We start from the raw sequence: 142950 nt of genomic DNA, 5'->3' as shown, positions 1-142950 counted from the left end.
AGGGCGCCCTTACTCCCAGCAAACGGGCGATGGAAAACCGATCGGTGCCCATAGTCATCGCCAAAATGCGCTGGCTGACGTCGGGGCAGCATGAGTACGAGCAACTTTTTTTTGTTGCCCGTGATGCCGCCCCCACCACGATGCGGCCCTGGGCAACCGCCCAGTATGTTCCTCTGACAGTGCTCCACTTTTACAGTTTCAAATCCGAAAATTTCAGATTTGAAAATGAGCAGAGTAAATTTTCCTGACACACATACAACACAGATGAATGCCACATTAAGAACTGGACTTACTGTGCTGACGTGCACTGAAATTAGTGGAAAAGGATCCAGCTAACAACTGTGATCAGTGTCGAGTATCAGACAGACTTTGCATAATAATTCCAGTGTGATGTGTAAATATTGTGTGGTATTTAAAAAAAAAGTACTGCTAAATGTAACACATAATACTTGTGCAGCTGTGCTGGAGTATCCCACAGAATTACAAAGTAAAAGCCGTGTGCGCTCAGTGTTGGCCTGGACTGCAGATGTAGTCGACGGAGCACTTCCCCAGCCGCACAGGAGAGGGCGACAATACAGAAAACCTTCAACAAATGCCCCAAAACGTAGAAGAAGCAGCGCAATTTGACGCAGTGTGGAAGTCCTGAAGAGTACGACGTCCGAGTTTCAAGGTTGATTTATCTGAGCGCATGTGCGGGCATGTCAGGCAGCAGGTTGATGAGAGCCATTAGAGTGAGTGAGTTCGGAGCTCCGTCAGTCCTCAGACTGCGCTCTGACGTGACTGTCCCTCAGCCCGGGCGCACACAGGTGAGACCCACGCAGCTGGACTACTCCGTGCAAAGGGCACACAGCAGCAGCTGCACGTCACAGTAAAATCACGCGTGATGTTTGAAACACACTCACTGCTAATGCTTATGATCTGCGTATAGAGTTTCATGAAATCATAAACCTGCATTACGGTGTGTTTGATTTTGGTGCTTGGCCTTCTGCATTACTTCTTGATTGTCTGATCATTTCCTGATAACATTTAAATTTACAGCAATTGATTACAGAGCAGTGGGGAGTAGATTTCATCACAGTGGACGTCTTTCTGAATGTGCTGCAACTAAGTTTAAGAATATAATCCACCCACTGACCGTCTTCAATGCCCTGTACCAACACACAGCAGAGCCGCTACCTGAACGCTACTCCAACAGAGGTTGATTATCTTGTTAATAATTTAACCTCACTATGAGTGACTCTGGATACTGTAGCTCCTGTAGGCCTCAAATCAGAAGTACTTGACTCCCTGGTATAATTCTCAAACACGTAGCCTAAAGCAAATAACTCATAAGTTGGAGAGGAAGTGGTGTATCACACATTTAGAAGATCATCATTTAGCCTGGAGAAATAGTTTGCTGCTTTGTAAGAAAGCCCTGCTACTGCTAAGCAGAAGACACCAAACTTGTGTTTTATCTGGCTTCACAAATTTATCTGTTCATGAAGCCAGATAACACACACCAATTAGTTAAACTGCAGGAATGTCTTAAAGACATAAAGACCTGGATGACCTCTAACTTTCTGCTTCTTAATTCAGATAAAACTGAGGTTATTGTACTCGGCCCTGAAAATCTTAGAAATATGGTATCTAACCAGATTCTTACTCTGGATGGCATTACCTTGGCCTCCAGTAACACTGCGCAATAGCTCTAAAAGTAGTAGTAGTCATTCATTATTATCAGGAAGTCCTAAAAACTCCCTGAAAAGCCTTCATTTAATCCAATATGCTGCAGCAAGAGTCCTGACAGGGACTAGAAAGAGAGAGCAGATTTCTCCTGTGTTGGCTTCCTTTCATTGGCTCCCTGTTAAATCCAGAATTGAATTTAACAATCCTGCTCCTCACATACAAGGTCTTAAATAATCAGGCCCCATCTTATCTTAATGACTTCCAGCTTCCAGTTTGGATTCAGGAGACAGACACTATCTCTACTTTTAAGATTAGGCTTCAAATTTTCCTTTTTGCTAAAGCATATAGTTAGGGCTGGACCAGGTGACCCTGGATCCTCCCTTAGTTATGCTGCAATAGGTGTAGGCTGCTGGGGGATTCCCATGATGCACTGAGTATTTCTTCTTCAGTCACCTTTCTCACTCACTATGGCTGTATCCCAATTCAGGGTCTGCAGCCTTAAAGTACGCAGCCTTAACGATCCACAAGGGCCGCGTACTCAAAGACCGCTAAGGCCAGAAGTGCGAGGCTCGTAAAATGGGACGGTCTAGCCTCCGTCGCGCTGCCCAGGTTGCCTAGCAACCATGATGCTAACAGCTGGAAACGTTTCATACAGCTTTGTTTGACAGAAATGAAGGAGAAAATCTTTTGTTTGTTTCTTTCTACATGAGCTTTGATCATTCTCTGTAAGATTAAGGTCAGCTATTGAACGGTGTATATTTTAAAGTAAAGGCTTTAAAACCAAGTTAGTACAAACGTCACTAATGTCACATAACTTCGCCGACATGTTGCCAACAGTAATGTTTTAATGTTCTTCATTATTAAACATTCGCACATAAATAAGTGACATAATATTCAGTACTTACTTAAAGTTTACTCTTCGGGCGCCCCTCATCCGCCGTTTTTTTTCGGCAAAATTATCCACACCCACCGCCGCGCTATGCATTCTGGGATATGTTGGGCCACGAAGTCTACACCGCCACATCCTTAAAATTCAGGAAAATGAAGGACGCATTTGAGGGCCGCATTTCGAGCAGCCTTTGAATTGGGACAGCCTTCGTCATGTCGCTGTGACGCAATCGGCCTTAAAATGCGGCCTTTAAGGCTTCAGACCCTGAATTGGGATACAGCCATTGTGTTCATAGACCTCTTTGCACTGAATCATACTTGTTATTAATCTTTGGCTGTTCCACAGCATGTCTTCATCCTGTCTTCCTTCTCTCACCCCAACCGATCACAGCAGATGGCCCCGCCCCTCCTTGAGCCTGGTTCTGTTGGAGGTTTTTTCCTGTTAAAAGGGAGTTTTTCCTTCCCACTGTCACCTTGCTCATAGGGGGTCATATGATTGTTGGGTTTTTCTCTGTATGTATGTAGGGTCTACCTTACAATATAAAGCACCTTGAGACGACTGTTGTTGTGATTTGGTGCTGCACAAATAAAATTGAATTGAACTGAATATTTGTGGAAGTCAGATATTAAGAATACTACACTAACATTGAGATGTAGAGCTGCCTCTTTAATCATAGCCAAGTAACCACATGTGAACAATATCCGTGCTACAACTGGAAATGGTGGATCGAGCCAGATATCCATAGTATTGATACCAACGCTGGTATTGGTATCTGATTGATACATTGTAGTATGTAGCCCACTGAATTGTGTTAAATATTAATGAAAAATATGCCTCCTAACTTGAAAGACATGAAAATGTTTGAACCTTTTTGTGTTGACTGTAGGGCTGCCACGATTTGTCGACTAGTCACGATTACGTCGACTATCAAAATCGTCGACGACTGATTTAATAGTCGACGTGTCGTTTGAAGCTTTGTAAGATCGCAAAAGACGCAGGAATAAGTAGTAGGATTTAAGAGTGTAATAACGGACTGAAACAGAAGATGGCAGCACAGCATGTACAAGGATGCCAGCTGCCGTTAAACCCCGAAGAAGAAGAAGCAGCTGTGTCCCAGAATTCATAGCGCGGCCCAGCTTAGTTTCCAACAATGGCGGTAGCTAGTTAGTTTTAATATTACTCTTATTATTCTTTCTGGGTCACAAAATAAACGTTTAACATATTTTCAGGCGAGAATGTAGCTGTGTAAACCTCAAATATCTGCTCAGTTTATCAGGACACCACATATTTTCAAAAGCGCTCCGACGTTTTCGGAGACGTCTGTTACCCACTAGCTCGATAGCTAGCCGGGGGCTAGGTCACTAGCGCCGTGAGAACACCGGACTCCCGGCAAATTGTTTTCAAACCCACCGCCGTCTTTCGCGACTCAGGTTAAATATATATGAGTCACTTAGATAAATAAAAAATGTTGTTGTTTGGCTTTTTTTTTTTTTTAGTATTTTATTTGTTCCTGAGTAAATCGGTTTGGCTGAGATTAAAGTTATAGTTTTTACACAGCTGAATAAACGTCAAGCAGACAGCTGATTATCAGAAGTGTGAGATGCTGGAGAATATACTCCGGTGTCCTGTTATATTTTAGATAGCAAGGAGTTTATTAAACTTCACCGAAACAATCTGCAAATTTCATTAAAATTGAATAAACTATCATCTTGTCTTTATTTTTAGTTAGCACCTTAAAAGCTTAAAGCTGTAAGCTAATGATAGTTATATAAGAGCAGATGCTGCTGGTGCAATAAGCTGTAGTTTTACGTCCAGTGGATGATGATCTGATTAGTCGACTAATCGCATAAATAATCGGTGACTAGTCGACTATCAAAATAATCGTTTGTGGCAGCCCTAGTTGACTGTCACGTGTATTTTATTTATACTAGGGATGCACCGATACCGAGTACGAGTACTTGCATTTCAGTACTCACCGATACAGAGTACTTAATAAAAACATGATTTAAATTTGCAGGTAACAGCTTTAGTCCTATAATTTAACAAAAAATAAACAAGGGACTAGTTTGGAATTAAGAACATTTATTTAAAATGAAAAGCATGTTGTATGTAATATTAAAGAATAAATAATTATAAAAAAACAAAATTTAATTTTACATTTGTTCGTCTGTTTCTCTGTTTAGAAGTTTCACTAGCACAGTCACAGCTGGGATGACATCAGAGGCTAGTGCGTCGTAGCTGCTCACTTTTTTAGTTAAACTCTTTGTACTCGTTGTTGTGTTGGGATTTTAGGTGCTTGATTAAATTGCTTGTGTTAAATGCGCTACCTTTAGAGCCTCCTCTGGACAATTTCGCTGAGCACAATTTGCAGTCCACCTTTGTTTTCGCATCTTCGTTCACTTTGAAATAGCTCCACTCAGCTGATATGTCTCGCCTCGCTTTCTCCCCGCTCTGAGCTGCAGCCGGGGCAGGCACTCAGCGCCTGTGATTAACCCCTTACATGCCGCTCAAACATAGACAGGTCTCAGACCGTGGTATCGGTCCTCGGTATCGGGGGACTTTTAACGAGTACGAGTACTTTAGAAAATGTGGTATCGAGGCCGATACTGGTATCGGTATCGGTATCGGTGCATCCCTAATTTATATCCTACAGCACATTTAAATAACAGGTTCACCCAAGTGTTTTAGACAACATTACATTTACATTCCAGGTCTTCAAAAACAAAGTTTCAAAACACATGAAAAACTAAAACTGAGACACTTTGTCTCAAAACTCATGATACCCTGCTCTCCACTACATCCTTTTTTCAGTAAAAAGTATAAGTATTTGTAAAGTGGCACTGATACTTGGCATCAGATTAATACCAGATTCTGCAGTGTCGCAGAGCACTAGCTGCAAGCATAATAGAACAGAAAGGTATGACCATTAGGGAAGGGTGGAAAAGGAACGTGTACCAACAATGACCTGACAGCACTGCTACAAAACAAGTGCAAATTCATCTCCTGCTTCCTTTCAGTTAATAAAGCCCTTAAAGTCATTTTTTAAATTGACTGTTGACAAAACAAATATACTTGCCTTTTTCTGAATGATGTTAATATTGAATTCTACATGTGAATGTAGAAGTCAAATCTAATTTAATTATTAGCAAACAGTAGTACAAGTAACACTTGTTCTGATGACAGATCCTGGATAGACTTCTGCACTGGTTATCCAGTTCTCAAAGAAATGTACTGAATCACACAGGAATAAATTGGCACTGAATGAGTGTTAAATTGTCAGTGCGCCCCAGGGCAGCTGTGGCTACAATGTAGCTTGCTATCGCCAGTGTGTGAATGTGTGTGTGAATGGGTGGATGACTGAATGTAGTGTAAAGCGCTTTGGGGTCCTATGGACTAGAAAAGCGCTATACAAATGCAGGCCATTTACCATTTAAATGTCTGTACAGTACTATCAAAGTGGCAAAAGGGTAAACCCCCACTTGCGTCAGAACATGCATCAAGTGTCATTGCAATTACATTTTTTTACTTGAAATAAAAAAGCTGTGAACATGTTTTAAAGTCAGAAATCTGATTTTGTTATAGTCAATAGCAAATAAATCAAGGGTAAAATCTGAGAAATGTATCCAGTAGTTGAAGTTTTGTAGTCAAGCAGCTGTTTCTTAAGCTTGAAATGACGGTCAAATTGAAACATTTAGAAATTTTAAAGATTGAAGTAGCTAAGATTAGAATTAATGGCCCGAGGTGGACAAACTTTTGTTGTTTAAATGGAAAATGGATTGGTTCTTGTATAGCGCTTTTCTGAGCACTCTACACAACTTGTGCATTCACCCAAGCACATTTTTTTGTGCTTGTATGAATGCTTTCTAACTAACATTCACACATACACTCATATGGATGCAATTTGGGGTTAGTATCTTGCCCAAGGATATTTGGCATGCAGACTAGGGAAACCAGGAATTGAACCATCAACCTTCCGATCAGTAGATGACCTGCTCTACCGCTTGAGCTACAGCCACCCCGAAACAGCCAGTGTTTTTAACCTGTGATTATTATTCAAGTTCAAGTGATTTAAATGAAATATTTGAGTAATAGTGTTTAAAATCTCCTAATCTCTCAGCCCACATGGCATAGTCCATCTGAAGTCTCTCTCTCTCATATAGGTGTTGATCCGTGTCCATGCCTGTGGAGTGAACCCTGTGGAAACTTACATCCGAGCTGGGACGTATGCAAGGAAACCCACCCTGCCTTACACACCTGGCTCTGATGTAGCAGGAGTGGTGGAATCAGTTGGAGAAGGAGTGACTGCAGTGAAGGTTAGAGTACAGACGACTGTATGGATGTGATAGCAGCTACATGTCAGTGCAGTTATATAATCATGTGGGATCAGTCCTCCATCTTCTGCTTAGCATCACTTAAAACTTGTGTAAATCCAAGTTCAAGTTCATCCTGTAGAAAATACACAGAGACAATGTGAGAAGGAACTCTTAAATAAGGAGATACAGGAGGTGTGCACAGTGTGTGAACATATGTGTGTGTTTTCCAGGCAGGGGATCGTGTGTTCACCACAGCTACAGAGACTGGAGGCTATGCAGAGTACACTGTAGCAGCTGGCGACTCTGTTTACAAGCTGCCTGATGCTTTAGACTTCACACAGGGAGCAGCCATCGGGATCCCGTACTTCACCGCCTACAGAGCTCTGATCCACAAGTAAGACACACCTGTTCTAATCAGGGTGAGCTGTAGCAGGATTCCACCATCTGCAGATCTTAAAGAGCAAAGCAATGAAATTCAATATAATATTCAATTTAATATTTCTAATTCAAATTACAAGGTCCAGTAAAAATCTTTTAGTGGGCTTATATAACAATAGAAAGTGCTGAAAAAGTAATGTCAGCTAAAATATATTATAACAACAAGAAATACATGTATCTCTTCCTGCATATGACCAAGTCTACACAGCTGCGTGGTACTTATACTGCCCTCTGGTGGTCAAAACCTTGATCTTCTTCCTTCCACACTGACAAGTCCAGATATATGCATATCCCAACTCTGAACATACATCATGTTACAAAGGAAAGATCAATGTTTTTAATAGAGGGGGTGGTTAATTAGTAATGCAGCACCATACTGTTAACTTTCACCTTCTCTGTGGGTTTTTTGTGTTGTGCAGAGCGCACGCCAAGGCTGGAGAGACCGTTCTTATCCATGGAGCCAGTGGAGGGGTGAGACTCTTCTTCAGCTCTAGGAGATATAGCTCCAATTTCTAACAAGTCATCATTAGGCTGCCCTAGATCCCTAAAATATCCTGCAAGGATGCCAAAGTATAGTGACACCAATCCGATACATCTAAACATATTTTAGGAGCAGCTGTTGTATTAATCTGTTTTTAAAGCCTGAAAAAGATTTTGAACACTTGCAGTGCTTTCCTGATCTGTAGGTCACGCTAAAACTTGTTTTGCCTTTCTTTCCCTTCAAAAGTTGAAGTGTTATGTGTGTGAGTGGGTTAAGGGAGAGTATGATGGAGAATACAGTGGAACCCCGACTTACGAAATTCATTTGTTCCCGAGGGTCTTTCGTAAGTCGAAGATTTTCGTAAGTCGAAGCACCCATCGCGCCTTTTGAGTGAGGCGATGCTGAACGATAGACTATAGACTAATTGCTAACTAGAACAACAATACGTCGTTCAAGTGGAACAGCGAAGCGCAATTACGAAAGCCAAGGGGTTGTCACATGATTCGGAAGGCATTCTGGGCATTCTGGGCTCGGCCAATCAGAGCCAGCGGATTTCGTAAAATGGGCATTTTGCCGTAACACGGGCAGAAATATTGGCGTTCAGTGCCTTCGTAACTTGAATTTTTCGTTTAACAGGGTATTCGTAAGTCGGGGTTCCACTGTATTACAAAGTTTGTCCTCGAGTCTAAATACTTCATTATGCATTATGAAAAATATTACAATATTGCACACAAAATACTAAAGGAATGAGCAAAATGTGTAGAAGGAAGAAAAGTAGTCCTGATACTGATCCCTGTGGGACCCCATATTTGATAGTTATACTTTGAGATTTTTACCATTTACACACACATATTGCTCCCTTTTCTTTAATTTAATTTGATTACAAATATCATTCACACCTAATGTAAGGGAGCTTGACTTCTGTTTTTATCTCTTGGTGTAAAAAGAAAGAGTTTTAAAAAATGGCTTTTGTTTATAAGTGACACACTGAAGAGGGCTAATAGTTATGGATAGATTTTCTTTTCTTGAGATAAAATATTTAATAAAACTGTTGGTAATATTTTCATGATGTGGAACATTTCTGGCATTTTACTCGACCCTGGTGTCATTGAGCATATTTGTAAGATGTGTGCTATACCTTCAAATCATACTGCCTGAAGGAAGCATGTACAGTAGGATGCAAAAGTTTGGGCAACCTTGTTAATAGTCATTATTCTCCTGTATAAATCGTTGGTTGTTACGATAAAAAAATTTCAGTTAAATATATCATATAGGAGACACACTCAGTGATATTTCAGAAGTGAAACGAAGTTTATTGGATTTACAGAAAGTGTGCAATAATTGTTTAAACAAAATCAGGCAGGTGCATTAATTTGGGGTCCACAAAAAAAGAAATGAAATCAATATTTAGTAGATCTGCCTTTTGCAGAAATTACAGCCTCGAAATGCTTCCTGTAGGTTCCAATGAGAGTCTGGATTGTGGTTGAAGGTATTTTGGACCATTCCTCTTTACAAAACATCTCTAGTTCATTCAGGTTTGATGGCTTCCGAGCATGGACAGCTCTTTAACTCACACCACAGATTTTCAATAATATTCAGGTCTGGGCTGAGATGGCCATTCCACAACGTTGTACTTGTTCCTCTGCATGAATGCCTTAGTGGATTTTGAGCAGTGTTTCGGGTCATTGTCTTGTTGAAAGATCCAGCCCCGGCACAGTTTCAGCTTTGTCACTGATTCCTGGACATTGGTCTCCAGAATCTGCTGATACTGAGTGGAATCCATGTGTCCCTCAACTTTGACAAGATTCCCAGTCCCTGCACTGGCCACACAGCCCCACGGCATGATGAAACCACCACCATATTTCACTGTAGGTAGCAGGTGTTTTTCTTGGAATGCTGTGTTCTTTTTCCTCCATGCATAATGCCTCTTGTTATGCCCAAATAACTCAACTTTAGTTTCATCAGTCCACAGCACCTTATTCCGAATGAAGCTGGCTTGTCCAAATGTGCTTTAGCAAACCTCAAGCGTCTCTGTTTGTGCTGTGGGCGGAGAAAAGGCTTCCTCTGCATCACTCTCGCATACAGCATCTCCTTGTGTAAAGTGCACCGAATGGTTGAACGATGCACAGTGACTCCATCTGCTGCAAGATGATGTTGTAGGTCTTTGGTGCTGGTCTGTGGGTTGACTCTGACTGTTCTCACCATTCGTCGCTTCTGTCCATCCGAGATTTTTCTTGGTCTGCCACTTTGAGCCTTAACTTGAACTGAGCCTGTGGTCTATCATTTTCTCAATATGTTCCTACCTGTGGAAACAGATGGCTTAAATTTCTGAGACAGCTTTCTGTATCCTTCCCCTAAACCATGATGGTGAACAATCTTTGTCTTCGGGTCATTTGAGAGTTGTTTTGAGACCCCCATGTTGCTACTCTTCAGAGAAAATTAAAAGAGGAGGGAAACTTACAAGTGACCCCTTTAAATACTCTTACTCATTATTGGATTCACTTGTGTATGTAGGTCAGGGGTCACTGAGCTTACCAGGCCAATTTGAGTTCCAATAATTTGTTCTAAAGGTTTTGGAATCAATAAAATGACAACAGTGACCCAAATTATGCGCCTGCCTGATTGTGTTTAAACGATTATTGCACACTTTCTGTAAATCCAATAAACTTAGTTTCACTTCTCGAGTATCATTGTGTGTGTCTCCTATATGATATATTTAACTCACATTTTTTATTGTAACAACCAACGATTTATATAGCAAAATAATGACTATTAACAAGGTTGCTCAAACTTTTGCATCCCACTGTATAATCTAAACAGAACTGGTCCTATCACAGAACCTTGTGGAACTCCATAATTAACTTTATTGTGGGAAAAGGATTCTCCATTTATATAAACAAATCGGAGTCTATTATATAGATATGATTCAAACCACTGCAGTATCTGATGTGTAAAAGATTTAAGACCATATTAGTAAACCTCCTGTCTAATAATCTTGACATCTAAAACCTAAGGATAAGGTAAAATACATAAATGCAGTACCTTATATATAGTATCTTGATTTAATGTACTTACTCTTATGGTAAAATTATGTTGTTTGACCTTTTCTGGCCTGATTGTGTATGTCACTGCTGTATAACTAACATGAAAACAACTAACCAGGGTAACTTTTTCCCCAGTTTTTTACACTTGTTTTTAATACAAGATTGTGTTAGTTTATGAACTAAAGAGATGCAGTTTTCTAGAACAAATTGTCTTTAATCAAATAATATAAACAGAAATGGAGTAAATAAATACTGTAAATGTGGGGCTTTTTGACTTTTTTACTGTTACATAAATACAGTGGCTTGCAAAAGTATTCGGCCCCTTGAACTTTTCCACATTTTGTCACATTACAGCCACAAACATGAATCAATTTTATTGGAATTCCACGTGAAAGACCAACACAAAGTGGTGTACACGTGAGAAGTGGAACGAAAATCATACATGATTCCAAACATTTTTTACAAATAAATAACTGCAAAGTGGGGTGTGGGTAATTATTCAGCCCCCTGAGTCAATGCTTTGTAGAACCACCTTTTGCTGCAATTCCAGCTGCCAGTCTTTTAGGGTTTGTCTCTACCAGCTTTGCACATCTAGAGACTGAAATCCTTGCTCAGTCTTCTTTGCAAAACAGCTCCAGCTCAGTCAGATTAGATGGACAGCGTTTGTGAACAGCAGTTTCAGATCTTGCCACAGATTCTCAATTGGATTTAGACACCAGACAGGTCAGAGATAAAGTTATTGAGAAATTTAAAGCAGGCTTAGGCTACAAAAAGATTTCACAAGCCTTGAACATCCCACGGAGCACTGTTCAAGCGATCATTCAGAAATGGAAGGAGTATGGCACAACTGTAAACCTACCAAGACAAGGCCGTCCACCTAAACTCACAGGCCGAACAAGGAGAGCACTGAGAGGCCCATGGGGACTCTGGACGAGCTGCAGAGATCTACAGCTCAGGTGGGGGAATCTGTCCACAGGACAACTATTAGTCGTGCACTGCACAAAGTTGGCCTTTATGGAAGAGTGGCAAGAAGAAAGCCATTGTTAACAGAAAACCATAACAAGTCCCGTTTGCAGTTTGCCACAAGCCATGTGGGGGACACAGCAAACATGTGGAAGAAGGTGCTCTGGTCAGATGAGACCAAAATGGAACTTTTTGGCCAAAATGCAAAACGCTATGTGTGGCAGAAAACTAACACTGCACATCACTCTGAACACACCATCCCCACTGTCCAAGAAAACCTCTTGGAGTCTGCAAAAGACTTGAGACTGGGGCGGAGGTTCACCTTCCAGCAGGACAACGACCCTAAACATAAAGCCAGGGCAACAATGGAATGGTTTAAAACAAAACATATCCATGTGTTAGAATGGCCCAGTCAAAGTCCAGATCTAAATCCAATCCAGAATCTGTGGCAAGATCTGAAACTGCTGTTCACAAACGCTGTCCATCTAATCTGACTGAGCTGGAGCTGTTTAGCAAAGAAGAATGAGCAAAGATTTCAGTCTCTAGATGTGCAAAGCTGGTAGAGACAGACCCTAAAAGACTGGCAGCTGGAATCGCAGCAAAAGGTGGTTCTACAAAGTATTGACTCAGGGGGCTGAATAATTACCCACACCCCACTTTGCAGTTATTTATTTGTAAAAAATGTTTGGAATCATGTATGATTTTCGTTCCACTTCTCACGTGTGCACCACTTTGTGTTGGTCTTTCACGTGGAATTCCAATAAAATTGATTCATGTTTGTGGCTGTAATGTGACAAAATGTGGAAAAGTTCAAGGGGCCGAATACTTTTGCAAGCCACTGTATATTCTTGCATTACTTGTACTACCGTGGCTCATCAGCTTTAAATAAAAGTGACTAGAAATGTGTGTTAAATGAAATTTAGCTACAATCAAATACTTTCTTCATCCTATAGGTGGGCATTGCAGCCTGTCAGTTGTCCCGTGCTCTGGGTCTTCAGGTTTTTGGGACAGCAGGGACACCAGAGGGGATGAAGTTGGTCCTTAACAATGGAGCTCACCTGGCCTTTAATCACAGACAAGAAGAATACACAGACAAAATCACGGTATTCACTCACATAGAAGTCAAGTGGCAGGAAAAACTCGTTCTGACCTTCTGAAAAATGCTCTGTGTGTTTATGTATTCCAGGAAGCCACAAAGGGCCGAGGTGTAGATGTGATAGTGGAGATGCTGTCAAATGTCAACCTCAGTAAGGACCTCCAGATGCTGGCCTATGGAGGGCGAGTGATGGTAGGACTACAGTTTTTCTTTTTTTTTTATAGTATAGTCGTGGGATCTTTTACTGGTTTATCAGTTTACTACTCCTCAGAAATGTGTTGTTAACAATCCAGCTGTGGTGGACTAATAATAATTATAGTACAATATTAAAAACAGGACAGCTATAAGGAAACACTCACTTCACTCCACACAGGGAGTAGTCAGCTGTTGTTGACATATCAGGGTGTGATAAATACATCAGAGGGTTCCCCAGGCTAAAATGTCCTCTAGCAACAATCAACTACAAAGCAAGAGGTGAGAAGCAAATAACAGACAAAGCAAAATCTGTCCTATTTTTGACCTGAGTTGCTCACGTTCTGTTTCACTTAAGGAAGCCTCCCGCTGTACAGCCCGTGCTGCTTGTAACTGAACCGGTTGTAGGTTGTCAATGTAAAGTTGTTGATGCACCTCTATTACATCATTAACTGTACAAATGTCCATACCAACATAAGAAAAGCTGTCATGTTCTTCACGGCCCACAAGGAAGGTAGATTTCAGTACAGGAATGATATGAGTTGCAAAGTGACTTGAACCAGCCCAAAGGAAATCATCAACGTGACATGCAAGCACTCCTGTAACCTCAGATTGTTCATTCTGCCAATAGAACACTGCAGGATCAACCTGTGATATTTTACCACCAGTTTTGAGCATAATGTCTTTGACCTTATTGTACCAATAAAGTGAAGCATCTGCAAGTCCATAAACACACTTTTTCAGTTTCCATTGAACATTGTCCTTGCCAGCTTCAGGTGGGGGACGAAGATAGATGTCTCTTGACAGTTCCATTCCCTGCAAGAAGGCAGATTTAATGTCCATTGAATTTACTCTCCACTTGTTTTGACATATCACAGCTAGCACCAGTCTGAGGGACTCAGACGCACATGTTGGAGAGTCTTTCTGTAGTTCTTTAGTATTTGCCTCTTCAAACCCCCGTGCCACAAGTCGAGCCTTTGGGACAACACCATTAGTAGTTTCTTTGAGTGTACAGACCCATCTAGTAGACACACATTTTTGACCCAGGTCTTTCACTTCATCAAACACACCATTACTTTGCCAGCTCTCAATCTCCTGCTGCTTAGCAGAATCAAAGGAAATATCTTTTGTTATGAGTACATCTGCATCTCTGTTTTCAGCTTCAGTGCAAAGACCATCAACAAGTGACATGTCTACAGCTTTCTTTTCACCTTCACTACCATCATGCTCAAGATATTGCACATTGTACCAGTTTTTGTATTGCCCTTTTGCTTTTCCCGCTCTGCCTAGCACTCTGGCTGTGTGTTGAACACCGTTGTCTCTGTTGGTAAAAGCAATCAGCTGTCCTGATCTTAACTTTACATTTGCAGAGACGTGATCAGTGGGTGTAGAGGGCTCATTTGCAGTTTGTGTGACAGACATGTTTTCTGTAGTGTTGGTTTCTCTGTCAATAGTGATGTCTTCTTCCTCACTAATACTCTGTTCACCATCGGGTGTGTCAGTGTCATCATTTTCAACTGCGTCTTTGTTGTCATCATCAGTAGTACTGTGTGGTATTTGTTTATGTCCAGTCTGTGAATCCACTTTAGTCAATCTTGACTGGTGTACTCTTACAAGAGTCCCCCCATGTCTTACAAATACAACAGTTCCATCCTGCCCAATAACTACACCTGGACCCTTCCACTCTGTACAGTCGACTCATTTGTAGTATACTTTATCTCCTGCCTCATATTTGTCATCTGTAGGCCTAAGTTGTTTGCGTAGTGCTCTCCTGATCCTTTCTGAACACTCTGCCTCAGTAAATGCTTTCCTGGAAGCATGTAATCCTGAGATATGTTCAGCTACTCTTGCACTTACAGTTGTGCCCTCTAAGGCAGGTGGCTTATCCATCAACACAGAAGGAAGGTTGGGGTTTTGGCCAAACACAAGTTGATGTGGACTATAACCATGTACATTAAGCATACTGTTTTTGGCCATAAGGGCCCAGTCTAGCGCAGTGTGCCAGTCACATCCTCGTTCCTTTTTTACCTTCAGGAGGATTTCTGTAAGTGTCATGTTATGTCTCTCCAGTAGTCCGTTGCTCCAGGGACTATACCCCGCCGTTGTTTTTACCTCAATGTTGAAGTTTTCAGCCATGTCCCGATTGTCTGTGTTGTTGAACTCTCCGCCGTTGTCTGTGTAGAGCCGTCTGGGGGCACCGTGAATGCTTATCCAGGTGTGAATGAAGGAGTTGACGATCTCTGCAGCTTTCTTTGTCTTTACTGTACTATGTAACTATCTAGCCACTTCTGACCACAAACTGTACGTGTACATGCAGTATCAATAATGGCTGACCCCAGTGCCTCAGTCAGGAAGATTTCAGAGTCTGTCATTGAGGCTTTAGTGTACAAAGTAATGTTACACTCCTCCACTTTCCCATCTTCAGTTAGCTTTACTTGGTCACCATTACGATGAGGACAGTCTTTCGCCCAGTGGTAAGTGCTCTGACAAATAGCACATCTTGTTCGCTTGCCAAACTTGTCAACTGGGTTGGTACCTTGTAGTGGTTGTCGCTGTCCACTCCATGACGAAGTACCGTTGTTTCGTTTGTATTTGGGACCTTTTTGTTCCGTAAGGAAAACTGCATCTTGGTTCAGTTGAATTCCGCTGAAAACTCCGGTTACTTTCCCTCCGAAAATCCGTTTCAGTGCAGACTTCATAGACGCAAACGTTAAGTCCGTGCACGCTGTCAGTGCAAGCTGTCGACTTTTCTCATCAAGACAAGCTGTATCTAGAAGCTTAAATGCTAGCACAGCGTCAGGCAGCGTCATGTTGTACTTTTTCATCCGGTTATAACGCTGTTCAAAGTCTATAATGTAGTCTGCCATGGACACGCTGTGGTTCTTTGCAATGGAGTCAAAACACGAGTAGGCTTCATAAGCGCGGTCTTTCTCTTCTCTCTGAAACACCGCGTCAAGTTTTGCAAGTAGTATTTCCATACCGTCATCTTTGTCCAAATCTTCCGCGGGTATCTCCATGGCCGTTTCTCTGGCTCTTCCCTCGAGCCCCAGCGCCACCGCGAGTGCCTGTTTCTTTTTATCCAGCTCCGTAACTCGTCTCCAGATATTGACTTCATTCTTCCAGCATTCGTATGGCCTGGCTTCATCAAACTTTGGTGGTACTTTGTAATTGGAAACCATCCTCTGCTACCAATGTTAACTCAAAAGACACGACGTCGTACTCTCATTCACAGCGCTTTATTCGTTCCGCCATTTTTCATACGGACCACAACAACAACACTTCGCGGGCAACAGTACTCTCGCGATAAAACAGAAAATAACAAGTTAACATTTCTTACCTTGGCCATGTCTCTGAGTATTGCACACCTTGTGCTTTTGGGCACTCCAGTGATGTTGCAGCTCTGAAATATGGCCAAACTGGTGGCAAGTGGCATCTTGGGGGCTGCACGCTTGACTTTTCTCAGTTCATGGGCAGTTATTTTGTGCCTTGGTTTTTCCACACGCTTCTTGCGACCCTGTTGACTATTTTGAATGAAACGCTTGATTGTTCGATGATCACGCTTCAGAAGCTTTGCAATTTTGAGACTGCTGCATCCCTCTGCAAGATATCTCACTATTTTTGACTTTTCTGAGCCTGTCAAGTCCTTCTTTTGACCCATTTTGCCAAAGGAAAGGACGTTGCCTAATAATTATGCACACCTGATATAGGGTGTTGATGTCATTAGACCACACCCCTTCTCATTACAGAGATGCACATCACCTAATATGCTTAATTGGTAGTAGGCTTTCGAGCCTATACAGCTTGGAGTAAGACAACATGCATGAAGAGGATGATGTGGACAAAATACTCATTTGCCTAATAATTCTGCACTCCCTGTATCTACCAGAAATGTTCTGATATACAGTTATATACAGTAGTTTACAAACACTCATTAATCATACCTCTACTTTGCTCTTTTTCTTTAGGTTGTTGGCTCCAGAGGATCTATAGAGATCAATCCCAGAGACACCATGATTAAAGAGAGCAGCATAGTGGGAGTGGCCCTTTTCTTTGCAACACCGGTACAAAATAACAGCATCACAAAATTTGTCAGTAATCTAATTTTTTTTAAATTTCATTTTAAAATTTTGTTTTTAATTCAGTTAAGCCTATTTTCCAGAGTAGGTTTGATTGTTATTATTTGAAAATGTTTAGTTTGTTAAGGTTAGTGTTCCGTGCTATTATTGTTATTATTTTTTATTTTATTTAGTTTTCCAAGTAAGCAAAATCATGCACATTGGTAATGCTACTGCCAAAACCTTTGGCTGTGACTCCATACATGATACATGATAAATATGTACAGAATTCTTATTCCGTGCCCCACTTGGTGATTTGGACATCTTTCTTCTCCCCCTGCTCCTCTCAGGAGGAGTTGAAGGAGTGTGGAGCTCTACTGTATGCAGGGATGGAAGCTGGTTGGTTGCGTCCGGTCGTCGGTTCCCAGTATCCGCTTGAAAAAGCTGCCCAGGCCCACCATGATATCATTGAGTCTCCCGGGGCTGCTGGGAAGATGGTCCTGACTATGTGACGACCATGTAATGGGTCACAGGTCACCTTTACAGTTTTTACAGTTCAGGCTGTTTTTAAATGGGTGATACTTTAATAAAATTTTTCAGGAACAGTTAATGTTGTTGTTTGTTGCTTCTATGGCAAAAATCAGTTTGCTAGATCACAGAAAATAATGCAGAAAATCCTTAGGCTGGATTTGTTTTTACTGTACCATCATGGTGCGATTTACCAATTGGATGAAACCTTACTGTAGTGAAGTTATTTCTTTAGTTCGTGTTAATATACTTTTGTATTTCTAAAGCTGAATTTAATAGTTTTTTTTTTCCAGAATGATCAGAGTGTTTTTGCAGATCTCTTCATAAGGTCTGTTGTCACTGATTTTAGGTTTAGTTCTTGTGTAATTTGGCATATCTCACTCTTTTCTTCTTGTTACCCTTCCTTATGAAGGGCATCTTGACAGCCAGCCTTCGCCTGAGAGCATTTGTGATGAGGCTTCATTAAACAGTAGATGAATAAACTGAAGGACTCCATGCATATATCATGTCCTGTGTCACGTCTATTCTGGTGTCTTTCACCCTTTTACTTAAGGACATGACTGCTCATCTGCTGTAGATAGTTTTTTTTTTTTTAAGCCTCCCACTTTTCTTTTGTCCTTCACTTGTTCAGTTTCCTCACATTGTTTTAAGAACACACTACACACTGTGTCAAAATATGGGTTCAAGGTTCTTTATTATTTGTCACATGCATAGTTATACAAGTATAACACACAGTGAAATGTAGCCTGACACGCTCCTCGACATGTGCAAAAATTGGGGGGGGGGTGTATAGAGGAAGAACATTATATATATATACATACACACATAGTATATACACTGGGTGAATGTGCAGTAGTAGCAGCTAGCAGGTGAATTCTGTACATTTATATGAATAGATATCTGACTATTTTACAGGATAGACAATATAAACATATTTAAAATTAAAGGAATTGAAATGTACATTGTGCCTTGGTTTAGTGTCTGGAAGAGTCCTGTCTCAGTCAATTATAGATGATGTGAGAGGGCGGGTGTGTGTGTTTAGGGCACGGATGGCTTGGGGATAGAAGCTCCTCTTGAGTCTCTCTGTCCTTGCCCGGAAGATGCGGAACCTTCTACCAGATTGCAGGTTTTGTCATCTACGGTTCATAACATCATCATAAGATAGACAGAAAATCTGGAGAAATCTCTGTGTGCAAGGGATAAGGCCAAAAATAAGTATTGTATATCTGTAATGTTTGGGCCCCTTGGTAAAATTACATGAAAAGCATGCATGATTCTGTCCTACCCTCAGGAACACTTCCTGAAATCATTGTCTGTGAACACAGTTCACCATGCCTTCCACAAATGCAGATTAAAGCTCTGTTGTGCAAAAAGAAGCCATCCACCAAAAAAGCCACTGCCTTCTCTGGATTTAAGATAGCCTGTGACAAAGTGGAAAACACTTCTTTTTTAAGCCCTCAGTTCAAAAGCCTGAATCTCTAATGCCTACAGAACCGACAGCTTGCTCATCTGGAAAGGCACTATCAGTGCTGGAAGGTATAAGCATGTTGATGGGTTTGTCTAGCATAAACCTATTTGCTGGAACGTTCAAGACAATTCTACTACACAGCAAAGCAAGACACAAGTTGCCAAAGTTCTTTGTGTTACTCGTGCATGAGGGAGAGAACTGGACGAGCGCCGTTCCTTCACTTGACCCCAGTTGCTCTCGTCTGCTCCCTCGTAACACTGCACTTTATTGAGGTTACATGAATATGCGTAGGTTCATTACCATATGACATCTTACATCTTACATTTGTTTACATACATGTAAACAAAGAGTACCAGTCTGTGCATAGTGTAGGTGTGTTTGCCTGGAAGTCCAGCAGTTCATCTACACAAAAGGGACTTATACTAAAACAGATATAGAGTAGGTTTCCTATAGTATAAATCAGTAAGAGAAGGTATGACCTCTCTCATGACCTTAAGATGTGTGTGCATGCCAGAGTGCTGTGGAAGGCACACAGAGTCTTTGCAGACTGCTAAGGATCAGACATCCTGTAATTATGACCAACACCAACATATGCATGCAGATGACATCTTTTTAATGTTATTACACCCCGGCCTAGGCAACCGGGGTGCAACGTAGAAAAAACAGAAATAAGGAAAATAAAACCACGAAGGCTCTCCACCAAAATCCCGAAACGAAAATATCCCATAACGAAAGTATTGACAAACCCATTCACAACTATTTACAACAAACTATTTATTTACAACACGGGGGGAGATCGCGACCATGACATACTGAAACACAAGGCTTAAATACATAGAAGGAGCAATAAGGGAAAGGACCACAGGAGGGAAACACAGCTGGGGCAAATTAGACCTGACGAGACAAGGAAACGTAAACTGAACACACTAAGATAACACAGACTTTCAAAGTAAAGCAGGAAATACATGACAGTCACGCAAAAACAAAACACTGACAACACCGAAACGTAACAATGTAAATAAACGAGATCAGCTGCATCTATTCCAATAGCACGGCTTTGTAGTAGGAGGATCCGGTGCTGAACTAGTCTGCCTACAGTTTGGATCTTTCACCAGTTCAAAACATTCTATTTCTCATGAATGTAAAATATGGCAAATATTATATGGCAGACTCAGCACTTGAATCCAATATCAAACAAGAATGGGACAACAGTCCTCTCCCAGCAGCTGGTGTCTTCAGCTCCCAGATGTTTACATACTCTTCCTGTCCAAACTGTTTTAAAACATGTCATTGCCATCAAATTCAAAATCACCTTATTTTCTTTCTTAAAATAGCATGTTTTCTCAATTTAATTAGCCGATTGCTCATTTTGAAAAATGCACCATTTTTACCTCCTGGTAACTACTTTGTTTGCTGCTTAGCGACATTTAAAGAAAAAAAATCTGTATTTTTACTGGCATCACTTCCTGACATCAGTGAATGTCCTCCAGCTTTAAGTTGGTCTTTAGTTCCTAAATGGAAATTAGAGCATCTTTAAATGCAGTATAATGTAGCATATACATAGCAGAGAGAACCAGAATCTCAAGACTGGCTTTGATTCAGATGTAGCAGTTACAATGTGCTGAGTCCTGCGTTGTGAAAGTGTGCTGATCATGGAGCACTTATGCTTGCCATGGTCAAATTTGTGACATTCATTTGGGCAACCAACAGAAATGCAGAATAACAGGAAGAAGGTGCATATAGTACAAATAAAGACCATAAGTGGCCACACACAAAAAATGGTTAAACATCAATAGAAAATCCTCACTTTGAAAGCAAATAGTAATTATTATGTAAAACAATGCATCTTTTCAGTTGCAGTCACTCTAGACATCAGTGATACTTATACTTAGAATTAAGATAAACAAAACAAACAACGAAAAAACTAAGACAAAGTTTAAGGCTCTGTTTCCAAGTCAGACATGACATCTGTTCCTCTCAGGTAACAGCCAGCTCTACTGAGCATGCTTCAGAGACGGCCAGGTAACCTGAGCTAGACCCACTCATATACACGGTACGTGTTGCAGCACTACAGCAACCAGTAAATGATGGCTCTACAGCAGACAAGCACTACAGGTCATTCTGATGGATCATGTGAGTGGAGTGCACCATATCAGGAGCAGGGTTAAAACACTTGGTTAGGAACAGGTAAGGAACCTGCTAATGTTTTTAATGGATTTCTATGATGACGATCTGACAATGATCTTTTTTAAAATTAATATTTAGATGTTCAGATTAAGAAACCAAGCTGTAGTAGATGACACTGGAATAAAGGTATACAATTTGGTATTTGGTAAATACCAAATTGTAATTGGGTCACTAATAAGCTCTGTTAAAAGCATATTTTCCAAATGTTGTAACTGTCTAGTGAGTTGCCGTGACGATGGTGGGTCAAACTTATCCAAGGAGTCAGTCAACTAATAAGATGGGAAAAGTTTGAACTGGACTGAAACCTAATATCCCATGGTTAACATGTGTGTACCCTGACCATCACACTATCATAAGGCCTGGCGTGCTTCAGTGAAAGTCTCACTAATGTAGTTTCCAGGCAAGTTCGTAGTTTCTTCCCAGCACTTCATTAACCAGTGCAGTTCATCAGGAAATCTAGGCTATATTACCAGCTGGTAATGCCATTTTCAACTTAAACCAGCATGAGGTTGGCTTTACCTCAGGAGGTAGAGCAAGTTAGGTACTAATTGTGACTTCCTAATAATGTACTAACTAATCCAAAGGTCAGTGGTTTGATCCCTGATTGTTTCAGTCTGCATGGTCAAATATCCTGGATAAGATACTAAACCCCAAATTGTGTTTGTTGAAGTGTGACTGTTGGATAGAAAGATGGTAAACAGTGCTTGTATGAATGGGTGAATGAGACATAGACTAGAAAAGTGCCACATAAGAACGAATCCATTCAGTATTACCACTGAAGCTATGTTTGGCTGCTCCCTTTAATCATAAGGAGCCACCACAGCAGGTAGCTGTTTTGACTTGGCTGATTTTTGTTCCTCACACAAACCCAAAGAGATCTGTGTGCCTCCTCGGGATTGAACTGAGGGACCTTCAGACTGTTTTGTGAATGTATGAACCACTACGCTGTGACGTTGCTCAGTGATGTTTTACTAACAGCAGGCAGAAAATCTCTAAAGCAGATATACTAGAAGCTGAACATCCTTAAAACAAAATAACACATCGACTTCAGGAGGCACAGACAGGCTCACTGCCCTCTCATTATAAATGGAGAATGAGTGGAATCTGTCTCCACCTTCAGGTTTCAGGGCGATCACATCTCCGCTGATCAAGTGCAGCAGCAGCTACACTTCCTCCTGAGGAAGAATAACATGGACCAGAAGCTGCTGCTGCTACTGTTCCTCAGTGTAGAGCAAGCTCTCCTACTGTGTGTTCTGATGTCTTATTATTTATATTTTGTTCCTGCACAGTAGATGTGGAGCATCCACAATTTCATTTTTTATGTACAAGGACAATAAAGGGCAGTTCTATTCTGTTCCACTACAAATGTATATTTGTCCTGGTCCTAGGTTCTTGCGTTTACTTATTATTACTGTTATTCTGTGCCTGAAGATTTAGATTACTATCTGATGATTGACTTTCTATCATACTGTTAATTCTGAGTGTCAGTTCTTGTTGTATTGTGTGAAGTCTGTTGGCTGTTTAGTTTCTATGAAATTTTGGCTACAAGTCTAGATTGCTTTACTGTTATGGTGTTCGGTCTGAGTTCTTTGTTTTCTGTCTCATCCACATGTGTCTTGTCAAGAGACAACAAAGAGACACAAAACAGCTTTAAAGAAATACAGTACACAAAAAAGAGATGCACCACAAAACAACTTTTTTTTTTGGCTGCTCCCTTTAAGTGTTGTCACAGCCGATCATCTGCCTCCATCTAACCCTATCCTCTATCAACAATTTCTGTTCCCCTTCACTACATCCATAAACTTTTTCAGAGGTCTTCCTCGTTTCCTCCTGCCTGGCATTTCCATCTTCAACATCCTTTGTCTAATATATCCACTTCCAACTCGAGTTTCTAACTCTGTCCCCAAACTGCTCACCCTGAGCTGTCCCTCTGATGATGTCCATCCTGGTCACTCTGTCACTTGCACGTCAGCCTCTTGTCTTTTTCTTAGAGCTACTGCCTCCAAACCCTGCATCATAGTAGGTCTCACTACTGTCTTGTAAACCTTCCCTTTCTTGCTGCTATCCTTTTGACACAAATCCCCCTGACACCATCTCCACCTACTCCACTCTGCCTACACTCTCTTCTTCACCTCTTGTGTACTGTCTGTTGCTGTGGATAGTTGACCCCAGATATTTAAAGTTGTCTACCCTCACTCCTCTATTCCTAGGAGCTTCACTGTTACACCTGTCTCCCAGGTGTCTACTGTCTCTTCAGTAGTATTAAGACGAACTATAATGTCAGTTAAAACAGTTCCCTACAAAAGAAAGCTATGCAAAAGAACAACAGTGTCGAGACTCACAAAAATGGGGCAACATGACAGAGACAAAAGAGATTAACGTGACACACAAAGATGCATGAAATGACAACAAAGAGACTTGATGTGATGAAAAACAGACACAAAACAACTACCAAGAAATTCAAAATCACTATGTAAAAATGCACGAGATCAGAGTGCAGCTGTACATTTACAACAGTGAAAAAAGAGCTTAGTGAAGATGGAAGCTCCACATTGAGTTCAGTGTTAATAAAACATAATGCTTAAATAGCTCTTAAATCAGGTTTAAGTGGTGCTTAGACATTATTGTTTCAACCAGCAGTGCTGTCTGCGCTAGGAATAAACTGCAAAATGCGTTTCTTGTATAGGAGATAAAAGTCTGCCGGGTTGAAATATAATTGCACTCTGTAATGAATGTGTTGTCTTGCTGGTCAATCTGATGAGCCATTCTGCTTTATGGTTATTGTGGAGTAGCTTACATTTGTTTATCACCAGAGAAAAGTCCATTAGTAAAAGAGCTTCAGCAGAAACATGATAGGCCTCATTTGGCTACAATGTCGAGCTGTTATCCATCAGTCAGCCTCCTCTGGGGACAAACTCTATCTCCCCAGTGCTGCCTAACACACAAGTACACATGGTGATGCATTACCATTTAGCTTTATTTGTTTGCTTAGCAACAGAGAGCAAACGTGTACTTGGTGATTATTTTCAGTCTGTGAAAACACCCATGAAGACGTCTGTATGTGTTTTATTCATGATGTCACTCATTCGTCTGCAGTACTTGTGTGTTGTTCTTTTCAGGAAGCTGCAGGCTAAGGTCCACACTCAGCCATGCAGGTCTGACTACACAAGATGGGTGATTATGGTGTTTTTACAGTGATACAATTACGTCTTTTTGTAGGACAAACGGATGATAATGGCGATACGGATAAAGCTGTATCAGGTTACGACCCTGTGGAAGAGAGGCCTCATCATCACTGCACTGTAACACAACATGTACAGTGAGTAGTACACATGGTTTTCTTGCATCGCAGAGGCCCACTGCAGGCAGTTAAGATTATGCAAATTTCTTTTCAGATATTTTGCTGATGTTGTTGCTGCTAGTCATCAGCGCCCAGCGCATGTCCCAAGTCCCGTTGTGTCCTGCTTCCTGTATGGTTTGTTCTGAGGATGCTGTCATCTGCCAAAGACTGACTAAAATTATAGGTAAAAAAAATATGCCCTCTATAACTGAAAGCTGAGCCTAAATAAGTGCATAGTCCTACTGTACGGTAGTCATATGAAAAACGTTATTTGTCAGTATTCAGAGCTGAAGACAGCAAAACACGAGAGAAAAGGAACTAACAAAATAAAGGAGAAAGTAACTAAACAGGTAAACACTGAACACAGACATGAAGGATTAACAATCGAATAAGAGGGTACTGGGATATGGAGGACTGGGAGAGTTACGTTACACTGAAATAAAGCATTTCATGCTTTAATAATCAATTGTAAATTAATAAAATAATTTGCTAATTACTTTTTGATTATGTTTGTTTTGTTTGTTTTTTTAAAAAAATATCCATTATATGGTAATTTAATGGACAAAAACACAAGGAAGTTTGATTAGTTTCCAAGTTTATTTGTGAAAGCAGACATTAGCTTACTAAAAACGGTAGAATTAAACCCGATTCTTTGATCCCTTTGATAGAACAGAGAAAACCCGACTCAGAGTGGTCAAAACATTTATAATTCTTTATTCAATCATCTTCCGGAAGAGAGAGCCCTGCACAGCCCATAGCCAGCTGCAGAATCTCTAACATTAGAAGCTCAGCCTGTGTCTCATATAGTGTTATTTTGGTACTTCACACGTCACACAGTTTCAATACAAACAACTCCTTATATGTCAGTAGCTTCCTCTTTTTCTGTCTAACTTCCTCTATTTATTAATATGCGTGTACAGCTGCACACGGACTTCCTGTTTTTCAGTCTGGCTGAGCACTTAGTTTGTGAGTCAAAAGTGCCCTTGGTTTACAAGCCTTCATTACTAAAATACATAAAACCATATAATCAGCAAATAAGCATTAAGAATATATATATATATATTTATTTATTTATTTCTTAACAGTAGCTAGCTAGTACCCCCATATCACAAACTAACACAAGCCTACAAGGGTAGGGCTACCTGGAGTGATGCTAATGTTACGTGCTACTTTCGTGTTACCTTCCGCAATTCGTAATTCATAATACTAATTTGCAAATGGATTGACTAATACATATTTTATTGCACAATGCATTATAAAATGACAAAATGTAATAATAATAAAATCAATCCTTAAAGCTCAAAGAAACACAAAAGCCAGTATTGCAAAATATAAACTAAAGAAAACCAACAGAATTTGACATTACTAAAAACTGTCATATATTACACTTTTTTATAAGCTTATGATGTAGCATAATGCAAAATGTACCACTTTAATGTGGTACATTTACTTCTTATGTATGTAACCGAAAGGCACTAATATGCTGATGATGTTGTGTGTTTTTGTATGCCTTGACCAGTTGCTCCGAATACCACACAGGCTCTGCTGCTAACAGAAGGCTCAATTTCTACAGTTCCGCCTGCCTCACTGTCTGAGCTGAGCAACATTACAGTCATTGGTGAGTAAACTGGTGAGTTCTGAGAATTGCAAAACAGCAACAATAGTGGTAAGACAAGTTGATTCTGTTCACGGGGGGCATGTTCTGATATGTTCTGATTTAGGACCTGGGTGGCTTGGGGATAGAAGCTCCTCTTGAGTCTCTCTGTTCTTGCCCGTATGGTATGGAACCTTCTGCCTGATTGCAGAAGTTTGAACAGTTTATTGAAGGATGGGACGGGTCCTTCAAAGTAAAGCAAAGTTAGTTTAACCCTGGAGAACCCATGGGGTCAGATCCGACACCACTGGTTTACTAGGGAACCCATGGGGTCAAATTTGACCCCATGGGTTCTCCAGGGTTAAATAGTGAATCAAAAAGCAGCCACAATGGTCAAGAGGGGTATTTGAAGGTAGCAAGCAAAAGCTTCTAATGCAGCTTTTCATATTCTATGATAAATTTTGCCTCTCAAATTTACAAAAAATAAAGACTCGAGACTAACTACACACAAGCAAGGCAATTAGTCTTGCTTGTGTTACATGTTCCCTCTTAGTACAGCCTTTAACTTTTGATCCATAGAGGTCAGTGTGCCAAACCCTTTTGCTAGATGAAATAGAGTTACTTTTAAAACTTTGACCCACTAAACTTCAGAAGAAAGTCCTCTGCACCATAAAAATACTGCAAAGCAATGGCAGATGACAGACAGAAAAAGAACAAAAGAAGGGAAATTGTCCTTTTCTTTTTTTAGAAACAATAGCATAGCCAGGCAACAGGACATCTTTCACTTTTTAGATGCATTAAAACATTTAGACTCCCGGTTTTATAGTGTTCAAATGTATTTCTCCCTGCTGATCATCCAGGTTTGAGTCATAACAACATCTCAGAACTTGGTAAAGAGTCCTTCAGAAATCTGCCCTTCCTCCGCACATTACTGCTGGACCACAACCTCCTGAACAGTGAGTCTCTACAGGGTGGAGCTCTGATGAATCTAACCCAGCTACAGGTCCTTACCTTGGGCCATAATATCATTAGCACGGTAGGTACCTTTGCTGGGGAAAATGCTACTATTTGCAACAGTAGCATTTTCAGTTGAGAGATTTTACAGTTAAGTGATTACTTCATTAATCAGGGATAGTAAGTCATGGAAAAGATGGATGTAGCCGTTGTCACTTTACCAGCTGAAGGCTCGAGCTGAACATCTTAGTTTTTTGAAGACCTGATGTGACTAACTCATCATATATGGTGAAGCATATCCTCCTTTTCTCCTTCTGGACACCTATGGGGACAGTAATGAGCAAAATGAGCATCATATTGTATTCAGCAAAAATTGAAACCAGAGATAGAAGTCACAAATGATGAGTAAAGTGTTTACTGAGGTAATAGAGCAAGGCTGCCCAGGGTAATCTTCCTATGGAAGCTGAACCTTTTTCTACCTGCTGGCATTTAGAAAGAAGATAACCTTTATATAAAACATAGACAGTAAAACCAAATACTATGTGCAGATGGTAGTAGATGTTTATCGTCTTCCACAACGTTTCTTGTGCATTTAAAGAACATACAGCATTTTAAGTTTTGGGACTAAATACATGAAGTAAGAATCAACTCTGTGTTGCTGTGTAGATCCAGGGTGGCTGGTTTAAAGGTGCCAAGGCTCTGCAGAGTCTTACACTGGAGGGAAACCTGCTCACCAGCTTAGATTCTCGTTCCTTCCCTCTAAATGACCTCAGAGAACTCAGGAATCTGGATCTGTCAGATAATCTGATTGAGCATGTGGAGAGAAACAGGTAAGAAGTTAATATTACAATGTTTATTTATTTCCTTCCTTTAAAAGAAATAAAGGACCTTCACCAAACCTAATGTAATATATATATAACCCTCTGTGTCTTAGTTTCCGTGGCTTGGTGAGCCTGACGACTCTGGATCTTTCCAGAAACCGCCTGAGTTCTGCTCCTGTGGATGCTTTTTCTTACCTCACCTGGCTGACAAATCTCAACCTGGACCTCAACTCATGGAACTGCTCCTGTCAGCTGCTGGAGCTCGCCGACTTCCTGTCCACCTTCATCCAACAACCTGACAAGGTACAGGAACTCCCCCCACTAAACCTACGTCCACTCACCAGTACAACCTGAACTGACTTAAATCTTTTCTCTTTCTATTTGTGCTGATCTCAGATCCTCTACAATGGCCGTAGGATGGTTTGTGCGAGCGCTGACAACCCAGCTGTAACCACAGTGCTGGAGCTGACCGATGCCAATTGTGTCCCGTCCAATCAGAACATCACAGTGCATATAGAGCCAAGAGCCAGCGTAACGCCTCAGTTGTATGCTCGAGATCTAGCCATCACTGCAGTCATCTGCTTTATTGGTGAGAATGATAAACAACACAGGATAAAAGAACAATGATTTAACTCTTAGACGTTAATGAAAGAATAAGAAAAGAGGAGTATTAGATGGAGAATCATAAGCACAGAACACCCAGCTGAAGCAACACAGTTCTAAATGATCAACATTCGAAAATAAAAACAGGAGAAAAATACACTGCAGAACCTTTAATACCCAATCATACTCATTCTCCTGTGCTTCAGGTGGCGTTGGCTTGACTCTGCTGATAGTTCTGATTTACTATCAAGTGTCTCGAAAGAAAAAAATGAAAGAAAGTAAAAGACTGAAAGAGCAAGAAGGAGGAAGCAGCAGCACAGCTAACCACCGTGTTAATCACCTCGATGTTAGAGAGAGGAGGAGGGATGTTTTCTTGCAAGAAAACAGCAGGCAGCAGTGGAACAAGGACGCCGTGACTTTGGACACATGGGCAAATGAACCCAGAGACCAGTTTAGATTTAGAACTGATGAGAACGGTGGCTGTTTCAGCTGTGCTGACTGCAGCAGTGATGCACCACAGCTGAACCCAATGAGAAGAGAAAACAGGATGAATGGAGGGATTGAGGCAGAGGTGGACAGAGAAAGGAGAAAAATAAGAAGGATACCCGACGAGGAGGGGAAAAGGACAGAAGTTCAGCATAGAATCTTGAACAGGGACACCCCTAACAAGTTTGTTTTTCAAGAAAATACAAATTCATCTTCTTATCCACAGAGTGAAGCCTTTAATCAGAGAGCAGAGATCCTGCCAGCCCGGAAGAACGGCAGAAATGTGAACAATCACAGGACACACGCAGAAGTAAAGATTAAAGGATATGAGAGTTTACGCTGTGAAAGTTGTCACAGGACATACAGAGCAGAGCAGGACATGAGACAACGGAAGATTGGGACCAATCCAGGAGACTTTGCTTTCCCTAATGGCTTCTCTTCTCAGTACAGGCTGAATGAAAGCGGAAGGAATGCTCATAACCACTCTGACATGATGAAGAACACAGAGTTGAGAAAAGTAATCAGAAATGTGTCGTTTGATCTGCAGAGTTCAAGAACCCTGGAGGAAGGAAACAGTCAAATTGAGGACAAGAGAGAGGAGGACGTAATAAGAGACAAAAGAAAGAGAAGAGAAAAGAGGCAGAAAGTTCAGTCCAGCCGGTTGGTGAAGGTCAAACTAAACTTGAATCCACTAAGAAAAAGCAAAGTCCATCCAAGGAAGAAAAATGAGCAGGGTCCTTTGGAGAAAAGCAGCTCCAAGAAAAGCAAAGAAAAAAGAAAGGATGGAAAAGAACGTGAGGAGAAGGAAGAAAAAGGAAAGTCTAGCAAGAAAAAAATTGGAAAATCCTCCAAGATTGAGACATCGGCTGAGGTTGGAATCAAGGAAGAAGAGGTCGGAGGAGAGGAAGGACAGAAAAGCCAAACACCCTCTGAAAAAACAACTTCCAAAAGTGATAACAATGACCAGAAAAGTACAGAAGACAGTAGATACCCAGAGAACAACCAGTCTGTGCAAAGCAGCAGTGCTGCTGACCAATCAGGGTCCACTATTGTTAGTGGACATGGGCAAAGTCTGCTGGGTAATAAGTATCAAGGAACTGGCCTGACTCTGGGTAGTGCTCAGCATTCGTCTACCAACCTCTCACTGCTTGGCTCAGCTGGCTCACAGCTAAGCGGCAGCAGCCTCTCTCTTCCAGGGGGGAACTTTCTGCTCAGCACCTTGGCCTCAGGATCAAATTTGCTGTTCCCCAGAGGTCCAGCTCCTAGTATAGCATTCAGTGGGCCTAACGTGGCTCCAAGCAGTGCTCCAGACATGCTTATTAGAGAAGCTGCAGGGGGAGTTCTGTCTGCTGCTAACCCTTTACATGCAAGTGCAACACCTCAGACCGGAGGAGCTCCCTTGAACTTAGCAGCAAACCCAGGTGTTAATCCTGCAGTTGTCCAGTCCCCCTCTCAGAGCCAAATGCTTCCTGACAGTGCTCCTCTTGTAGCCATGCCAAAACCTGAACTAGTGCAGGGACAAGTCATTCAGAATGCAGGACTGCATGAGCTATCTGTTGAACCTCAAACATCCATGACCAAAGAGAACCTCCCTGCCTCGCAGGATTGTATGTCTGAGGTTGCCCCCAAAAGACTCGAACCAGCGAGCACAGTGGAGAATATATCAATTAGTAACAGTCAGGCAGAGACTGGGAATGTATCTGTTGGTACAATAGCTGATATATCAGTAGGGGGTGTGGCTCAAACTGAGGTGCCTGCAGTGGAAAGGTCTGGAGCCAGCATGCAGGAGGCAGGTGTATCAGGTGTGCCCGGTATATCCACAGAGAGTGAATCCTCCACAGCAGCTGCTCTGCTGCAGCAAGAGTACCTGCCTGAGGAAGGAGGCTCCCCTTCCCTCAGGAGGAAGCTGAGACTGGTGCTTCCTGAGAAGACATCCAGCCGTCCTCTCACTGCTCTGGAGAGGAAAATACGTTAGAAGCTAACTCAGTATTTAAACTACTTTTTATCTGAGTAAAAGGAGCTAATGTTACTACTGAATCATTTTGAGATTTAGAGGATTTCATATTGTTTATTTTTTATCAATTAGTATTTTTGCATTTTAAAATCATTCATGGCCTTTGAAGCAGCATTTGAATAAAATTACATCACATGAAAACCATTTAGTGGCTTTGCTGCAGCTTTCTGTCGTTCCTCACAATCTTCATCTACAGATGGTATTTCCTTGTGTGTTGTGACAGTATAGTTAAAAATGACGACATTTATTCGTGGACATGAAGCACAGTTTCATGTAAGGCGGAGCTGTTGCTTAGTTCAGCTGCTAACTTACAACAGCCATTCACACATTTGAGGTTATAATTGCTCGAGTAGTACAGTAAGTTCTACGGTAAATACAGTAGTGAAATAAAGACAACATCTTTCAGTGATCTGAGGACTAAAACACTGTAACTTTGACCTTTATGCAGATTGCAGCAGGTTTCTGGGGTTTTGGTGTGCATGCAGGATTGGGTTTCAGTTTTGGCCCTAGGGTGGCTGTTTGCAGAGGATTAGGTTTCCTGGTCACACTGCAGAGCTCTACATGCTACCTACACAGGGGTCCATTTACTGTCTGAGCTTTCCTCCTCCCGTGAGTCACTGTGATACATTATACTGTCGAACGTCACTATCTTGTTAATGTTGTTCATGGATATGATCACAGAGAAGGTGTCTGTGGTCCTGATTCTTAGACGGCATTGCATTTCTAAGAACAATAACTTTATTTGTATATCTGTTTTTAAAACACACAGTTTAAAAAAAAGTGCTTCACAGATTGGATAGAAGCACGTGTTAATAATAAGTGTACATTTAAACACACAAATACTTACATTAACTGCTGCATGCACACTTCAACACACATATAAGAAGAATGAGAGCCAAAAATTAAAGATGAGGGTAAAGGTAACTTATAAAAACACTTTTTTAATACAAACCAAACATTGAGCTGACCTGATAAGGTAGAGGAGGGCTGTTCCGAAGTTTTGGAGCTCCAACCTAAAAATTGTGGTCACAAAAAATTCATTTCACTTCAGTTTTATTTATATAGTACCAAAGAGAAAAAATGGCAACAATCAAACAACCCCCTCTGAGCAAGCACTTGGTGATAGCGGGGAGAAAAAAAACTCCTTTTTAAAAAGAAGAAATCAGACTCAGGGAGGGGCAGCTTTGGGTGAGGAAAAGAAGACAGGGCAAAAGACATACTGTGGAATAATATCTAACGATTAAATGCAGAGTGGTGAATAAACACACAATGAATTAAAACAAAGTGAGTGAAGAAAGCCTAGCCCTAGTGCAGTTTAAGTAAGGGAAGATTCAGGGTTACCTAATACAGTATAAGCTTCATCAAAAAGGAAAGTTTGATCTTAGAAGCAGATCCAAACTAGGAGCTGGTTCCACACAGCGCTGCTTCCCATTATACTTAAAAACCCAGAGCGGGAACCACAAGTAAGCCTGTAGTCTGTTAGCAAAGTGGGGTGATATGGTACTATGAGGTCTTTAAGATAAGATGGGGCCTGATTATTAGATTAACACGGAGCCAATGAAGAGAAGTTATCATGGGACAACTATCTTTCTAGTCCGTGTCAGTACACTTGTTGTAGCACTTTGGATCAATTGAAAGCTTTTCTGGGAGTTTATAGGACACCCTGATAATAATGAACTAGAGTAGTCCAGCTTAGAAGTAATAAATACAATTAGTAGCATTTTAGCATCTGTTGTTTGTAATGTGTTTGTAATTTTAGAGATACTGCAAAATGCAAGAAAGCAGTCCTACATATTTGCTTAATTCAAAGGTATTGAAAGACAAAAACCTCAAAGATTTCTCACAGTGTTTCTGGAGGCCAGGTAATGCCACCCAGAGTAAGTATTTGGTTTCTAAGATTTCTAGGGCTGAGTACAAATACCTCAGTTTGATCTGAATTTAGGAGCAGCTTGTTAATTTGTAACACACCTAGATGGAGAAAGATTTTTACAAAGGTAAGGACTTTTCAGCAAGCAAACTTTATAAACAGGCTATAAAAAGCCTATTTTAATGTCCTAATTCTTTGTAGAGCTTTCAAAACAGATATTGGATTGATATATGATGTGTTGCTGAATTATATATATTGCATAAAAACATACTACTACTACAAAGTTTGGTATGGTTTTGTACAGGCTAAACTGGTTAGCTGGCAGTAGCAGTGTAGTTTGCAGTGATGCACTATGGTGGGCTGATGCGTAGCATGCTGTGGTGTTTAATGTAATCATTACATCAAGAGTAAAACATGTATATTTGAGGTCATGATGATTAGATTCACTCACAGACTCCCTTTCATACTAGCTTCCTTAGTGTCCAGGGGATGGAAATCAGCCATAGAGCTTGTGAAACATCTGCTTATATGTTGTTGAATTCAGTGGGGTTGATCCTCAAAACACAGTGAATATCAGAGTAACAGCACAGGCCAGCTGATTGCAGCCTTACACAAAGGAAAATTGACTGAAAGTCACAAAACAACTCATGAAACATTTTTCTATGCATGTCTTCTCTCCCAGCTGCACCACAACACCTGACTTTAGGGCTCCCCCTTAGGGATACACCCTGGACAGGTTGCCAGGATGTTGCAGCATATAACTATATAATGTATAAGTAACATGAAGCTATGCACCAATAGATTTTTTTTTCTTCAAAAAATCATCTCTTTTCTTACATTGGTCTGTTTCCCATTACATCCCATGTAACTCTTTTACTTTCCAAAAGTAGAGTAACACACTGCAGCCCCCCCCCCCCCCCCAAACCCCCCCCCTACCATTCAACATATTTCTAGTTGTATGCACACTATTTTATTCACTCCATTACTTCACAGCTAAATCTGGTGCTTTTCCAACAAAATCAGCTTAGATGACGTGACGATGATGGATTTAGGGATAGTGTAATAACACCGGGAAATGTATGACATATAAGAAGTGGTTGCAGTCCTTGCCTGTGGTTGTTAGGGGGCAGTGTGTACCTGCACACACAAACGGAGGCACCCTTTCAGCAGCTGCACTTTTGATTTATGACTCACTTTGGAGACATAATTATAACAGAGGGGAAAATACCTAATTTGCTAGAGTTAGGGGCCTGAGTGTTGAATTTGAACTCATTTTACCAAAAAGACAAAGGCTGACAGGAGAGAATGAAACCATTTAACATTTGATATGATCTTCTAAAATATCAAAATGTCAAATGTACACAGGTTTATATTCTGTGGAGGGGGAGGTTTCCCTCAGTATAAAGGTTTAACACTTATGATAGACCAAAGATGGTTTTGTGGGCAAAAATTATTCTTTTTCAAGGTACCAAAACAGATCTGGACTGGACTCCAGATACCCCCCAAACAGGTAACTTGTTTGGTTTTCTCTTCACCACTTTCTCTCTTTAGAAACCATGATGGCTTCGCCATAGAGTACAGAATAAGTCCAGAACAAATCAAAAACCCAGAACACTACCACAGTAAAACGCTATACAAATACAGGCCATTTACCATTTACAGTAAGTGCAATGATCTAGCAACAACTGAGGACCTAGTAGCAGGAGAGTAATCAAATTGCACTCAGGTAGATCATTACTTAACTGTTTCCAGGTGCATCAACAAGGAAGGTAGGAGAGCCAGCAAGACCTTGCCGCTGAAACAAACAAGCAGAGTTACAACAAACACACATGCACACCACAGAAGAGAGAAGCGTTCGAGCATAAGGTGGAGAAACGGTAGAAAACGATGGTAAACACAGGAGGACAAGGAGACCATGACGTACCCCCTACCCCACCCCTCAACAATAAGAGGCTCCAGATGACCTAACCTGGCTTGTTGGAATGCCTACGTTGAAAATCTCTAACCAAGGAGGCATCCTTGACTGTGGAACCAAAGTCCTCTCCTCTGGCAGATATCCTTTCCAATCAACTATCCGGTCTTTAAGTGATGACATGACAAATCCTGCTTCCGGGCCCAAACTACCCTGTGTTTAATAAGGCCTTTGTGTTTTTAATATGTTTTAATGCTTTGTATCTTGTTCTATTTAATCTCAACAGTGATCACAGTCAGTGATCACTGTCGGCCTCTCTCGGTTTTTATTACCTCTATTCATTTTAAAGCTCAGTTTTTAAAACCTTATGATGTAACTACAGCCCATGCAGCAGTATATTAATGACTAACCTCGTATTGTGGATGGATTATCTCAGTTGTTCTCGTGACTCAAGTTCGGTCCGTTTACAGCATCCTGTCATGCGATTGCATTTGTTTGTAACCATCCGGAACCCTCGTGTTAACTTTTATCGGGTGGGAAAAAGTTAGCGTTCATCCTCCAGCTTCACTGTTTTAATTATGCTAACATAGCTGTGTCACTAGCGATCATGTACTAGCTAGCCTAACTTCAGTAACTCTACAAATGTCACTGCTGTTTACTTTACTGTCTTCATTTATGTTGAAAGTGATAGCAGAGCTACAGTATACGTCTTAATTTGTTTCGAAAATCCCTCAGTCAGAACATGGTATATTATATTTAGATGGAAACTAGCGAGCTAACTATATTTTGTTGTTCAGTTGCTGTGAGAGGGCAACTCTTGGCCCAATCAAAACTGAAGTTGGGGAAACCGTCCTTTGAGAGTGTTAAATGCTTTTGATGGGCTGCAGCATTCCATGACTCGTGAGAGGTAGGGCAAGTCTACCGAAATCTCTGAACTTCCAGTAAGTTAGGAAACCCTATGAAGTGTTGCAACTGTTTGACTTGTGGGGTCTGGCCACTCCATCACTGCTTGAACCTTGGCTGAGTACACCTTGACCTTCAACATGAAACTTCAATTTCTTACCCTTAACATAGTGTCTGCTCTCAAGTAATCTTTGGAGTACCTGATAAACATGGCGTTAATGGTCCAAAATAGTGTGAGACAAGATGGGAATATTATCCAGACAGATTAGTATGGAGCGGTTGAGGAACTCTCAAGGCACATCATTCACCAACACCTGGATAACAGCTGGAGCATTGGTAAATCCGATGGTCCTTGAAGTGACCCAAATGAGTTAAATGTTGTCTTCCAGTATTTTCCTTCCTTGACGTGGACCAGGTGGTAGGAAGTCTAACCTTGGAAAGACAGTGGCTCCTTGCAATATTTTAAAACAGTTGGAAAAGATAAAAGAGATTTTTCTTTTAACAGTGATCTGGTTCAGACCTTGGAAATTAATGCCGAAGAAGAGTCTTGTCAAGTTGATACAGAGTTTTGTCTTGAAGGCCGGATGATACATACCAGCAGCAAGGGAGTAATGGATATATTTTCCCATTACATCATGTCCTGGTGTGATGAGGCTGTGGCGATAATTCGTGGGGAGCAGTTTACCAAATCTTTAAGGAAAACTTTCTCCAAATCATGATATTCTGCAGGATTGATTGAAAGATATGTAGAATCTGTGCTGGAGGATGCAGCACACTCAAACCTGGAGGGGAAGCAGACTGTAGACAAAATTCATGGCAATGAAGGCTCTACCCAATAATCTTATTTGAATCCCAGTTAATTTTGGGGGGTCACAACCTTTCAGCCAAGTGTGACTCAGAACAAGCAGCCTACCAGGAGCATTAAAAATCTATAAACTGATATACCTTTGGCAAATACTTTTGGCAATATAATTATTGCCAAAAGTATTTGCTCATCTGCCTTCACATGAGCATATGAACTTCAGTGACATCCCATTTTAATCCATAGGGTTTGATATGATGTTGGCCAACCTTTTGCAGCTTCAACACTTCTGGGAAGGCTTTTCACAAGGTTTAGGAAGTAATTTTTATGGGTTTATGGGAATTTTTGACCATTCTTCCAGAAGCACATTTGTGAGGTCAGACACTGATGTTGGACAAGAAGAACTGAGGTGGATTGAGGTCAGGACTGAGGCCAGTGAGGTGCTTCTACACCGAACTCACTCATCCATGTGTTTATGGACTTTGCTTCATGCACTCGTTCAGAGTCATGTTGGCACAGGAAGGGGCCATCCCTAAAGTGTTCCCACAAATTTCACAGCATGAAATTATCCAAAATAATATGGTATGCTGAAACATTAAGAGTCCCTTCATTGGAAATATGAAACTCCTACAACAACTCCTGAAAAACAGTCCCACACACCTCACCCCTCCAACAAACTTTACAGTTGGCACAATGCAGTCAGAGTAGTGCTGTTCCCCTGGCAAAAACCAAACCATCGGATTGCCAGATGAAGAAGTGTGATTCTTCACGCAGAGAACACATCTGCACTGCTCTAGACCACTGGCAGCGTGCTTTACACCACTTTATCTATGCTTTGCATTGCGCATGGTGATATAAGGCTGCTGCTTGGTGATGCAGCTGCTCTGCCATGGAAACTCATTCCATAAAGCTCTCTATGCACGGTTCTTGAGCTAACCTGAAGGCCACATGAAGTTTGGAGGACCTACCACTTTGTTGGTAGGCCACAAACAGTTGACTGTGGAATATATGGTAGTGAGGAAGTTTCAGGGCTGGTCTTGTTTTGTTGTTGGCATCCTGTCACGATACCACAGTGGAATTCACTGAGCTCCTGAGAGCGACTCATTCTTTCACAAAAGTTTGTAGAGACAATTTGCATGCTAGGTGCTTGATTTTTATACACCTGTGGTCATGAAATGATTGGAACACCTGAAATCAATGATTTAGTTGAGTGAGTGATGTTTGGCAATACCCATCTGAGTACAATGGATCCATCTAGACACAAGACAGCTTTAGGTGACAATGTATCGATATTTGTCCACTGGGGAAGACTTCAGGTGACAGAAGAGATATTTTTGTTGAGACAACCTACAACAAAGCCTGGTGACGGTGCTGCAGACATACAGACGGTGCTGTGCTTTTTTGGAAACCGAATTTCCCAGAGGAACCCACCCGAGGGATTAATAAAGTTTTATCTTATCTTATCTTATCTCTTATATGGACAGGCACTTGGGGGAGGTAGGCAGAGCAGGGAAACTGGATGCAAGCGATAATAGTAAAAAAAAAAGACAATGAGACAGGCGAAGAAATAAAACTAAACTTAAGACATTAAAGACAAGACTATATCAAAATAAAACAGGAAGTGACTAAACTTAACTAAAAAGGGAAATGCAGACACATATATGCAAACTCTAGAAGTGTGACTAAATTATAACAGGACCTAAGGACTCCAAATATTCAGTAACATGGATATAATAAAATTATGAACACTAAAAAAAGAATACAGCCTAAAAGGCTCAAAACCACAGTCAGATCCAGGTCATGACAAAAAGTCCACAGCAAAAACAGCTCTAATCAGGAACCAAGGAACCTGAACATCAGTCCAACAATTTAGCAACAACGAGGGATTTTTTTCAGCCTTAAGTAGCAGGTAATTATTGATTAGATTGCACATAGGTGGGTACCTACCAAACTGTTTGCAGATGCGCCAACAAGGAAGGAAGGCGAGCTAGCAAGACCTCACCTCTGAAACACACAGAGTAACACCAAACTCCTCCGCACCCACACCAACAGAGGAGAAAGAAAGAAAGCAGAAGGTGGAGAAATAGGTAGAAAAGGTATGCCAATGCAGAAGGACAAGAAAACCGTAATATTCTTATTACATATGAGCAATCCAAAAACAGTAAGATAAGACTATTGTGCAGTAACTTCACCCTGTGCTGCCACCTTGTACACCTTGGTACAAATGTAACTGTGTCTGCAAGCATCTACATGAAATGCAAATGTTGAATGCAAGAGAAGTAATGTCTAGTGGGCTCCGTTGTGGCTCTGACTCTTCCCACACCCATGGTAGATGTTCCCACGCACATGTATAGAAATAGTTTAACAAAAATAGCACGAAATAAATAAAATATGAAGCATATGGTAAGTTCAGTAAGAAAGATCTGCAATCACTCATCTTCCTGCTTTTCTGTTCTTTACATGACTACTGCTTTACCACACTGTTCATCTCAATGCTGATATCATAACTCTAGTCCAATCATTTTCTCACCTGCCTTTTTTTAAGCCAATCAGCCTCCACTTTGCATGGTTTAAATCTTTCCTCTACATCTATTTTAGCTTGTTATCATTAAAGAGTAGATAGAAAAAAATGGATGTAGAAACCAGGACATCATCAAGTGCCAAAAACTGCAGTTCCTCATCTGGCCACATGAGGCTGGCACCATGTGTGAGTCATACTCCCATAACTTTATAGCATTAAAAAGCCCGTTTACAACCTGGTACAAAATGTGCTTTAGTGTTTAAATGTAGATTTTCTTGTGGCTTAATGTTAAAGCCCACACCTCAATTAAAGCCAAATAACTGGATTCCTACAGAACATTTAAAAACAAAATAAGCTTTTATACTTCACTTTTGATGAGCACTAATTGCACTTATCCATGTTTATGCTAATTATGAATTTGCTCTCATACAGTTTGCTAAACACGCTTGCACTTAGCCCTTCATTCTGTTGCACCACTGTGAACAATTCTTGGCTCCAAACACCACCAACAACATGCTGGACTTGAAAACTAATTGGTGACATCATAGTGGATATCTTTCACATATAGACTCTGTATGGGGTGGCTTTTGGAATCAGCCTCAAGAGTCCATTAGTTTTTGGCTAATCAGTGCTGGTTTTATTTTTAACCCTATAATATTAATGGAATCCAAAAATCTGAAATTCAATACTAAACACAATGTGACAAGCCAATACATTAGACCATTTAAAAAATATTAACATTTTCACTGACGTCTCCATCTAAGAAACTAAAGCTGTGTGGCTACAAAAGAAAAGAAACACTAAAGTAGGATTTTCTGTTTGACCTAACAAAGGTTAAAAATACTTATTTTGCGAGACTTCAAAGGTATTTGTTTTGCACTTGCAAACTACTTTAAATAAATGAAGGGGCAGGATACAGACAAAGGTGTATTGTGTCAAAGGAGTTGTAAAGGGCTGTGCTATTATGTGCAGTTAATTAAAACAGCTGTCACAAAGCACTCAGAAATAACATGAAAGAGGCAGGTTTGGAGTAATGACTGCATGTCAATGCAGCGTTGACTTTATTCTCAAACACATTATTAGAATCTAAAAATAAGGAAATGGGTGCTGTTGCCCAGCGTGCTTTCATCTGCCAAAAAAACCAAACAAAAAACACATTAATACAAAGAGATACAGAACGAGAGCGATATGTCTCGTTATCATTAACACTAGAACAAAAGCTGATTTAAAAAAAACAAAACAAAAACAAATTTAAACACAGCCAACCCAGCAACAGTTAAAGTTTCTTAAATAGCCTCTGTGAACAGAGAGATAGAGATGACAAAGGAGACCATGCAACCCACTTGTGCGTTCTCATTAACACTTCACACACTCACACAGTTTGGATCCAAATCAATATTATCAACAGACATATGCCAGGAGGAGGAGCTGTCATCATACAAAGGGATGTTTTTTTTCAGCAGACAATTGTTTGACATTTTATTATTTCATGGACTAAAATACAGTGGATTTCATCAGGAGAACAACAAACGTTCTTTAATCGTACACAATTATTCACAGTCGGTGCCTGGTTAAACAAACAGCTTCAGGTGCTCTTCCAGATCTTTTTCCAATTTGTCTTGAGCCGAACGAAGCGGTGGGATTTCAGTCATTATCGCAGTGTTCCACACTCACAGTAACCATATGTTCTCTGTCTCTGCAGACACCGAGTGGGACTTCAGACCAGACGGCATCAAACTGAGGGCTAACGTTCATGTGATTAAAGAACCAGTTATCAAACACAATTTGTGTCGTATTTGGTTAATAACATTTTGTTTTTTTTGCCGTTCCTCTGACTTTGGCTATAGAAGGAGACCGCAAGTATGAGTTAAAGAAAAAAGAAACGAGTAATTGTCCTTATATGGACAACTGAAAAGATTATGTTACAGCAATTTACAGCAACTAATTGTAAACACCATCCTTGCAAAAGAGGAACTGGGGCAGATGGGAAATCAGACAAAGGTTGGAGTATATACACCAATATACCTCTCCATGCTGGTGTACACATTTTCAGTTCAATGGTGGTACAATGCAGTAAACAGACAGTAGAAAGCGCCAAATGCAGATGTTTTGTCAGCATTCTCGAGAAATGTTCCATTCTTCTGTTGCTGGAACTATTATTTTAAGAGATAAACTAATTTATTACGGATTTAGACGATCCACTGTGAGTCTGATTTTTGGCTCTCGCTGTGTTTAAGGATGGAGAGAACAAGCTGGAGGTTCTGTGGTGTGGCAGTAGAAGGGCTTGGCAGAAGGTTGATGCCATTTGGTCCTGAGATTAGCTCAGATACAGAGGTTTGTCTCTCTGGAGAGCCCTGGAAGCAGAGAGGAGAATCAATAAGGACATGTTTGACACGCTTCATTGTTTCAATGATGACCACGAGTTTTTCCCCTTTTGTTTCCTAACGAGCCTCAAGAAAAATCAAGTCTGTTATAAGATTATATGAACTGGTTTTGGTCATTTCTACTCTAGATTAATTTACATTAATCCAAATCTTTTGTATGCCGAGGTGATATGCATTTAAAGTGATTAATGTAGACTGCAGAGTACACATTGGTTAATATTACAGGTAATACAGTTGTATTTCATTTTAATCCCACGCATCTGCTTTTAGGCATTTTTCTACATTCATATGGAAACTGAGAACTACTGCTAAAAGGTTTTTATATTTAGCTAAGATAGAAAAGCTTCTGCTTCACTGGATGGCTATCAAGAGCAGTGGGTAAATGTTCCTCACATTATTATATATGAAAGACTAATAGAAACACCACATTCCCATCATGTTTTCAACACCAACTTTCCTTTGTCTTTCATTGACATCGTCTCACTGTATTCTCTTATCCTTTAACAGTTTAGCAGCACCATCTGGACAGGTAACATTTTCTTTCTGTTATTTTGTTTAAATATATGCTGCACCTAGAAACCCATCTAATAATAGTGCAGTTGAATCAGTGAGCAATGACAGACAGGCTGGTTGTTCCATGGTGGAAGTATTTGCATTATTTTGTGTCAGCCAATGATAAGTGTCTATCAGCTGCTAAGGAGCTCTGCTTTGCATTTGGAAGAGTTACCTTAATGCTAACTACAGCTCCACAACACTAGTGGTTAGGCTCACTGGGCAGGACAGCCCTGAAATCACAGTTAGCTAACTTTTACTTTGGCTAAAGCTGTTAATTCAATAGAAATTACCAAGCTTTTTGCTGGTTATGTGGTGGTAGAGATGCTAAATGCAAAAGTGAAAGTTAAACGCAAACTTTGACTAACAATCTCTCTTCTTACAGTATGGAATATAATGTTACATGCCAACTTTTTAAATGGTACTAATACTGCTATGTTACAAGTTACTTTTAAAAGTTTTGTTATCCAGGATTATAATAACATGTCACAGACTTCCACACAGGAAAGGTGTAGTCAGAAAGGGGTTGTTGCTGCTCTTGAAATGTATCTTTGATGTTACTTTTTTCCCCCTCCATGAACCATGTTTTCTTGATCGGATGTGGCCACTGCCATCTGTAACCACACATCATCTAACATCACTGCAGACAACAACACGTCTGTCGAGTATTGGGTTTCTTTTTAAACACCTGCAATCCAGTGCAGTGTTAGTACACACCCGTTGCCATGGTAATCAGTGCTCCAGTCCAGAGAGGGGTGATGATTCGGTGTATGCCGACCCATCTGGTGGTAATCCACCGATGATGACATCACTGCTCCACTGTTCATGATACCTCCACCTATTGGCTGGTAGTCAGATTGGAGGGAGGGAAGGTAGCCCTAAACAAACAAACAAACAAACAAACAACCCCAAACAATTAAATTCAAATTCTATTTATAATGTGCCAAATCACAACAACAACAACTGCCTCAAGGTGTAAACAAACAAAACGATTATAACTTATTTAAAATAAATAAATAAATTCAAGAGGGAGCACCATTAACAATAAGTTAGTGATTTCAAATATGCATTTGACAAAAAAGGAGACCTTGAAAATATTCATTCTTTAACTAAATCACAATTACAAGCCCACTTTGTTCTGAGTGGCCACTTTCAAAGCTTGCAACAGGACAGGATTTGTGAGCGCCGCAGTGGAGAGTTCTAAAACAGTAACATATTGTGGCCCCAGATATAAATGTATGTGTCAGATCACATTAGCTGGTGAAATAATTTAGCAAGCTAGCCAACTAGTATTTCCACTTAGATGAAAGCAGTAATGTTAGCAAGAAGGTTAGTATGTACGGAGCCCCTCTGATGACATGGTCCAAAAAATAAATAAATTGTGGCCACAAAATACTACTTCGTGGGCACGAAATAGTATAACGTGCCCACAAAATACTTATTTGTGGCCACGAAATACTATTTCAAGGGCACGAAATAGGTATAACGTGGCAACGAATTACGCATTTGTGGCCACGAAATAGATGTGTGCACATCATATTGATACAATTCCTGGACAGCTGCGTAGAGACATAAGCATGAGAGTAGGCTAAACCTATAAACCATGGACAGAGACGGTATGATTGATTTTTATTTTAGGCTGGGAATGAGCTACAAATGCATTTTGAAAAGCCTGGCAATGCAAGGAACCATTATTACGGAGAGACATTTAAACAGGATATTGAGAGCCCAGTTGCTTTACAGACGTAAGTACGACCTGGACGCCGGGATCGATTTTATTGTCAACCAACTGCAAGGGGCTGGGAAAGATCACAGTTATCGGTCAAGTGTTTCGTGGCTACAAATTAGCATTTCGTGTGCATGTTATACATATTTCGTGCCCACAAAATAACATTTTGTGGCCACAAATAAGTATTTCGTGGGCACGTTATACTCATTACGTATATTTTGTGGCCACAATTTATTTATTTTTTGGACCATGTCATCAGAGGGCCTCCGTAAGTATGCAATGTTAAATGAAATTTTATTTTAAGAGATAGTTTGTAGTTTGTCCATTGTAACAACCCTTATTATGACATAGCACCGCTAGGGAGTGTCGTCCTATTATTGTAGTAGTTTGAGAGTCTCCTAGTGTGAGTGCAGAGGCCGTCATTACAGCCAAGCATCTGTTTAGAGAGACCGTACCACTGTAATGGGCTGGCGCCGGCGACTACCTACCCCCGGCACATGCATGTACGAATAGAGTAGAGCCGTGGACACCTAGCTTGTATGGTCTTGTTCTGCTAATATAACCAACTAAAGGTCTTTTGTTCTATTTAAGTGACTCGCCTCCGAGTTGTCCGGCTAACCTCCACACCACATGCCCGCTGGACCTTCCTCGCCAGACCGCCGTTAGCATGTTAGCAAACATGGTAGCGTTAACACAAGCCAAAAGTTTATGTTAAACCCAAACTTAAACTTCTTAAACCCAAGCCCCACGTTTCAAATTCCCTGCTGATGACCGATAGTTAAATACAATACTGGTGCTATCTATACTGGTTGATGAGATGGTTTGATTTCATAGATAAAATTAGTTTTTATCTGGCAAAAAGTTAGCTTACCTGCTAGTGCTAACAAACCGCTTGAGACCCAGTGCGACAACCATACAGTACATTTTTACACTTATGTAGCGATGCCATGCATTTATGATTCCTAGCATGCACAGCAACAACAATCCGATGACAATTAAATAAATAAATATTATTTTAACAACCTGTAACACAAAACAGTTCCTGCTAAAGGTGGAAAAAGATTAACTTATTTCACCTATTTCCCCACTTAGGTCACAAATGCACTGTGACTTGCTTGCCTGCTAATATTGCTGCTAGTAAAATAATAATGAAGTGTTTTTGTCCTTATGTGGAGTTTGTGTCATAGAACGAGTCTATGTCACAGCTGCTCATTGTTGATGGTGAGACAGGAAAAGTAGCATTGAAGAAAAATACTGGGGTCTCTCTTTTGTTACACTAGATGCATTCAGACAATAGCAATAAAAGTGTTTAACAAGAAAAAAATGAAAGGTTTAAAGGAGAAGTTGTCCTGAATAGTCTGAGAGGGTTCACTGTGCCAAACATAACTTTAGTGAAAATTTAGTCACAGTACTTGAAAAAAGCAGGTAAAAAGTAAAATCTTTTTTTCTTGCATTAAAGTGTCATTAAGGAAAGTTTTAATGATATACTGTTTATTTCCCCCTTCAACTTGAATTAGTCCATGGACAGCTGATGGGTTCTGAAAGCCATCTATTAGCACATCTTTGGCAGAATGGTTTCAGATGAACAGAGATAGGAATGAAGTTCTGAATGAAACTCGCATGAAAAGGAGAGGGATGGGTCGCAGGTTCATGAGCAGTAATTACAGAATTTTGAGAGCTTTTCTGATTCTATCTCCCAGGAGGAGGGAGGGAAAAAAGTGAAAATGTAAAGTTAGGAGGAAGAGGAAAAAAAACATCAGCAAGCATGTCTCTAACCATAGGATACTCGAGGGAGGAGAGAGATGGAAAAATGAGTGTGTAAAATGACAAAAGTGTGTATGTGGGGGAGGGGGGACTGAAAGGGAAGTTAATCTGAGTGTTGTGAGTGAAAGAGGAGAAAGAGGAGGACAGCAGGTGGTTTGGTTCCCCCTGCTCTCCTCTCCCCCTCCTCCTCTACCTCACCTATTCATCTATTGTTGAGCAAATTCTTCTCCTTCACTCCTTCACAAAGACCCCATCTGCCTCTTTTGTCTCTCTCTCTCTCCTCTCTCCCTTCCCCCATCAGTTCTCACTCTTGACTCAGTAAAAAAAAATAAAACTTTTAGCGCTCTGTAGCTGTGTCCTCTCATTTTTGCCTTCTCTTTTACTTTTCTGTGTTTTCGGGTCTCTCTTTTTCTAAAAATATGCAAAATGGAGGAGAGAAAGGGATTATGGGAGTTGGGGATTAAAAAGTGTACCATAAAAAGGAAGGGGGATCAAATGGGAAGTGAGGCTCAGTGGTAATCTTTGGATTTTAACTATTCTGGAGGAAACCGTCTTCCATGAATTCATATCATAGCTGTTCATCTTTTCTTTTTCCCCTCTGTTCGCAGAAATACTAAATGAGCAGCTAACACTGACAGTAAAGGCAGAGAGGCTGACTGACAGACTGATTGACTCTGTTACAGTCGAGGTAAGTCCTTTTTCAGCTGTGTAACATTGTCGGTTTAACTAATCTTAAAGTGACAACATTCTGCCATTTAGACATTTAATCACTAACATTCAGGCAAATCCACATCAGTGATGGAGAAAGCCATGGTACCTGTGCCAAAAGACTTCAAACACCTGCCAGCAACACCATTAGTGATGGGTAACCACATGTTCTTACATGTAGTTAAACAGCAGTATCTGTGTGTTGTAGCTGTCCTCACCCCTCACACCATCTCAAAGTATTACTAGCAAAAATGACTTTTGCCAATTATGCAGCAAATGTGGTTGGTGCATTGCACTTTTTTCCTACTTCCACATCAAACCGATATCAAACGCACAAACACAACGGTTGCTCAGCGGGTTCTTGGAGTTGTCCACACTTATTTAAGATTTATGCTAAAACAGATACATATAATTAAGACATGGAATCATTCTAAGTGAACAAAATCTTGTAGTAAACTGAATCAAATGCTGCGTCACCATTACGGTCCAACACACACATAAATGACCTTATGACCCACATCTGATGGAAACAGGGCAGCGACTTGTCCCTGCAGATTGATTGTAGGAGAAATTAGGAAACACACATACATACACACGCATGTGTCATTATCATCATAGTAAGATTTATCAAGTGCAACTGACCTGTGTCATAGCAGGGGAGTGTGCCATTCCCATTGAGTGGCCACTGAGCTGCTGGTGCTGATGGTGTGGATTGTGCAGCCCTCCCAGGTGTGCCTGGCTGTGGAGCGGAGGGCTGATCTGGAGAGGAGGGGTGGATGCGGCCGCTACAGTGCCAAGAGACATGGCTCCCTGATGGGGGACGCTGGCTCGTGGCACCGTCCCTCTGGAGGACAAAGCCTGGAGCTGGGGATGTATCTGAGGGTGGGGAGGGGGAAGATGGGGGCTGAGGCCAGGGCTCGAAGTGTGGGAAGGGTGTGAGGGGTGAGGGTAGGGCATGTACATGCCTTGATGGTGATGAGGAGGGAGAGGGTGGCTGAGTGGGCTGGAGGAAGAGTGCTGCCCTGGGTGACCAGGGTACACTGAATGTTTGGGTGTAATCATGGAGGTAGAAGAGGGGGAAGATGAGGAGGAAGAGTGGGTTTGCTTCATTTCAGATGGGTCATTGTAACTCTGTAGAAGAAGAAAAAGGAAAACTGAAAATCAGGAATTTTCTGACCCTTCACTCTTATAATCCGTAACTTAACTTGGCGTGTATCAGTGTGTGTAGCGCACCTGTGAAACCAGACTGGCTCTGTAGGCAGCCAGCTGTTTGAGATACTCCTTCTTAGCTGTCTCAGTCTTCTTCTTGTACACCTGAAACGCAAACATTTAACTCTGAAAGTGTGAACCTTCATCACAGCATTTGATAAACAAAAGGCACAACTACAAAAATTAGGTTGGATTTAATCAGAATAATAATAATATCACTCTAGTGCTGAGCTAATGCCTTTTTCTAATAACACAAATTTATCAATTCCCAAAGCATGTGCCAATACTCTCTGAAGCCCAGCAGCGATCAGTCCAGCTGACATGCCACTTGTATAACTGTTAGGTTCACATTAATGACTGTGAATCTCATTGGTATTGTTAGAGCTCACATTCCCCTAATAAACGGTTGATTCCTGTCACAAACATGATGCTGACACTTATCGCCTTTTTCACGCACTCTGCATTTGCTTCCTTCATGATGTCACAGAATAAAATGAGCATGTTATGCCTCAAGGCCAAGAGTGCAGTAATGCTAGTGCTTCTCTGAAGCTATATCTGCACTCCACACTGTATATAAATGCCACTTGTTTTGCACATGTTCAACTACCAACCTCTGTATATTTTATATATTTTATTTTATTGTTTACTCTATTTAATTTGTAAAATATGTATATACACACACACACACACGTAGAAAAACATATTTAGTATACACATCCAGTAATGCACACACTCTTATATTGTACATATATTTATTACTCTCAGATTTAGCCTTTCTTATATTTTGCTTGTTTTATGTTATTGTATTTTTTTTTTGCACACCTCTGTTGCTTGTGAAGCTCGCACACAAGAATTTCACTCGCATATACTGTACCAGTGTACCTGCACACGTGATGTGACAATAAAAGTGATTTGATTTGATTTATTTAGACAGTGGTGATATAAACAAATCACTAATGTCAACATTCTCTCACAAATATAAAAATAGTGTTTGCCATCATCCCAACCTCAATTTTGCATCCTAATTTTGGATTTTACTGTAAACTGATACCAAATACAAAAGACAGATGAGAGGAATGAGAATCAGTTCTGTATATTATGCAAGTACCAGAAAAAACGACTTACTGTTAAATTTGAGTACACCTGTTTTAGCTTCATTTCACTGTTGGTACTCAGCTTTTAAAATGCTACTGCTGATTTTTAAGGATCTTCGTGGCATCCGTCCTCTATATGACCTGCTAGTCAGACATGAGCTTCGACAGAGCCTGAGATCTTTGAACAGAGGACATCTGTTAAAACTGCAGCTGGCAGACATTTGCTGTCAGAGCCCTAAGCTGTGGGATGAACTGCCTGAGTATTCAGGTTAAGTCGGTCACTCACAGACCAACGAAGACTAACTTATCGGTAAGCCGTTTCTGATTTGATTTTGATCTGTTTTAATATGTTTTCTCTCTCTGCTTAATCATTTTTAGTGTGTGTTATGCTCATGTTCTTAGCAGTATTTGATTTTCTGATGTTCTTGCTTTGGGCCGTGTTAATCATTTTGTTTCAAAATGAGCTCTATAAAAGTGAAGAGCCTGCCTTCACAGTATCAGTTTTAACTAGAACTTTGCAGAATTACTATCAGTTTGGTTGCAATTTTGTGCAGCAAACCACCAATAAGCAGTGACACTCATCGGAATCAATATGAGTCATGGGGGTGGGGTGGTGCTAATGACATTTTTGGAAATGTTTCACATATGAAGGGAGACGTCACAAAAAACTGAACTACTGAGATACAGTGAAATTTGTCTTTTCCTATTTATTATCCCTTATTCCTACTTTAGTACAGCCTTCCCTCCCCTTACCTGTTTCTCTTCTTCTGCCAGACCATCCCACATGGAGGCCACAATTTTTGACACCTCCCCAAAGGTGGCATTGGGGTTCTGTGCCTTGATATTAGCCTGGGTGTCCCTGAAGAACAACGCGTAGGCAGACACTGGCTTCACTGGTTCATTGGGGTCCTTTCGTTTCTTTTTCTTTGGCGTTTTCGGTTTCTTGGAGATGTCCGCTGCTGCTGGCCTCTTCTCTCCCTGCCGAAACAGAATAAAGGTTAACACTGTATATAGAGAAAATGTGAATGGATGAATATATAGATCCTAGGTCACCAATAGGTGGACTGCGACTATTACTAGATTTTGACAGACTGTTTTTATTTTTCAGCTTTTCTCTTGTTTACGGTAAGGTTATTTTAACCTCCTTTGCCTTTACAGTTGTCAGTGTAATTAATTATTAAGGAAAAACATAGAACAATCTCAGCCAATAAAAAAGCGCATGTGAAAACAGTAATTCAGAGAAACAGACAGAGGGAAAAGGAGTGTTAACACCGAGATGGTTTGCATGTGAAGTGTAGTTAAGGAAAAAGAAGAAAAAAGGAAACTTAAATGAAACCTTTTCATTTCTCAAAATTAAACATTTTATTTGAAGACACCTTTTTTAAAAAAAAAAAAAAAAAAAAACTCCAAATCCTGTTTTACTTGAAATGAGAAAAGAACATTTTATTATTATTTTATTGTTAGAGTACCTGCCAGTCCATTGTAAAAGTTAATTGCAAACGTTAAAATACTGTTAAATTGTACTTTCTTTTACAACTGTCAGTCTACTTGAAAACATATTTTACATATATATAATTATGTGGAACTTTATGATTTTCTGGACCAATGTTTGAGGAAATTTTCTCTAACTGGACCTCCTTAAATTTTACTTGGATACCCCCGATATAGACTGACAAAGAGAAATTTGTATATAACACGTAAAGCATAAAATGTTAGAATGTAAATTAAATATATCCTTAAAAACTGTAGAGTGAGTGATTTTCTTTCTGTTGTCAGCAAGTTTGCATTTGAACAATTCACACCAAAACTGTTTTTAAAACATGTCCTCAGCTAATCTTTGATGTTAAGCAATAAGTAAACCGCAGAGATGGTCTTAGGGAAAGTCCCCACCAGCAGAAGAGCCTCTCAGTAGAGTGGTTACAGTCATTGCTGCGCTAAACGGGTGAAGTCGCCATAATACCTCAGCAAAAGCAGCACATCTGCTCAAACGTTATTGTCTATATGGTTCTAAGTTATTCTTCTGAGAAACTTTCACTAATTACTGATTATCATTTAACAGTGTTCAGATCATATACTTTATGTCATAACAACATAAGCCCAGCTGAGGAAGAAGAATTTTCTATACTGTTAAAGAAATCCTTGTATAAATGTGTGCTTGAGGTGCACATGACGTCGGGGGCTGATGTGCAGTTTGCTCACATGTTTAAAGGGCACACTGCATACCATGCTGAGATGCGTCAAGTTATTGGCTAATAGCTTTTTGGAAACCACCTTGTTAGTGCAAAAATGCCTGTCAAATTGTGTCATCTTTGACAATTTTCATGGATTTACCTAAAGAAGTAGTATGTAGTCATATGTTTTTGCAACAGGCTGCTAGTAACGATGTGCCTAGAGGTACAATATAGAGTTGTGTCATTGCTATGTTATCTAATATGTTTAAACACAACACTGGTTTATCACTTGAGGTCAGTGTTATTAAGTGGCTTAGTGAACAATTCTCTGAAAATGAGTGAAAAAGCAGCCAATGTCCAAACCATAACTTTGAAAGACATTCAGAAAGCTGGAAAACTAGTGCTCAATAACACTTTAAAAATGACAAGAAATGATATAAAGAAATGTTGAGAAAGGGCGTTAAAACATAATTAAGTAATTAATGTTTGACTGAAAACAGCAAGTCTGAAAATAATACTACACACAAACTGGAAAGTGAAGGAAAGTACTGGACCCAGGGTGCAAAGTTATGACATCATAATGTCACGATTGGTCAAGCTGCAATAATGACCCTTGAGCAACATTATTGTGTCTACAAATTATATTAAAGTGGTATCAGTTGTGCTGCTTTCTCTATGATTTGATGGCTGCTAGCTGTTGCAGTGATTTTCTGTAGAGAAATACATTTTCACTTAACCAAAACAAACTCATCTAAGCTGCTTCATCAGCACAGTATGTGCTTGAATCAAATTCATCTGTCTGCAGCCTTACATCATAGGAAAAAAATTCCTCCTGCTGTTATCTGATTCACGTAACATCACCATCTGGCCAATGGCATAACCAAAATCTTTGGACCCTTCACTTGGATTATGAAGAAGGTCATATTTAGCCTGTAATGCTGCACCACAACTGCACTTTCTTTATCATGGTAAATTAATGCCTTTAATATTGCTCTTATGAATACTTTTTCTTCCTTAAAGCACTCTAAACCATCTGTGAGTAAAAGCCGCCAGATAAATTAATCTGCATTGTCTAATAAGCACACTGGGTTTTCCTGAGCTTGCATACGGCTCAATAAAGGGGTGCCCCTGTTATGATGTGTATGAGTATCAGACTAATTTTTGCTCTTTTATTTTCCACCCTTCCCTTCCTGAAGAAAAAATTACCTGCACAGTGGCTTATACCGTTTCCTATCTATAGTGTGTGACCAAGTTGGTAAATATTATTCAGCAACACAGTAATAGTTTCATTTCCCCAGAAAACGAGCAGTTAGTTTGGAGCGGTGTGAGACAGCCAACGACGAGAGAGCTGATTTCTGTCTAGTTGATATGCATGGAGAATGCCTCCATGATGACACATAACATTATTAAAATAGCTCTCTCACAAAAGAAAACACAACTGGGTGTTACAGCCCAACAAGATGTGAGTCATTTGAACAGAAGATGCTGCGTCCATGTGTCTGTGTGTTGTTACCCTGAGTCCATCATCATTGTCGTCCTCGTGTGCTGAACTGGAGGGAGATGGTGTGGCAGATTTACTTCCAGGAGGTGAAGGGGAATTATGGGTAGCAGAGTTCCCACTCAGTCCCAGCTGGGATTGGTTGATGGTGGACAACTGGTTTTGCTGGCTCATGCCTGATTGGCTCTTGGGCCCAAGCGCTGCTTCGATTGGCTGTTGGCTGCTGGTAAACCGAGAATCTGAATTCACCATCTGCTGCATCTGTGTAAACAAAACAAGTGATTATGGCAGTGAAAAAAGTGGATGACTTCCCTTTATTGCATTTATGTTTAAAATATTCCAATCTGCTGTTAGCTCTCTTAGCTTTTCATTATTGTACATTATTGTAGAATCTTTGTTACAAAAAGGCAAAACACATTATGTAATGCACTACAGCCTGGGATGCAAAATCCAATCAGTATTAGTTGATTTGGATAAGAATAAAAATTAAAAAAAATGAAGCATCCTTGATCTGGGCCTCTGTGTGTGGACATTCTACCCCTCATTTGATCAGGTTTTGTCTCTGCTATGTAGCAGTCCGGGATTAACTGATAATGAAATCTCACAGTAATGGTGGTAACAACTGACAGGTCTGAGGAAAGATGGTATCAGAAGCCCAAAAGTATTCTCTACAGATCTTAAACTCCACTGCTACTCCCATGAGAAGCTAGTGCAAAACTTCACATGTGGGAGAGGATGAGTGCAAAGTAAATAATAACGTACTACCTTACTGCGTGAGTGCCTTAATTATTAGACTGCAATGTCTGTCAAATCCCGGGCTTACGTTTATAACAATGGTATGGCAGATACCAACACTTTCCACTGAGTTTTCTCTTATTTATTCCCCCTTACAAACAAAGAATTATTTAATATAACTAAAAAAAAGAGCAAACTTTAAACTTGAAAACTTTCTTTACCTTACAAAATAAACTGATGTGAGCCATTTGTTGTTGTGAGTTTATATAAATAAAAGTCAATTGATTAACTGTATGAACACAATGAAGGGTTGAACAATGCTGAACAAATCCCACAAAAAACTCAAAACATAATATTTCATCTTTTTTGTTAATGTTATTAAGTAGATGTCAAAACATATTTATTAAATATAGAAAATCATTTACTTAAAGAAATGAATGACTTGATACAAAGATATCTCCTTGTGTCCCGTTTTTGTGTGAACACTTGTAATAGTTGAGTTTTTACTGCCATTCCTAAGGTTGAGCTCTTCTTGCAGTGAGCCAGTCATCAGCGATATTCAGTCCACTTCTCAGGAAAACAAAAGTTATCACTGCTAACACCACAGATGTGGGGACTTTGACACCTATGATCACAAATATGAAGACGGGACTCCGATGATGGCTTGTATTTAGAGTTTCCTCTTAGTAAGCATGTGAATAATAACGGATGTGGTCTAGTGTGATGTGTCCCTGTTGGGAACATGTTACCTCAACTCGGCTTCTGTGTCTCGGCAGCGGTCTCTGCTTTGGCGTTTCGATAGAACTGTGAGTGACATTTCTCTTACATGGGAACAGGTTTCAGAACGATGTGTATGTGCTGATGGAAATGCTGAAAATACGAGCTGTGGTTTGACATTGCCTGGGTTGGGACTTTAATAAATGTCATAGTAATAAACTGTCAAAACACCCTATCGCCATAACTTTCCACAAATGCTTTTGCTCTTTGCCAGATTTATTTGACAGCAAAACTATAAAAAGAGGAAATGATATTAGAGCTTCATTAAAAATCTAATATTTTCTTACTATACCTACTGAAATAAAATTACAAATCAATATTTAGTTATTTTATTTGATTACAATCTTACTATGCTCAACTCTATTACAAATTTTAAACTGCCTGGTTCTGAATAACAAAGAAAAGGAGCAAAGGTACCAATGGAAAATTCAGAGCAAGATATGTAACAAATGCCCGTAACATCACGAGTAGCAACAGTTAACTGGAAATAAAGGTCGCAAGGTTATACCAGAGGCTGTAGGCACAAAATAACAAAACTGTTTCACAGATAAAAACATTATCGATGGAGAAAAAAAAAAATCTGATTTTCCTTTGCGGGGGTCATTTCTGATGATGGCCTAAGACAGCCACAGAGGGGAAACCCCCGAAGGCTGAGTAATGACTGACTCATGCCATGAAACAAGTGCTGTATGCGGTATTTTCACACCTTCACACAGGTGTGGTTATTACTGGATTTCATTATGAAAAGTAGAGGTGAAAAATTCTAAATATGTTCCTGTTTTTAGTCAAATACAATCTGTATCACTCCTTTGCATGCAATCTCAAAACTGCCAGCAAGAGCTGCCATCATGCCTGAACAAACAGAAAAGCCATTTACCTACATGACATTTTACAACAAGCATGCCAAATAAAGGATTTATAAAGTTGTTTTTTCCTGGTCAATTAAACAACAAAATGTCAGCTTAGTAAACATAGATGAACATACAATATGTTTAATGTGTAAACAAGACTGCATATAACATTCAGGATACTATAACAAATAAACTGGTCCTTGGTTTGGTCCTAAAATGATTTAAATACAACTTCAGATGAGCTAGAAAGCATATTATATATTACAGCCTGCCATTATTTATTTAACGATTTAGTCAAAATGCAGAAGCACCATGTGAAAAACTAACCATACCCTTTGCTTCCATAGAGGTTAAGACACTAAGCAGCAAACATCAGGAAGTGTGAGCACCTTAATGTTTTGGCATTTTACAGGTTTGGAGCATTCAGGTGAGTGTTAACGCAATGCCAAGGAAGAAAGATCTCAACGTGATTGGAATGCCGCTGGTTAAGAAAGCTGCGTATAAACAAAGTGAAGCATCAATGTAAAGATGAATGGACCAAAATTCTTCCAAAAAAATGCGAGCGACGAATACTTGTACTTAGTTTTTCACAATCTGCATTTTGGCTTTGTTTGACTAAATAATGATGTGGTGCAATACACCATGAGTCATTGGTCTGATGTTGTATTTACCCAAGTGTAAGACCTGCTATGGACAAGATAATTTTTTATTTCGTCCTGAAATGTAAAATCATAGAAATGATAGAAGGTGTACTTTCTTTTAACCTTGATTGTATTTAAAAAGTTATTTTCCAAAGATCAATTTGATCTTTGATTGTGTTGTTTATCACTATACATCTATATCTAAGGGGTTTCCTAGCTAAATGGGCTTAAATGGGAGTGAATGCATAGTGACAATGACTGACATATTTAATTAAAGCAAAGAGTCTGTGTTACCCAATTTAATATGCATTTTCTTGTCATTTTATACTCTGGTTAAATAAACCCCAGTTAAGAAATATTTTTAAAATGGCACAAGTGATATTCCCTTTGTTTGGCATCAAGACTGTTTTTATATGGAAGTAAAACCCTGTTGAAGCCAGCACCATTGCTTGTGGTTACTGACACTGGGACTCAAGGACAAGTAGATGCACGAAACATTCACATTTAATGTGGAAAGTTTTCAGATTTTAAATGTTTTATCAATAAAAACTACTGATATTTTTTTGGGGGGGGGGGGGGGGGCTTGGAATTCAACCCACAACTGCTTTCATTAAGGCTTCACCTAAACGTTGCCTTCATTGTTATTCATGTTTTTAATAAGTAACCGCAAAATCCCCAGATAATATCCTAGAGCTCACTTGTTACCAAAATGAAAGACCAGAAGAAGAACAACTAACTCTCATCTTTAAGACTTAAGTCATCAAATATTTTTACCTTTTTGCACAAACAATTTTCACACATCCATCAGCTATAATCGATTAATCAACTAATTGCTGCAGCTTCAATTAGAACAGTGACTTACAACTGAGCAGTTGTAAGTTGTGTCTAACAGATTTTAAATTTAGAAATCTTGCTGCGTGTCTGCAACTGAAATATTAGGATAAGCAATAATTACATTGCACCACATCATATGAAATGTGTATAATAATATGGATGGCAGCACATCTTCTGGATTTCCAATTAAAAAGCTGAGATGGAAATATCTGTTCAGGCGACAGGTGTTCAGGAAAATATATCATAGTACTTCCCAACACCGCATAAAGCAGATGTACGAAGCGCTCCACAATGAACTCGAAATACTAGAGGGTTTGTAAACTTGTAAATGTCATCATGCAATCTGTATTATCATTTATGATTTGTTTGTATTTATTCATAATGCCCAATTTTGGGGCGACACATTTCTGCAGAGTGGTGCTCATTCCTGCGTTCATACATTTGAGTTCACAGCTTGTTCCTTCACTATACAATAGACAAAAGGAAAAATGCTGTTTCGTAAAGGTAAATATCACAGAATGAGTTGGAACCAAGTTCCACCAAAATCACCATTCAGAGCAACAACTTCCAATCAGACTGCAGCCAAACATAAAAACAGAGCCATCCACATCTGAATGTTAACTGCATCTGAGTAGTCCTGCCCGTCCTAGGAATCTCTCACACACACACACACACACACACACACACACACACACACACACACACACACACACACTCACACACACTCACACGCACACACACTCACACACGCACACACACACACACGCACACACACACACACGCACACACACACTCACACGCACACACACTCACACACACTCACACACACACACACACACACACACACACACACACACACTCACACGCACACACACACTCACACGCACACACACTCACACACACACACACACACACACACACACACACGCACACACACTCACACGCACACACACACACACTCACACGCACACACATTCACACACACTCACACACGCACACACCTTCTTGCTACCACCCTCCCAACATTAGGCTGAGCCAGGCACGGTTGCTAGGCAACCATAATTCATGGACTGGCAATAAATGTATGTTAGCATGAAAATATAAAACTGAGGTACAGAGAAGGGAGAAACTGAGACAGACAGCGACTGAGAAATAAGAGCTTACCTTTATTCCCTTCAGCCCATTAAAATAATTATCTGTATTGTTCCGCATTTAACAAGCAGGTTAATCACAATCAAAGAGTCTGAATCTGAAAAAAAAACTGAATATATTTAAAAGTTATTTACAACAGTCTATTCACCTAAAGTCAAAGCTGACAGCTTTCTGTGTTTTTTCAAAATGATACTTAATATTACAGCAGGTACACTTCATATGGAGACAAGAGACAAAAAGGCTGAAAGATCAAGAGTGGGAGATGAGAAAGTTTCATTCTTAACAAACACTGGAGCAATCTTTATTACTGAGACTGACAAGTACTGATACTGTTTCCTCTGAACAACCTTTTTTTTTTGACAGTTCAAATAACTATGAGTCTCGAGTCTGGCTTTCATTTCTTTACTGTATCACAGTGAGCCACATGTGAATGTCACCGCTAAAAGCAAGAGTTTCACTTTACTGTGAAACGAAGATTGAACATAAGAAGAAAATGTCAGATCAACCAGCTGCCATGATTGGCCTTCAAATAACACTGCCCTGGGCAATATCCTCTTTCACACAGTTAAGCTGAATAAACCATTAAAGAGTACAGTTAAAAACATATAAAGCTGTCAGTTTCACTCTCTTGGAGTCTCCATTTCCTTGAAATAAGTACATTTGTACTTTTTGTACCTAATTGAAAAGATAATTTTGCAATCATGTGTTTTTGTTTATAGATTTCCATCCATCTTCTTCCACTTATCCGATTTAGGGTTGTGTTGGGGCTGGAGCCAATCCCAACTGTTACAGGTTGAGAGTCAGGGCACCAGTCTGTGGCAGTGCTAACACAAAGAGAGAGAGAGCTATTCGCCCCTACAGCCAGTCTACCAGTTAACCTAACATACAGGACCCAGAGAGAACCCACACACACGCATAGATTCCACACAGAAAGGCCCCATCTTGCCAGTGGATTTGAACCCTTGGACCCTTTTGGTATAAGGGTCCAAGGCTGTGCACAAGACTGTGTGCAAGTCTTTTCAAAACCTAAAGAGTAAATTTTCTTTCCAGTATGTCATTGTTTTTCTTGAGTGGGATATGATTTCATCGTTGTAATAGGGCTATAAAAATACACACACTGATCTTGGGCTACATTTAGGCCTAACGCAGCTGAGTTTACGATGATTATTTTTTAGGCTAATTATAAGCCATTGAAGACCAGACATATTTAGCCCAGAAAAGAACATCCACAGATGCTGATATTTAGGACTTGGCAACAACTCCGTGTATGAAGGGTATGTAGTTAGATTATTAAAGAGGTTTTTAGAGGGAAATAAATGCAAAACCCTTTATTGCGATGGTCAAATCTCCTCCATCTAAATGTACATGTGAATGACCAAAATATGGCTAAATACAAAAACCAAAACTGATTTAAAGACTTAAAAATATCAACAAATGTCTCTGAGATCATCCATGGAAACACATTTGTCACAACAAGTTTATCTTGACTAACACAATAAATAAAGAAAAGCTTGGCAGTGGATTTCAAGTTTCACATTGTCACACAAACAGCAGTTCAGATTGTGGCTGCCGTATGCGTCGTGTTCCTGTAAACTCTGATCACCCAACTCAATCAACCGCACATTACCGAATTTAGTCACCCACACAACATATTTTGTTCATTAAGTGCTGTCAAACCAGGTATAGAACTATACGTGAATGAAAAGAGAATCTACATCTGAGTGTGTGCATATACTTTTCAACATCAAACATGGTAATGTGACCTCATTGTGTGCTTTTTAAACATTTTCAGCACAGTACACACACACACACACACACATATATAGTAACATAAAATTTAAATATCCAAAATCCATTTTCTTATCATTTAATTGATTTTAATCATGTGAATTATGTTTATGCTTTTAATCAAGCATGATTTGATGGTAAGTGGTAAATGGTAAATCTAGGGCAAATGTAGTGTGTACCTCACTTTTAATGTGAGATGTTGTTGGAACAAAAGTTCAGTCAGTTTTTCCAAGGTAAATACATAACAACTAACAAGGGAACTGTTGTATCCATGCTGAGGATTATATGTTTTACAGTAAAATACCATCTAACATGTCAAAAGAAAAAAAAGATTTTGTATCAGAGAGAAAAAAATAAAAATCTACAAAAATGTAATTGAATTGAAAAATAACTTAAATACACTACACAAGGACATAAAATTGGAAAGAGTAAAAAACAAACACTAAATTCTTTAATTCAAATAGGTTCCTATCATCGTACTAAGGCCAATGTTACAGCAAATTGTGACTTTCCTTTAACATTGACTCCCTGCTTTGTGTGTGCAGAACCCTCAGTGTAAAGTCACAGAACTCAGACTTCAGCCAAAAAAAGAAAAAGAAAAAAAAAGTCTACTCAGACTCATTTTGCGTAGGTCTGCATTTTTTGATTCCATCTGAACTTGTGTGTACAAACCACAAGAAGAGCCATACAAACCTTGTGTTTGTGAGTAGACACCAATTAGAAGAAAACTGGCTTAAAGTGCCTGCACCAAGGTCTCGCATCAAATGTAAAGGGGCGATTTTGAAATGAATCATGTAAAGCTACTCTGGTATTTATATTCGTAAATCCATCTTTGAAATTGTATTTCCCTACTAGTAAAGCATAAATGCCAGGTGTATACACAGTGACTTATTTGGAACCACTTACCACAGACAGAGTGCTAGTCATTGGGCCACCATCCCGGCTGAATGTGCTTCCATCTTGGCTCAACATAGTGGCCCCATCCTGGTTACCAGGCATGCTGGGCAAATCCATGCCCTGCAACTGGTAGGGGTGGTGTGGAGCTGAATTGGAGGGAGGGTCCAGAGAGTGATACGGTCCAGACGGGGAGTTGTGGGGGAGGTGAGGGGGTACCATGTGATCTGGCAGGGTAGGAGGAGTGATGGGTGGAATGTTGAAATCATCATCGCCCAAACCACTGACTGGGTATGACTAAAGACAGACAGGACAATGAAAATAAACAAATACAGTTTAGTCAGGGTCACTGTATTCAATAAAATATTGAGTCATCATTAGCAACATGGTTCTGCTCAGGGATTCCTTGTTCTGTCACACATGGAAAGTACGAGACGGAAAGAGCAGCTGCAAGATCCCAGCACAGAACAGAGCAGGTATCCGTGACAACAGACATGACAAAGATTGCATCAAAATAGAAGCTGCAGTGGAGGTGGGTTGCAAAGAAGCTTGCATGTATGCAGTAACATTGGGCAGGGTAAAGTAGCTTAAACAGCACACCTTACATGTGTAAAAGCTAAATCACCATCAGCTCATGACTGCTGGTATGATATCAGATTTTGACTTCATGGCTGACCTGAACTAACAAGCGTCCTGCCCCTTTGCTCGTAGGGGGCAAGAAGCCCCCCTACGAAAAAGCTATTGGCATCAGCAGGAAGGAAAACCTCACTTTTTCCGATCGCGGCTCAAGAGTTGGTAGTTCGTCTTGTAATCGGAAGGTTGCCGGTTCAAACCCCCGGCTCGGACAGTCTCAGTCGTTGTGTCCATGGGCAAGACACTTCACCTGCCGCCTACTGATGTTGGCCAGAGGGGCCGATGGCGCGATATGGCAGCCTCGCTTCTGTCAGTCTGCCCCAGGGCAGCTGTGGCTACAACTGTAGCTTGCCTTCACCAGTGTGTGAATGAATAGTGGAATTGTAAAGCGCTTTGGGGGTCTCGAAAAGCGCTGTATAAATGCAACCCATTATTATTATTATTATTACTTTTAATAGGAATCAGCCTCTGACAGAACCAGGCTCAGAGGCTGGGGTGATGGGAAGTAGGCATTTATTTAATGCCAACTAGACTTCTAATTTTATTAAGCCAATGTACATTGCTGTTGCCTCATGGGCACTTCATTGGTGTTGGAAAAAGTCCAACCATCCATCGTTGTTTCCTTAGAGTGTTGAATCTACACTGTACTTTGAACAGATGTGGGCATCCATGTGGCTTGCAAATACGGGATATGATCGCTGGAGGGTATAAACTAAACCATCAGCTATTGTGGGCTGGTGCTGAGATCAGCTGATTTACCAGAAATGCTGAAATTCATGGTTTTAGTGCTTCTTAATATTATCTTATTAAACAAACAAACATTGCTATGAGCTTTCTGAAATGTTATGGATGTTAAAGTCAGGTGTGGAGTAGCTGACATAACATGATGGGCAACACTTAAAACTTGAAGTGACTGGGCTATGTTGCTTTTAGCAGAGTGCACAACTTAAAGAAAATCAATAATAATTGCATAGAGGTCTATAGGAGTACAAGAGTCATAAAACATTACTGTCAGAGTTATTAAATGACTGCGAGTGGAAAAACTACACACCATTGTTTCCTCAGACTCCAGTCTACAGCTCCGTATTGTGTCATGCAGTCTGTCTTCGTCAGCCACAGCTTGTATCATAGACTAATTATCGCTAATGATATTCCCCGTCTTGAAAGAAAAGCCTCGTGAACAAATACTTGCTCATTCAGTGACACAACAATACAGTAATTTATATGTACAAGCCCATTTTGCCTGAGAGAATAGACACAGGCAGGTTTTTGTGTGTAAAAAATACAAAGGTGCTAATCTGACATACCAAAAAACAAAACAAAAACAGGAGCAGTCCCCATATCATAACAAATTATGCTGAGAGCAAAGACACATGAGAGGGAGACATGAAGAGGGAAATGAGTGAGAGAATCATGCAAGAGGAGTGAGAGATAAAGAGAGGGAGAGAGGCAGTGTTAGAGAAGCCCTCTCATACTAATCTGACAGAGGAGATCTTTTATAGAGACTGACAGTCTTTTCTGCTTGGCTAGCCACACCAGTCTCTCCATCTCTTACTTTTTTGCTCTTCATCTCTCACCATCCCTCTCCTTCCACCCCTCTTTTGCTCTCTCTCCTAATCTCATCCTCAATTTCCATTTCATCTCTCACTCTTTTCTGCTCTATCTCAAACCCCATGCAGTGTTGAGTTACAAGTTGCATGACTTGTGAACTAAACGATGAGTTATACAGTATAGGTTCACTGTGGAACTCACTGCCACTGTGCTAAAACACGGTTCCACTTATAAGTTTCCGCTTCAATTTAATATTTAGGAAACAAGATATAAAAATAAAACAAAATGATCAACAAATTGAAAAAAATACTTTCATTTCCCTTCATTTTGTGCTCATGTTCTCTATATTTTATTAATAACCAACAACTGATATTATATGCCATGAAGCTTGTTGTGCAGACTAACAAAAGCTAACTCACATCAGTGAGTCAAACTGCTGCACTGGGTCACAGAACACAGCAGATATGCATCGCTCCCTCTCACATCTTTCAGTTTTAGGCAAATTTAAAACTACTTTGATTTGGCTGCAATTCAACAGTCAATCTACAAAACAGGTTTGTTAAATAAGTCTTTATGGGTGTGTCATGTAATCCCAGTATCAGCTTAGAAGGGCTACGAGGTAGCACCAGCACTGGCATTACCAACGCTGTCTTGACTGTGTCTTTTCATAACTTCACAGCCTGAGTACTTATCAACTTCTTACACGAGTAGCAAAGTTTGAGGTGCCAGGGGCATATTTTAAGATGCTTTTGCACATTCTAAACAGTGCAAAAGCAATTAAGTCAAGCAATGTGTCATACGGTGGAAGCGAAATAGATAAATGCTGCATATAGAAAGAGTGTTTTATTAATCCCAAAGGGGAATTGCACTTTAAAGGAGCATCAAAATGTTGAATATGGATTGAAGATTTGCATGATTGAATAGAGACGCCATTTATTCTCTGATACTTATTTTGGCTCTGTCCTGTTGCTGTAAATACAATCTAGAGCACAACTCTGAATAGTCCCAAAATAAATGCAATTCAGTTTTCAGTAAACTGTACTAAAACAACAAACACAGTCGCTAGCCATACTGAAATGTTACCAAGCTATTTCATTAAATAAAATTATGGACAACAATGTTTTAATTGACCAAAATCTGGTCAGAAACAGTAAATCTGTGAAGCCAAAATGAAAATAATCGGGCTCTATAGACGAGAGACAATTGGAAGATAATTTAGGGAAATGTGAAAATGAAAATAAATGATAAATAACTGAATAAATGAAAGATCAGTAATGACATAACAGGATACAGTACCTCACATAATGCAAATCAACTGCACTGTTAATGTTCTGTGACTTAGTAATTTAATCTGAAATGTTAGCCTTTAATTATTGTTAAAGAGGATCAACAACCAACATGTAACTTTAGCATCTAATTAAAGAAATGTACCACTCATTTTCACTGTTGTACTCATCCATCTGTTTCTCTGCAACTTTTCAAACTATTCATGGTTCTCCACAGCTTACACTCTGCTTACGATGAATATCATTATATTCTATGTTTTAACAACATTTCACAAATAGTACATTTCCCACATCTTGTCTGTGATCAGCCCCACACCCATTTTATTGTTTACAGTGCATGTGTGGTCAAGTGCAGTTCAACTATAGCTTAATTATAAATGGCACAACTATAACAGTTTCGGGAGGCATTATGTTATCATTTTATCATCAGTCTCACCTGACTAAGGTGTGTCTCGATTTCTGAAAGCAGTTCTTGCCTATGCTGTCTGTGGACTTTTGTGAGGTGATTTCTTTTTAAAAATAACCTACAAGGGAAAAATAGCTAAATCTTGCAAGAATGTTGTTAAAGTTGCGAGAGTACGTGACACTTCTACATTAAAATAAAACAAAACTTTACATACCAAACCATTAAGTAAAACTTGATCTAGTGCAGTAATTTTACTAAAACCTGTGTGACCAACTACATAGCCCTACAAGCGTATTGGGTTTATCGGGCAACCATCAAGCCGAATGGTCCGTTTTCTTGGATCACTGTTACACTGTTGAGCTCTGAGCTGTGCATAAATTATACTGCTTGTCTGTCTGCCTCTCTCCCTCCCTCTCCAACTCTGTCATTCCTTCAACTTCTGCATAAATTATTCTTCTCCTTCTCTCTTCCATTCATGTTGGTAGTACAATAGACTGTTCCTTGTGCAATGGGAGCTCCTAGAAAGACTAATGTAGTCAGGATTAAGTCCTTTCCCACATGTAGTGTTCGTGTTACAAATGCATGTCTCACAACTCCATGTCGATTTCATAAAATTTAAAAAAAGCACATATGATTGTGAGTAATATGTTGCCAGCATTTACAGAAGGAGGTTATCAAATACATCTGCTGCAGACAGGTTGCTGATTTGTGAAGTATCCAATGGGCATTCAGTTAGAAATTTCTTAAATTTACAATACTGTGAGTTGCTTAAAAGTCAATATTCAGTATGACCACTTTTATTCTTCAGCACAGATTCTGATCTTAGGCAAGCTTTCTTTCCAAAAGCTCTTCTTTGGCTGTTCTGTTCTCCGTCAAGATAATGTTATACATGTTATATCAATAATGTTAAGGTCTGGTTCCAGGGGATGTCAGTTCTTAACTGATGGTAATCTATCCAGGTACGCTTTTATTCCATTGGCTGTGTGTTTTTTCAGATCATTGTCCTGCTGAAAAATGAAGTTGTTGTCAATCAGACACTTTCCAGATTGTATTCCATGGTGCATCCAAATCTGATGGTACATGCAATCATTATTTCATCAATATTGACAAGATCTGCAAAAGCACTCGCTGGAATGAAGCCCCAAACCACAACTATGTTTTACAGACGACTGTAGACACTCAGTGTTGTCTCTGTCCTTTGATGATAGTTTGAACCAAAAGTTTTAAAAACGGGATTTATCCTTCATAAGACCTGTTCTAGGACTGATGGATTATAGCAAAATAAAAATATAATCATGATTATTTTACTACAGTTATTCATTTACTTAACAATCATGTCGTTAATGAACTTTACAAAATGTGCCTTTTAACAGTTGATTGCCTTGAACTTTAAATGTAGCCTAATTAACATGAAAAACAAATAAATGGTAGAAATAGAAGGTGAAGGTGGTGGGGGACACAAGGTCATATATCAAGGTCTCATAAGAAATCAGACTCCGATTAATGGCTGTTTCACTGTAAAGCCAATTATGCAGCTGGAGCAGTTGCTTCCTGCAAGTCTTTGGTGGCCTACAGTCTCTAGAGTGGGGTGATTAGGGCCATGGTGGATTACCTGTTGCCCTTGCATACATGCACAGTAGTCACACAGATAGTCGGTCAACAGCCAACCAACACCTCAAACACATACAGCCAAAACTGGACCAGACAAGACCCTTGATGATCCGGAGACAAACAGTGAGTGAATTTGGGCTTTTAGATAGAGGTGAAAGTGCACCAGGTTTAAAATGAAAATCTAATTTTATCCCTTATTCATTATCACTGAAGGCCAAAAATCATAGAATTAAAATTCTACTGACACATGGTGGGGTGGTAATTAGAGTTTTTTAATGTCCACTAGTGGCCAGCTGTTACAGCAGCTATACAGCAGTGTGCGATGCATAAAGCCCTGGTGTACGTGGGTGGGGATTTACAGAAAATGATTCCACTGTGCTGTGATTCTTTCCTGTGTCTTCATAAAAAAAAATAGTGCTTGTAGAAAGATGATGTTTAAATTGATTGTGCAGAGTAAACTGAAGAGATACACATACACTGACTGTATCCTCTGAGAGCTGGATGTAAACACACTCACACAGAATCTACAGTATGGTTTTATGAATGCTGAATTTCTCAGTCAGTTGTCTTCCTGATAAAACGTGGGAGCTTGTTTAAGAGAAAGAGAAACAGACAAAGCAAAGAACATCGAAACAAAAGTGTTTTTTAGATTTTGGAAGACTTGGTGCCCCGACATATCTTCCACTGACATATTAAATTTGTAATTCACTGATACATCATGATTTTCCACACTGCAAAACACAGACTGAAGAGAAATGTTGCATGAAGATATGTTGACGAGTTTTACTGGAAACAAACTGATATCTTAAAATAAAATGTAATAAATAAATAAATAAATGAATAAAACCATGAACTAACAAAGGTAAAAAAGACAAGAAAACAAATCTGTCAGACTCTTTGATTATAGTGTTTGTTGTGTAAACTGAACAGACAAAACCTAAAGGTCAAGGTTAAAGCTATCTAATAATAAACATCAAACCTTTTGTATGATACACAGCTCAGATTTTCATGAAAGCACATGAAAGCTAAATTATACGAGATGTACAGAGACTGTTTTTGTTGTTTTTGTCTCAGATGCACTCACTAAACCATATCTTGCTGCATCAGTAAATATATATTATGACTATATACCTCATATGATGAATAAAAGCAGATTTTTCCTTAAACCAGGTCAAAATACGCACAATACAACGTACAAAGTGCATGGTTTAACCACAATTAATGACCTTTGACTAATACTATGATTAGAGGCTGTTAAGTCATACTTAACTGCACCACCATCAGACATGGAAAATAAAAATAAGCAGCATCAATGTACAACTGTAGGTGCAAACATATTGATCCCAGAGATCAGGTGTGCATTAAGGTTTAAATGATTAGAATGACTTTTCCCACAAGGTTGGCTAGTGTAAGCCAAAGCGTCACAGTTTGGGAACTCACCAATTTCTGGTCAGTCTGTTCGTTTAATAAAATAAATATCATGTACAAGTGAAGTCTAAAAATTCAAACTGACTTCAATCTGGGCGTGAGTTTACTAGAAATTGGGGCAAATGCCTTCCACCTAACTTAGTTGCTGTAAGCATAATGTGCAACTCCAGTTGAATTCTGGGTATTGCAGGCTTTGACAAAGAGATAGTGCTGCAATGATACCAACACTTCAGCTGCATAAATTCTCATCTGATTTTGCGCAAGCGTTACAGATGTGAAATGCTAAATTCCAAATAATCTGCAGTCAATGCTTTTACTTGGTACAGTTTTCTGTGGACACCTGGAAGTGTTTGGTTTTGTGCATGTAGAGGTGTGTGTCTGTATGAACATTCACCCAGGGCAGGCGATGTGTTTCGGCCATGTGTGCGTCTCTCCTCCAGTGCTGTGAGGGTGGTGTCACCTTGCTGAGAGGGTGAGGGGGATGTGGCACACGAAACTGTGGGAAGAATCACAAAGACAAATACAAATTCAAATGGGCCCAGAGGTCAGAGGGAGGTCAGAGGTCAAATCAAAAGGTCATGAAAAGCAGCAAGGAGAAAGCAAGAGACACACACAGAGACAGAGAGAGAGAGAGAGATCAAGTTTTCCCTCATACAGAGGAAAACACAAGTAAAGTTCTGTCTTTATAAATGGCTAATATTGCTTTGCTTTATGTGAAAGTTGGGCTGCAATGATACCGAGGTGATAGAAGGAGCAGAAAGAGAGAAAGAGAAGCTGTAAATAAATTGCTTGTTTGTTTCCTCCACAGCTAATCCCCGATAAGAAAAGGTTACCCGGTGCTGCACAGCTGCAATGAGACCAAGACAAACACATAAAGACATCATTGTGACACAGTGCTACAAACAGGCTAGTCACTTTGAGTAAATGTGGCGATCACCACGTTCTTTTTAACACCACTGTGCTGCTGTGATTCATTTCTATGCACTCACATTTCAAACTCTCCTGCTAACACAACAACCACCGACCAAAAACTAATTTGTTATTGGATAAAAACATGTTCACATTATCACATACTGTAAAGAAAGTTATTTTCATGATATAAATCCATCTTTTCTCGAATACATCCTCCATACTCTTGGATTTGCAGGTCAGTTTTTCTATAAATTGTACTTCTTGTATCATACTGGTACATTTACTTCACTCAGCAGTTTAGTTTTTCCCACCCTTTTATTTGCCTCTGTGCTGTTATGCTTGATATTCTGTATCAGCCCACGAATCTTCATGACTTTGCTGATGCCCTGACTTTTCCTCTAGCACTACCATGAGGTTTAAAGTGAGTTTTCTTTTGTTTTGTTTTGGGGGGGGGTTTTAACACCTAGCACCATTATCAGATGATATATATATAATCATCTGTTCCATGATGTTGTAAACCAGCAACATGGAAAAGAGGGTCAGATGACTTCTCATAAAATTCTGCTGCACTGCGTGGAAGTATTAACAGCATGTATGTGAACTTTAACCTGCATCAAAAGAAGACAATGTACATGTGAAAGGTCATAGAGAGCACAAAGTTCCACACATGTCAGAGGCATTTAAAATACCATTTGGTTACTGAGACAGCTTCAAATGGCTCGCAGCTACATTAAGATAGAACAGATAATGTTTGACCAGTGCGTGTTTTCTGAGTGTTTTGTTCCTGTTAGACTAACTACTGTAGGAATCAGAATGTAACTCTTAAATCAGTGCTGGGTGCATTTGTCTGTAAAGCAGTAATGTGAAGATTTCTAAATTCAGAAATCAAGTTGCAGTTACTAATCATTATACAGCTACTCTCTTACACAAAAACGTTTTGTATACGCATGAATGATGTACAAAAAAAAATTCCCATGGGCATGAAATTCCAGACCAATTAATGTTTGAAGAGTGTCAATTTTCACATTATTTAAAGTTTTCTACAATAAATATAAGCATGTGATGGTAAACACCATCCTCGCTTTCCTCATCACTGCAGTGTCCATAATTAGATGGCATCACATTACAGTGATTTTGTAAAGCGGAACAGGAAGCCAACGCATTATATTTCTGCATCGATGTCTTGTCTTACCCATACTAGTTGATTAGTCTATGAATTTATTTCATAGGCTAATCAGTGAAATGAATTCAACAATTAGTCACCTTTACTTTTTTTTACCGTTACCAATTCTTTACATTACCAATTCTTTCATGTAGAATTTTCTGTAGAAAAAAAAAAATCACAATACCTTTAGACTGCAAACCTACACGTATTATTTTTATGCCTTCCAAAGCACTGATTCACCTGTCTTTCTCCCTGTTTCTGCATTAATACACTAACATTACTGCCACTCCATTAACATTTCCAAAAATGACAAGGATGAGGGTCAGACTTGACTGAAATTGGTTCCATTCATCACAACAACCTGCCTTTATAAAGGCAGTGGTGATTCAATAATAAAGCCATAAATTCTTATTCCACACACACAACTCCCCATCTTCTTATGGCAAAACACTATGAATAAAACATCAAATCATGTATTTCTTTACTGCACAATATTCTCTATATTGTACTCTATGAATAATGTATCTATAGTAGTGCATCTTATTAATATAGGCTTTGCTTGGTGGTGAGGTAATTCTGCACTAACAAACACACATCTTAGGCTTCCCTTAGGAGCTTGAAGTGTACTTTCAAAAGCAGCAACACCCACTTGCTGTGTAGTCTGTGCAGTGTACTGTTCTAGGGCTGTTGCTAAGTTATCTTGTAACAGCTGATGTTTACTATGTTGATCTCACTTTATATAATGAACAATTGTTCTCTAGTGGAAATTTTCCCATTTTTCATGACCATATTTTCAGGTAAGTTGAAATTTAAATGAAAGCAGACCCTTCATAGCGCTTTTTCCCCCCACAAATCTAAAACTCAAGGATTTGAAGTTTGTATCACAGAAGACAAAGAAAAACAATTATTCCCACATTTAAGATTACCAGCAAATACTTCTGATTGACAGTGACAATTAGTTGATTAAAATAATTTTTCTATAGGGGTGCTGTGCCAGTGCGTAAAGAAACATACCGTTGGTATTTACAAAGAGAGCGTAGTGAGAAAACTGCATATGTATATATATATATATATAACAGCAGGGTGCAAGATGCTAGCAGGCAAGGCATACATGGAACGCCATAACCAAGTGGCCGGCATAGTGTACAGGAACATCTGTGCCGAGTATAACCTGGAAGTCCCGAGGTCAAAATGGGAGATGCCCCCAAGGGTGGTGGAGAATGACCGAGCTAAGATCCTGTGGGACTTCCAGATACAGACGGACAAAATGGTGGTGGCTAACCAACCGGACATAGTGGTGGTAGACAAACAGAAGAAGATGGCCGTAGTGATCGATGTAGCGGTTCCGAATGACAGCAATATCAGGAAGAAGGAACACGAGAAGCTGGAGAAATACCAAGGGCTCAGAGAAGAGCTCGAGAGGATGTGGAGGGTGAAGGTAACGGTGGTCCCCGTGGTAATCGGAGCACTAGGTGCGGTGACTCCCAAGCTAGGCAAGTGGCTCCAGCAGATCCCGGGAATAACATCGGAGATCTCTGTCCAGAAGAGCGCAGTCCTGGGAACAGCTAAGATACTGCGCAGGACCCTCAAGCTCCCAGGCCTCTGGTAGAGGACCCGAGCTTGAAGGATAAACCGCCCGCAGGGGCGTGCTGGGTGGTGTTTGTTTTTTATATATATATATATATATATATATGAGGCCTTTTTCTCTTCTCCCGTGATGCCCTGCTGTGTAAAGTGCAGCTGTTTACAAAGTAGTCTGCATCACGAGTTCCCTTATAACAACTTTGAATACAGGTGATACGACTTGCTTTGTCTCATTGGTTTTTCAAACTAATCCCTAAATCTCTACTTCCCCCTCTTAGTAAACTAATCTACCCAACTTATGTATATTCAAACAGTGACACACACACACGAGCACACATGCACGCACTCCTCCTATTAATGTCAGAAAACCTTCCAAGATCACATAGTAAAGCTACATTTCTGCATGCTGCAGTTTAGATTGCATTTATCTTATTTTATTTAAATCTGATCTTTTAATGTACTTGAGATTATTTACATATTTTTGAAGTAAAAAAATTATTTTAATACATTAATAAATGTAAAATGATAAATACAATGAAAGTGTTGTTTTTGTTTGTTTGTTTGTTTTTACACGTTGTATACAATTATAAAACACTGTAATCTCTAAAATGGAAACCAATGAGCAGTTCATTCTGAAACACCAGTGTTTCTTCTCTTTTGAATATTTATTATTGCTCATTAATAAGACAATTGATAGATTACTCGATTACTTAAATAATCGATAGCTGCAACCCTGACTCACAATGCAGTATTATTGGGATTTTTAAAATTTGTGATATGGTAAGTATTGCAATAACATGTATTGCAATCTATCACCATTTTTCAACTGCAAATTATGTCCTGAAAGTTAAACTTAGACAAATCTGACTTACATAACAACATAAAGTTATCTCACTTCATTTTTTTTAAACTCCAAAATAGTATTCTCAGACACCGTCAATAAAATCTGCCATAAATGTCGTCATAAGACAGTTAGTTTGATGTCAGTGAGAAACTGAATGGGGTCAAGTTGGCAAGTACATGCAGTCCATTTCTGATAATACAGCAATTAACTGTGATAAACTGTCTAAAATCACATATATGAATTTGAGTTTTCAGTGGAGTCAAATTAATGTAAGTTTGCTTGTCTAACGTTATCTCAGGATTTTAGTATGTAAGATTAGCGCATTTGTTATATTCCCAGATCATTTTTATTTATTTAATAAAATATCAATATTTGATATCCCTGCATTGCTACATACATTGTAATACTATGCTGTATCGAACTCCCCCAATACACACACACACACACACACACACACACACACACACACACGTGTGTGTAGTCGTATCCTTGTGGGGACATCTCATTGACATAATGCTTTTCCTAGCCCCTTACCCTAACCATCAAAAATGAATGCCTAACCCTAACCCCTACCCTAAACTTATCCATAACCTTATGGTAACCCTGACACTAAAACCATATTTGGAGTCTCAAAAATGCCTTCCAACTTGTGTGTACCGGGATTTTGGTCTCCATAAAGGCTGTTGGTCCCCACAAGTATAGTAAACTTCCAATTTTTGATCCCCACAACGATGTCTAAACCGGTACACACACACCTGCTGCCTTTGTTTACTCCGGATAAATGACAACCACACTGCATGATTTTAGAAAAAAGGGAACACTCATCCCATGAAGTCACCATGTTACACTGATCCATGGTGCAAGATATCCCCAAGATAATTTGGCTGCACGTCAGAGAAGCTGCAACTTTCTCAAAATGCACTCTATGCGTTCTGATTACGGTTTCTCATTAGTAACCATATTCAATAAAATATGGAACATCCAACATTACTGCTGACATACTTTTAAAAGGAATTTAGAGAACAGCTCAGTGTGATTTGAAAGCAGAAAGTCAAACAAACAACTTCACAGGGCACACTCTGTCTCTACACACAAATGAACGCACACACACAGTCTCATAAACACACACCTGATTGGTTGAGGCGAAGTCGAGGCCTGGTTCTGGCATACCCAGGAACATGGTGTCCCCATCCAGCTGGAGAGAACAAAAAGCAAGAGCAACAATGTCAACAAACCATAATCAAACACAGCAAACACATAACGGAAAGCCGGCAAGGACACAATAAGTAAAGATGGAGGTAGCAGATTGCTGGCTGGCTGCCAGTCAACTATCTGTTTGCCATCTTCTTCAGACATTGAAAATCCTGCAACCTGCCTGAGTAAGAGGGCCGTAAACACACTTCTGTTTTATTACTGTCCATGTCCATCATACACAAGCAGAGATGAGGTGATTTAACAGTGACTGTCTTTGCCAGTCACCATAAAACAACCCTATTATTTCAGAATTTGACATTTTCAGAATGACAGATATTAGTATTTGTTGTTTGCAAATTTGATATGCTGAATCTAGAATTTTGATCCTGCCATTTTAAGTCACTGTGTGACTGACATTTGTTAAAGCACGTTACATAACTTTCACAACAGGAAATATTACTCTATACTTTATATCAGGGCAACTCATATACTATGAGAATAAAACATTATATTTACACAGAGCATCCTATTTGTATGCAGGGCCTTTTACTTCCTTATTTCTCTCTCTTATCTGCACAACACTTCCTCCTGTGAAGCCCTTTCTTTCACAATAGCTTTTATTTGTCCTACATCACAGACAGCAGTAAAGAACAAAGGGTTTTAATGTCACTGCATGTCACAGGCAAGCCACTAGAAGAAAAACAGTCTACAAGATGGTTTTTACATTTCAGTATTCTATTTGTTTTTCATTTTAACTGCATTTAATGTTCAAAGACATTCATAGTGAAGAAGATAATTATAATTGCTCATTAAATACATGTTTCTGGCAGACTGGTAGACTAGGTTGACTCCCCCAGCAGGTCTATTCATGTGATAAAAAACTAAATTCATTAACTGCTATGGTCTCTATTAGCCTACTGTTCCAGTTAACCTTTTTTTATCAACATGCAAAATAATGATTTATATGAAATTTTCTCTTGTATTTTGTTTATCTGCTTCATCTGTTCATTTGATATCTAAACACTTAAGTCGGCAAGTTAACAGTCATTCACTGTTCCATGTAAATAAGGTTAAATATGATTTCTGTTCTCCTGCTGCTATATATACAGATTAGTTTGTCTTCATGTTGGAAGCGGGTAATAAACTCCATGGTGCCTCTCTCTTCCTGTGTGCAGAGCTACATACAAATAGCTCAGCTGCTCTAAACGTGCAACTACACTTAACAACTAGCAATATAGCACGTGGATGGTGCTACATTAATTGTGCCCCAAAATGTATTTTGTAACGTATTCAGAATACGTTACTCAATGAGAGTAACGTATTCTGAATACTTTAGATTACTTAATATTAGAGCTGGGCGATAGAACGATAACGATATGTATCGCGATATAACTTTTACTCGATAGAGAAATTAAGCTATCGCGATAGACCTCGCCGCTCTTGTCCTCTAAATTAAGTAGCGCAGAGCCGAACCAATCACAGCTGCAGCGTCACGTCGCGTGACTTGTTACATACAGCACAAGTGCCAAGCCGCACGTGGGTTTGTTTGGGAAGCAGCCAGCGGGTAATGGAGCCAGCGCGTAATGGAGGAAATGAGTGTGCCGACTAGAAAAATCAACCGAGCGTGACCGAAGAGAAAACAGATGATGGTTCCAACGCCGGAGAGATTGTCGAACGGAAGAGCCATAGAAGTTCCGTAGTGTGAAGGTATTTCGGCTATTTCAAGTCTGACAAAAAATAGAGTAGCGTGCACTGTAAATTGTGCCGAAAGCAAGTCTGGAAATACAATAAACTGGTGCATGCGTCACACTGTGCGCCACGTTATTGTTTCGGTGAAATGAATTTCTACAATACTGTTACTGTTAATTCTACTCTCTGCAGTGTTTAAATGCTTACATATACACACAGTTACTGTCCGTCCACACATACGACTCGGTTCTGCTTCTATGCCCCAGCTTTGTTTACTTTTTCCCACTGAGGCTTCTAGACTTCTGATTGGCCAACATTTCTGCACGGTTAGGAATCTAGCGCCACCTGCTGCTTTGGCATGTTCATAGCAGCGTTTTCCTTCATTTCTGCCTTTATGTGTGGACGGGATTATTTTTTAAAACGAAAACGGAAAATCTCCGTTTTCAAAAATACCCGTGTACGCGTGGACGTAGCCTCAGTCTCTGACTGGAAGCGCTAATTCGTCATTCGGCTTTTGTCAGACTAAAGTAACTGTTAAAACTGTTTGAAAAGCTAAGCTATACAACAAGGAGAGATTGAGAATTTCCTTTTAGTTCTCAGTTTATTTGATATTGACAAAAGTTAGTCAGTTTTGTCTGTTCTTCTGTAAAACAAACTAAGATTTATTTTTAGAATTAATATTTTGTTTCTAAGTGGAATTGACAATTTAGTCTGTTTCGTTTGTTCTATTTTGAAACTTAAACGCTTTAGCGGCTGCCTTTTGTGTAGTTTGCAATATTTGCCTTTATTTATCTGAAAAAGTCTCATGTTCCTTAAGTACATCTACCCTGTTGAACTTATTATGGGAAATAAATATTTAAATAAAAACAAGCTGCTGATTATTTCACATTTTACTTGTGAGCAACAGCACATTTAAATCTTACAAATATAGTTATTTGGCTTATATCGTGATAGATATCGTTATCGCCTGAAATGAAAAAAACATATCGTGATTTGAAAAAATCTCATATCGCCCAGCTCTACTTAATATATTGTCAAGCTTTTTACAACTACATGAATGTACTATTGCTGTGTGATTTATTACTATTACTGAAGGCTACTTGCGATACCAATACAAACTAGATTTTTAAATCTTAATATAAAATGAGTAACAGTAGGGTGGACATTAGGTAAGGCTGCACTTTTTGCAGCAATCCCTGAAAACTATTCCAGGCGTATATAAAACAGGTCCGCGGCTCCAAACTGTAGTAAAGGGACCTCTGGCTAATACGTTGGGTTCTGTGTCGGGCTCGTAGCCGAAAACTAGCTTTACTTTGTTGTCTGGGTCAACTTTGCTAGCACGAGACAGAGAGAGGCGTTGAAAGGCTGCTGCAACGGAGCTTATTGTTTCGGAGGAAAACACGAACAGTCGAGTCTTAATAGCTGACTTACAACTGGGCTCGTCAGGCACTCTTTTTGGCTGCAGTGGTTATTGTTATATTTACATGCTTCCACTTCCCGTTTCTGGTCGGTGACAATTCGTACTTTTCCACTCTCCTTTTTCTCCCACCTCGCGCTCACAGACACATAACGGGTATGGCAGTCCATTCTCCCCGCAGCACAGACTACACTGCCCATGAAGCTACATTATTTAGGTGACACTAGACAAAATACTTTACAACTCCACAACTTTATGAAAACAAAGGCACTGCGCATGTGCGTTTTACCCATATTCTATCACGATATTTCATTTTTTTATTGTTGCCCAACATTATACTGGTATTACCGTGGACGGTATGATATGGCCCAGCCCTACTAAGAGGGAAGAAATTTCACAAACTGACAACAGTGGCCTCCTATTTACAATACTACACTTCAATTCTTTGAGCTCTTTAGAACAACACATTTGTTCACACATTTTTGTAAAGCCAGACTAGGCTAGGTGTGCTGTACTTTTATTATGGTATAAAGGTACTGACTGCTACTGCTTTAGTGTAAAACAGCAGTGACTATTACTAATAAAAGCCTACACAACTCATGGGACTAAACAAAACAGTATTTGAATCCAGAAACCATATTCAAATCAATCATGGTATCCTTGGTAGATAATCATTGTCTTGGTTGACAAACACAAACAGAAGAACAACATTTGAACAGGTGGGTAAAAGCAAAGCACTGTTTCTTGTAGACTAACACACACGCACACACATACACACACAGGTGACAGGTGGACAGACAGGTGTAGCTGCTCTATCCATTTGCCAGCTGCTGGGTATTATGCAAATGAGGTGTAGGTTTACAGAGTCAACAGAAAGTCAAAGAACAGTGTTGCTTGTTGCCTGGTAGAATTAACAGTTAATTTTTAATGCCTTACAAGGAACACATCCTCAAAAAAACATAACAATTACAGGAAAGGTGAGATTTGCATCTCTCTCCTCGCCATTCTCTCTCTGTGTGGGTTTCCCAGAAAAATCAGAGGACAAAAAGAAACAAGCAGACCTGCTGACTTCACTGCTAACCTAGCTTCTTCCATTTACCTTTGACCTGAATATATGACATCTCACAGGCACACACACAAAAACTACAGGGAAGCCCTTCAGAAATATACACAAATAGCAACATGCAAAAAACCATCATGGATCAAGACTGATGACTGACAAGTTTACCATTTGTTACTACATTTGATTCTTTCTTTATCTCATTAAACACAGTGGAAAACAAACTAATATAGGTTAAAATATATCTGCATACAAAATAGTTTAAGGAGGAGTATGGCTGCTATTTCAAACCGCTATTATTAGCCAAGTATTAGTAAATATATTTGCTCTGATAACAAAAACAATTGTTAGTTAACCATAACTGATGTATGTTGCCAAGTGTGTAAGGATACAAATACTTAAAAAACAAAAATACTTTTTCGCATCAGTATAATTTATTATTGGGAGGATGTATAGCAACAGCTTGACAATACAGTCTGCGCTACTTTCCACTGATCAGCTGACAAATTCATCCACGTTTATAATTTCCACTTCAGGTGCCGCTTGCATTCATTTAAGAAGGTTCCTCTAGTCTTGCGGCAGCGTAATATCCCTCACACGAGCACAACCAATGTGAGCACCTGCCTCAGCTCTTATCTTAACCACCTGCTTTGACGTATGATCTAACCTCAGCCTGATGCTGGTGCCTTAAGACTGTAAATTGTGGTGTTAATGCCATGCACACTTACCCTCTGCAAATCATAAATAACAATTCATCAATTCCTGAACTTTACATAAAAAACATGAAAAATTTCAAGACCCACATTTACAAACCAGGGTACAAATACTCATTTATACATGCTAAGCCAAGTGGCTAATGTGTTCTTGCTATCTAAAGGACAAATACAGCTCTCAACCTACAGTAAGTACCATGAGAAGAGAGGAGATGAGAAAGAATGAGGGCAGAGAGGTGAAAAAAAGCGAAATGGTGATGATTTCTTTTCAACGGGCGCTCAGTCTGGGAGGCAGAGTGGAATCTATTAGGCTTTTCATTAAGTCAGAAGGACCGACAGAGATCTCAGTTGCTTTCAATGACTTGAATTTGTGCTTATTCGCTCAGCAACTGTGTTGAAAAGATGCAGCCTCAACCTAAACACTAACATTTATTTGACCAAGGTACCATTAGGTGGTGGTTTGCCGTCGACATTACCAAGGACAAATATTTCTTGATTTCACTAGTATCATTACGTTTGTAGAGACTATTACTGATTGCACATTTCAATTCATTAACCACAATAAGGCTGCGGCTGTGGACTATTTAAGTAATTGAGTAATCTACTGATTATTCCATTGATTAATCGAGTAATTGTGTAAAAAATACTTTTGTCTTATTAATGAGCAATAATAAATATTCAAAAGAGAAAAAAACACTGTTTTTTCAGAATGAACTGCTCATTGCAATTTCTAAAATGAAAACCAATGTTTACAAGTTTAACTGCATATAACATCTGTCAAAAAAAAAAATCCAACCTTTTGATTATATGTTGAAATTAAATTTTTAAAGAAAACATTTTCTTACATGCAAAAATATATAAATAATTTCAAGTACATTAAAAGATCAAAGTCAAATTTAAAAAAAGATAATCATCTAAAGCAAGACATAAAAATGTTACCCTTACTCTGTCTTCTTGGAAGGCTTTCTGAAATTAATAGGTGGCATGTTTTTGTGCTGCTGAAAACAGATCGTATGATGGTGTAGGCAATATTTAATATTAATAATCATTCAGTGGCCTACTTAACAACCTTCAGGTTGTTGGCTCATTTTTATTGGCTTGTGAATTTTTTATATTTTTAAATATTAATGCAGTTGAATTATTACAGTATTTTATATGATTTCACTTTCAATCTAAAAAAGTTACGAAAGCCTTGAAATTAATAAGGTCTAGTACACCCCATCCCCCCCTTTAGACGCACCCGTTTGCTGCAGGTACGGCTTCCATGTAAGATAGGACGGCTGCTGTCGGCCGTCATTAGGCTGTATAATTTAAACATGTATCAGACTAAGATAACAGTTCATCTGCATATTTTATCACAACTTCTGGAGGCTTACTGCCAATTTTTTCTGTGTAAAACAAACGGTGGTGGATGGAGCAGCTACAAAGTTTGCTTTTATTCACGCCTGAGTTTGTTGATCAGGTGCTTTGATGAAGGACTCCCACCAGCTTTTTCCCAGTAAAGGTTTTAATGCTGATCACAGGAACAGCGCTGCTGTTTTGGAAGCTAGAAACATATTTTCTTTCATTCAATAATGGCTCCGCCTCTTAGTCGTCAAATGAGGGTGAAACGCTCTTTGTTTACATCATTTAAAACATCTGCTGCAGAATCGTGCCTTAAAAGAAACATTGAGGCAAAGAATGTGTGTCGAGAATTTTTTACAATCAAATTATTCAAATTACTTCATGAATTGTTACAACCCTAAACCACAATTATGTTTGAGGGCAAAAAGTCACAAATGCTGATTAGCAGTGCAACATACTCAATCTCAGCAAAAACACAGCTCATCTGTTTAGGTTACTAATGAGCTGGTTGATAGCTGGGCTGCCATTTATGGTTAATTTCCTAAAGACATTATGTCAGAGAGTTGACATCTTCCCCACTGCAGATGGCTACAGTTTACAGTACTGTTGTATGACCATTGTAAACATTCATATAAATTAAAAGAAAAAAGTCACAACTTGAAACCATTACTTTTTTGGGCAACAAGCTGGTTACTGGATTTTCTCCAACAAAATTAACATACAGTCAGTTGGGTTATATTCTCTATAAACCAACCGACCTTATATCATCCTTTTCAGTTGATGATGTGAGATACGATCGCTCTGTTCCTCTCTCCATCCATATACAGTCTGTGTTTATGCACCACATACACATAGGGTGAAACATGGAGCAGAGGGGAGAAACTAGTGTCTCTGCAAACAAAATTACTTTAAGCTCTATATTAAAAATCCATCCATCAATTTTCTTAACTACTTAGCCAGTTTAGGGTGGGGGGTACGGGTATTATAGCAGCTAATTTGTAGCAAATTAGGTGTCAGGTTGGCAAAGTTTAAGTCATAAGTTTGAGACAAGCTTGAGACAAAAGTCTGTGTTTCTTATTATTAGCATTGCAATAGTGTTTTTGTTTAAAGAAAACTTACTACTTCCCCAATCCAAGGTCACGGTGGGGCTACAGCCCAGGGCAAGAGGCAGGGTACATTTTGAGACGGATGCTAGAGAGATAGACAACCAGTCACACTCACAACCACATCTACAGCCAATTAACCTAACATGCATTTCTATGAACTTTAGAAGAAAGCTAGTGTACCAACAGAGAACCCATGCAGGCACAGAGAGGCCAGTGGATTCAGATCAGGAACCATCTTGCTGTGCTAACCACTTAATCACAGCAAGCTCTGTTTCTCTGTTTTCTGCTACTTTCTAAAGGATCGCTTTTTGTGATCCTCACACACACATTCATTTCAATATATTGCGAGAAAAGAAAGAAAAGGGGTGAAAAAAAGAGCAAAAATAGTCCCAACTAGCAAGATACTGGCAATTCTGGAGATGGTGTTCTGCTGGCGCAGACCTAATGTGCAGTACAATGAATGGTCTATATGTCCTGTGACCTTCTCTGGGCGGCATTTCTGTAACCAACCAACCTAGTGTAATGTATTATACCCTGTAGATATAAAATCATCAGTTTTATAAACCCTGTCGACCGTAAGTACCTGATTAAGACTAGCTAGCTAGGTTTAATTTAGTATTTAAAACTAATTTGGGGTTTAGTAGTTCACGGCTGAGGCAGCAGCTCTGCGTCAGTCTGATTGGGAAGCACCCTCATTAGCACGGTGTGGCTTTTATGTGGAAATGTGTTGTTTGGGGTGTTTTGTCTTCGATTTCACTCTGCTGTTAAAAATCAGACATTCTTACACTTATAGGCTTATCAGTAGTCGTACCACAAAACAGGAATGATTGTAAAAGTTATCAGTGTGCATCTCAAACCTACCACTGAGAGAACAAAAAAGGATGGCAAGGTTTGTAGTCGAACCAAATTCCTATCTCTTACTCTCTCCCCTCTCATGCCCCTCTCTCTCTCTCTCTCTCTCTCTCTCTCACACTCTCTCATCTCTGCTGCTCCCTTTCTTCATTTCTGTGTATGTGAGTCTGTATTTGTGTGGGTAAAGCAAAGGTTTGAATAACAAGCAGCCAGCTAAGTGGGTCAGGGTCGGAGGAAGGGGGAGAAATGGGAGAGAGAGACTATTAGGATGACAGACAAGGACAAAGGAAAAGAATACAGTGGAATACAGTGCATCAAGAAAAAGGGGAGCAGAATGTGGAAGAGAAAGGGGGAGAGGTTAGAAATAAAATGTGTAGTAAACGAGATCAAAAGAAGTCATTTGTGAGGGTTACAGAAATTCATTCAGGGGTTTTTTACATTAATTCGCACTCAATATTGTAATCTACTTGAGTCTGAAAATCAAATGAAAAACATCTTAAGTGTGAGGAATCATCAATCCCCAATCATAAAACCAAAAAAAGCTTAATTTTTAGGATAAAGTAAAATTTTAGCTTAAAGAGATCACGGCATAGCTTTAGGTGTTAGAACAGCAATAAAAACTGCAGATGCGTGTACAACAAACGATCTGTGCTCAGCGTGTTTGCAGCGTTGGATTCGACTTACTCTTTGCACAGAGCTCAAGCTGGAGTGGGAAACATGACATGTCCTCTTCTTGTGAAGATCTTTGACTAAATGTGTCACAAAGACAAAGTAACCATATTTATCACTCATGGTTTTGGGTGGAGGTTGAAACTACTTGGCTGGACCAGAGTGAATAGATTTAAGCTCACTCTGAACTGCATCAGGAGACATAAATCAAAATACAAGTGTGTACAGAGAGATAGATGGAGAAGGACAGGAAGACTTATTTTGTGTGTGTGTGTGTACGTGCTTGTGTGGGGAGCTATGATAGTTCAGCTCTGCAACTGTTTATCTGTCTTTTCTTTGTCACCCCGACAACAATATAAACCAAATTTTATTGGCTAAATGTATTCACCCTGACTGTAAATTTAGACTGTGTGTGTGCACTTTTATGTAAATATCGTTCAAATATGCGTGCCTGAGTGTGAAGAGAAATTTTACATTCTTGAAACAGCTGTTTAATCATATTCTTCTGTGTGTTTATGCTGGCTCTGTGGTGGCCATTTCCCCATTATGCTGCCAGTAAATAGCAGCAATCTTTTTTTAAATTTGGAGCTAAGAGTAATCCAAGTATAAAATCTGAATAAATCTCATGAGACAAACTGTCTTTTGAGTTTCTAATATATTTTCTGTAAATTACAGCGTCTTACCACCAGCAAACAAAAGCCTGAACACAGGTTCTTATTCAAGAATTACTTGTTTCGACTAGCAAAACACAGGCAAGTAGGTCTACGAAGGCAACGCAGTCAAATAAAAGGCTATTAACACATTTGGCAAATTTGGTGTTAAACAAGGGGACAAATCTTTTGCTATACACTTTATATATAACCCCAAATCCCCAAAATGTTGGGGTGCTGTCTAAAATGTAAATACAGACAAAATGCAATGATTTTCCAATCTCATAATCCCATATTTTATGAACATAGAAAACAAACTGTTTAAAGTGAGAAAATGTACTTTTTAAAGAAAAAACAAGGTTATTTTCACTTGGATAGCAAAAAAAGTTGGGAGAGGGCCATGTTTACCACTGTAGCATTTCCTCTTCATCTAATAACAGTCTGAACTTCCAGAACAGAAGAGACTAGTTGAGAGGAGTATTGTCCTATTCTTGTCTGATGCAGGATTCTAGCTCCTCAACAGTCCCAGGTCTTCTTTGTCGGATTTTTCATTAATGTTTTCTTTATTTTTGTGAATACAATATATGAGTTTAAAAGATTTACAAGTCACGCATTCTGTTATACACATTTCATTTAAATCTGCTCCATGTTGTGTTCAACAAGACTTCAAAACAGACTATCCAGTCTTTAGGAAAATATTTGCTGAGCCCACAGATCAAGTGAGCTAAAGAGTCACTCTTATTTAGACTTCTATAACATCAGACCAGGACATTTGCCCACCACTGGCAATTACAAAGGATGCTTGTTTAACAAAACTTCTGCATCAGTTTCATATTTCAGATCTGAAAACCATCCTTTAAATACAGTCTATGATTTTACACCATCTAGCACGATCATAAAAAAGTTAGTTTAGCGTTAAAGTGTAGTTCAAGCCTTTGCCAAAATTACCCAATACACCAACACAACTGGCTATCACTTTGACATAATGAGATTAATGTGCTTGTGTACACATCCAGCAGTTAGCCAGCAACACAAACTTTCAACTGCAAGTGTGCTGGTGGTTACCTGTTAATTTGTCAGCCCAATATGCACTCTCTTTTTGTTCTGTTTCTGGTCCACCGTAACTCCAGAAGGCCTCTGACTCTTTACCTCCTTAATGTTAATCAGCTACTGTAGTGATAATGGTATGTGTTATTATCCTAGAAGATCTGGCGGACCTGTTTGATAACAAACGTTCAGCTCAGCAGACCCTGTGATCAAAAAACGCACTTACAGAGGTCTATTGTGTCTAATAGCTATGTGTCATTACTAATGACCAAAAGAGAAGAAGATATTGAGAAATGTTTTTTTATTCACTGTTAAAAAAAACAAAAAAACACTGCTGTTTGGTGCTGAGCAGAGAATGCATAGTGGCCTTTAGTAGTCTGCTGTTTTTACAGAGCAAGAGCAAAAGGCTGTAAGTTGGACTCGAACTCTGGCCACTGTATTTAAGCCATCCACCTGCTCAACCAGTGAGTTAAACTAATGTCCAACAGTGATGCATAAAAACAACTTTTTTTTAATGCATCAAATGCTGGGAGAATAAACCGTGTGAAGTTTTGCCTTTTGTAAGATGGAGCATTAGATGATGTCCTCGCTGCTGGAAATACTGTGGTTTAGGTGAAGGAGATGCCATGATAGAACATGCAGGAGGCAGGACGCGGGACAACCACAGCACGAATAGCAGACCCACTGATATTCCAGACAGGTTTTCTTTTTTACCCTACTGGTTTTGTATGATGTTATAGAAAGTGGATGTTTCTAAGCTGTTCATGTCAGGGACACAGGTATAACTGTAAGAGGCAGAAGTAACAACAAATGCCGTCGGACTAAGGGCCTGCTCCAAGTGTGTCAATGTAACAGATGTCAGTAATTGTGTTGGGCAGCAGTAAACAGTAAACTGCTAAACTATGAAGTGAAAGTCACTCTAGAGCTGTGGGGGGCTGTAAATCAGATCACACCTAAATGTCTGCAGTTTTATCACCAGAAAGCTTCCACAGTTACACAGCTTTAACTTGTTACACAACTAATTATACAATGATGTTATGCACAATTTCCTCATGGCATGACCAGCATTTCCTATATAACTGCAAGAAATTTTAATACCTGAAAGAACTTCAGAGCGTGCATTCACTTTTGCTATGTTTTCGTTTACTGTCTTGCAGCAGGACTTGAGGTTTACATTGTGATAGTAACATTTATGAAAATCCATCATAAACAAGCACCTTTGTGAAAAAAGTCTGACCTTTCCTGAGAGAATTAAATTGACACTGACATGTCACACTCCATGCACTGAGACGAGCAGCAGAATCACAGAAAAGTTTGTTTGAAGTCTCAGATAGTTTATAAGAGAAGAGGAAACAGGGTCAAAGCAGATACAAGTTTACACATTTCTAATGTGACAAAGTTATTTCAATCTATCCATGGTAATTAGCAGTTCACTGCAACAGTTATGATTGTATGATCAGGAACAAAAGCTGAGTGCTAAAAAAAATAAAAAAAATAAATACGGGCCGCAACAGCTCTTGAATAATGCCTCGGGAACTGATCCAATCTCTTCCACGACAATTGATCCAAGTCATTGTCACTAATACAGTACACACACACACAGAACAATGCAGCAACGAATGCAGTATGTGATTTGATTGCAATATGTTTGTTTTGGAAATGAAATCCTGATAATTAGTCCCTTCTGGCAGCGCACTGTCTCTGCCCGTCTGTTCCGTTTGGCATCCCTCCACCAACCAGGAGTCCCTCGCCACCCTGTCCCCATGATTCCACCAACTGAAACACTTTCAGACACACCGGCACACAAGCAACAGTGCTGAAACTCACCCAATCGTGCGGGGGGGGGGGGGGGGGGGGGGGGGTTTGGCATGATGTTCAGTAGCGTGTATGACAGCCAACTTGGACAGACGGACGGACAGATTGATTGGTTGTGTTCTGATAGATAATTAGATGAAATGCCGACACTTTGGAGAGTGCTATAGGAGTAAGACTATTGTAGAGGTACTGTACAACTTTTTAAATACCCAGCACTGCTGATATATGACAAGAGCATTCTAGCAGTCCAGCATAGCACTTTGTTACTCAAAGAGCAGGTTAGTTCTCACTCACTGTTCTCACTCACTGTGCACAGAAGCACATTTTCATACTGCTGATATGTCATTTTAAAGTCACTGCCAAATCCCTATTAATTCATTTTTTGTAATCCTGAGTGACAGCGATTGTTCTTTAAAAATGCTAATACTTCCATCAGGGTTTGGTGAGGAGTGCATTCTTTTTCACAGTGGAGAGGATCGTCTGTTTATGACATGGCTGTGAGCCAGCAATTACAATATACAGTAAGCTAAGTCAGCCAGCTCATGTGGAGCAGATTTATTATTACATGAACACAGAGCATGTTCCCTGCAGGCGTACACTGAGCCTGAGGAGAACAGGGTGTGATGATGATGATAATGTAAAGTCCCCCAAGGTGACTTAGAATGCTTTAACAAATAACCTGTCGGCTTTGGTAAAAGCCGGCATGTTTGTTGGGTTAATTTGGGGTTGTATGAAAACCTGCAGTCGACATCTAAGAGTCTGTTAACTGGTGATGTTGTATTATTAAGCCTTGGCTCACCCCAAGGATTTGACGCTCCCAAGTTTGTCAATTCACTGTTTTCATGGTATGTCCTGGACCCCTAGATTGGTCGGATACTTCCTCAGAAGGAAGCTGAAAGCCAGTTTTAGGAAGCAATAGCAGAGGCTGTGACCCAGTTCTTGAAAAACTCATACTTGTGGTGAAATGGGGAGTCCACATAACCACCTGCACATAAACCATCTCAAAAGCTACTGATCTGGGATGCCAGCAGCCTTTAAGTAAGCACTCTTAAGACATCTGTTGGATGAAGATGGTTAATGCCAAAATGGTGCATATGAAGGTAAAGAAGCAAATTAAACTTATTCTACTTTAAAATAGCCCAGATCTGAACCAGAGGCAGTAAGACCATTGATGGACATTGATGTCAAAGTGTCAGATAAAGTGATATGGAGAGGCAGCTGATTATTGCTATGTGGTTTCTTTGTCACCAAACAATCCAGCATCACCTGCCATAACACAATACTTACTAACAACCTACAGAAAGTAAAGAGAGCCAAACCTATAGTTCAGTTACCATGTTCAGTAAGAGAAAATAATCATGATACAGTACATTATATGCACTAAACTAAAATATGTGCAAGATGTGACAAGTTCAGTTCTCTATTTTCGCTTATTCCATCTTTTTTTTTCTTTAAAAAAATAAAATAAAAAATCTCTGTGTTTCACAAATCCTCGTCTTTCCCCTTGCTGTCTACTAGGACTGCAACAATTCATCGAGTAACTTGAATAACTCAATTAGAAAAAGTCCTCAACGCAAATTTTTTTGCTCCAATGCTTCAGTTGTCACTATGGAAGGAGTTTAACATGAAGCCAGAGTCGGTCTATACACACACGCGTTCACACACACACACACACACACACACGCGCGCGCGTTAAGAGCAAAGAGGCGAATGAAGAGACGGCAAAAAGAGCAGTGTTTGTTACTGTAACTGCCATTAAAACCTTTACTGACAACAGCTGGCAGAAATCAAACCCCCTGTTCAATAAGATCCAAGTGAAGAAAAGCAAACTTTGTAGCTGCGCCCATCCATGGCTGCTTGTTTTACACAGCAGGGTGTATGAGGCCATATTTATGTAGATTAATATAAAATATAAGTATTAACTCATTCACTGCCAGCCATTGGCAGTGAATGAGTTAAACCCATTGACTCATTCACTGCCATTGACGGCTATAGACGTCAATGGCAGTGAATGAGTTAAGATTAATTAAAAATATAAAAACAAGAGCTTTTTTCACCCCCTTCTTCTACAGGACAGTAAAAATATACCTCGACCGGTAAAACGCTGTTAGGTTGGACACTGAATGATTATTAACATTAAATATTAACATCTACACCATCATCAAGTCCTTTTTTTTCTGGACCAGGAAACATTGCATCAAAATACAGGGCAAAGAAGACTGCTCGCCATTCTTCATTGCAGGCACCACGTATTCTTTTTACAGGCTTAAAGGCACACACACTCACCCCTTCACTTGCACACTTAAACATGTAAACACACTCACAGGAACACACACCAAATCTCCCTCATATCCAGGAGACACAAAACTGTCAGAACTCCTTTGCTACATATTAATGTAAGAAAGCCTTCCACAGTAAAGGCAGTTTGATTTTACGCCTTACTTTAGGTTGCATGTACACCTTGACATGACTGTACTTGTGATTATTTTACATTTAAGAACATGTTTTCTTTAAGATTATGATATTGCATGTAAACACAATGCGAGGGTTTAGGTTTTTCACAGATGTTGTATGCAGTTAAACTATTAAAACACTGCAATTTTTAAACACATGAACAGTTTGATTTGAACAACCTGTATTTTTTCTTTAGAATATTTATTGCTGCTCATTAACAACACAAAATAATCCATAGAATACTGAAATAACTAGATTACTCGATAGCTACAGCTTACTGTCTATCCCCCATGTTTTTCTGTTCTTGTCTCATGCCCTGCTTTTTCCGCCATGTTCACTTTTTCCTCAGTATTTGCTTTAGAAATACCTCACCCAGCTTACCCAATCATCATGTTTACATTAGGCTCTCTCTCTTTCTCTCAGTGAGTCTTTATTCATTCCTTTCTCACTTGCATACAGTTTCACCACAAATACTTGTGTTGACATATATGCACTTATGTTACTTCACGGTACTTCAGATTTACAGTGAATTCACTTTTGGATCAAATTACCTTCTCCTTTTCACATCTGTTCAGAGTCACTATGAGCGCTGTCAGCCAATCACAGTTCAGCACAACTCACTTCTGTATATACTTTCATTAAAACTAGCAGCTGGCCACAGGGATGACGAGCCTGATGCTCTTTACCTTCTGTTTCTTTGTTAACAAAAAGTACAAAACCCAGAAATGAACTAGAAGAATGAAGCACACATTGTTGCTCCAATTAAAAATACACCATGCCATCTGGCAGCGAGAGCACAGTCCAGCTGATGTCAATCAATGTTACGTGCAACACAAATGACGCCCTACAAATAAGACAGGGGGTGTGAAACATTTAGTGAATTCTAAGATTTACAAAAATAACACATTGACAATAACTTCTATATTTTCACAGCTGGATGTGGGGATGAGCACTACATTGTGTAACTAAATAACCTGCAACTGCACATAAGTCATTGGCCCTGATGCAATGTTGGTTAAACTTACAAGTTTATTGATCAATCACAGAGCGTGCCAGAACATGTCTGTTGTTTTTCTACCACAACGCATAAACTTTGGGTGCCTACTAACTCTCCAACAGAGGGTGAGAAAGAAGGAGTGCCTCACTAGCGGCACAGAGGTACAGGGAGGAGAGGGAGACCAAAATCTAAAAAGCAGATCTGCCCACAGATTTTTTTGTTAGGTACTTTTTGGGGGAAAATAAATCAAAACAAACTACATCTGAACATCTACATTCAATTCAATTCAATTTTATTTATATAGCGCCAAATCACAACAAAAGTTGCCTCAAGGCACTTCATAGATACAGAGGAAAAACCCAACAATCATATGACCCCCTATGAGCAAGCAGTTTGGCGACAGCGGGAAGGAAAAACTCCCTTTTAACAGGAAGAAACCTCCGGCAGAACCAGGCTCATCTGCTGCGACCGGTTGGGGTGAGAGAAGGAAGACAGGATAAAAGACATGCTGTGGATGCGAGACAGAGATTAATAATAACAGATATGATTCAATGCAGAGACTATTAACACATAGTGAGTGAGAAAGGTGACTGGAAAGGAAAAACTCAATGCATCATGGGAATCTCCGGCAGCCTACGTCTATTGCAGCATAACTAAGGGAGGATTCAGGGTCACCTGGTCCAGCCCTAACTATATGCTTTAGCAAAAAGGAAAGTTTTAAGCCTGATCTTGAAAGTAGAGATAGTGTCTGTCTCCTGAATCCAAACTGGAAGCTGGTTCCACAGAAGAGGGGCCTGAAAACTGAAGGCTCTCCCTCCCATTCTACTTTTAAATACTCTAGGAACAACAAGTAGGCCTGCAGTGCGAGAGCGAAGTGCTCTAATAGGGTGATATGAATCTGGTTAGATACCATATTTCTAAGATTTTCAGGCACAGAGATGAGTCCACTGTCAGAGGCCATAAGAAGATCATTTGTAACCTTCACTAAAGCTGTTTCTGTGCTGTGATGAGCTCTGAAACCTGACTGAAACTCTTCAAATAAACCATTCCTCTGCAGATGATCTGTTAGCTGTTTGACAACTACTCTTTCAAGGATTTTTGATATGAAAGGAAGGTTGGAGATTGGCCTATAATTAGCTAAGACTGCTGGGTCTAGAGATGGCTTTTTGAGTAAAGGTTTAACTACAGCCAGCTTGAAGGCCTGTGGTACATAGCCGATCATTAGAGATAGGTTGATCATATTTAAGATCGAAGAATTAATTAATGGCAGGACTTCTTTGAGCAGTTTTGTACGAATGGGGTCTAAAAGACACGTTGATGGTTTGGAGGAAGTAATTATTGAAGTTAACTCAGAAAGATCAATTGGAGAAAAAGAGTCTAACTTAACATCAATGGTACTAAGAGTAGCTGTAGATAATATTACATCTGTGGGATGATTATTGGTAATTTTTTCTCTAATGATAAAAATTTTATTTGTGAAGAAGTTCATGAAGTCATTACTAGTTAACGTTAAAGGGATGGTTGGCTCAAAAGAGCTCTGACTTTTTGTCAGCCTGGCTACAGTGCTGAAGAGAAACCTGGGGTTGTTCTTATTTTCTTCAATCAGTGATGAATAGTAAGATGTTCTGGCTTTGCGGAGGGCAGCAAACTATTTCTCCAGGCTAAATGATGATCCTCTAAATTTGTGACATTCCATTTCCTCTCCAGCTTACGAGTCATCTGCTTTAGGGTACGTGTTTGAGAATTATACCACGGAGTCAGGTACTTCTGATTTGAGACCTTAGTTTTCACAGGAGCTACAGTATCCAGAGTCGTACGTAGTGAGGAGGTAAAATTATTAACAAGATAATCGACCTCTGTTGGGGTAGCGTTCAGATAGCTGCTCTGCTCTGTGTTGGTACAGGGCATTGAAGATGATAACAGTAGGTGGATTATATTCTTAAACTTAGTTACAGCGCTTTCAGAAAGACATCTACTTTGATAAAGTCTACTCTCCACCGCTGTGTAATCAATTATTGTAAATGTAAATGCTATCAGGAAATGATCAGACAGGAGAGGGTTTTCAGGAAACACTGTTAAATGTTCAGTTTCTATGCCATATGTTAAAACAAGATCTAGAGTGTGATTAAAGTGGTGGGTGGGTTCTTTTACATTTTGAGAGAAACCAATTGAGTCTAATAACAGATTAAATGCCATGTTGAGGCTGTCATTTTTAGCATCTACATGGATGTTAAAATCACCCACAATAATTATTTTATCTGAGCTGAGCACTAAATAAGATAAAAAGTCTGAGAAATCAGACAGAAACTCTGTGTAAGGCCCAGGTGGACGATAGATGGTAACAAGTAAGACTGGTTTCTGAGTTTCACAGCTGGGGTGGACGAGGCTAAGCATCAGGCTTTCAAATGAATTAAAAGTCTGTCTTGGTCTTTTGTTAATTAATAGGCTGGTGTGAAAAATTGCTGCCACACCGCCCCCTCGGCCTGTGCTTCGAGATTTCTGGTAGTTAGAATGACTCGGGGGTGTTGATTCGTTGAAACTATTGAACTATTGAAATCGCGTTTGAATTTGCACTTGTTTTTTGCTTTGACTTTGCGATCGCGCGAACTGTGTATAGAGAGCGGCAGCACTGATTGGTAAGTCACAGATTAATTGCGCAACAATTCCTCTGGCATCGTCTTATCAACTATCAAACATGACAAGTGAAATCTCCTGCAGCAAGCTTGAACATGTGAGAGAGGTTGATTGCGCAGAGAATTGCTGATCGTTATGTAAGTATGTGTGTAAAAGCAGATGGATTTACGCAGGTATTTTAGTTCTGCAGAGCCAAACAAGACAGGTCAGGGTGAAGAAGGGGCAGCCAAAGAAAAGCCTACCACAAAACGGAAAAGTCATGACAAATCAGACTATGAGGCAAAAGGAAAGCGCAGCTTTTTTGGTTTCATGGACAAAAGAATTTATGTGGCTGGAATATGACGAGCTAAATAACATAATGTTCTGCCGGGTGTGTTGTGAGTTTCCCTCGATTTCTGAGTCGACAAGCGCCTTTGTTACTGGGACCAGTCATTTTAAGAAAGACCCCATCAGAACCCATGAGAAATGCAAGAAATGCATTATTGCTCAGTCTGCAGTATCTTTCCCAGAACAAACACCAATTGCAAAAAACATACTAAAAATAAACCAAGTACAACAAGAAGTCCTGAAAAAGCTGTTTAGAACAGCGTACTATGTTGTAGAGTGAACTACCACTGGCAAGATTTAGCAGTCTTTGCAAACTTCAAAAAGCAAATGTCCTAGATCTTGGTTCCACTTGCCTCTTACTGAACACTGATTCATGTTCTACACAGTTCTTGCAAGTTCATAGAAATTTCTGTTCAATTAGAACCAAATATTTGAGTTGATGATTGTAATTTGTTGTAATTTGTGTTTGAAATTTTTTTAGATTGATGTTTTGTTTCCTTTACAATATTATACATTAAAGTATAACAAGGAAACAAAACATTAATGAAAAAATTGTCCTTTTTTTTTTTTCTTTTTCTTTTTTTATTCGGGCTACTTAAATTTATTTTGGGCTACCAAAAACTGAATAGTGCCTGCCCGAAGGGCTAACAGGGATTTTGACATTTTGCGAGCCCTGCTTTTAGCCATAAACAAGCACAGTTTCAGAAGCTAGAAGACATTACCTTACATATCAAGTCTTCAGGCATCTGGCCTTCTGTGATAACACTTCCATTAGCATACAGGGAGAATTTCTGTGAGAAGAGCTAGTTGTAAAACAAACTCTAAACAGGATACTGGCGACCTGTGGACATGAACACTTTAAATTTGCCCTCCTGTTCACTGAGAGGATCTCTGAGTAGAACAAGAACTGCTAGCTGAAAGCCCTCCGAGAGGCAGATGAAACATTCAGGAACACAACGACAACAGCAACTGAACTTTTAAAATGAGACAGAGGGGAATTGTTTATTACTAAATTAATTGCAAATGGCAATCAATTTACCAATGGACAAATGCCCAAGTAAAGTGGAGAACAGTGTATATGCAGATGAAATAGAAAGTTGTATATTAAAATAGAGCTGGGCGATAGAATGATAACGATATGTATTGCGAAATAACTTTTTCTCAATAGAAAAGTTAAACTATTGCGATAGGCCTCATTAGGGCTGGGCCATATTATACCGTTCACGGTAATACCGGTATAATGTTAGGCAACGATAGGGAAATGAAACATCGCGATAGAATGGGAGTAAAACGCGCATGCGCAGTGCCTTTGTTTTCATATGCACATGGCCGCTTGTTGAGTGAAACAGATGAACCAGAATTGGTTTGTAAAAATGGTGCAACTTCAGTGATGTGGAACTGGTTTGGTGTTTGTCCGTCAGATACACGACAAAGCACATTTTTTTGCAGAACATGCAAGCGGCCGTTGTTATTGTCGTATTTGTCGGACTAAGATGCTCTTAAATCTGGGAGTAATCTGGGTCCTAAACTCCGTATTCTTCAGGTCAAACAACACTGCAGCATCACTGAGAGTTCAAAACTGTCTAAATTCTTTCATCTTTAATAAAACGATCAGCATTGCTGCTTTACCAGGTGTAACTATAAAGTTTAACTTCCAGGCATCCATGAAAACAAAATGTATTACATTTAACGGAGTTAGAAGTTAGCAGGAAGCTAGCGGAAGTTAGCTCGCTAGTTTCGCTAGTTACCTAAGCATGATATTGCATGTTCTGACTGAGAGATTTCTGAAAAAATTCAAACGTACAGCTCTGCTATCACTTCCAACATGAATGAAGACAGGAAACTAAACAGCAGTGATGTTTGTAGGGTTACTGAAGTTGGGCTAGCTGGTATATAATGATGTGCTACGTGATCGCTAGCGACACAGCTATGTTAGCATAACATAAACAGTGAAGCTGGAGGACGAACACTAACACTTTTCCACTTATAAAAGTTAACGTTAAAGTTCCTGATAGTTAGAGACAAACGCAATCGCATGGCAGGATGCTGTAAACGGACCAAACTTCAGTCAGGAGAACAACTGAGATAATCCATCCACAATACGAGGTTAGTCATTAGTATACTGCAACAACATGGGAATAGAGCAGTTGCCAGAGAATTCAACATTAATGAATCAATGGTACAGAAGTGGAGGAAGCAAGAAGAATGAGTTTAATAAAGTTTGATTTATCTGACTGCTTTGTTTCGCTTAATGTGCCTTATAATCCCGTGCACCTTATGGTCCAAAAAATACGTACTGCACACTGCAGTTTAATGTTGCAAAGCACCTCTTTTTAACTTCAGTGGATATTATACATGGTTATGCTCAGGATATGTCAGCCCATTTCTACTGGAAATGCCTTTTGGTTAAACTTTCAGCAAGGAATTTGCATTTGCACTGTTACATTTTTATAAAGCTTTAATGTACATAAAAACCAGCTTCTTGTTTAAGTGAAAATAAATGGAAGGTTGTCTTTTTGCGCTATTAATGTTGTGGAGTTGTATTTTGTCTCGCATCAAATATATCGTCAGTTATATCGTTATCGCAAATTTTCAAATATATATCGTGATAAATATTTTTGGCCATATCGCCCTGCTCTAGGCCTCATCTCTCCTGTCCTCTTAAAAAAAAAAAAAGAAGAAGAACAGCCAATTAGGGCTGGGCAATATGGACTAAAATTCATATCGCGATATAATTTAAAGCATGTGCAGTAACAATATATATCACGATATATTCTTTTCTTCTGTATAACGCATTTTCCACACTGTAAGGCACACTTAAAATCCTTTAATTTTCTCAAAAATTGAGAGTGTGCCTTATGTATGAATTCTGGTTGTGCTTACTGACCTCGAACTGATTTTGGCTGCAGAAATCTGTTAAAAAATGTTTTAGTACAACTTTGGTAAGCCGCACTGCTTGATGGATTGTCAGGTCCCAAAGTCAAACGAACACTAAGCGTTAAAAACGGTCTAAATTATTTCATCTTTAATAAAATCATCAGCGTTGCTGCTTTATCGGGTGTAACAATTAAGTTTAATATCCATGCATCCATGAAAACAGAATTTATTAAATTTAACGGAGTTAGAAGTTAACAGGAAGTTAGCTCGCTAGTTTACACCTAAACATTTCATACCATGTTCTGACTGAGAGATTTTTGAAACTAATTAAAACGTACAGCTCTGCTACCACTTCCAACATAAATGAAGACAGAAAACTAAACAGCAGTGACGTTTGCAGGGTTACTGAAGTTGGACTACCTGGTATATAATGTTGTGCTACGTGATTGCTAGCAATACAGCTATGTTAGCATAACATTAGCACAGTGAAGCTGGAGGATAAACGCCAACTTTTTTTCCACTCGATAAAAGTTAATGTGTGAGATTCTGGTGGTCAGGGACAAATGCAATCGTATAGCAGGATGCTATACACGGGCCAAACTTCAGCTAGGAGAACAACTGAGATTATTCATCCACAATACGAGGTTAGTTATTAATATACTGCAACAACATGGGAATAGAGCAGCTGCGAGAGAATTCAACATTAATGAATCAATGTTACGGAAGTGGAGGAAGCGCAGTTTTTGGCTTTCCCCATATTTCAAGAGTGAGAGACGAGATCTCTTTGCTATGACTGTCGCCCGCCATAATTTGCAGATGAGAATGGTTTTAGCCGCTGCGATGCTTTCGACCAAAACAGGCACAGCTTGATGACATCATCAACATGCGCTATCACGATAGAGTCAAAATCTCTGTCGTTGGCTAAATTTATATCGTTTCTATCGTATATCGTTTATGTCGCCCACCCCTACAACCAATCCAAATTAACTAGCGCAGAGCCGAACCAATCACAGCCACAGCGTCACGTGACTTGTTACGTACAGCACAAGTGCCAAGCCGCACATGTGTATTTGTTTGGGAAGCAGCCAGCCGCCGTGCCGCCCGGGTAATGGAGGAAATGAGTGTGCTGACTAGAGAAAAATCAAACGAGAGTGTGACCGAAGGTTACCGAAGAGAAAACAGATGATGGTTCCAATGCCGGAGAGATTGTCGAACAGAAGAGCCACAGAAGTTCCGTAGTGTGAAGGTATTTCGGCTATTTCAAGTCTGACAAAAAAACAGAGTAGCGCGCACTGTAAATTGTGCTGAAAGCAAGTCTGAAAATACAATAAACCGGTGCATGCTCAATGACTGAAAACGCTAATTCGTCATTCGGGTTTTGGCAGACTAAAGTAACTGTTAAAACTGTTTGAAAAGCTAAGCTATACAACAAGGAGAGATTGAGAATTTCCTTTTAGTTCTCAGTTTATTTGATATTGACAAAAGTTAGTCAATTTTGTCTGTTCTTCTGTAAAACAAACTAAGATTTATTTTTAGAATTAATATTTTGTTTCTAAGTGGAATTGACAATTTAGTCTGTTTTGTTTGTTCTATTTTGAAACTTAAACACTTTAGCGGCTGCCTTTTATGTAGTTTGCAATATTTGCCTTTATTTATCTGAAAAAGTCTCATGTTCCTTAAGTACATCTACCCTGTTGAACTTATTATGGGAAATAAATATTTAAATAAAAACAAGCTGCTGATTATTTCACATTTTACTTGTGAGCAAAGGCACATTTAAATCTTACAAATATAGTTATTTGGCTTATATCGTGATATATATCGTTATCGCCTGAAATGAAAAAACATACCGTGATATGAAAAAATCTTATATCGCCCAGCTCTATATTAAAAGCACAAGCAATGTTGGACAGAGGTGGAAGAATCATGTGACAACAGAGTTGGGCGATGTATAAAAATTTTCCAACCGGCAATCGTCAGTCCAACAATCACCGATGGGCATTTGCGCATGCGCAGACTTTTTGATGGGCAGGGCAATGTTATCATATATATATATATATATATATATATATATATATATATATATATATATATATATATATATAGTCACCAATTTGGGATTTCTTTGGCTTTAAACCAGATGAAAGAGGTATACCTAAGGATGTGACCAAAGCGGCATGCCACTTGTGCAGATGTACAAATTGTTTGAGTACTTTGCCAGCAAAATACTCAAACACGACTAACTTGCATGAGCATGTACGTGTCCACCATCCACCTGAGTATGCTAGGCTATCACCAGCTTCTGCAGCTCCAACAACAAGCATTTGGGCGCACTCTGAGGAGGGTGCATTTGCTCGCAGATGAAAGAGGGTGCTGTTAAAACAGTGCTATTTTTTTCTGTTCGACTGCATCTATTAGCTCCATCATTATTAGCAAACTTACTCACTGGTAAATAAAGAAATAAATCGCCCTTGTAAAAACTATCGATATATTCGTCCAATCACCCAACCCTATGTGACAACAACCTCTTATTGAACTTTACACCCATTAACATGTAGCAAGTGTCCTTGGGCAAGACACTTTACCCTACTTACCTACTGGTGTTGGCCAGAGGGGCCGATGGCGCGATATGGCAGCCTCGCTTCTGTCAGTCTGCCCCAGGGCAGCTGTGGCTACAACTGTAGCTGCCTCCACCAGTGTGTGAATGTGAGAGTGAATGAATAGTGGTATTGTAAAGCGCTTTGGGTGCCTTGAAAAGCGCTATATAAATCCAATCCATTATTATTATTATTAACACATCTGTAAAATTCTGACTGTATTCAGACATGCTGCACAGTTTACTTGCAATTCTTCAAGGTTTTTATTTGCAGCCAATTGCATGCCAGAAGGCTCGGCTGTAAACTATCTCTTTATATTTATTTTTGTTTTTTTATTACATTTCTCCACACAACCAAGCTACTCATTATTTTTGCACCAACATTTTTCTTTTTATTAAACACCCTACATTATCAGTAGCTGTCATACTCAACCTTGAGAAATAGGTTGTTATGAATTGGCTATAAAGCAGCCTTAATGCAGAGCTCTAATCAGAATGGATTATTTTGGATTGATGGATAATTTAGCTTGTTTAATCCATTTGTTGATGAAGTGAGGATTCTAAGACCACATTCTGCCAAAGATATACAAACAGACAGACAGTAACACAGAGAGACTCACAAGCTAAAAGTAGCATGGGCCTCACTGTGAAGCTATTCAATGCAGTGTATTTTAAGGGTGTAAATGGTAAATGGCCTGCATTACACCCTTTGGTGTAAGAGCAAAGGGTGCAATCAGACTTATTTTGCCACTTTAGAAAAGTAAAACTGCTCTGTATTTGAGGTTGAATTCCTGAAAACAGTCACTCATTTCAGATTCAGAGCCAACCAAGAAGCTCAAGTACGTCTTTAAAAGAACTGAATTAATGTTTAATCAACTCTCCTACTTTTGGCCTCTCTCCCTTTTCTTCAGTTTTTCTCTGCCTCTCTATGCAGTAATATGATCTCTTCTATCAGGCCGACAGGGCCGTGAATCAAGACACAGAGGAAAAAAAAAATATAGTACAAACCTTGGTGGCCCCACCCCCACTACACACACTCTACCTCCTCTGTGTGTGTGTGTGTGTGTGTGTGTGTGTGTGTGTGTGTGTGTGTGTGTGTGTGTGCGCGTCTCCCTCACTCGCATTCTCTCTCTCTCTCTCATCAACAACATCCCTACCCCCAACAACTCTCTCTCTCTTTCTCTTTCCAATCCCTACCCCCAACCACACAGGCTTGCTCTCTCTCCACATCCTCCGAGCTCTTATCTTCTATCTCTCCTTCCCTCTTTCTGAAACAAATACACACTAGCAACAACATGGCGCAGTGCTATATGGGGCCTTTCCACACTTGATGTGATTATGAGCTTAAAAACACAGCCCAGTATACACCACAGTGAGTTTGGTCATTACGGTAACAAATAAATAAATCAAAAAAAAAAAATGGGGGAATAACTAACATATGTGCTGCTTACGCCCAATAACCACAGATTAAGGTCAGAGGTCACAACAGCTTTGTCATCACTTCTGCTCCATGACCTACAAACTGCATATAGTTTAGAAGTTCTCCAAATCTGCTATTTTTGTACTTTATTCAAAGAAAAATTACATTTATGCACCATCAGAGATCACACAGCACAGTCATGTCAGAGTTAAGAAATAGTCTCCCCACTTTTACCAAACTGCTTCATAATCCAAACAGAGCGGTGGCATACACAGACTCCATCAGCCGAGCATATTTCTTATTCCAGCACATATACACGTATATCAGCATATTTTATTATTGAACAAGAACTTAACAATGAGCATACTAATTTAAATATGTCTATCATTGGTTAACCACTTCAAGCAACTCAAGAAGTCTTGAACTCAAAATGGGCTTCACCAAAGGAAATATGGGTTCTCACTGATTTTAATCAACTTCCACTTTACAGCCCCATCCCATAATTTGTGATTTGTAAGTAAGTTCTCTCCATTTGAAGTGTCATTCTCTGATATATAATATTTTCTAACATCTGTCTTGTCAGCGAGCTCAACAGCACCGTAGCTGGTGTGACTGTTTCATTAGATGGTCTCCAGTTGTTCATGTGGCCAACAATGAAGGAACTATCCTGACGGTGGCATTTTTGGGGTTCCAGAGCTTCGGAAATAATCAGGTCTGAACTGTCGGGCAAAGACGCAATGGGACAGACCCAACCGTATGAGAAAGAGTTCAGTTAAACTCATCAGTGGAAACAAAGAAAAGGTGGAGTCAAAAGTTATGACATCAGGCTACAGGCCTGCCTTTGTTGGTTCCCCCAGTGCGCATTACATTTTACCCTCTGAAGTAGGTTACTAGCGACCAATCTAGGATTACGAGTAGAGTCTGGGTTAGGTTAACCTCCAACCTTTTTTCCAGCACTAGCTGAAAAGTTTCTACAGGAAAAAAAATGAAATGCAAACTTGAATGTATATAACCTGCTTTGGAAACTTAGTTCTTCTAGTTTCTGAACATTTGCATGTTTAGCTTGTGGCTAGAATGAAATCCAACCCTTACACTAATCCTACATGCTTTGTCAGTGACCTGATGGATATTTTGATGTTAAAAGGCCTTCATCCGATCATGAAAACTACTGCACGGGTTTGTTAGGAGAATTTCATATGACATGAGTATTTAATTTGAACTTCCAGTTGCTGTTGTTTGCATGGTATGTCAATAAAACAAATTGAAGTATAAAAGAAAATAGAGAGAAAGGGTTCAACACACCTTAACTACAGGTGCACAATTGACTTAGAATGATTTATTGATTAATAGTTCATTAAAGTCAGTATTTTCTTGTAATGAACTCATTATTACTATTTTTTTTTACTTCTATTTAAAAGTACCAAACTACAAAATGAACCAGTCTATTTGAGACAGAGGATAATCGAGGTTAATAGTAGCAGTCAATTCACCTGGATGCAGTCATTAGCTAAACCTAATTAAATAATTAGGCAATTTTTCACTGTCAAATGGGCATGATTTGATTGAACCAAGACAATTTACTCTGACAAACATCCCCATACACTGGATGGGGATGGATTGTCCTTAACTGCAATCTACCTATAAGCTAAGCATCCACATCCACCCATCCTGGATCCCTATCAGGTCCAGGTTTCTACTGTAAATCTAACCCTGACCTTTGCTTCCCAAACTCCATTCACCTTGACCAAGATAGAATCAGAAACGAGTACTGCAAATTCTACACAAGATCACCTCTGTAAGCATACTACAAAAAGAGATCCTGGTTTCCTGTTTTCCTCCCTCATGCTTGCCATCTCTTTCATTCCAAACATACATCTTCTGTTTGGACTTCAAATATGCAGCATATTTAAACCCGATGGCCTTTCTATTACCAGTGGGCGTCTTTTTAATTATAGGTGTCATCACATCACAGACGACAAAGCCGGAATAAAATTACAGGCTCTGCACCCTCTAGTGAGTGAAAAATATAAAAAGAAGCACTCAAATGTAGTTACCTTCAGTAACTACGATAATTAACTGGAGCCTAACAAGCCAATTAATTACCCCTTAATTGGCAGGGCGCGGAACATGAACACGGAGAGGGGAGACAGCTGAGTGGGACTAATAAGTCAGAATAAGACAACACAAAAGTGTATTTTATCTGCTAACAGAAGAAGCCTATGTGCGGTAGTTTGCTTTCTTTCCCCCACTTACCTTGTTGGTCCCAAAGGCCGGGTCAGGGTAGGAAATCTGTCCCAATCTATTGTGGTCTGGCGCGGCTAGAGACTGAGGAGGAGGCGGGTAAACTGTTACATCCATGGCTGGAAATACATCCACTTCTCTTCCGAGTTTCTTTCCTTGCTTTTGTAATTTCAAAATTAAAGAGATTTAACAAAAACCTGAGCTTACTCTAAAAAAACAACTTTTTCAAAGACAAAACTAACTGGTGAAATAATTCTTAAACCAAGCTGTGAGAGGCAGCGAAGTTTTAGGCTGACGCTGTTCTCCACACACCGGCTTTCCTGCCCAAGAAACTGCTGCTCTGGGGAGCAAAGTTCCCTGTTCACGTACTTCTCACGTTAAAAACAAACGTTAAAATGAAGTAGTGCTTTTAAAAAGCACCGTTTCCTCTAGTGCGTCCGTTAGCCCTGTGTATGGTTCGGACAGGGGACGTCGTGGACCCTGTCTGTCCCTGCTTGGGACTCTGTTTGAATTTTCCTCCACTGCTGATGCTGCTGCTGCTGCTGATGCCGCCGCTGCGCGTGTGCTCAGTGCTGCGGTGCCTCGCGGACCAGTCATACAAAGAGCTTTTCTGTCAAGTTAGCGAGAGTTAGCCACAACGAAGCCGGAAGTACGTTTCACCTCACAAAGCCCGGGTTCTGTCAGGAGAAAAAAATAAGAGCTTAGCGATGACAATACAAATATTACCTTTTTCAGGCTTTTCGTAGAATTAACACGCTGACTAAAATAATGATGAATGATTTAAAAGAATATACTATTCCCCAGAGAGTGACTTTATTTTGGTGGTAACTGACTGTATGAGGCGTTTGCAGCTACCTTAGCAAAAAAAGATGGAGCTTATGGCAGCACGTGCTCCATCTAGAGGGGGGGAGAGTGTTATAAGGTCCAGCCAGTGCTGTACAGTTAGCTGTTGTCTATGTATTAATTTTGACTGTCATCACCTTGAACAGCTTGTTGGCTTATCTGTTAAACTTTGGCTAATCATTATAGTTTAGTCTTACCAGGACATAGGTTTGCCAGAGACAACAAGGCAGGAATATTGTTGTTTCCCACTTTCTATGAAATGAACCTGTTCCAGAACACTCCAGAATTGTACATGCTTAATGACTCAGTCTGCTGAGGTATACTGAAATGTTGTTATGTATGAAAAACAAGTACACAAAACTACACAGGTTACCAATGTTTAGCATGTACAGGACTTTTATTTATTAATATTAATATTATTATAATTAATAATACTAATATTTTTATTCAACTTTCCACACTCCTTTTCTGAGTAAATACAATACACCTGAAAGCTAAGCAAAAACTGAGAATTGCCTTCTACCAGCTTCACCCATGTGATAAGAATATTTCCAGTCTTTGTTGTAGCTGCAGTTCCCTTTCTTTGTGGTAGTTTCCATCGTGTCTGCTGAAATATGCATAGTGTGACTTGGCCCATAATGGCAGCCCTTCCTGCTCTCTTCACAGCCACTGGATAAAAGGCAGTCTTTAGAGATGTCTGACAGGGGCAGAAAAGATGGAAATGCTGTGCAATGTTTCATAAAGTAGGACACCTGGTCACCCTATCAGTGACTGACTGGTAAATTTAATTACACTTCTGCATTCTCTTCTGAATTCGGTGGTTACACTGGTGGTAGCTACAGTGAACCTATAGCAGAATGTAGCCTAATGCAAATTTTCAGGCTACAGGTTCACTGTACAAAAAAACAGGTTAGGCCAGCCAGGCCTGATACCGTCTTTCACATTTCTTTTGATGCTACACAAGTAAGCTAAATTTTACTTTCATTTCTCTTGTCTGAGCTGGCTCTGGTAGCAGTGGAGCCATGATCATCAATCTGGTGGTCCATATTTCTCCTTGGATCTCCAAAGAGTTTCTGAGAGCTAGTTCAGAAATAAAGCCTGAACTGGCAGCAGATCAATCTATCGAACTAAGGTGGTATGTGGAACCTTTAAAATACATTCTCCTGACATTCAAGTAATGTTTCCACCAGAGTTTAAAGGGCCTGTGATAACTGCACTTAATTTTTAATTTTTCAGTTTGAGCAATGCAGTCTAACTGGTGTTGGCAGAGTACACCATCTCTCTTTATTCCTCTGTCAGAATGCCTTTACGTAAATGGAAACTGATGTCACTTCAACAGACAAAGGTTTTCTCTTCAAAAGTACAAGCTGTGCAATGTCAAATTTTGACTACACACGATGAATATGCACCAGAATATGCACTTGTAGAAACAAGAATGTAAAGAAACAAGAAAGGAAAGCAGTGGGTGGACCTGTCTGGAGAAGCTGAGCCAGAGTCTGTTTGTCCTTTAGCTCATTTTTTTGTTTTTGATCAGCATCATAGCACATTCTATGAAACTGTCAGAAAATCGATGGAAAGGTTCAGATACTGGGTTAAAACTCTTTTTGTTGATGCAGCATCTACTTTATTACAGATCAGAATACAGTTCAGCCCAGCCGTCATTTTTCAGTCTGTTATCAGGTCAGTATGGTGTGACAGTTTTTGTTTGCTGTTTTGTCTACAGATGTCCCAAACAGCATTCCTAAAAGGTGGATTGAAGTCCCAAAACGCTGCCACAGAGAAAATAATGGGGTGGGGAGGACTTCAAAAGCAGAAATAATGACACTAATTTTCAGTCTGGGAGGTATACTCTGGGACAGTGTTAGGTTTAGTTGTAGACGGGAAAACAAATAAATGAGTGTGAACTTTGGTAGGCAGGGAGGGGGGGCATCAGGGGTTGCATTGGGGTTGGGGTCCCCCTCCTCCCAGAAAGGTCTCCAGTCCATCAAAGGGCAAGTTTATTATGTGGTTATTCTAAATTTACCATATTATAGATGTTGATGTGAGAAAGTGTGATGGTCTGTCTCTCTGTGAAAATCATTTACTTTCATTTAAAAACAGCAAATGGAAAAACTGCAATGTTGTCTCTAATTTCAGATGTGGTGGTAGAAAAGTAATGCATTTAAATTTGTTTGTGTATGGATATAAACAAGACTTATTTTTATAGTCTCCTGTGCTCATTTTAAATCAGATAATTGATAGTGTAGCCCTTAATTTAGGTTTGGGCAAAGTATAAATAGTGTCAAATTCAAAAGTCATGTAAATCATGGAGATGAAACAAGATAATCATAGGGTAGGGATATTGTAAAAGAAACAAGGAAGCAGGCTGTGTGTTTTAGAGTGAAAGAAAGAGACCATTCAATATAAACGAAAGAGGAATGATTCCTTTCCTGTTTTCATGATATTTAATGACAAAACATATAGCCAGTATCTGCAATTACACATGTGTACACAGTTGCACATAAACAAAGAAAAGCTCTCCCCCTACGCTAAAATACACACACACACAATATATTCATCTTGCAGATTCACACACAGTGAACTTAAACAGATGGTCACACATGCACATCAAATATAAAAAAAACTGCTCACACAAAAAGTATGTGCAGAACCCCACATAATTATACCCTATATGGAATAATTATGCCACAGCCACATATAAGCATTTGTGTGCAGTCCAAATACAGACACTCTTAGGAAACATGTCTATGCTCATACCAGAACACTCACGAACATACTGCACACACAAGCAGGTATCATAAAATACATTTTCTTATTTTTATACATCCCTGATACTCTCACATCACACAAACACACACAGCACAGACCAGCCCACACATACTTAGCGAACATACAGTGTTTGAGTTGCCCATCCCCCCAAATACACACATACATATATGCACCCCTCCCCTCTGAAAAAGGCATAATTCACTTCCACATTCTCCTCCCCCACACACAGTTCCTCTCTATAAAACTCCACACATACATAGACTGTATACACACACGATGTGCACATGAACTGAGCCAGTCAACACACACACACATACATACACACTCACACACCTATAAGAGTAGATGCAAGGACAGAACTGCAAACACACACACATGCCTGTGCTGCAACACACATGCTAATGCATGTCAAGACACACACAAATATGTGCACAAACAAAAGACCGCACTCTCTCTCTCTCCATGACTCACTCTGCCTCATACAGTGTTAAGATTGCCATGCATGAACTTTCCAACATATTTTGGGTTAAAATTGCAGTGTACTATAGCATATGAATGATGTGTGTCCCTTCATGTTGGGGGATTACATTATAGATTCATGGCACAGCCATGCACTCCTGAATGAAAACAGCCAGTGCTATATGTGTTACAGCTTTCTAGTGGGAAAGAGACAATGCAAAAGAGGAAGGAAATCAGAAAAAAAAAAGAGTTTATTAAGGCAACTGTTGCATAGAAAAGAACACAGTGCGATATTGCTAATGTGTTGTTTTTTTATGTATTGTGGCTGATCGGACACACCCCTCTCACACACTCTTCACACTCCTGCCATCTGGAAAAAGGTACCGAAGCATTCGGGCACACACATCCAGCTTTTTTCCACAAGCCACCCGTCTCCTCAGCAAAAAGGAACTGGACTGATAAACACACACACACACACACACACACACACACACACACACACACACACACACACAAACATTATCACTCAGCTTAACTCAACTACCTCAAAACATTGAGACTGGACTGTCTAATCAACACAAGCGCAAACACACTGACCTACACCACCAAACTATCGTACACACCAACCTGTAAATGCACAATATTATTACTGGTCTTTTTGCACTAACTTCTTTACTTCCTAATTTTTGCTGCTACAGTAAGGAATGTTTACTGTTCCTCCACTACTTCAACTCATCATCGCAAAACCTTATTATTATGTTACGTTGTGTTTTTTTTGTCACATTGTCACTATGTTGCTCTTGTTTGCACATTTGCATGTACACTTTGTTGTCTGCTGTCTGTTAACAAAAAAAAACAGTCTTCCTTAGATAGTTAGATAGTTAGTTTTTGTTAATTTATGTTGTAATTTATGTTAGGTCAGTCTGTCTTGTCTCTGCTAGCCAGCTAACTAGGCCTCTTAGTTAGCTAGTTTAGTGTTTTCTGTTAATTTATGTTGTAAATTTATGTAGCACCTTGGTCCTGGAGGAACGTTGTTTCGCTTCACTGTGTACTAACTGTATATGGTTGAAGTGACAATAAAGCCAACTTGACTTGACTTGACTTGACTTGGTAAGAAGAAGACCTAAATACAAGTAACTACAAAAATAAGGGCAATAAAGGGCAAAAGCAATCACATGAATGAATTTAACATGAGGGAGCTGACACAAAAGGCTGGCCCAAGAAACACTGAAGGAAAGAAATTCTAAATTCTAAAAGCTGAATTTAGGAACTTAGGACTAAAAAGACCCAGGAAATATACAAAGATGAAAAGATAAACATTAAGGAAACTAAGAGTTAAAATAAATAAAAATTTAATAATAAACAGAACTTGAAAGTCTGAATAATTGGTCATAACCTGAGCTATGGTTCACTTTTTCTATTGGAGTAAGTACATTCAGATACTGCTATGCATTCTTTCTAATGGAAGCTAGGGAACTCCTGCTGTTGGAAAAACACTTCCAGCTGTAACATCTATTGGAAAATACTTTGATTCGGAACTTCCAGATGAGCTTATGGCATCAGTCAGATGTTTGCACAGTGCTCCCATCTACTGGGCACTTGTTTCTGTTTTTGTGTTTTTTATGTCTTTTCGTTGCATCTTTCTGCAACGCACTAATCACTTCCTGCAGAAACTGATAGACATTGGCCTCAGCCTGAACCCAGACTTTACTTCGGATTGGACCGACAGTATTGATTCCAGATTGCGAGACCAATCTCAGGTGGTGTTTGATTGGATAATGGACGTAAATAGTTGAACCATATCCACATACATAGAGCAATTTTAGATTCATATGTAAAATATGTGTTAGACTGTGTAGTCAATGTTGAAAAAAACAAAAAAACTTTAAAATATTATTATTATCAGCATACTGTATGGGGTGAGTCGTAATGCTGTGGCACAACAAACAGAGGCAGTGCAGCATATGCAGAACTGTACATGTGTTTAAATAAAGCATTTCATTAATCACCAGAAATACCAATGAATAATAAAATATGTATAGCAGACTTTTCAGAATGACCAACTACGGCAGTAAGCATGATTCATATTTGTGTACTGTAAACCCATCAGAGTCAGATGTTTGAATCTTTGAATGAGGTACACACAGCCTCTGATCACAGAAAATGAAATGAAAATGTAATGGTTGTTAATGCAAGTCAAATAAATGATTTGATTTTTATTGAGAACTTAACCATTATTTAGTTAAACTCAATTTGTGTTTGTTTCTTTTTATATTCCACAAAATTGGTGTATCACTATAATTCCATTACAGTAGACAAGAAAAAGTAAGCAATTATCTTGTCCAAATAAACTGAGAAGAAATGAAAAGGAATAACTAGTGGTACTCAAAACTGATTGTAATGGCAAATTGTAAGTTTGGCTTGAATTCATTCTTATTAGCAAGACAGCCTGAGGTTAGTTTTTCCTTAAAAACCAATAAATAAATATGAAGAAAGGTTGAGTATAACTAATTTCCCTTTCAAAAAGAGTCGGCTAACCTAGAATTTTGCAAAATGATTACTTGGCACTGCTTTGGTCTGCAACATTTCAACAATTAACCGATTACAGTTGTTATGATGATGATGCCATAGCCCTGACACTACACACTGCCCTGTCACACCTGGAGAAGAGAGACACGTATGTGAGGATGCTGTTTGTAGATTACAGCTCAGCATTCAATACCATCGTTCCCTCGAAGCTGGACAGGAAACTGCTGGATCTAGGACTGAGCAGCTCCCTCTGCAGCTGGATCCTTAGCTTCCTGTCTGACAGACGCCAGGTGGTCAGACTGGGCAGCATCACCTCATCCCCCATCACACTGAACACTGGTGCTCCACAGGGGTGTGTACTGAGCCCTCTCCTGTACTCACTCTACACCTACGACTGCACAGCCACTAACAGCTCCAACATCATTGTGAAGTTTGCGGACGACACTACAGTGGTGGGTCTTATCACCAACGGTGATGAGACGGCTTACAGGGAGGAGGTCAGCGCCCTGACCCACTGGTGTCAAGACAACCATCTCACCCTCAACGTCGCAAAGACAAAGGAGTTGATAGTGGACTTCCGGAGGTGCAGAGAAGTACACACCCCCATCACCATCAACGGCGCTGCTGTGGAGAGAGTGAGCAGCTTCCGGTTCCTTGGCGTACACCTGGCTGAGGATCTTACGTGGTCAGTACACACAAACAAAACAGTGAAGAAGGCGCAGCAGCGCCTCTTCTTTCTCAGGAGACTGAAAAGATTCGGCATGAGCCCCCGCATCCTCAGGACCTTCTATCGCTGTGCCATTGAGAGCATCCTCACTGGATGCATCACCACCTGGTATGGCAACAGCACCGCCTACAACTGCAAAGCTCTCCAGCGAGTAGTGCGGTGCTCTGAACGGATAATTGGAGGTGAGCTTCCCTCCCTCCAAGACATCTACAGGAAGCGCTGCCTGAGGAAAGCGGGGAGGATCATCAAGGACTCCAGTCACCCCAGCCATAAACTGTTCAGACTGCTTCCATCAGGAAGGAGGTTCTGCAGCATCCGGTCCCGTACCAGCAGACTGAGAGACAGCTTTTTCCATCAGGCCATCAGACTGCTGAACACGTCATAGACACCTCAGCTTCACTACTGGAACTTCAACATTATGCACTCCATACTGTATATAAATGCCACTTGTTTTGCACATATTCAACTCTGTATATTTTATATATTTTATTATTATTATTATTATTATTATTATTATTTTATTTTAATTTTTTTACTATTTAATTTGTAAAAATGTGTATACACACACACACACACACACACACACACACACACACGTAGGAAAATATTTAGTATACACATCCAGAAATGCATACACTATTATATATTGTACATATATTTATTAGTTTCAGGTTGGCCATTCTTGTATTTTGCTCGTTTGTGTTGTTGTGTTTGCACATCTCTGTTGCTTGTGGGGCTCGCACACAAGAATTTCACTCGCATGTGCTGTGCCAGTGTGCCTGCACATGTGATGTGACAATAAAAAGTGATTTGATTTATTATGAAATACAATTGCAATCGAATCTATTTTGATAGATATAAAAAGACAGATATAAAAAGAACAAAGGTCTTTTTATATCTGTCTTTGGTCAAAATAGATTTGGACAAAATAGATTCTTGAAGGTAAAGTTCTATATTCTGTCTCCTTAATTTTTTTCATGATTAAAAAACTTGGGTTTTTTTTCATGCCTGACTGTTTCTTGGCCAGTAACACCAACTTCCTGCTCTGTTGTTACTGTGGGGTTGGCAAAGACCCAGTAGAGACTCAGAGAAATAACTATACTCAACCAGGAAACACTCCAATTATATTTTATTTAGTAGAGTAACAAGAAGGGTACAGTGGGGCAAAAAAGTATTTAGTCAGCCACCGATTGTGCAAGTTCCCCCACTTAAAATGATGACAGAGGTCAGTAATTTGCACCAGAGGTACACTTCAACTGTGAGAGACAGAATGTGAAAGAAAAATCCATGAATCCACATGGTAGGATTTGTAAAGAATTTATTCGTAAATTAGGGTGGAAAATAAGTATTTGGTCAATAACAAAAATACAACTCAATACTTTGTAACATAACCTTTGTTGGCAATAACAGAGGTCAAACGTTTACTATAGGTCTTTACCAGGTTTGCACACACAGTAGCTGGTATTTTGGCCCATTCCTCCATGCAGATCTTCTCGAGAGCAGTGATGTTTTGGGGCTTTCGCCGAGCAACACGGACTTTCAACTCCTGCCACAGATTTTCTATGGGGTTGAGGTCTGGAGACTGGCTAGGCCACTCCAGGACTTTCAAATGCTTCTTACGGAGCCACTCCTTTGTTACCCGGGCGGTGTGTTTTGGATCATTGTCATGTTGGAAGACCCAGCCTCGTTTCATCTTCAAAGTTCTCACTGATGGAAGGAGGTTTTGGCTCAAAATCTCACGATACATGGCCCCATTCATTCTGTCCTTAACACGGATCAGTCGTCCTGTCCCCCCTGGCAGAAAAACAGCCCCATAGCATGATGTTTCCACCCCCATGCTTCACAGTAGGTATGGTGTTCTTGGGATGCAACTCAGTATTCTTCTTCCTCCAAACACGACGAGTTGAGTTTATACCACAAAGTTCTACTTTGGTTTCATCTGACCACATGACATTCTCCCAATCCTCTGCTGTATCATCCATGTGCTCTCTGGCAAACTTCAGACGGGCCTGGACATGCACTGGCTTCAGCAGCGGAACACGTCTGGCACTGCGGGATTTGATTCCCTGCCGTTGTAGTGTGTTACTGATGGTGACCTTTGTTACTTTGGTCCCAGCTCTCTGCAGGTCATTCACCAGGTCCCCCCGTGTGGTTCTGGGATCTTTGCTCACCGTTCTCATGATCATTTTGACCCCACGGGATGAGATCTTGCGTGGAGCCCCAGATCGAGGGAGATTATCAGTGGTCTTGTATGTCTTCCATTTTCTGATGATTGCTCCCACAGTTGATTTTTTCACACCAAGCTGCTTGCCTATTGTAGATTCACTCTTCCCAGTCTGGTGCAGGTCTACAATACTTTTCCTGGTGTCCTTCGAAAGCTCTTTGGTCTTGGCCATGGCGTAGTTTGGAGTCTGACTGTTTGAGGCTGTGGACAGGTGTCTTTTATACAGATGATGAGTTCAAACAGGTGCCATTCATACAGGTAACGAGTGGGGGACAGAAAAGCTTCTTACAGAAGATGTTACAGGTCTGTGAGAGCCAGAGATTTTCCTTGTTTGAGGTGACCAAATACTTATTTTCCACCCTAATTTACGAATAAATTCTTTACAAATCCTACCATGTGAATTCATGGATTTTTTTTTCACATTCTGTCTCTCACAGTTGAAGTGTACCTCTGGTGCAAATTACTGACCTCTGTCATCATTTTAAGTGGGGGAACTTGCACAATCGGTGGCTGACTAAATACTTTTTTGCCCCACTGTAGAAACAGATATAGATCCAAGTTCCTCAGCTAGACATGACAGAAAATATACTAAATGTGCAATTTTCCTACACACAAAAAAAAATACAAAAGGATACACTGTATAAATAGTTTATTGAATGTATTGGTTCTTAAATAGCACTTTTGTACTCTGAGCACTCAAAGTACTTTATACAACTTGTCTCGTTCACCCATTCACACAAGCGCTTTTGTGTAGTTTACTAGGTTTTCCCTCTGCTGATCAGCTCTGTTGGTCAAGAGTAGAGAGCCTTCTGACCTTCTGGAGAGAACAGAAACAGACTTGCAACAGGTGGTGAGGACAGCACAGCGTGTCATTGGTGCAACTCTAGCCTTTCTCAGTCATATTCACACTAACCGACTACAAAAGAAAGCTAGTTGTGTTATAATGGAGCACAATCAGACCAGATATTGTCTTTCCCCTGTATTATGTATATACAAGCTTTCTTAAGTTTACTTTAATTTATGCTGCTGTCTTTTTTTCTTTTCTTTTTTTTTTCCTGTCAAACGTAGAGCTGTTATTTTTTTTCTCAAAATGATAGACTACCCATTGCTGGACAGTCAGGGAAGGAGGTGCTAGCTAGCCACTTGCAGGATGGGAAAATAAACACACAGCACTGTATTATAGTTTTCTTTCTTGTGTGACGCCCTGTGTTTCACAGTTAACCTTTGGAACACCTGCAACAGCTCTGTGGTCTCACAAAAGTGACAGAACCTTTGTGCAAGACCAAAAACATCTCACTTGTTCTTCTGCCTAAACTTTGTGAAGTTTGCCAGATGCGTTCCCACTTTTTGTCTAGTATGACAGAAGACAAAATCATACATGACACCTATTCTCATTCTCATCTTCAACGAGGCCTTTTGATGTCAGGATTAGACCATACTTGTTCTGACATTATGCAGTCCAAATCCAGCACTACTCAAATATGTCTTCATCTTAATATTTAGGTACTTGCTTTGTTGCCATAATGTGAGAAATACCTGGACACACACACACACACAGGCAGTCTCCTCTGATCTGACAGTCTCATATTCGATGAATGCCCACTGAATTCATTTGCACATTTTTAGCTGAAGGTTGATGCATCATTCAGACCTATTTTTCCCCGCAGTCACTGTTTTACACCCCATCTCATCATTATTTCATACAAGGCTATTTATTATGCTACTGTATAGCACATACACACACACACACACACACACACACACACACACACACACTAGAATAAACCCTCTGTATGGCTTCATATACACCGCATGAATACAGATTAGATGTGCATAAATACAGAAGCAGCCTGTTTGGAACTGAAATCAAAGGCAAATCAATCAGTTGCTCTTAAGCTTATACAGTTTTATATACTACTTTAACTGCTGGTAGATTTCACATGACGTGACGTGAGGTTTGTATTTGGGAAAACCTAAATAGATTTCCAGAGAAATGATGTAGCTTTATATATTGACCCTACCTCACAGTGACAATACTTCCAAGTAAGGGAACACACACACACACACACACACACACACACATATAAAATTAAAGCTAACACAAAGGGGCGGGGGGGGGGGGGGTGTATGTGTATGTGTGTGTCTCTAATACTGGACTATGTTTTAGCTGTGTCAGCTTCAGTGTGTCGATGTGTACAGAGAAAAAGCCCTGTGTTTGTACTGTACTTAACAGCTGTGAGTGCAGGCAAAATAAATGTAACTCAGATTAAGATCTCTTAATAATTCAACCAATCACATGTCTTCCAGGGTATACATTTCAGTGTTATGGGGTAACTTCGTCTTTCTGCCTCACGCTGTTTGGGCCTGTTTGGTTACATAACTGATGGCTGCTGACTCTACTAAGCAGTGGTATAAAAGAAGTAGTTAATTTTTTAGTTTGTTGAGGTTTTAAAATTGTGATGGTGGTGGTATTATTTCTTTTATAGTATATAACAGACTTACTGATGTTAAATGGGAAATTACATCATTACTAAACAAGCCATTTTGTCTGAAGACTTTTGTAGCTGTCATATGATTTTTATTATATAATATAATGACTGATTGTTATCAGTCACTTCTAACTGTTCCCCCTGATCAATTTCAGGTTAATTTTTGTATGGTGAAAATACTGCAGCAGGTTGTCTTCAAATTCACTTGTGTTATCTTAGCATTTAAGTGATTAGCTTATTCGTCATTTATACTCTGTGTCTATCATTTAGATTTTCTTTAAAATCTAGCAAATCTACATACAAGTCCTTTGCTACATTAGGACGCATTTTCTCCTGAGTCCAGAGTTAGCATCAAATTTGAATCCACAACTCACCAACAGCTCATCTGCTAAAGAATGCAAATAAAATAACTGCGGCCTCAGTTCATGATTTATTCATAGAGATTTTAAAAAAGATGACAAGACAAAAGTGGAACTTTTTTTGAAGGTTTGGGTGAAAGTCAGGTGTCACAGGACTGAATTTCATAAAAGGAACATTTTACCAGCAAACACCGTGGTAGCCTGAATATTTAGCCATCAATTTATGCCCTGAATCTCAAGCTTGCTTAGTATATGTAACAGGACAATGATCTGAAACACACCAGCACACCCACCTCCGTATGACTCAATATAGCGGGGCGGCTGTAACTCAGCTGGTAGAGCAGGTCACCTGCTAACCTGAAGGTTGGTGGTTCAATCCCAGTTTGCTCCAGGCTGCGAGCAAAGTATCCTTGAGCAAGAAGTAGATGCTAATTCTTGAACACTGTTCTTGCTGGCAAGGGTGCAAAAAAAACCAGTACAAAGGTGTTTACCCCATAGATCCAGTCTTTAGGGGGACTGGACACAGACGGTTTCTTTTGGATAGTTTTTTTCCCTGTAATAATTAAAATCACCGTTTAAACACTGCATTTTGCTTTTACTCGAATTATCTTACCCTAATCTTAAACTATTTAAACCTGAACCATTAAATAATTGCCAAAAAATTCAAATTTTTTGAAAATGGAGTTTAGTGAACATTTAGTGATGACATTAGAAAATAAATGAAATATTAATTTACATTTACAACTTTTAATTTGTACCATATTTGCTGCATCAGGGATTGATTGGTTTTTTTATTGATTGATTTTTGCAATGTATTCATTAAATATTTATTCTTCAACTTATTTCAGTTTTTCAGAGGAGAAAGAAAAATCCCACTGATGTAGAAGTTCTAAAAACTCACAAAAACCCACGTATCAAATATGATACACTCGGCGTTAAAAGGTTAAAATTTATTTGATGATCTGAAACATTTCAGTGTGGCAAAAATGCAAAAAATAAAAAACAAGAAAGAATGGCGACAAATACCTTTTTACTGTACTGTATAAAACTTTACTTATCAAATTCTCTCCAGTTTTAATCATGAAGCTTCCTTGAACCTTCCTTCCTTGAATCACAAAGCTAGGTCTTCCTTGAAATGATATTTCTGTAAGACTGGATTATCTTCCCAATTATTACTGGTGCAACACCACATTTATATCACTTAAGTCCACTCGGCAGGAGATTGTTTGGGGTAATTTCATCTGCAGAGAGTCAAGCAAGTAGTTTTGTCAAAGCTATTTATTGGTGTCTTAGAGATAAGAAAAGGTGTCTGGCTGAAGCAACATTGGACACTGTGAACAAACAATCCTGTTTTGGGGAAAAACTATTTTAACATTTGCATACGCAGGTAGGAGCAGGAGGAGTGGCTCAACTCACAAGTATGCATTTACTATAAGTGAAAATTGTACTGTGAGATGGGATGCTGTGGGAGAAAACAATGGTCTGTCAGTGAGAGCATTTCTGATCATTTCAGTAAGAATTTATCTCTGACTTCATTACATTAAGATAAAATGTGCACTTACACTTCCTTCTCAAACTATTATTGTTTCGGTTTGCAGAAACACTCCCCTCAGTTTTTGCTGTACATCATATCATGCCCAGACTGTCATTCGCCATTTCCATCTTCACTCAGATAGCTGACAGGGAATATGTGTGACAGGAAATTAGTTGAGGTTTGCAGTGAAGCATTTTGAGATAATCTGAATGGAAAATGACCCGACTCCAGCTCTGACCTGTGCTTCTTTGAAGGTAAAACTCAGTCAGTATGACAGGGCGGCACTGACGCTTCTATTTTAAAATGTATGTAGAGATAGAGACTGGTAGCATTTCCATGTGTTCATCTTACTCAGCATAGCAAAGCACAGTGCAGCAAATTCAATTCAATTCAATTTTATTTATTCAGCACCAAATCACAACAACAGTCAAGGCACTGTATTTTGTAAGGTAGATCCTACAATAATACATACAGAGAAAAACCCAACAATCATATGACCCCCTATGAGCAAGCACTTTGACAACAGTGGGAAGAAAAAACTCAATTTTAACAGGAAAACCAGGCTCAGGGAGGGGCGGCCAAATAGATACAATTTGATGTATTCATTTTATTTATTCACTGATTTCAAATATCAAACTGAGGTTTGCATCTACTTAAGTAATTCCAGGATAACTCAACATTTATTGTGCATCTCTGTGGTCTCTGTTCATCAGAATCTGTTAGCGCTAACACAAAAATTTTATGTACTCCAAAAACTGTAAATAAAAGAGGTCACCACAGTGACAAGTTGGCCAGTCTTTTATTTATTTTAAAAAAAATTTAATTTAATTTGATTAAATTTTTTTTTGCCAGAAGTCAGCAGGCCTAGTTATCGGCTAACAAGTGCTAGTTATCAGCTAACGCTAGCAAACTTAGTTAGCATTTGTTATGCCTAATTTGTGCTAATATACCAATGAAACGCTCAAATTTTACTCACAAAAATGGAAGCAAGAACATGCTGGACTGTGCTACAGAGAAAGTGACACTGTTATCAGATAAGTCCATTAAAATGCTCCAAAAGGGGGCAACAGCACAAACACAGTGCTGAGGTCCAGTTGTGAGATTTGAATTAGTAGAGGTAAGGTCTATCAGATCACTGTCACTGGCAGTCCTGAAGAAAATCATGAACTTGTTTAGTTTAGTATAAATATTACATTAATTGCAGTACAATAATTGACCCTCTAATACAGCGGTCTCCAACCTTTTTTGGGCCACGGACCGGTTTAGTGTCAGACAATATTTTCATGGACCGGCCTTTAAGGTGTCGCGGATAAATACAACAAAATAAAATGATACGACCAAGACAAAAACTGTGGTATTTTGTGAATATATATATATAATAGTAAATGCAAAATTCACTTTGTAATTGTGTAACTTTATTAGCAGCGTCCTCCTGAAATGCACCAACAACATTGAGAGTAACATCCTCCTCTCTGCCCCTTAATGCTCTCTGGTCGCTGTGGTAACGAACAAATATTTCTTTCAAAATAAGACACACAACTACAACACGGGAAAAGACCCAGGGAAACCGAGTTAATGATAAAAACCATGAAAACCATAGATTTAATATCCGAGTATCAACTCTCGCAGCCCGGTACCAAACGACTGGTACCAGTCTGTGGCCTGGGGGTTGGGGACTGCTGCTCTAATAGACTTAAAACTATAGGACTACTCTGTTTCATTCATTTGTGTTTCGTGGGGGAAAGCAGCAAGAAGCACAACAAATGAATAAATGAATATTTACCCTTTTTTTTAACAAATAGCTCACTGTCTTCATCCATCTCTTCAGATAAGTTCTTCAACATTGATCATAAGGAGCTAAAAACTTTCTTTCAAATGACATGATGGCATGATTCTCAAGTATCAACAACCCACCTCGTCTTTATGTGGCCCATTGACAAATTTTCGTTAATTTTTAGTATTTACACAAGACAGCAGGTATCATTCATGGCTTTTTTTCCATTTTGCTTACACTCTTGTTTCCTGTAATTTTTTTCGGGATCCAAATTTCCAGCGAACCCAAGCAGATCATAAAAGACATAAGCTGAGATCGGTTGTGATCAGGCCAAGTCACGGCTAAAATTTATGAGTTTGTATTGCTCTGTTTTATCTGAAAATTCCCTTAGCACAAGTTAACCTACAGGATTTTCCCAAGGTATGTTAATTGTTCCGCTGCCATGGCAGAAATAAAATCATTACTAGTGAACATGTCGAAAGTGTGTCCCAGCATCTTCACTACTGTGCAGATGATGGTAAGCTTAAAATGACAGAAAATGCTGAAAAATGTGAACTGTCAGAAAAAGTAGCCTTGACCTGTTTCCAAGAGACAGACTGGAGAGCAAGTATGTGACTTCGCCCATATACCTGATAAAGTTTGGATAGAATGGGGGGGGGGGGGGAGTTTAATAAATGTTTCAGCTTTAACCAAGATAAATCTGAAGCCACTGAACCCTGAGTCACTCCTCATGTGTTCTTTATGAATGCATACATGAATGAGTGTGGGTTTTCATGTTAAATTGCTTAAAGTGAGGTCAATAAGACTTGAAAAGTGTTGAAAAAATCCAATACCAGCTCACTGTGCATTAATATGTATTTGCAGAGAGACTCAAGCTTCTATTTGGCTGCTGTCTATATGTGATCACCACACACCACGGGGCTTGGAGAGAGAAAGTAAGAGAGAGGGAGAAGGGATAGTGTTGGTGACAGCCCGTCAGTTTGCATTGACAACAATGTGACGATGAGGTCTACTCCGTTTTGACAGGTTGCCCTATTCGCGCACACTTGCACACACGCCGATATAACAAGAGTGTGTGTATGTTGCAGAAAGGGAATAATAAATTGGACCACATGATTTTAAAGTAATTGCTAGTTGTCAAGGTGACAGAGAGGTGAGGCAAAGAACTATAGATACTATGGCACTGAACTGATTAGTAGTAAACAAAAAACTAATCAGAACAAGAATATGCACACTGATATAAGAGGGTCCTACAACTTCAGGCTTTTTTGTGTGTTCCCTTTCATATCTAATGCATTTCTGTAATTCACTGTAATTCAAACTTTTTTCTAAATTTTTTTGTCGAATTTAGTTACAGCTCCTAGAAGATATTTTAAATGCCCTTCAATACGCTTTGCATTCAGTTATTATTTCATAATATTATGCTAGACTCAGTAAACCCTTCACCGGTGACATTTTATTTGGGCTAGGATAAAGGGATGGAATTTACACTTATACACAGTGTTGGGAAGGTTACTTTTAAAATGTATTCCACTACAGATTACAGAATTCATGCCCCAAAATGTATTTTGTAACATATTCCATGAGAGTAACGTATTCTGAATACTTTGGATTACTTTATATATTGTCAAACTTTTTACAACTACATGAATGTACTATTGCTGTGTGATTTATTACTATTACTGAAGGTTATTCGCCATACCAATACAAACTAGATTTTTAAATTTTAATATATGAGTAACAGTAGGTGCACATTAGGTAAGGCTGCACTTTTTGAAGCGATCTCATATAGAAAACTATTCCGGGCGTATATAAAACAGGTCCTCGGCTCCGAACTGTAGTAAAGGGACCTCTGGCCAATACGTCAGGTTCCGTGTCGGGCTCGTAGCCGAAAAAACTAGCTTTACTTTGTTGTCTGGGTGAACTTTGCTAGCGAGAGACAGAGAGAAGCGTTGAAAGGCTGCTCCAACGGTACTTATTGTTTTGGAGAAAAACACGAACACAGTGTACAGTTGAGTCTTAGCAGCTTACTTACAACTGGGCTACACTGCCCAATACAGTTACTCATATTTTGTATTTTAAATATGTAACGCCAGTACATGTATTCCTTTACTCCCCAACATTGCTTATACAGCATACCTAAAAACAACCCAACTCCAACCTACCAACAACCTGGTAGATGTTAACAAGTGAAACCCTAAAGTAGTTGTTTTTTTATGCTTCCTTATTTGTCTTACCAAACATTAAAACCACATTCATTAGCCTCGTCTTCCTTCAAGACAATGAAGATCAGACTCAGTCCAGTGTTTCCCATGGATGATTAAATTAACTTGATCGTGGAAATTGGAAGACCATTCCAATGTTTTGTTGTCCTGCTAAGACTGTGGCCACTGGGAAAATGCAGTTGCCTGTGGGGCAGCACTTGGTCTGTGTCAATCTCTCTCTACTGATAAAGATCATGTTGTTAACTGGTAATACTGGTAATACTGGTAACGGTTGCTTGGGCACAACACTATGTCACTATACCCTGCTAGCACTATAGCATAATAGCATTTTTCAATAGCATTTTTAATGACCTGCTGAATCTAACTATGCACATTTTCTGACCTACAAGATAGATTTTTGTCTTCTCTTTCTCCTGAACTACCAACTCCTCACCAAGCGTGGTTCTGCTTGAGGGGATCATCAAATTTGTGGAGTTTTCTCTCTAGCACTGAAGGTGTTAAAAAAATAAAGAGCCTTGAGGCAGTTATTGTTGTGAATTTGAACTACATAAGTAAAACTCAATTACCATATTTTTCGGACCATAATGCGTATTAAGTGAAACTAAAGAGTCAGATAAGTCAAACTTTATTCAACTCATTCACAATAACTCTCAACATTGTTCAGTTGTAACACATAAAATTCAGAACAATACGCTTACTTTTTCGGTTCATTCCTCTTCCACAAATCCAAATCTTCGTCTTCTCAGCTGCTTTATTCCCATGTTTTACTGACTGATTGAATTTGAAATCTGCTTCGTAAGCATGTCTCTTAACAGGTGCTATTTTTGGGGTCCTCATACACACACGATACAGTAATATTATGTTGAAGCATAGTATGTATTACTCTACAAGGCTCCTGACTACAGTAGCCGTAATGCTCCGACAATCCATCAAGCGGTGCAGCTTCGTAGCTTACCAAAGTTGAACTAAAACATTTTTTGCCAGATTTATGAGGGCTGTGTACCACATAAAATCCGTTCGAGGTTAGTAACCACAACCAGAATTCATACATATGGTGCACCGGATTATAAGGCACACTGTCGAGAAAATTAGAGAAACATTTCGAGCAAATTAAAGGATTTTTAGTGCGCCTTATAGTCTGAAAAATAAGCTAATACATAAATATGCTTAATGATTCTTTTCTTTAAAAAATACACCATCAAAACTGGCAGTCAAAGAAATAAATTGCATACGTCAAATCAAAAAGACAGAAAGGAACAGAAAAGGTGAAACAAATAATAAAAAGACTTTTCTTTTAAACTTCATATTTCATATCCAAAGTATATCCAAGGTTTATTAAAAGCAACAAAAACAAATTCAGTGGGAAGCTTGTCACAGTACTGGGTCCCAGTATTTTGTGTGTTTTAGGTTTATTCTTTGATTATTGTTATTTTCTCAGTGTTTCCTGGTTTATTTTGAAAGAGCCTTGTGTGTCTTTGTCATAGTGTTTAGTTTCACTTCCCCTGTGGCGTCATTATGTTGATTCTAGTCAGCTGTTTCCCCATGTGTTTCCCTTCCCCTGTCACCTCCTGTGTGTATTTAAGTGTCTTTGTCTTCCTATGTTCATTGTCAGGTCATCTGTTTACCTTCCACATCTTGTCTTAGTCTTCATAGTCTTCGTAGTTGATTCATAGTTATCACCGTTAGCTGTTAGTTTTAGGTTTTTTTTCCAGTTTAGGTGTTAGTTGAGTTCTCGTTACTGTTCATGTTGTTTGCACTTGTCGTCATCAGCCCTAATAAAGGCTCGCCTTTGTTTAAAGACTACAGTTCTTCTCTCGGTGTGTGCATTTGAGTCTGTTTACAAAACACACTGGCGTACCCTGTCATGACAAAGCTGAATGGGTGATGTGTGAACAGAAGAGAACCACCAGTAAAATCATGGACTAAAATGAATAAGGCACAAGAACTGAATGTTCAGGTTAATGTTCTGGAGATAGCAAACAGTTCAAACAGCATTGCAGTGAAACACACAACAGGCTGCTTTTGTGAAGAAGAACAGTTTAAGATCTCCATATTATAATCCTCCACTGACTCATGAGATGGAAGCGGACATGGAGGGTGTCTTACCAAAACAATGTTGTAATACTGTTGGAAAAAATGTCAGCCATCTGTAAAATTGTACATATTTTACATCTAGACAAGGTTTCCAGCTCCATGTTTTTCCATTATTAATTACTGGATTATATTTTCATATTTTCAAACTGTCTTTCCTATTGGCTTCCCCTTTGAAAGCCAATAGCAAAGACCTAACAGACAGTTTGAACAGGAGGTAGGTGGGATTTGCTTCTGCTTATAGCCAGAGTCGTGTGCCGCACATGTCCATATTAGGTATATCCCTTCTTGCTGACATCATGAAAAGGCAAAATTAGAAAAAAAAATCTGAAATGTAGCATTCATAGCAGTCTAAAATCTGAGCTGTGACTCACAGGGATTACTTGTGCACTAACCTCTGACTTTCCCTCTGTCTAATGTAGCCACCAGTGTACATATCTGCAGGAAAAGAAGAAGCACAAGCAAATTCCTTTTAACATTTTTGAATTTCTCATTTATGTTGTAAAGTGAGATTTTTATGACAGAAAGTCCGTGCCAGCACCTCTACCAGGGTGCAGGTAGAGGTGCTACCCCCTTCTACCCCCAAGCCATAAAAAGATGTCATCACATATAAAAGACCTCATATTCAAAAGGCCAAAATAAAAGAGTAACAGATTCACCAAGAGACGTACACTTTTTTCAGTTTAGTTCAAATCAAACGGCTGGATACAGACAGGCTAGTAAAGTAATCCATTTCAACATTTATGGAGCAATTTGTGCATAGTATATTGCAGGGCTATCTATTATGACACTGTATACACCCACCCAGCCACCCACAGACAGACACAACGCCTGAATGGTCTAATGCAATGACACAGAGGGATTGATTCAAGCTCCTAAACAGGCCACATCATATTAAATACTCTTCTCTTCTCTTCTCTTCTCTTCTCTTCTCTTCTCTTCTACATTATTCATGGCAGTACAAAAGCAGAAAATGTGTTTTAACAAAGGTGCATTTTGTAAAATGACAATTTCTCCTTGTTCCGCCAAGATTTTAATGAGCATCAGTTTGTTTGTGTTTGCTTATTTGTTCATTAGCACATGAGCATTTATCATGTTATAATGCATGGATGCAGAAAAACAAGACACAAAGTCTTTGACACACAGACAGACACAGACAGGCAGACAAAATGAAAAAAAGTAAAACAGAGAGAGAGGGAGAGAGTCCAAACAGGGAGAAATGGAGCGCAGCACATCAATCATTAGGAAGATTATTATGGCAGTTGTCATGGCAACGCACACCCTTCCCTCTCTCCCTCCTCTCCCTCTATTTCTTTCTCTTTCGCTCTCAAATCAATTCAAATGCACTTAAATGCCACAGCGGGTGTAGCCATGTCGCTGTACCTGTAGAAAACAAGACAGTAAGAGAAGAACATGAATGAGGTAGCATGACAAAAAGGACAACATTTTAAAGTCGCTTTATATTGTTTAATTAAGGAACCGTACATTTCTCATTTACCTAAAGCTTTACATGAGGACCATAAACAGCTGGAAGCCACTACTGGCAGCCATATTGTGCAGATATGACTTTATCTACCTTTTATCTCCCCATCCCCCACCACACCACTAATCAACACACACACACAAAATAACCTGCTGTGGGTGGGGCGGGGGGTGGGATGGTTACTACAAACTGCAGGAAGAGGGAGCTGCTCTTCCATAAGCATAAGATAGTGGTGACGCTGTGTGGAGATCGGTTGATCATTTTTTTCAGAATTTCACGACTGCCTGCTGGTTTTCACTATTTAGTTATGAGGTTAAAATGTAAATATTTCTTATTTTTAATGCCTAAATTACACTCATTGAATTAAGTCTGCACTTCAATCTGTGGTGGTGTACAAAGGCAACATCACAAAAAATATCTAACATAAACATAATATAAAAACCTAACCTGGACTTAACTGTGTCTAAACATCCACAGATGTATAAACACATTTTTTCCTGGTATGTGATGCATCACAGGCAGCTCATTTTGTCTATAAAAAGCTAAATGTGCTGAAACATATATAACACATGTAGTGTTGGTCAAGTTACTTGAAAAAAGTAATTAATTACTGATTATTATTTACTTCTCAAAAAAGAAATCCCGTTACTTTACTGATTACTTATTTTCAAAAGTAATTAGTTACTGTAAAGTATGCGTCACACACGGTGATTGTATTTGTATTTGTATTTTATTGACAGCTCAGGTCTCAAGGGAAACAGTCCATTCCAGTCCAGCTCTCTCTCCCCGCTCGACTCTGCCATCACTATATAGGGAAATGGAAAGAAACACCGTCATCAGTCATTCGCCAACATCTGTGGCTCACCTGCCTCCCGGTATCGCCCCCTTGACCTCACTCCTCCCCTGCAGCTGAGCCAGGGACCACACCTCTGCCACACACCCACAGTGCCTGACTGAGGCCAGGGAGCCATCCGGCCCAACAGAGAGCTTTCTTTACCTGCACAAACACTGCCTGGCACGGCCGTGTCCAATGGACCAGATCTGGAGCACCCGGTCAAGGGGCTGGTCAGCTCTGCAAACCCTGGCACGAAACAGCGGTAGTAACCCACCAGCCCCAGGAACCACTTCGCCTCCTTTTTCGTCTTGGGGCATGGGCAGGATGCAATAGCCGCTGTCTTCTCCACCTTTGGATGCACTTGCCTGCCCCCCAAGTGGTACCCCAGATACTGTAGCTCCCTCCATCCAACCACACAGCCCCGCCTGCCTCAGAGACTCCAGGACCGCGGCCAACCGCTGCAAATGCTTCGCCCAGGTGTCACTATGGATGATCACGTCATCCAGGTAGGCGGCAGCTTGTGCAGCGTGTGGACACAGCACCCGGTCCATTAGGCACTGAAAGGGGGCTACGAACAAGCCAAATAGAAGCGTAACGAACTGGTAAAAACTGTACGGGAAAAAAAGTGGAGAAGGCCGTTTTTTCCTTGGACTCCGCAGACAAGGAAATCTGCCAGTAGCCCTTGGTTAAATCCGGTGTCGTGAAAAAATGGGCCGTACCTAACCGGTCCAGGAGCTTGTCGACCCGGGGCATGGGATAAGCATCAAAGCGTGACACTTCATTCACCTTGCGATAGTCGACACAGAACCATATAGACCCATCCTTCTTCACCACGAAAACAATGGGGGCTCTGTGTGACTCTTCTATTACTCCCATTTTCAGCATTTCGGCAAATTCCCTCTGAACGATTTGCCTTTTGTGTTTAGGAAGCCTGTAGGGCTGTGGATGCACCGCCACACCAGGCTGCGCTTCAAAATGATGCTCAATGAGAGACATTCGGCTGGGCAGGGGGGAGAACACGCGGCAACATCTGCTCTCTTGGCCAAAGTGAGACGGTCATCACAAAGGAGGGAGGTGGGAATGATGGAATTTTGCACCTCCGGCCCCAACTCATCTCACTCCTTAACCAGGCTCACCAGAGAAGCGGTCTCAGCCTCCCTCCACATTTTCAGGAGTCTGAGGTGATAAATCTGTGTGGCCCCTCCCCTGTCTGACCATGCGACCTCATAGTCAATGTCCCACACTCGCCGTGTGACCACGAAGGGTCCTTGCCACTTGGTTAGTAACTTTGAGCTAGAAGAAAATAGTAATACAAGCACTTTGTCTCCCGGTGAAAACTGCCTGAGTTTAGCCCCTCTGTTATACAGGTGTTGCTGACACTGCTGAGCCTGGAGCAAATTCTCCCGTGATAACCTCCACAAAGGGTAGAGTTTTGTTCTCAGGTTCAACACGTACTGAATTGGATTCTTTGCAGGGCTCGGACCATCCTCCCGCCTTTTTTTAATCCTGCAGTGTGCGAGACCTGAACGAAGTGCCCTGGTCAGTCAGTATCTCCTTGTGGATACCGACTCGGGAGATGACCTGAAACAATCCCTGTGCCACGCTCTTTGCAGAGATGGTGCGCAGTGGCACTGCTTCCAGGTATCGCATTGCATAATCCACCAGAACTAATACAAAGCGATAGCCGCGTCATGACTCACTCAATTGACCCTGTGCACGAGAAAATGCTAACTTCCTGGTTTGAGACCGGATGTGGGGTTTTACATTTCCGGTAGCTTTACTTTGCGGTCAATCGCTACTGCGAAGATATCCTCCAAAATCATGTCCAAAACTCGAAAACGGAAAGATCGCGTTAAGTTACAAAGAGCAGAAGGTGGGAACTCTCACCACTGTTGTGTCATAAAAAATCTAATGATCAATTTTGACGTTTAAAGAGTTTAGATCAATCAGTTGTTTACATCACTCAACACAAGCAGAACTGCATTACTGCATGCAAAAGACACATCGTTCACATTCAGAAGCACATCTCTGTATAGTGACTGGTCTTATGATTTAAACAGGCAAATGTTCAGCATTCAAACTACAGGTGATCGATCGCTAGCAGTGTGACTCTGAAGTGCAGTACTGTATGTCCACAATGTCCACGAAACGTTTTGCACCGTCAAAAAATAAAATTGGCTACTTGATTTCACCTATCGCTGCTTATTTTTAGAACATAACACCCTCGATAAACGAGGGACAGCTGAGAAACATAACATTTGAATCCCTTTTCTCTTTTGCTCTGAGGCGCAGGGAAAAAATATCGACAATCGCGTATTGTCGATGAACATCATTTACAGATATATTGGGTAAATACCCAAGACATCTATAGAAATGTAAGTCGCCGCTTGATTCATTCATTTGCTTAACTTGTTTTGGACTCCTCCTTGAATCGCTACCTTATCGTGGTGGAGGGGTTTGTGTGTCCCAGGGATCCCAGGGGTTATGTTGTCTGGGGACTTTTGCCCCCTGATAGGGTCTCCCATGGCAAATTGGTCCTCGGTGAGGGACCAGACAAAGAGCGATTCAGAAGACCCTTATGAAAAGAATATCGAGGGAACAGTTTACCCTGCCCGGGATGGGGTTACCGGGGCCCCGCCCTGGAGCCAGGCCCGGGGAGGGTGCCCGAGGGCGAGCGTCTGGTGGCCGGGCCTTAGTCCATGGGGCCCGGCTGGGCACAGCCCGAAGAAGAGACATGGGCCCATCCTCCCGCAGGCCCGCAGGAGGTGCCATAGGGGTCGGGTGCATTGTGTGCCGGGTGGCGGCCAGGAGTGGAGGCCCTGGCGGACTGACCCCCGGCTGCCAAGACTGGCAATAGGGACATGGAATGTCACCTCTCTGGTGGGGAAGGAGCCTGAGTTAGTGCGTGAGGTTGGGAGGTACCGGCTAGATATAGTCGGGCTCACCTCTACGCATGGCTTGGGCTCTGGAACCAGTCTCCTGGAGAGGGGCTGGACTCTGTCTTAGTCTGGAGTTGCCCCTGGTGAGAGGCGGCGGGCTGGGGTGGGTATTCTAATATCTCCTCGGCTTGCTGCCGGTACGTTGGGGTTTTTCCCGGTGGACGAGAGGGTTTGTTCCCTGCGCCTTAGGGTCGGGGAACGGGTCCTGACTGTCATCTGCGCTTATGCGCCAAGTGGCATTTCGTAGTACCCAGCCTTCTTAGAGTCCCTGGGGGGGGGGGGGGGGGGGTGCTGGAAGGTGCTCCACCTGGAGACTCTGTTGTCCTGCTGGGAGACTTCAATGCTCACGTGGGTAACGACAGCAAGACCTGGAGGGGCGTGATTGGGAGGAACGGCCTCCCTGATCTGAACCCGAGCGGTGCTTTGTTATTGGACTTCTGTGCTAATCACAGTTTGGCCATAACGAACACCCTGTTCGAACATAAGAGTGTCCATAAGTGCACGTGGCACCAGGACGCTCTAGGCCGTAGGTCGATGATCGATTTTGTAATCATATCACCAGACCTGCGACCATATGTTCTGGACACTCGGGTAAAGAGAGGGGCTGAGCTGTCAACTGATCACCACCTGGTGGTGAGTTGGATCAGGTGGCGGGGGAGGACGCTGGACAGACCTGGTGCACCTAAACGCGTAGTGAGGGTGTGCTGGGAACGTCTAGCAGAGGCCCCAGTCCGCGAGATCTTCAACGCACACCTCCGGCAGAGCTTCAACAGCATTCCGAGGGAGACTGGGGACATTGAGTCCGAATGGACCATGTTCAGCGTCTCCATTGCCGAAGCTGCTGCATTGAGCTGCGGCCGCAAGGTGGTTGGTGCCTGCCGTGGTGGTAATCTCCGAACCAAATGGTGGACACCAGAGGTGAAGGGAGCCACCAGGCTGAAGAAGGAGTCCTATCGGGCTTGGTTAGCCTGTGGGACTCCGGAGGCAGCCGACAGGTATCGACAGGCCAAGCGGAATGCGGCTCGGGCAGTGGCTGAAGCAAAAACTCGGGTGTGGGAGGAGTTCGGAGAGGCCATGGAAAAAGACTTTCGGACTGCCTCAAAGAGATTCTGGCAAACCGTCAGGCGTCTCAGGAGGGGAAAGCGGTGCTCTACCTGCACTGTGTATAGTGCTGGCGGAGCGCTGCTGACGTCGACTGAGAAAATTGTCAGGCGGTGGAAGGAATACTTCGAGGACCTCCTTAATCCCACTGACACGTCTTCCGAGGAGGAAGCAGAGTCTGGGGATGAGGGGAATGACCCGCCAATTTCCGGGGGCGAGGTCACTGAGGCAGTTAAACAACTCCTTGGTGGCAGAGCCCCTGGTGTTGATGAGGTCCGCCCCGAGTTCCTGAAGGCTCTGGACGTTGTAGGGCTGTCCTGGTTGACACGCCTCTACAATGTTGCGTGGAGATCAGGGGCAGTACCTGTGGACTGGCAGACCGGGGTGGTGGTCCCCATCTTTAAGAAGAGGGACCGGAGGGTGTGTTCCAACTACAGGGGGATCACACTCCTCAGCCTCCCTGGGAAAGTCTATGCCAGGGTGCTGGAAAGGAGAGTTCGTCCGCTAGTCGAACCTCGGATACAGGAGGAACAATGCGGTTTTCGTCCTGGTCGCGGAACACTGGACCAGCTCTTTATCCTCTCGAGGATACTTGAGGGTGCATGGGAGTTTGCCCAACCAGTCTACATGTGTTTTGTGGACTTGGAGAAGGCATTCGACCGTGTCCCTCGGGGTGTCCTGTGGGAGGTGTTGCGGGAATATGGGGTGTCTGGCCCATTGCTACGGGCCATTCGATCCCTATACAACCATTGCAAGAGTTTGGTTCGCATTGCCGGCAATAAGTCGGACTCATTCCCGGTGGGTGATGGGCTCCGCCAGGGCTGCCCTTTGTCTCCGGTTCTGTTCATAATTTTTATGGACAGGATTTCTAGGCGCAGCCAAGTGGCGGAGGGCTTTCACTTTGGTGGCCTCAGAATCTCATCTCTGATTTTTGCGGATGATGTGGTTCTGTTGGCTTCATCGGGTGAGGGCCTCCAGCTCGCACTGGAACAGTTCGCAGCCGAGTGTGAAGCAGCGGGAATGAGGATCAGCACCTCCAAATCTGAGGCCATGGTTCTCAGCCGGAAAAGGGTGGAGTGCCCACTCCGGGTCGGGGATGAGTTCCTGCCCCAAGTGGAGGAGTTCAAGTATCTCGGGGTCTTGTTCGCGAGTGATAATAATAATAATAATAATGGATTGGATTTATATAGCGCTTTTCAAGGCACCCAAAGCGCTTTACAATGCCACTATTCATTCACTCTCACATTCATACACTGGTGGAGGCAAGCTACAGTTGTAGCCACAGCTGCCCTGGGGCAGACTGACAGAAGCGAGGCTGCCATATCGCGCCATCGGCCCCTCTGATGGGAGAAGGTAGCCGGAGATCGACAGACTGGGGCTGCAGCTGCAGTAATGCAGACACTGCACCGGTCCGTCGTGGTGAAGGGGGAGCTGAGTGTAAAAGCGAAGCTCTCAATTTACCGGTCGATCTACGTCCCTACCCTCACCTATGGCCACGAGCTGTGGGTAGTGACCAAAAGAACGAGATCGCAGATACACTCAAAAAAGTCAACTAAGGCAGTTGTTTGATTAATTCAATAGACATTTGTCTATTTAACATGAACATATTGAGTTTAGGTTTTTAAATCATTATCAGTTGTTGGTTTAACATAAAATAACAAAAAGTTTAATGAACTAGATTTGCATTCTTCAGTTCAATTAAATATAATTATTTTAAATCAACAACTCTAAAACCGATGCCTAGTGCGCATGCTCAAACTTCCCAGAAGTGAAGAGGCGGGAAAGCGGAGAAAGTTATATGTGTTCAGTGGACTGCCATTTCCCTCTGCGGAATCTTCCACAATACAGGTAAGTAATAAATAACTCAAAATATCTTAGTCAAACGAAGTTGTTCTGTCCGTTAATTGTTTAACAATGTTTTTAATTCCAAATGTGTAAGTTGTCATTAGACAGCGGGAGTGGAGCAAATACAGTGAAAATCTGGTATTAGACGGTGCCAATCGGTACTGTCTAATACCTGATTTCTAATCCGCTCTGGGTATATTTATACTATTATTAGCATTTCCACTTCATTGTTTTTCTTTTTTTTTTTTTACCCGTTTTTGCAGTTAGTCTTATAGTGTTTTTAGCGGTTATTGATATGTTTAATTCAATATTTAACACGTTTCTAATTCACTTTCAAAGTAAATGAAGTTAGCTAAAGCTAGTATGGTTGTCTCATTGAACTTCTACCTAGCTCTGTTAGCATTCACTTTGGTTTTAAATGACGGTTATTGCAAGACATGGTCTTTGTTCACTTCTTTTATTATCATTTGCATTTTTTCTTTCTTTCTTTCTCTCTCCTTTTATTTTAAGCATTCGGCCTCTGGCAGTAATGCAAGTTAAACTAGCATGCGCGAGTTGCTAAATATTAGCTGTGTTCAAATTCAGGGGCTGCATCCTTCGAATTGACTTGAACGCTAGTGCATGGGAAAAAGAGCATAAACACGAGGTCAGAGGAAAAGGCAATGGCGGATAGTTATGAAAATTGCCTGTCGGACCTTTACCGCAACTACCAGCATCTTTATTGCATAGTGTGAAACACTGCTATTACATATGGCAACAGATTGGATATTTATCTGTGAATTTTATATTGCAAGAGGTATTTATATGTATTTGTATTTTTTTTATACATTTGCAACAAAGTAAAAAAAAAAATCCACTGTGGAATTTTTATAAAATAATTTTGTCTGTTTTCTTTACCATAGTAACACCACAAAGAAAGCTGACCCCTTTTTCTGATTGTTTATGCCTCCTCATGGTAAGCCTTTTACCATCATATATTTTTTATGATAGTTTTATGATTTAATCAAAGTGAAAAAAAGGTGCCAATAAAACCATCCTTAAAACTGCTTTTCTTTTTTTCTTTCAGTGACTTGTATGTGGCAGTGCAAGCGTTGTTCCATCAGGGAGAGTAGTAGGTACAAATTATTATTTTTTATTTTTTTTGTGTGTGTGTCCCGTTTGGATCTTTAGCCATCAGAATTGTTGTCTTAAGGCCAAGAAAGATGCCAAGCGGATTTATTTTACCAAGTGGATCATCATGGCCTTGCCATATTGGTCCATTTGATTGACCTTTATTATAATTATGAATTTATTTTATTTTCAGTTGCTACAAACGGGACAGACATGACTGGGGGATAGGACAGGGAGAAAGAATGAAAGAAAGAGAGGGAGAGAAAGAAAACCAAAGCAATATGACGAGCTAAATAACCAGGGCTGCACATAAGTGGTACGCAGGTGCGCATTCGCTGTCAAAATAAAAAACGCACACAAGATAAGAAGTTGCAACGCGTGTTTGCGTACATAAGATTTTCTGGAGGAGGACAGACATTTGTTTAGAACTCTTAAAGATGTCGAAGAAGCTCCTTTAAGCAATTACTGTGATGTTCCTCCACCTCCAAAGAAATGTCAGAAGGAGTCCAAACCACAAAAGAAGTGCGTATTCTCGGAAAAGTGGTTGCAGGAGGTGAGCTGGCTTCAAACAAATGATGAACGCACAGAGATGTGGTGCGGAATGTGCCGTGAAAATCCCACTCTAGGACAAAAACACTGCGTTTTATATGGACGCAAACGCGCGCTGCAACTTCTTATCTGGTGCGCGACTTTTATTTTGACAGCGAATGCGCACATGCGGACCACTTATGTGCACCCGTGTAAATAACATAATGTTCTGCCGGGTGTGTTGTTGGTTTTCTCTCGATTTCTGAGTCGACAAGCGCCTTTGTTACTGGGACCAGTCATTTTAAGAAAGGCCCCCATTAGAAGCCATGAGAAATGCAAGAAACGTATTATTGGTCAGTCTGCAATATCTTTCCCAGAACAAACACCACTTGCAAATAATATACTAAAAATAAACCTGAAAAATCTGTTTAGAACAGCGTACTGTGTTGCAAAGAGTGAACTACCACTGGTGCAATTTAGCAGTCTTTGCAAACTTCAAAAAGCAAATGGCCTAGATCTTGGTTCCACTTGCCTCTTACTTGTGACTTTAGTGGAAATTTCAAATTCAGGATCTGACACAGACTGATTCATGTTCTACACAGACAGCACTGATGTCCGCATGGTCTTCTAAAAGCAGCTTTAGTCAGCTTAGATGTGAAGTGAGTGAAATATACAGTTGAGTTTTTAATCAATGTATTTGTTCTCTATTGCAGATTGACAAGGAGTTTCTGCGAATCACCACAAAGCCTCTGCTATCTACTTTCTTTGCCGAGCTTGACCAATACGCGCCACGCTTAATGGAAATCTTTCTGACCAAAGGAGGGACACGTGGAAAGAAAATAAGAGGTCTCATGCTTGCCATCTCCAAGGTTTGTATTAGGATTGAGTAGACTTTGTCATAGGCAGCAAAAATAACTTTTATTTGGAGATGAAGTTGTCAATTTTGTTTCGGCTTAACAACATGCCAGGTTCTAACCTAAAGAATAATTATGCAAGTTAACTGATTACCCTAGCTTTAAGAAAAACAGACTGGTTTTGGCTCATATTATCTCCTCCTCCTCTCCAGCATGACAACATCCATACCAGACGAGCATGCATCTTGAAGTCTTTGTGCATCTACCTAAACGAAGACTATGAGAAGTTAATAAAGGAGTACTTGGTGAGCCATTGTGACAGCATGTTGTCTGTAACATTCTCATACAAATTGTGACGTTGCCTCAAATGCAAATCATTAAAATTAAAATTTTGAGATTAGCAACAAGACACCTGGTATTGGGGAAAGGATGTCTTGAATACCAAACAGTATTAAGCGTTGCAATAAAGAATTTCTGGAATTTGGTATTGGAAGGAAAGAAATTTATGCCTACTTAAACTTGATACACAAACATACAATGCATTTAACATGCATCAAGACAATATTGCTTTTGAATCTGTACTTGGATTAAAACAAGTCCTGTTGTTTTTTCATTGCTATGGTCATCAGTATTTGTAAATAGAAATGTCTATGAACTTTGAGCTGTTTAGTACTAACACTTCTATACCTGTTTTATTTTAGCAGCTGAGTTAGCCTTTTCTCGAGTCCTGTCCCCCTAAGTTACTCTTGCTACGTCCGACAAACAAATGGTTTCCTCTGCGCACCAATGGGTACCCAAATGTGCAAGCAGACATGCTTCATATTCATATCGGTACATTTACTTGGGAGTGGGGCCATACACACTGTTTAATCCATTCATGTTGTTTTTGACTTTGTGAATGGAAAGAACACAACTCCTCCAGACACAATCTCTCGGCGTATCGGTGGGCACACTGCTTCACCATCTTGCTTGAGGTTAATGTTTGTCAGACACAGTAACGGTTGCTATAATGTGTAATTGGACAATGGCCCTTTCGGGGGAGGGGCCGGTGAGAGGTCAATTATGCCACCTCTTTTGACATGAGAGGTGTATTTTATAATTTATGTATTGGAGTAATTACTAACAACTACTTTAGTGGTGTAATTTTCTGTTTATTACTTTGACTACTTGGATTTTATGAACAGCATAGAAACAGTTGTTTAAACAATCTCTTAAATTTTACTTTGTTGTCTTATACTTTTTCATGTAGGATACGGACAGCGAGGGAAAAAGCTGCATGGAGCAAACTGTGATGGGGGTGTACGTCATCCAGAAGGAGGGTGCTGAACCTGAAGATGACCCAGAGGACGTTGGTGTCCTGATTGAGGGTGTGGAGGCTAACACTGATTTGGGTAACATTGCACAAGCATGTGCTCTGTTGTTTGGACTCATATACTGTTTGAACCTGAGCTACCCACCAGAACTTAAATGCACCTTTGAAGTCCTCCAGAAGATACTTTTAAATCTTGATGGACAAAAGCTGTCTTCAAAGGTACAGTTTCTGAAAAACAAGCTTATGGGGTGAGAGCACTTGAAAATGACTGATAGGTCTTGAATGGTTCATTGGTGCAATGGTGATTTCCAATATATAATGTTAATATTTGAGTTGTTTATATTTTTTTCTTTCATTTAAATTTTTTTTTAAGTTTTTGGATTCTCTCTGTTGGGCAATTCACCTTTTATACAGCACTGCAGATGATTTTTGTTTGTCCTTATATACAGTAGATGGCTCAAAATGGATCAGAAGTACTGACAGAAGTACTATGTTGTGTTTATGTATCAAGGGCCTGTAAAGTTTAAGACCACTGCCACCTGTTAAGTTTACTGTATTATTGTGTCCATTTTGCTTGCTAGCATGTTTTAAAACACAGCAAAACTATATTGCTAGCTGTGGAGGACTGCAACCAAAATTTAAAAAAAATAAATACAGAAATATAAAAATTGGTCAAACTAATAATTATTTCAATGAGATACACCAAAAAAATATAGATTTTCATCACCTATGGAATTTTTTGTTGTTGTTGTATTGCCCCCAAATTATTTCTAATTATTTTATTTTATTTTTCCAAATTCACACATTTCTATTTTGTCACATGTTTTAACTTGCCAAGTGGGAGATGTATTTTTATCTTTTAGTTTAATTTTTTAAAATGCAGTCGATATATTGAGCAAATTTTGCATCTGTTTTTAGTTGTGGAAGCTTTGGTTCCAACATATTACCTATGTAAATAAGTATTCTAACGTTTTACCTTTTGAAGTGGCATAATGCTTGCAGGTGTACAAAAATGGTAAGCTTTTATATTGTCCACTAAATCCAGTTAATAAAGATAATGTTATCATAATCTGATTGTGACTTTTTTTGTAAAGTAGTGGGTTTCTAAATGTGTAACAAATGTAAACAAATCTAATTAAAATAATTTGGTTGAAATGAGTGAAATCATTGCCTTGATTAACAAAGTAGTTGTTGAAACAACAATTTAATTCTGTTTTCCTAAACTTTTTAAATTGTGTAGAATGAATTAAAACAAATTTCACTCTACATACTTAAATAAATCACTTCAAATCAATGTAAGTATAGTATGTTGATCCAACGTAATCTGATTACATTAAACCACCAAATGCTAAATGTGTTGGTTTGACATGATCGAAAAGGGTTTATTGTACTTGGTTAAATTGTGTGCAAAAAGGGTGCCATGATTAAATTGTGTTCATCCAACAACAGATTTTTTTGAGTGTACAAGCGGTAGAAATGAGCTTCCTCCGAAGGGTGGCTGGCCTCTCCCTTAGAGATAGGGTGAGAAGTTCGGCCATCCGGGAGGGGCTCAGAGTAGAGCAGCTGCTGCTCCACATCGAAAGGAGCCAGCTGAGGTGGTTCAGGCATCTGACAAGGATGCCCCCTGGGCACCTCCTGGGTGAGGTGTTCCAGGCATGCCCCACTGGGAGGAGGCCCCGGGGCAGACCCAGGACACGCTGGAGAGATTATATCTCTCGGCTGGCCTGGGAACGCCTTGGTATTCCCCCTGATAAGCTGGAGGAGGTGGCTGGGGAGAGGGAGGTCTGGGCCTCTTTGCTTAGGCTGCTGCCCCCGCGACCCAGCCTCGGATAAAGCGGATGAAGATGGATGGATGTATGTTTTGGACCGTAAACAGGGCGTGAATAGGACACCGGAAACAAAGCTCCCCACAGGAGTTTCTGCACCGGAAGTAGAATATGCTAACATGCACATAGTCAATACAACCTATCTTTCAGGGCGCACCACGTGACCATCAATCTCAATCACTTGTTCAAAGGCTGAGCGTAGGGTGCCATCACGAGACTGCTCCAGTGGGAAATCTCCCGTGGGGGTAATTTCCAGAGCCGGCGGGTCCTCCCTTGAAGGGCCCGCTGTCTCCCCCTCCCCGGAGTCAGTGTCGGACGACCCTGCATCAGTGCTGAGTGCCACGCAGACACTGCACGCTACTAATGGTCATGATTGCATCCCCGCGTATTGCCCCAACAGCTGATGAAACCCCGGCCAATTCATGCCCAAGATAAGGGGATGTAACAGGCGCGGGCTAACCGCAGCCTTAACTATATGCGTTTTGCCCTTATATTTTAACAACTGTGGCACTATCGCAGGGGTGGGCAACTCCAGGTCTCGAGGGCTGGTGTCCAGCAGGTTTTAGATGTGTCCTTGAACCAACACAGCTGATTTAAATGGCTAAATGACCTCCTCAACATGTCTCCAGAGGTCTGGTAGTGAACTAATCATGTGATTCAGGTGTGCTGCCCCAGGGTGATATCTAAAACCTGCAGAACACCGACCCTTGAGGCCTGGAGTTGCCCACCCCTGCACTATGGGATACTTGTGCACATCACCATGAACACAATTCACCTCCACCCACTCTGCCTCCAGCAATGCCCCAGGTCGAACCAAGCTTTGGTGCACGAGGGTCTGCGTACAACCCGTGTCCACCAAAGCATGGCCTATACCCCCTAGAGTCTGTATGTCCCTCCTCGACCAGGGGAGGGTGCTGGGGCACCGGCGACGCAGGACACCTGCCCCACTTCCATTAGAGTGGGGCAGGACAATCTCTTCTCAGGTGTCCTGGCTGCCCACACTTCCAGCACTCCTGTGGCTCAGGGGCAGCGCTGGTTGTCTCTGATCCCTGGGGAGGCAAGGCAGAAGAGAACGGGTTAGTAGGAATCCAAACCGGGGCCTGTTCTCCCGGTGCAGGCGCTGGAGCCCGTCGCCTGGGTGCCGGCACTGGGGCTTGCTTACTCAGTGGCCGGCTGGCTCCCCCCGGCTCCTCTGCTTTGGCGGCCAGGTGATCCTCCGCCAGCGTGACCGCCACCTCTAGGCTCCCTGGTCTATGGCACCGGACCCATCTAGCTGTCTCTGCCGGCACCCCCTCCACAAACTGCTCAAGCACGACTTTGTCCACCAGCTTGGCTTGTCCTGCCAACTGCCCCAGCTGCAGCCACCACTCCGCCCATGCGAACGGCCGATCCTCCCAAGTCAGCCTGCAGGCGCGGAACCACCGGCGATGATCTTCCGGGGCGAGGCCCATCCGGTCTAACACAGCCCGGCTCACCTCAGCAAAGCTGGCCCGTGAGGGCGGCGGTAGGCTTAGGGTTGCCGTTTGAGCCTCCGCCAACAGTAGTGGAATCAGGCACGGGGCCCACTCCGCTTGTGGCCACTGGCACGCCTCCTCCGTTGCACGGAATGCCTCCAAAAGAATCTGGGGATCGTCACCATCCCCCCATCCAGTGCATCGCTACCGGCAGAGGCGGGGACTTCAGCGGTGCAACGGCCCCAACCAGTTGCTCCAGGACCTGGGTGTTCCTGCAGCTTAATCAGGCGTTTCTGCTGGGCCACCGCCTGGTCTCGGCACACTGTTGCCAACCCTGCCAGCATCTGTGCCAACAACTGCACAGGCTAAGGGGGTGATGCATTGTGTGGGTCAGACATCCCACTTCCTGGGTTTCGGCACCACTTATAAAGTATGTGACACGAGTATTTGTATTTTACTGACAGCTCTGTGCTCAAGGCAAACAGTCCATTCCAGTCCAGCTCTCTCTCTCCCCACTCGACTCTGCCGTACTAGGGAAACTGAAAGGAACACCATCATCAGTCAATCGCCAACACCGGTTACTCACCTGCCTCCCGGTACCGCCCCCTTGACCTCACTGCACCACTCCTCCCCTGCAGCTGAGCCAGGGACCACACCTCCGCAACAGGCTTTTTAGCTTTTAACTTTATGCACATTGCATCAAGCAAAAATTAAATTATATGCAACAGTCACTGACTGGAAGAAATTTGTTTAAGATTTATATTTTCTGCATATTCCAGCATATAAAATAAAATAATTTGTGTTTACACTCATTCTTTCAAATAGATGCAAGTAAAACACAGCAAAGAATAAGAATAAATAAAATCAAAGACTCAGTGGTACTGAGTCCTGTCGCTTTTAAAACTCTAGTCACCTGTTTAGCAGGAGCGGAGCAGTCGGAGATTTGCCCGGTGCTGCAGCGGTCATGTCAGTGGGGGGATCCCGGTGTTTCTCTGTGAATTTCACATTCCCGTGGCAACGTGCTTATTGCTTGCTCAGATTTGAGGTTTAATTTTTCACTTTAGATAGATGTTTTCTTCCCACACAGAGTGTACAGCGGACGCTAATGTTTTTGTCACTTTTCACAGAATCAAACTCAAAGTAAGGTCAGTACTTTCACAAACTCTATATTATCTATTGTTGATCTACTCAAGTCTGTTACCATGGACGTCGCATGCGCTTACGTCATTGTCATGAGACACTCTCGCAAAAAAATCACGGTTTTAGTAACGCAATAACGCAGTGTGCTTACAGGAAAGTAACAATAATCTAATTACTTTTTTGCAACAGTAATCTCTTACTTTACTCATTACGCTAAAAAAAGTAATCAGATTACAGTAACACGTTATTTGTAATGCGTTACTGCCCATCTCTGTAGATGTCATTATATTTCTATAAAAATGTGAAATAGGTACAACAACTTGTTGAAACATCAAACTTAAATGAAAACACACAGTAACGAGCAGTGCAATCCATGAATACATAAGAATACATAAATAAAATAGATATAAAATAAAATAGAATACAAATGTAATAAATAACACTGTCCTTTTTTCCAGAGGTCTTCCCCTCTCTGCATGCTTTCCTGGCAGTAGAACTGTACAGGGAGTGCAGAATTATTAGGCAAGTTGTATTTTTGAGGAATAATTTTATTATTGAACAACAACCATGTTCTCAATGAACCCAAAAAACTCATTAATATCAAAGCTGAATGTTTTTGGAAGTAGTTTTTAGTTTTAGCTATTTTAGGGGGATATCTGTGTGTGCAGGTGACTATTACTGTGCATAATTATTAGGCAACTCAACAAAAAACAAATATATACCCATTTCAATTATTTATTTTTACCAGTGACACCAATATAACATCTCCACATTCACAAATATACGTTTCTGACATTCAAAAACAAACCAAAACCAAATCAGCGACCAATATAGCCACCTTTCTTTGCAAGGACACTCAAAAGCCTGCCATCCATGGATCCTGTCAGTTTTTTGATCTGTTCACCATCAACATTGCGCGCAGCAGCAACCACAGCCTCCCAGACACTGTTCAGAGAGGTGTACTGTTTTCCCTCCTTGTAAATCTCACATTTGATGATGGACCACAGGTTCTCAACAGGGTTCAGATCAGGTGAACAAGGAGGCCATGTCATTAGTTTTTCTTCTTTTATACCCTTTCTTGCCAGCCATGCTGTGGAGTACTTGGACGCGTGTGATGGAGCATTGTCCTGCATGAAAATCATGTTTTTCTTGAAGGATGCAGACTTCTTCCTGTACCACTGCTTGAAGAAGGTGTCTTCCAGAAACTGGCAGTAGGACTGGGAGTTGAGCTTGACTCCATCCGCAACCCGAAAAGGCCCCACAAGCTCATCTTTGGTGATACCAGCCCAAACCAGTACTCCACCTCCACCTTGCTGGCGTCTGAGTCGGACTGGAGCTCTCTGCCCTTTACCAATCCAGCCACGGGCCCATCCATCTGGCCCATCAAGACTCACTCTCATTTCATCAGTCCATAAAACCTTAGAAAAACCAGTCTTGAGATATTTCTTGGCCCAGTCTTGACGTTTCAGCTTGTGTGTCTTGTTCAGTGGTGCTCGTCTTTCAGCCTTTCTTACCTTGGCCATGTCTCTGAGTATTGCACACCTTGTGCTTTTGGGCACTCCAGTGATGTTGCAGCTCTGAAATATGGCCAAACTGGTGGCAAGTGGCATCTTGGCAGCTGCACGCTTGACTTTTCTCAGTTCATGGGCAGTTATTTTGCGCCTTGGTTTTTCCACACGCTTCTTGCGACCCTGTTGACTATTTTGAATGAAACGCTTGATTGTTCGATGATCACGCTTCAGAAGCTTTGCAATTTTGAGACTGCTGCATCCCTCTGCAAGATATCTCACTATTTTTGACTTTTCTGAGCCTGTCAAGTCCTTCTTTTGACCCATTTTGCCAAAGGAAAGGAAGTTGCCTAATAATTATGCACACCTGATATAGGGTGTTGATGTCATTAGACCACACCCCTTCTCATTACAGAGATGCACATCACCTAATATGCTTAATTGGTAGCAGGCTTTCGAGCCTATACAGCTTGGAGTAAGACAACATGTATGAAGAGGATGATGTGGACAAAATACTCGTTTTCCTAATAATTCTGCACTCCCTGTATATATTTTATTACTACCTTAGTTATCTCACTATCTACTGTAGCTGCCAAATGGTCGTGGAATTTTTTAGAGCCACTGCTTTTGAAAACCTCGCAATGAAAGTAAAATGAAATTAAAGGGTTTTTCTGCTGAGAAATTTCCCATCAGTGTTTTTTGGTTAATCAAGTGATTTCTCAGAGGTGCTAATATGAAAGCTCTGGTGGAGCTAGCACTTGTTCCACTTACCTGTTCTATTAGATTTGGCATGACAATTTAATCTTACTGGCAGTTTAATCATATTCTATAAAGTCATATGTTTGTAGTGGCTGTCCTGCATTCAAAAAAATAAATTAATAATAATAATAATAATAATAATAATAATAATAATAATAATAATAATAATAATAATAATAATAATAAAAATCTTCCCAAAATGCTGACTTTAAGTAATTTCATTACATGTCATTTTTCTATGTTAGTTTGCTACATTAGTAGGAACATTCAAATGGGATTTCCTTGACTGGTCTACATTCAGTTTATACGAGCAGATTTTCTCTGATGATTAATTATTTGAATAAGTAAACCTTTGATTTTATATATTTCAGTTGCATTTTCCTCAAAATGATTGCTTCATGTTGAAGATCAACAGATCAGCATCAATATCATATCCCCAATGTCTGTGAAGGTTCTCAGTCATCCAGGTCATTGTAGTCAAAGGAGCTTGCAAAGAAAAGCGTCTGGACTTCTTTAAGTTGCTTGAAGACGTTTCACCTCTCATCCGAGAAGCTTCTTCAGTTCTAAGGTCAAATGGTTTCACCTCTCATCCGAGAAGCTCCCCAATATGACCAAAATACAAAGTCACTGACATTGACTGGTGGTAATAAGTGATGGAAGCAAAAAATAAACTATCTTGGGCTTGACTGACTGACAAGTTAGCAGACCCAACTGCACTGAGATGTTATGATAGGGTCTGCTGTCCTCTCCTGGATATTCCCAGGAAAATATTCTTTTAACTGTTGAATTCCACCTAAAGACAAGTATTTTTTCATGAAGTGAGGGGAGTCACCAATGCTGGGTGAGTCAGTCAACCCTCCTTCAGACAGATAAAGAGGTAGACAGTTTTGTGCAGTTTAGACGTCTACCTGAATTCTTACTGGTTTGATCTCAGATCCCTTTCTGTCTCTGTGAAATGGGCTCCGACTTAATAAATCTGCTGGCTTTGCTTTATTGACCTGCAGCCATTTTTAATGAATTTTTGCAGATTTCCTCATATACAAAATGATAGACGCAGATTAATTAGAGCCTGAAAAGACACAATCATGAAATAGCAAATTTTATACTTAATTGTTTATTTGTGTTGGCTTCATTTCAAATTCTTCTGAATTCAGCTCAAATTTAGCTTGTAAACTATGTGTTAAATGTGTACAGTCAGGCACAATTAATGCCCTCTATTGGCACAATGTGTAAAAGAATGTGTGTGTGTGTGTGTGTGTGTGTGTGTGTGTGTGTGTGTGTGTGTGTGTGTGTGTGTGTGTGTGTGTGTGTGTGAGAGAGAGAGAGAGAGAGAGAGAGAGAGAGAGTTATATAAAACTGGGGAATTTGTATTAAGTCTGAAAGAATATACAATGTTGTCAAGGCCAAGCATCTATACTTAAAACACAAAACCTCTAAAAACAGCAAAAATACACTGCCAGAGTCATTTAAAAAAAGCTGATATTACAATATTGAGAAGAACTTACAGGATTAGGCTTCAAATTTCCTTTTTAATAAAGCATATAGGCATCTGTTGATCCTCAAACATCCCTTTGTTATGCTGCTCTAGGATCAGGCTACATAATTCACTAAGCATTTCTTCGCCACTGACATCTATTCACTGTCTATTTGATTTTCTTAACTCTCTGATAGTTTGTGTTTTTGCCCCTTGGCAGATGCCCCCACCAATTACAAGCAAACATTGTTTTGAATTGTAAAATATTTTTATCTCGATACTTAAATAAATATCTATTATCCTCCTAAGACCCGAACTCTTTCATGGCATGCATTTTTAATTTCTCTTTGCTATTTGGGCTGTTTGGGAACTGATTAATGTAAAAACAAAGAATTACCAGAATTATTATTTTTACCTGATTTTTGTTTCTGAGAGAAATGAGATCCACATATGAGGATATTTGCTTTACATTTCGATAGAACAGGGGCAGTATAATGTCCTCATAAGTGGAAATTCAGCTCCTTGTAGAGCAAAATTTTGTATTTTGGTCTAGACATCCCAAAATGTGATGTCCACATATGTGGATGCCAGGTCCTAGGAGGTAAAATTAACAAAATGTATTTACTATTAGTTGACAACGACAGCAAAACTGTATTAATGGATTTGTGCTATAGCTGAGCCTACACCTGGTCAGCTTATCTGTTATATTAGACTGGACATGGTAAGATCTGCTGTCCCCTCTCTATCCATAACATATTAAATTACTTTGTGCCAACCTATTTACACATGAACCATGGCATAACCAGCTATTAAGCTGTTTTTTGTTTTGTTTTTTTACAAAACAACAATTGGAATGAGTTAATGAGTGATGCACTAGATGGCTTTAACATTGAAAATAATTCTACAAAGTTATAACCCACCCTACAATCTGCCCTGCGTGTGATTTGGTTGTGTTTACGAGGTTAGGTTGACACATGAGGTTGTTTTTCCCTTACTCTATTTTAATTTCAAGTTCTCTATTGTTATTTTCTTTTATTGCATTATTTTATGCACACAAAACTCTTCCATTTTTGTAAATACCCAGCTGCGACTGCTAAAGTTGTAAGCTGTATAAAATAAAGTCCTTTCTGATTTTGATTGTACAGGGAGTGCAGAATTATTAGGCAAATGAGTATTTTGTCCACATCATCCTCTTCATGCATGTTGTCTTACTCCAAGCTGTATAGGCTCGAAAGCCTACTACCAATTAAGCATATTAGGTGATGTGCATCTCTGTAATGAGAAGGGGTGTGGTCTAATGACATCAACACCCTATATCAGGTGTGCATAATTATTAGGCAACTTCCTTTCCTTTGGCAAAATGGGTCAAAAGAAGGACTTGACAGGCTCAGAAAAGTCAAAAATAGTGAGATATCTTGCAGAGGGATGCAGCAGTCTCAAAATTGCAAAGCTTCTGAAGCGTGATCATCGAACAATCAAGCGTTTCATTCAAAATAGTCAACAGGGTCGCAAGAAGCGTGTGGAAAAACCAAGGCGCAAAATAACTGCCCATGAACTGAGAAAAGTCAAGCGTGCAGCTGCCAAGATGCCACTTGCCACCAGTTTGGCCATATTTCAGAGCTGCAACATCACTGGAGTGCCCAAAAGCACAAGGTGTGCAATACTCAGAGACATGGCCAAGGTAAGAAAGGCTGAAAGACGACCACCACTGATGTGGCCAGATGGATGGGCCCGTGGCTGGATTGGTAAAGGGCAGAGAGCTCCAGTCCGACTCAGACGCCAGCAAGGTGGAGGTGGAGTACTGGTTTGGGCTGGTATCATCAAAGATGAGCTTGTGGGGCCTTTTCGGGTTGAGGATGGAGTCAAGCTCAACTCCCAGTCCTACTGCCAGTTTCTGGAAGACACCTTCTTCAAGCAGTGGTACAGGAAGAAGTCTGCATCCTTCAAGAAAAACATGATTTTCATGCAGGACAATGCTCCATCACACGCGTCCAAGTACTCCACAGCGTGGCTGGCAAGAAAGGGTATAAAAGAAGAAAAACTAATGACATGGCCTCCTTGTTCACCTGATCTGAACCCCATTGAGAACCTGTGGTCCATCATCAAATGTGAGATTTACAAGGAGGGAAAACAGTACACCTCTCTGAACAGTGTCTGGGAGGCTGTGGTTGCTGCTGCACGCAATGTTGATGGTGAACAGATCAAAACACTGACAGGATCCATGGATGGCAGGCTTTTGAGTGTCCTTGCAAAGAAAGGTGGCTATATTGGTCGCTGATTTGTTTTTGTTTTGTTTTTGAATGTCAGAAATGTATATTTG

General features: G+C 40.2%; 4 protein-coding genes across 7 annotated transcripts; 3 read left to right on the top strand and 1 right to left on the bottom strand.

Annotated features, from left to right (window-relative positions):
* Positions 1-589: 589 nt before the first annotated feature.
* On the top strand, positions 590-17746 carry cryz (crystallin, zeta (quinone reductase)). 2 transcript variants are annotated; one of them, XM_085439218.1, is made up of 8 exons: positions 590-806; positions 6715-6867; positions 7098-7261; positions 7725-7776; positions 12747-12896; positions 12980-13081; positions 17047-17169; positions 17487-17746. In XM_085439218.1, exons 1-8 carry the CDS (start codon positions 699-701, stop codon positions 17646-17648), a joined length of 1014 nt encoding a protein of 337 aa, XP_085295344.1. In that variant the 5' UTR covers positions 590-698; the 3' UTR covers positions 17649-17746. The 2 variants fall into 2 exon arrangements, with proteins under 2 accessions (XP_085295344.1, XP_085295345.1); XM_085439219.1 differs by having other exon boundaries at positions 591-806; positions 17047-17142.
* Positions 17747-21022: 3276 nt separating this feature from the next.
* Positions 21023-31259, top strand: lrrc53 (leucine rich repeat containing 53). Of its 2 annotated transcripts, XM_085439719.1 has the most exons (9): positions 21023-21319; positions 24539-24638; positions 24715-24843; positions 26179-26277; positions 27114-27289; positions 27874-28037; positions 28142-28331; positions 28425-28617; positions 28838-31259. In XM_085439719.1, the coding sequence occupies exons 2-9, from the start codon at positions 24632-24634 to the stop codon at positions 31090-31092; spliced, it is 3213 nt and encodes a 1070-aa protein (XP_085295845.1). In that variant the 5' UTR covers positions 21023-21319; positions 24539-24631; the 3' UTR covers positions 31093-31259. The 2 variants fall into 2 exon arrangements, with proteins under 2 accessions (XP_085295845.1, XP_085295844.1); XM_085439718.1 differs by lacking the exon at positions 21023-21319 and having other exon boundaries at positions 23516-24638.
* Positions 31260-40160: 8901 nt separating this feature from the next.
* tox (thymocyte selection-associated high mobility group box) lies at positions 40161-101085 on the bottom strand. The gene is made up of 10 exons (XM_085438964.1): positions 100452-101085; positions 72467-72532; positions 67227-67328; positions 59930-60214; positions 52261-52506; positions 49330-49554; positions 47507-47587; positions 46916-47404; positions 42790-42950; positions 40161-41490 (listed from the first exon to the last, which is right to left on the bottom strand). Exons 1-10 carry the CDS (start codon positions 100554-100556, stop codon positions 41454-41456), a joined length of 1797 nt encoding a protein of 598 aa, XP_085295090.1. The 5' UTR covers positions 100557-101085; the 3' UTR covers positions 40161-41453.
* Positions 101086-129490: 28405 nt separating this feature from the next.
* Positions 129491-133538, top strand: LOC146688338 (uncharacterized). 2 transcript variants are annotated; one of them, XM_085439631.1, is made up of 5 exons: positions 129491-129620; positions 129732-129780; positions 131017-131172; positions 131370-131462; positions 132407-133538. In XM_085439631.1, the coding sequence occupies exons 3-5, from the start codon at positions 131101-131103 to the stop codon at positions 132719-132721; spliced, it is 480 nt and encodes a 159-aa protein (XP_085295757.1). In that variant the 5' UTR covers positions 129491-129620; positions 129732-129780; positions 131017-131100; the 3' UTR covers positions 132722-133538. The 2 variants fall into 2 exon arrangements, with proteins under 2 accessions (XP_085295757.1, XP_085295758.1); XM_085439632.1 differs by lacking the exon at positions 129491-129620 and having other exon boundaries at positions 129737-129776.
* The last annotated feature ends 9412 nt before the right edge of the window (positions 133539-142950 follow it).

Source organism: Copadichromis virginalis, linkage group LG18 (genome assembly GCF_057382275.1).
Source record: "Copadichromis virginalis isolate Kocher_CV1m ecotype Utaka linkage group LG18, C_Virginalis_male_GT1.1, whole genome shotgun sequence".
NCBI classification, from domain to species: Eukaryota; Metazoa; Chordata; class Actinopteri; order Cichliformes; family Cichlidae; genus Copadichromis; species Copadichromis virginalis.
This window is presented reverse-complemented; position numbering and strand designations above follow the sequence as displayed.

Bases quoted from the DNA above. Each gene is read 5' to 3' on its own strand.
- tox (XM_085438964.1), bottom strand. From the start codon at position 100,556: ATGGATGTAACAGTTTACCCGCCTCCTCCTCAGTCTCTAGCCGCGCCA. The intron at 47,405-47,506 runs GTGCGCTACACA...CTTCTTCTACAG, and splicing joins GAGCCAGTCTGGTTTCACAG to AGTTACAATGACCCATCTGA. The intron at 42,951-46,915 runs GTCAGTTGCACT...TTGTTTGTTTAG, and splicing joins ACTCCCCTGCTATGACACAG to GGCTACCTTCCCTCCCTCCA.
- LOC146688338 (XM_085439631.1), top strand. From the start codon at position 131,101: ATGGAAATCTTTCTGACCAAAGGAGGGACACGTGGAAAGAAAATAAGA. The intron at 131,173-131,369 runs GTTTGTATTAGG...CCTCCTCTCCAG, and splicing joins TCATGCTTGCCATCTCCAAG to CATGACAACATCCATACCAG. The intron at 131,463-132,406 runs GTGAGCCATTGT...TTTTTCATGTAG, and splicing joins AGTTAATAAAGGAGTACTTG to GATACGGACAGCGAGGGAAA.
- lrrc53 (XM_085439719.1), top strand. The intron at 27,290-27,873 runs GTAGGTACCTTT...GTTGCTGTGTAG, and splicing joins GCCATAATATCATTAGCACG to ATCCAGGGTGGCTGGTTTAA. The intron at 28,038-28,141 runs GTAAGAAGTTAA...TCTGTGTCTTAG, and splicing joins GAGCATGTGGAGAGAAACAG to TTTCCGTGGCTTGGTGAGCC.
- cryz (XM_085439218.1), top strand. From the start codon at position 699: ATGTCAGGCAGCAGGTTGATGAGAGCCATTAGAGTGAGTGAGTTCGGA. The intron at 6,868-7,097 runs GTTAGAGTACAG...TGTGTTTTCCAG, and splicing joins AAGGAGTGACTGCAGTGAAG to GCAGGGGATCGTGTGTTCAC. The intron at 12,897-12,979 runs GTATTCACTCAC...TATGTATTCCAG, and splicing joins AATACACAGACAAAATCACG to GAAGCCACAAAGGGCCGAGG.